General features: G+C 32.8%; 1 protein-coding gene across 1 annotated transcript; it reads right to left on the bottom strand.

Annotated features, from left to right (window-relative positions):
* Window positions 1-35,062: 35,062 nt before the first annotated feature.
* LOC128238764 (potassium voltage-gated channel subfamily KQT member 1-like) lies at window positions 35,063-109,276 on the bottom strand. The gene is made up of 15 exons (XM_052955005.1): window positions 109,204-109,276; window positions 56,009-56,619; window positions 52,759-52,849; window positions 48,755-48,881; window positions 47,701-47,779; window positions 45,575-45,671; window positions 43,863-43,991; window positions 42,892-43,002; window positions 41,446-41,541; window positions 40,892-41,120; window positions 40,393-40,519; window positions 38,799-38,874; window positions 38,136-38,230; window positions 37,220-37,322; window positions 35,063-36,701 (listed from the first exon to the last, which is right to left on the bottom strand). The coding sequence occupies exons 2-15, from the start codon at window positions 56,332-56,334 to the stop codon at window positions 36,597-36,599; spliced, it is 1,791 nt and encodes a 596-aa protein (XP_052810965.1). The 5' UTR covers window positions 56,335-56,619; window positions 109,204-109,276; the 3' UTR covers window positions 35,063-36,596.
* Window positions 109,277-144,179: the final 34,903 nt, after the last annotated feature.

Below are 144,179 nucleotides of genomic sequence, written 5' to 3' on the forward strand. Positions count from 1 at the left end.
ATAAGGTATGTGACGTCACTTCATTGTGTCCCTAAACAAGACCATAGTAGGTATGTGACGTCACTTTATTGTGATCTATACAAGACCGTAGTAGGAATGTGACGTCACTTCATTGTGGCCCTAAACAAGTCCATAGTCGGTATTTAAAGTTAGACCTATTTCCTCCTATACCAAAACATAGAATTATTTTTTTTAAGTTAGATCTGTATCTTTCTAATAAGTACCATTGCAGGTACTTAACGTAACTTCCTTGTGCCGCTTGAAAAGTCATCGTTTACAGATTATGTATTCAAATAACATCTACGAAATGTGCGAACAAGAGATCATCTTATGATTAGGCAAACTAAGAATTTAAAAAATATTGCCTTATTGCCACAACCTATTATATTAGAATTTGGTCAAAAAGTAAATAGAGAACAATAGAAGTACCCATGTGTTCATATCAAGAGGACTGTATCACATTTTTAGCATTTATTGACACCAACAGTATGGGTTTAAGAATGTAACTTCTGGAGAATAAAAGAAATGAACTTGGATTAGTACGTTTTATTCAGTGTTTTTATTTGTAGTTTTGCCATATTGAAGTAATTCGTGCCATTATAACGTATATGCACCATCGCTTCTCTTATTGTGTATGAAAATGAATGATAAATATAAGTTAAATGTAACTGTTGTAATTTTTGAACGAACATTTATATACCATGGTTGTCATTGGAAATTCAAAATACAGTTCGCTTAACATGTGTTACTTTTTGGCAGGTGTTCCTTTCCGTAGAAACCGTTTCAATTAAGATTTGGCACCGAATCCCCCCCACAAAAAAGTTTCTGAACTGTTTAAATCGCGATGTCATTGTCGAGAAACAGGAATAACTGCGAAATTATACTGTGTTAAAATCGACAAAAAGAAAGATTCCTTAATTTCAGACTGTTATCAGTATCTCCAACAATTTTGTGAAGTAAAACTAATCGCATAATTTTAATTCATTACTTTATGAATGGGAATTTAACTATTATAGTTTTATTGTCGCATGCAAGCGGTCTGGGAGAAAGGACCACGGGACAAAAAAAGAAACACACATTGAAATATTTGATCATTTACACCCTCCGACACAGTAAATTTGTCACCTCAGCGTTTTGGAGTTATTAAGTGATCAAAATTATGATAAAATTTCTAATATCGAGCTGGCAGTTGACAAGTTGGAAAAGGTTAATATAAGGCAAATATAAGGGTTTTTGGGTTGCCAGAGTCCGCAGATGAAAATAGAATTAGTTTGAAAGTAAAAGTTCTGAACTCTGTAATGAAAATAGCCTGCCCTGATATTGAATGGCCTACAGACTCAATACTGGATACATACAGGGTAGGGAAACCTGGAGATTATAACAGAACTGTAATTGTCAAATTAAAACACGCTGAAAGCAAATTTAATGTTTTTGCGGGTAGAAAGAATCTCCGAAGTAACGCTATAAAAGTTGCAAATGACCTTACGACGCGTTAAAAGGAGTCGCTTTATAAATTAAAACAGAAGGGGCAAACGGGGTATTATTATAAGGGTAAACTTCAGATACGGGCCAACAAAATACAAGACTCTGACGTTGTGAACACTCGAATCGTTAGGCGGGCACACAGGAGTCGCGACCAGCAAGTTAATCCAGAGCAGCAGACGCAGAGTGACGCTGGTGAAATGGAGACTGAAGCTGCGCCAGACATTTTACACGCTGAAGACTAGGGGGATGGTCAAGGCTCATATATTAAGAACTTTGGCATAAAATGTATTTCTTGGAATATTTGTGGAATATATTGTAAACTAAGTAATGCAGAATTTATAGAATACTTGATTTCATTTGATATTGTATGTCTTCAAGAAACTTGGTGTTTAGATCTAAATGATATCCAACATATTTTACCTGGATATTTTTGTTATTTTTGTCCTGCCAAACAGTCTTCTAAAGCTGGTAGAAATATGGGGGGAGTAGTGATATATATAAAAGAGTACCTTGTAAAACATGTTAAACGTATTTGTGAGGATTTCATTTTCGGAATTATACTAGTTTTTAGATAAAGACGTATTTTTTGTGTCACTTTATAATCCTCCCCCTTCGTCTCCTTTTTTTGATGATAAAACATGTAATGGGTTAGTCGAGTTTGAATCGTTGTTGTGTAAAAGCGAATGTAAGTTACAGAGATATGACCCGATGCTGTGTGGAGATTTAAATGCTCGAACTGGTTTATCTAAAGATTTTGTTGATATAAATTTTAATGTTCCGTTATTCGCTAATTTGGAATCTATATTTGTGAATGATCTAACTGTAGATCGTTATTCTAAAGACACTACTGTTAATACTTATGGAAAACTGCTTTTACAGTTATGTATATCATACTCATTATGTATTATTAATGGTCGTATTGGGGATGATAAAGGTATAGGAGATTTTACATACCACGGTAATATAGGATCGAGCGTTGTAGATTATTTTATATGCAGTCATAGTTTGTTTAATATATGTAATAATTTTCAAATAGATGATAACCCGGAAAGTGATCATGTGCCGGTAATTTTGTGCCTTGGTAACAATCTAAATGCAGATTGTGTTGTTAAAGACAAATGTGAGTTTATTAGCAAAATATATTTAGATGAGAATAACTGTGAGCAGTGCTAAGAGGTGTTAAGACAGAGTATACTCAGTGCTGATTTTAAAGCGATTGATGATATGATGGAATTAAATTCTGCAAACATTAGTGAATTAGTTGAGGAGTTTCAAAAGTGCATACTAATAATTTCTGATCAATTTGTTAAACAAATAAGAAAACCTAAGAAGCCTAAATTATGTTTGAACTGGTTTGATAAGGAATGTAAAGAATTGAAACGTGCTGCGGTACGAAGTCTAAGATTGTACAGATCGACGAAATCCATGACTAGATTATTTGAGTATAGGTTAACGAGATCTAAATATAAATCTGTTTGTAGATATAAAATCTTGCAGTGCCAAAAACGCACAGCTTTGGGGCTTGAAATGTCAATGACTAATCCCAAGTTATTTTGGGGTAAAATCAAAAATTCAACAGGACGACAAATGCCTGATCCGGATATAAGTGGTGAGGAATGGCTAAACCATTTTAAAAATTTATTTCAACCTGAGACTGAAGCAGGTAATGATAATCGTATTGTCAACAATTCTAGCAATGATGTTGACAGCATAGATAATAACATATTAAATTCCAAAATTGAAGCCTATGAATTAATGGAGGCAGTTAATGATTTAAAGTTTAATAAGGTTTCTGCTGGTGAGCTACAAGCAGGTCATGTTAAATATGGTTTATTTTATTTGTTACCATATATGATTCATATTTTAATCGTATATTTATGTCTGGGCAATTTCCAAGAAGCAGGACACTGTCTATCATTGTACCAGTACATAAGAAGGGAAATTATGATAATCCCGATAATTATTGAGGCATAGCCCGTGTAGATGTGTTCAGCAAAATATATATAAGTATTCTGAATAGAAGACTTACATATTTTACACAAGTTAATAACACTATAAAAGAGTCCCAAGTAGGTTTTAGATGTTGTTACAGCACACTTGATAATGCTTTTGTCTTATATTCTGTTGTTAGCAAATACTTATGTAAAAAGGGTAAAATATTATATGTCGCTTTTGTGGATTTTAAGAAAGCATTTGATTATGTTGATAGATGCAAACCATATTCGTGTTTGTTTAGACAAAACATTAAAGGAAGGTTATTAGACGCTATTCAAGCAATTTCTACTGATGTTAAAATGTGTATCAGATGTAAGGAAGGCGTTACTGAGCCATTTAGTTGCCCAATTGGTTTAAGGCAAGGTTGTAATTTAAGCCCGATTTTGTTTTCACTGTTTATAAATGAGTTGAATGATTATATAGGAAGATGTAGTACACATGGTGTTCAGCTGTCTCCGTCCGATATAGAAGTGTTCCTTATTATGTTTGCAGATGATGTTGCGCTATTGTCGGATACAGTGATCGGTCTGCAAAGGCAGTTAAATTCCCTTTATTTATTTTGTTCTGATAATAAAATGCAAGTAAATATTAATAAGACAAAAATTTTGGTATTTAAAAGAGGTGGGCAGTTATCTCGAAATGAGAAGTGGAACTATAATAATGAAGCCATAGAGGTAGTACCAGGGTTTACATATGTGGGGATATATTTTAGTAGTACATTGTCATTGTTTAAAATGTCTGAGAGCTCTGCTCTAAAAGCTAAGAAAGCTTTACATTGCCTGCTTAAAGGCATTGATTCTTTATCTTTTGTAAACTCTAGTGTGTTTTTTAAAATGTTTGATACAAAAATATCACCGATTATGCTATATGGTGCTGAACTTTGGGGCTTGATTCCAATGAATATTATTGAAAATGTGCACGTTTATGCTTGTAAAAGGTTTTTGAATGTATCATTTAAAGCATGCAATGATGCGGTTTTGGGTGATCTAGGGCGCTTTCCTTTACATATTCATGCTTCTAAACGATGTTTAAAATATTGGTTTAAAATTTTAAAACTTCCTAATGATAGATATGTTAAGTTGTGTTATAATATGTTGAAATTGTATGATAGTTTTGGTTATGAAAATGTGGTTACTATTTTACGCATGAATTTGTATAAAAATAGTTTTGGTTATATTTGGGAAGACCAGTATGTTGAAAACGAATTTGTTTTTCTTAATGAGTATGTTACTAGAATAAGGGATCAGCATCTTCAAACATGGAATCATAAGTGTGCAGAAAACATGAAACTAAATATATTGTATGTGCATGTAAAATCGTGCTTAAGTGTAAATAAATATGTGAACTGTATTATTGTGAATAAGTTTCGAAGATGTATGGCTAATCTTAGATGCTCTCCGCACCACCTGGCTATTGAAACAGGCAGACATTCTGGAATTGCTAGAGATTTAAGATTTTGTTTATTTTGTAAAAATCTTGTAGAGGATGAATACCATTTTGTAATCAAATGCCCATTGTATAAGGATATACGAGAAGTTTATATACCTCCGAAATATTATACTAGTCCTAGTCTTCATAAGTTCTTTTTGCTATTTGCATCTGAAAATGAAACAATTATTAAGAAATTGTCTATGTACTTGTTTTACGCTGATAAAGTAAGACAAACCTTTGTGAATAGCAACTAACAAGTATTTGATGTATATCGTGGTACTACTCCAATGCAAATTTGGTCTGATACATCTCATATTTGCCTTATGTGTCAACACTCTCGTTGTTTATAATTGATTGTATGCATATGTGTATATGGGCTTGAGGCCTTCATGCAATAAATGTTTGAATTTGAATTTGAAGTGTTTTTTTCTCCAAAGCACATTTTACCCCTGTTCATATTGACAAGCTCTTCGACTGCTGTGGCTCCTTTATTACACACTTCATGGTACTGATGCTAATATTAGTTATAAATGACAACTGTTGTATTAACCTTTGTTATCCCGCTAATGGACCACAAATTTGAGACAAACAGCACGCGCTTTCAATCAAAGAGACATTTAAAGCACAGTTATGACGTATTATATTCGTTTTTTGTTCAAGACTTTAATAACAAATACGATTAAACTTAATTCCCTGTTATAAGACCTTCGCCGATTTAATATCTAGAATTGTTTCCGTCACTATTGAAATGAGTCTCTTATCAGTTGGAGTGACGCAAACAAATGAATACAAATAGTGTGCGTTTGCAAATAAAATGTACTCATGATGAATGGAATTTGATTTTGAATTTCCCGCCTGGTTCTTCAACCGGAGCTTTAAATACCACAGTGATGTAGGTAAAATTACCCAATGCTTTATGTCATATGAAAATGACTAAGTAAACTGTGGCCACAATTTAGTAACTTGTGGCCACAGCTTAGTTTATTCAATCAAACCATTCGTTTCATCGTTCACGCTTTCTTCGAATAACACAGATAGCACCCCTGGTACTAAAACGTTGTTTGTACCAAGGAAAAGTAAACAATATGCGAACACATTCCTTGTATAAGTCGTTTCCTTAAATGTGTCATATCAATAAAACAATGTGTATATGTTAACTTAATATGCAGGTAACTTTTATTACTGTTTTCATGGAATTCGTGAATAGCAATAAAAGGGTTCCAAAATAGTAATTGATCCAAAATACATGAACACAGAATGTAACAAAAACACAACAGTACTAAAATGTTTTAAATTAATCTTGCATCTATTTTCTCCTTATGGCTTATCCTTTAAATTGTGGATTAATTCAATTTATTTATTGATTGTTTTACATAAAGCCTATTAAAGCTTATTAAAGTCTATTAAGCTGCAATGATGTGTAAATTGTACTTTTTGTATTTCGGAGAAACCATAATGATGTAAACTCTTATTGATCTTACAAGGGTTAATTTTCTGGAAATTGCAGTTTCTAAATTTAAGTTTAGTTTAAACTTGTTCCTTGAGGGTCAGGGTCACTGAAATGAAGTGAATAGACTTAAGTTATAGAGATGAATAATCTTTTCAAATTTATGAAACCGTTTGATACATTCGGAAATGTCATCTGTATATACATTCAATTGTTTCTCCCAAATTTCATCTTCATTAGTTCAAACCCAACAAACCAAATGCCAAATTAAAGGATTATTCATGCAACGCCGTCTGGTATAAGTCTTGTTTAGTCTTTTATATTGGCAAAAATACTGCACTACCACGAACTCTGTTTCGTGCAAAATATACATAAAATTATTTTACATGTAAATAAGATTAAACAATCATAATGGAGGAGTACCCATGTTGTTTCTTCTCATTTTAAAATCATGTTCGTGAATACTTAATATGATTCAATCATATAAAGGAGCATGCACATCACGCAAATGGCACCCACTTTACGATGGAAAACATCTATGCAATACGTATCAACGTTGCAACATTATATGCAAAATATTTAAGTTGTCAAGCTGCACCTTTCTGTGTCAATATGTTAGTGTCTGTCTCATTTGTTTTGGAATTGATGAAGCCTTGTTGGTATTTTGCCTATGTTGAAAGGCGAACGTCTAGAAAAAAATATATAGGTTGCGTTTATGGTTTAAACCTTGAAACTAATGACCATTTTTCATATCATGACAAGTGTAAATCAAACCACTGATTGCATATGAATAGCCAAGATGTATATTATGTAATTAACTTGTTTTTCAATATCAAATGAAAAAACGTTCCTTCAAAAATCCCTTTTTAGTTTTTTTTTTTTGTGTAAGAGTGGCCAGGAGACGAATTTCTGCTTCAAATTTATTTAGCCACTAATCTACGTTAGACCGCTCGATAGACTGACAGGATTGCAAATTTCACTTTTACAAAATCCTACAGTAGCCAATATCTGTCACAAGAATATTAAGATGCTGAACCAACTTTGCAAATTTACTTTTTGAGGAAAATCTCTGTTGCACTCCATAATGAGTCAGTAACATTCATGTAATTTCTCAAACGGCATCGTTTTCTTATTTGAACTACTTTACAATCAGAATTTTCAATGTTATTACAATTATAAAATGTAAGCAAAAGTGTCCATTAACATATTAAATATGATTTAATACCTTTAAAACTGTTTCTTGTTTTCTAACAAACCCGGATGAAAAATATCAATCCTGACGGCAGACGAAGAAAACACTTAGCAATTTTAACCTATCATAAGGCTGTGACAAAATTAACAAGATTACTTACTTGAAGAACAACCGGAAAATTTTCGCAGTGTGTTGACCCTAAGACCCTGCTTAATTAACCTGCAACAAATAGACAAAATGTCCTTATCCAATATCGGGTTTTGTTTGATAAACTTGACACTAGAAAAACAGTTGCAAGATAAAAGCAAAGTTCATTTATCCTTAGGCAATTTTAGAAAAAAAGAAAGCTGTTCAAAAGGAATACATTCATACATAAACACTTTTCCTTATGTATCAGGTCGCACACACACACTAGTAAACAAAGACACGCGCACAAAAATCAAACGACTTCAGTCAAATACACATACAAGCTTGCACACACGATTATATTTTACCGAATGACACACATAACTGTACCTGACTTTATACTGAGCTTAAATAATATAATGGTAATTCAAGTGAGTTACTAGTATGCAAGCAATACGGTAAGGGTCATTTAAGTCAAGCCGTGAAATGACTGCACATGTTAATTCAACAGAACCAGGAAACAGAACCAAAACCAACATTTCAACACACAACTAAGTTAAGCAAAGAAAACATGCAATGCATTAACTGTAACACTGCTCCTTGAATAGAATTATGATTTGTCCTCGTATGCTAGTCACTTGACATATGAACAACGAGTGTAAAAATCGTATTCATTTTGTATTTTAACAAACAAAAATCCATTATTTTCACTATTTTCTACAAATGTACTTTAGCCAATCAGTACAACTTTTAATGCATCAGGGTTTATATTAATCTTAGATGAGCGTTGCAATTCTTCAAATAAAAAACAAGTTTCCCGTTTGGTTCTGTAAATTGACAAACGATATAGATGAATTGGAACTAATAATATGAAAGACGGTACAGAATTAAAGGCAATATCTGCCCACGACGAACCAAAAGTGAATTAAATCACAGGATAATTATATCAAGCTGTCCAATCTCATAGAGTGTGCAAGGGAAAAGTAATTATCTCTAGAATGAACGACTTCAAAACGTGTCTGTGAAATATTTTGTCCGGAACGAATGAAATAGAACTGTATGTTTTTCATCAAAGCAGAATATACCACAATTACAATGAGTTATGACTTAAACATACTTGTTTGTACTCTATACAAAGGTTTTATTTAGTTGACCATTAACAACACCATCAGCATGCACTGATTAAAAATTAAATCAATTATTTTTTGCAGCAAGCTTCTGTTATTCTTACAGTCAATCATTAGATTATCCTTCGCCTGTTTCGCCTCTTTCCTGATAAATTGACACCATGCAGATTTCAAAGGTCTAATTTGTATTCATATTGAAATGAAACCGACAGTTCAAATTTCCAAGAAACTAGAACAAATATGTGTTTAATTTGCCAGGTATCGAGTGATATACAAATTACAAAGAAATTAAAATTTATATTAAAGACATCCTGTAATGTTCTACACAACCTTATAAAATTGCGCTATACTGGATTATTGAACAAATGATTCAAACATATTTTTTATTGATAAACACAAGTTAAAAGACAATCGTATAATGATGATACTAAAACAGGCACGTCCGTATCAAGAAAGTTAAATTGATGGTCACCAAACTAAATAAGTGGTCTTTCCTGTTCTGTCTAACAGCACTGTAGCACATTACGCGTTAAAAATGCCATGGATGGCGTGTGTGATGCTAAAGTTCGTTTCATAGTGGTAATAAAATGATAATGATTTGGTTAACAAATGCTATCGAATATCTTTATAAAATGCAATCTTACTTATCTTGTTCATTGAATTTCCTCTTCTGTATCATCGCTGTCATCATGGCAAGAGCCAAGTTCGATAATTATTATTCCGAAAATTTAACATGACGAAAGGTAAACTAAGATTAATGCATCTGTTTGAACAAAAACAAAATGAATATAGAAAAATCTCAGCAAAAATAACTATCTTTCAAATATATAACAAAAAAAACAAGGGATCAAAAATTAGTTCTATATAATTGATTTATTGCTTAGAAAATACATAATCTTTGAAAGTGTCAGGGAAGGATTCCCCTTAAAATAATGTAGAAATTCTGTCAAATTTGTTCTCAGGATCATGAAACGCCATTTTCGTTTTCGTTTTAAAGTTGTCTCGAATGTCTCAAAATATAGATTTAAATTAAACTACATAATTCAAAAGAATTTGTGTTGAATTTCCGAGTAAGATCGATATTATTTCACCAGATGCTCACTTAAAGAAAGGAAATGCTACCTTCTGAAGTCCAAATGAAAATAGACTGTGATTGTACACCGAAATTTAGCAAATATTCCTATAATGTTTGCCAAAATGTAACCAAACTATCAATTTAATTGGTGTTGTTTCAAAATTATAGACTGTTTTATTAATATAGATTATAAAACTGTTATGTAATTTTGTAACAATGTACACATGGCTTGTAAAAGTCAAGTACACTGAATAGTTGTTTTCAGCAATATAAAGGACACCATATCCGAGAAATGAAGGTCGGAGCTTATGTTTGTCCTCTTTGTAATTAAGGTTTTAGATAAAAATGTATAGCTGCGGGTAACCTCATTATGACGGCATGTCGTTTAAGTTGAAAATTTTTAATAGATGTGCTTATTGAAGGCTAATATACTAAACGTGTTTATTGGCTTGAAATGTATGTCATAATATAGCTGCGGGTAACCTCATTATGACGGCATGTCGTTTTAGTTGAATTTTTTTAATAGATGTGCTTATTGAAGGCTAATATACTAAACGTGTTTTATTGGCTTGAAATGTATGTCATAATATACGTGCATTGAAAATGAAGGCTAGGATTCGATGAGGTTCGGCTGAAATGTACCAAATAGAAGGTATCGATGAAATTAAAAAAGAGAAAAAAGACTTACGATACTACAGGACTGCCTAATTGGCAAAGTTTAATTTATGGAGAATCTCCAAAAATCATTGCAAAAAACAAGGACATGTACCAAATAATAATTTTAATAAACAAGATACAAGCAATTGTTAATTGTGACGAATTTGGCCAGTTTATTTAATACATTTGTAATTTTATATTGTATGCAAATCCCTACTCTAAATTCACAAACAACGTCTATTCATTTTCTTTAGTATTCATATTGCATATTCATATTGGAACATTTTAACGTATTAATCTAGTTGATAACACCCATACCAATTTGCTATTGATACAAACACATACATTTTGTTTAAAGATCTTACATATATACTCTTATTCGAAATCAATACATACACATGTATAACCTACATACACTTTGAGATATACACCTTTAATTACTTTCTAAATAATGCATTTAAGGAAATGTGAATTACTGATAACAAAATTGTCGCCGTGTATTTATTAGCTGAAACCGCAATACTATTAAATGATTGGTGAGTGCTAAAAGATTTGCTGTGATCTATTATAGTATCATAAGGTTGAAATATGGTGTTTTATGCTCATTTCTTTTACACTTACTCGGTGTCCGTCATAAGAACCATTGTTTTCGACATTAATTGATCCTTCCTCGTATATAAAAAAAGCAATTGTACTTATTGTGGTAAATCTATTTGGGAGCAAGAGTAAGTAAAATAAGTAAATCATCTTTTATTACATATTTTCCTAATATGAGATAAAAAAAAAACTGCTTATAAATACTTTTAGACATGATATCCGAAATAACATTTTTTTTTTTACAAAATGACATCTTCATTAATTCAAACCCAACAAATGTCAAATATTAAGAATTATACACGCAATAAGTAATTCTGTTTTCCGGCACTCATTAAACTGGCAAATCTAAATAGTGCGCTACCATGAACTTTGTATCGTGCATGACACACATTAAATTACTGTTACATGATATTTAAATTAACAACTCATAATGAAGGAGTACCAATTTCGTTTGTGCTCATTTTAAAACATTGACTAAATGAGAATTATTTCCGTGCAAACCTTAGTTGATAGAACCATAAAATAACATGCACATATCGTTGTTGTCCCAACTAAAAAATGGAAAAAGTTTATGCAATACGTATTACGATGCAAGATAATATGCAAAATGTTGTCGCAGTAAAATTGGACCTTAGTGTTCTGTCCTAGTGTGTATACATTCGTGTATCAATGTGAAATTAGTGTGGTCTTGTCAATATATTTCATTTGTGGAACTGCACGTGTCTAGAAAAAAAGAGACGAGACAAATTACTGCTGACAAATTCATTAAGCCAATAATCTATGTTTGACGCTCTACCGAATCAACTGGGCTGCGCATTACACTTTAACCCGTTGTAGGAAATATATGTCACAAGCATGAAGGAATGACGTCACCATTACGTCATATGTACTTCCGTTGTGTGGAAAATTCTCAATAAAAAAAAATGTTCTTATGATTGATAGACATGTTTTCACATGCTCAATACACTGTAAATCAAAACTATCATTATTCCTGAAACTTTTATACCTTAAGTATCTATTCTTGCTTGATTTATCATTTAGAGTAGAGATTATAGCATAAACCGCTGCCCTATAGTTGAAAGGTCATTTTAGAAGAACTGTCATGGCGGACGGTGCATTTTTTAGAGTTTGTTTTTCAAGTGGAGTGATTTTTCTTAGGAATAACTTGACCCCCCTTTTTATTGGCTTAAAATGTAATTTAAAGCTTGTACTTTAAGAATATATGTGGTTATCATAGCCTGCATGCGCTCGAAATGCCTTTAAATGTTGTCTAAAAAATTATAATTTTACATTGAATTATATAGGGAAAAACAATGGTGGTGTGTAACCTAAAAGGGACCAAACTGCTTTGTTTAAAAAGTGTTATTTTTGGTAAGAAATGTATCGCATTTCACTATTTCTGGCAATTTTTCACAATTAAATGCATTTATCTTGTCCGGTTGATCAAAATATGCTATTTCCTGGTTTTCACAACTTTCGCCTATTTTTATTTTTTTAAATGAGTCGTCTGCAATCTTACGAGCACTGAAAATGTCCAAATTTGGTGAAAATTGGACTGCGAGAACTTGAAATGTGTGCAAAGATGTGAAGAACTGCCCCATTTGATGCTTAGAATGCCATTTGAGTCAAGGTTCAGTTGAAAAACCTCAAAGAATGGCATTTTGGGCCAAAACGCCTTAGAAAATACAGACGCACAGGCACTTGGGTGACAGGCAGTGAAACTGGAAAACCTGACACATACTACCAGATTGAGCTAGCTTTGGGTGTATTTATGTATGAAGGACTAATCGAAAGTGTTTTTCATAAAAAATGCAGGGACGGGTTTAGTTATAGGAATGACGTCACCATTACGTCATATGTACTTCCGTTGTGTGGAAAATTCTCAATAAAAAAAATGTTCTTATGATTGATAGACATGTTTTCACATGCTCAATACACTGTAAATCAAAACTATCATTATTCCTGAAACTTTTATACCTTAAGTATCTATTCTTGCTTGATTTATCATTTAGATTAGAGATTAAAGCATAAACCGCTGCCCTATAGTTGAAAGGTCATTTTGGAAGAACTGTCATGGCAGAGGGTGCATTTTTTAGAGTTTGTTTTTTAAGTGGAGTGATTTTTCTTAGGAATAACTTGACCCCCCTTTTTTATTGGCTTAAAATGTAATTTAAAGCTTGTACTTTAAGAATATATGTGGTTATCATAGCCTGCATTCGCTCGAAATGCCTTTAAATGTTGTCTAAAAATTATAATTTTACATTGAATTATATAGGGAAAAACAATGGTGGTGTGTAACCTGAACCCGAACCTTTTTTGTAATTTTATGTTTTAAAGAAAATCTCTGTTGTACTCCAAAAGATAAAGAACTCTCATAATACGTCAGTTACATTCCCTTAATATCTTAAAAGGACAGCTATTTGCTTTCATATATAAAACTCATCATTTGCTACATTATTACCATTATTAAATGTAAGCAAGTGTTCATTAAATATTCAATCATTTCAGAATATTTCAAATTTATTTCTTTTTCTTTTCAACAAAGCCGAATTGTAAAATATTAATACTGATAGCAGACACATGACAATCTTAACCTGTCAAAAGTTTATTACACAATTAACTTTATGTTTATGTTGCAGACATTTGCCATTCGGAAACAGTCAATAAAGGTCAACGACAGGGACTGCGACAGGGACTGTGACACAAGAACGTCTGATAACAATAATTTTTTTGCGAAATATCTCCAAAAATGTACGTCAAGTAAGTAGGGTATATTTTATTTTTACTGAAATCGGCAACCATGCAATATTGCATTTTAACCTTTTAAAGCTTTTACTGAAGTGTTTTTTTTTTATGATTGAAGCATACCAATATTTTTTTTTTATTTAGTGCTATATCTAAAGCATCCTACGCATACATATTTAAAAGCACTGGTTAAATGGCACTTTTTTTCCTTAAAAATGCAATGTAATAAAACCATCAACTTAACTGTGCCACCAGCTCTTTGACTTGAAGTACAACTTAAAATCAATACTGGTGCTGCCTTAGCACTTATCACAAAACCACAGTAGTAATTAAGCAAGCAATCAAAATGTTTTTCTTTTAAAGCTGGACGGATACTTATACTCAAGCCAGCATTAACTTTATTCAATGTTCTTAGTAGTATTGCCTATTTTGAACAATATGTGTATCTCGTTCATTGTATGTTTGCCTTCAAATGATGTATCTATTATTAGGTAGAATTATAATCCAATATCATACTTTGATATGATATGAATCCAGTTTCTGCCATTTTGTTTTTACTCTCTTTCAGGCCGATCTAGTAATTGATAATATAGAATCTCGAGGCCAAATTAAAGTTGTTGTGGCAATAGTTTTTTTCTATATTTGGTAGGATGATATATTCTTGACACGGCGATTGTTTTATTAGTTTTGCAGATTTTAAGCTTTTCAAAACTGCAGAGTTGCGAAATTCATGAAAATATTAAGACTATAAATATCACCCTTTTTTAAAGAAAAATCAAAGGGCGAAAATGCAAAGTAAATTTAACTTTGTCTCATATCTGGCAGAGAAAACATTTTTAAGGTTTAACAAGATTCTGAAACGTTGGATTTGTTTTTTGTAGTATGAATCTGTCATTATTGGAAAAGTCGGATTATCTAATTATCTGTTAAGGATTGTATCCTTCCTTGGGGAAATTAAAACGATCTCAAGTGTTTTTATTCATTTGTAATTCATGTCTGTTTTTGGTCGCTTAGTATTTAAATTCAATTCATCAGCTACAATAACCTTATTCGCCTTTTTCGATTTCATGAAGCTCCGATGAAGATTATATTTAATTCTTTGCTCTTATTGAAAAACATAAAACGCTATTGTCATATTTATGCGATGTGTTTCATCCATTGACACTGTGTGTTTCTCGTTGAATGGCTCGAGCTCTTAGGTACTTTTCTGTGCTGTGTTTTCTTGTCTTTATTGTTTCCATTATGTAAGCATCGGAAATTCTATAAAATGACATAATTCCAATTGATTTTGCGTTTGTAGCAAATCTTGAACAAAAGCAATATTCCCATTGATATCGGGTTTGTAATAAATCTTACACATATATTTTATTGACATTGATGTTCATAAAAAAACATTTAGGTTATGCTTGAAAAAAAAAACATGAATCATGCGTGTCGGGAACGGATAAAAAATACAAACCTCGGGCACGCTGCGTAGCCGGTAACTCGGCAAGCCTCGTTATGAAGCAACGCAGATGCATTCGGGTCGGAATATTCAATTCGGACCGAAAGCACATGACATATATTATTATTCTATGGTTTTCAGAACACTGCTAACAAGGAAGAACAGCACCATTATAGATCTTGCAATAAAGCATTGCCACAAATATAGCATAATCACAACATGTCGACAGTACAAAAAACGTATTACTAAATATTAGACGGGAAAGCATCGCTTGAAAGCTGTAATCAGAACTGCAGGGCTTAAAAGCAAAGGCGATTTTTTGTGGAGCTTTGACGTAGTTATCAACAATCTAAAACCCAATTTGCATCCTCATGGTCGTTGACAATGCAATATAATTTGTTTCTCAGTGTTCTTTTGTAATCATCTTGCACTGCACAGTTTTTATCTGAGTTAACAACTAGAAATAATTTGTTATTCACTTGGTGGTGACTATACGATTTTCTTCCAGAACTGCGTATCTAGTTTTTTTTAAAAAGATACCTATGTTTGAGTCGCATTACTTTTGCCTTACCGCACGTGCTCATATTTTCACAAAAGGAACAATATACGACACGTTAACTTAAACATTTGCTTTGATTATATGTACATATTTGGGAACGATTATAGCCTGGACACGTCTTATTAGGGAGAACTACTCTCTCAACTAATCTTGATTGACGTATTTATCAAAGGATTATAAGATCAAGGCATTGTATGAACAAACATTTGATAAATAATTGGACTATTGGTAGTTTATTTCTTCAAAAAAATGTAAATGCTTGCACTGAATATTGGTTTCGTCCCTGTCCTTTGAACGAATGGTTTGAAGGTGATTTAAAAGACTCGTGTAAGTAAATGCAGCTGTCATAAACTTTCAATATGTTTCCAATAAACATGAGGTCAATCTTTAAACACCCATCTTTGATATCGTCGTAGGGCTTATTGTCTATCAATTGGATTGAGTGTCAATGCTTTATTATTTTCTAAACAAGTATAAATATGCCCGAAGCATTATGTTTTCTTGACATATAATGATTTTTAAGACTTCAATTTCGACTGACAACTTACATTATACCGTATAGATTTTCCCTCTTTTACCGTTAGGGCCATGCATTTGCATATATTTACTCGTATGTCAAGCGTTCGCCTAAGGAGAATAGTATGCCTGTCACTTATTGCAACAACCTCGGTGTCATAATACCCTAGATAGGGATATATGTCAAATATATAGCTGTTTTATGATTTCACTAAGCAGGCATTTCACTTTTTGTTGCTCTTCTAGAAGATAAGTGGTCTGATTCCGTCTTATTTTCAATGCATGATGTCTACAGCAGTGCATGCGTTCAATGACCCGCTTTCGAATAATGGGAATGTCTTAATGAAAATTATTATAATTGATTATTATTGTAATTATTATAATTACAGTTATATAATCATCCATATAAAATGTGTTTTAGAAATTGCCAAATTTGCTCGTCATGAGCAAAGAGCGGTCAAACGATAAAGAATGATTCGTAAATACATCTTCTATTTGTGGTTGTTTAACTTGTGTATGCTGGGTTTGTTTGTTTGTGCCTCTAGCTCAGTGTCATTTGTAAGTTATCATTGTGCCTCCAAATAGTGTTTATAACTGACCTTTATACTACTGGGCTTGTTCCTGTAGTATAATTTGTTTTATGAGTGGATGCAATGCCAATGCAAAATTAGAAACAATATGACAAGCTACAAACACTTTCAGCACACACAATCGATAAATATATACCGTCCTTTCACGTGAATATCTCGAGTAAAAACATCTGACAATTGGAAGGATTCACGTTCTATTTGTTTGTAGTAGTCGAATGGGCTGTCTATGACGTACGCACGTGTTTTATCACTATGACAGCATATCGTTCAAAACAAACCCTTCCATACTACCATGTGAATGTTTGGATTTTTACATCTTCAAATATGATTGTCAATGGAAGTGTCTGAAATAAGATTAGGCGATATGGCGGAACTGTATGTTTCACATGGTAGGATTTGGAGCCATTGGCAGTAAAAAAGCAATCATATTGTCTCTTTCTCACATAAAGTTGACGGGAATGTATTTTTCGAGAAGTAATAAATACGTTTGAAAAACGTTTGCTTTCACTTCTTAACCGATTGATATTTTCGAGCCGATGTTTGCAACTTACTGTCCAATCAGTAATAAGCCTGTGGCAATAATGTTTACCGATAACGCTTGATATATGTCAATTGTTTTTGTAAACTATAAAACTATTTTAAGACTTGCCTGGTAATAAACATTTGTTATAACTATGTATAGCAACATGTTTTTTGTTCGTACGTCCCTTTTTATTTTCCAAAATATTTTCTTGCTCATTTACAATACCATAGTAAGCATGTGGTTACCTCCTTGTGCCCATTTACAAGACAATGGACGGTAAGTGATGTTAGATGCTTGTGCCTCTAAACATGACCATTGTAAGTATGTGTCGTGACTTCTTTGTGCTCCCATTAAGGTCAATAGAAGGTATGTGACCTGACTTCATTGAGATAGATATTATCAGAGTTGACATATAATGTAACCATCTTGTGCCCCTTTACAAGACCATAATAGATTTGTGACGTGATCGCATTGGGCCCCTTTAAACTACCATAGAAGGCATATAATGTAGCAACTATGTGCCCTATACGCGACTAAGGTTGGTATGTGACGTGACCTCCCCCATGTTCCCATATACAAAAACCATGATAGGCTTGTGACGTAACCTCTTGTATCCCTTAACATGACCGCATTAGGTTTAAGACGATACCTACGTGATCCGCTATATAATACTACTACGAATGTGTCTTAACCTCCTTGTTCCCCTATACAAGACCATGGTAAGTATGTGACGTAACCTCCGTGTTCCCCTATACAGGACCATGGTAGGTATTTGACGTAACCTCCTTGATCCCATATACAAGGCATGAGTAGGTATGTGTCGTAACCTCCTTGTTCCCCTATACAATACCATAGTTGGTTTACGAAGTAACCTCCTTGTTCCCCTATACAAGACCATAGTTGGTTTACGAAGTAACCTCCTTGTTCCCCTATACAAGACCATATTAGGTATATGGCTTGACCTCCTTGTGCCCTATACAAGACCATAGTAAGTATGTGACATGTCCTCTTTGTGCCCTATATAAGACTAAAGTAATTATGTTGCTTAACCTCCTTGTGCCTTATACAATACTATAGTAAGTATGTGACTTGACCTCCTTGTGCCATTTGCAAGAACATAGTAAATATGTGAAGTGACCTCCTCAGGCACCCCAGGTTTTAATACACAATGCTTTATATCAAATGAATTTACCTATTCAATAAGCGTATAATTTGGGGGTAGTATTTTTTCCATTCAGCTCTTTTTCAAGTGGCCATACAATGTAAGCAAATTGCTCCTTTAATAAGGTCATATACAGTCCATAATTTCAATGCACGTTGTTCTTTGTCCTTGTATTGTAAAATAGGTATAGCTATACCTTACTTATTTCTCAGTCAATTCACTTCTTACATTGTTTTAATGTAAGATGTTCCCATGAGATTCCTACAATTGTTAAGCACCCTCGACGCCTTGGAAAGTACATTGCTTGCTATAAATGGTTTCGATCTTAGTTCACACACATTTGAAACATCAACGAACTGAACAAACGGTATGATTAAACATATAACAACCTTATTGAATTCTTTCTTTCATCTTAATTCTGTCATGTAAAGCCTTAGATAATACGATTGGTTTCTTTACACACGCACACGAACAAACCAAATTGAGTGAGACATAGTGAAAGGTACACTAAATTAACATTGAGAAAAAGTATGACAATGGTAATTTAAATTTAAATTAGTTGCTAGTCTGTAAGCAATTTTGTAAGGGTTATTTAAGGAAAGTCTTGACATGACTGCACGAGCTCATCCAACAGAACTAAAATAACACAACAAAATCACACATAAGAACACATCAATATTTTGCAGCTTTAAAACCGCATATACATTTTATATTGGTAACCTGCACATATCATACAATAATGATTAGTCTACGAAAGCTAGCGACTGAAAATATGTACAACGAGTGTAATAGTCGTTTACTTTTGTATTCTTCAATATATAACCATTATTTTCACACTTTACTTGATTTTCAAAGAACTCTAATTGCCGTCTGATTGTGCCTCTGTGAGCCCGAATGGTTTTAGACACACATGTTTTATATTAACCATAAATGTGCGTGGGCAACACACTAATAGAGATGATTTGCATTAAGACATTTAGAACAGCCCTTAGGTGACCGTTTCAATCTATGACCCTTCTGAAATAAAAGTTAAATGGAAATTATAAAACAAAGTAATAGTGTTCACGTTGTCAACGCCCGTACACTTTAATATCAAACTATTATATTATTTCCAAGAATTGCAACGTTATGTTCGGTGAATAAAAAAAGAGTAACAACCAGACGTGTTTAATCATATTTAAATATGCAATTCCTCAAATAAAAACAAAATGAAATTCCCGTATTATTCCGTTAATTGCCAAAAGATATAGATGCATCTAAACTAAGAAAATGAAAGACGGTACAGAATTAAGGGCAACATCTGCCCACGATGAACCAAAAGTGAATTAAATCACAGGATAATTATATCAAGCTGTCATTGCTCATAGAGTAGGCAAGGTACATGTAATTATCTATAGAATGAATGATTTCAAAACGTGTCTGTGAAAATTGTGTTGTCTAGCACGAATGGAATAATACTGGATTGTTTTCGAACCAGAATACACCATGATTACAATGAGTGATGAGTTAGACTTACTTCGTTTGAAGTCTGTACACTAGTGTTTTATTTGCTTGACCATTAACAACACCATCAGGGTGCACTGATTTTATATTGCTTTACAGTAAGACATTAGCTTTTCCACTATCTTTTTCGCCTCTACCCTGACAATATTTATGCAAAAAACTAATTGACAGCAGACAGGATTTCAGCCGTCTTAGTTGTTTTTTATTCATCTTGTTATGAAACTGCCAGTTCAAATATCCAATAGAACTGGAACAAATATTTTCATTTTAATATTGCCACGTGTCGAGTCGGATACCAATTAATGCATTTTTTATGAAAATAGTGTCATTGGAAAAGACATTGTTCATGACAACATAATGAATATTGCGTTATACTGAATTATTGAACGAATGATTAAAAACCGTTTTTGATTGATGAACACATGCTTAATCGTCTAATAATATAATGATGATACTGGAACATTTACAACCATAGCAAGAAAAACATTTGGTGGTCACCAAACCAACCAAGAGGTCATTCCTGTTTCCTAACAGCACAATACAACATTCTAGCATTAAATTATGTCATGAATAGGTGAAATGCTAAAATTCGTTTCATAGTGATCATAAAATAATAATAATGATTTGGTTAACAAATGCTATCGAATAGCGTTTATAAAATGCAATGTCACTTATCTGGTTCATCAAATTCCAGCTTCTATGACATCGCTGTCATCTTGGCCAGAGCTGAGTTGGTTTATGCTAGGCCAATGCCTCATAAGCTGTCTCGGCGATAGGTGTCAATACAATTCCGATAATTTAACATGACACAAGATCAACTAACTGCATCTGTTTAACCAAAATAAATGAAGAATTACTCACCAATTTAACTCCATTCCCAATATGTATAAAATAACAAGGGACCAAAATGCAGGTTCGTGTTATTGATTTATTGCTTAGAAACTAAAATATGATTTAAGTGTCAAGTATAGTGTTTTAGGAATCCCTTAAAAAGTAGAAATACTATCAAATTTGTTTTAAGGATCCTGAATTGTCATATTCGTAAAAAAAAATGTTGCAAATGTCTCAATACATAGTAACTGTTTTGATTAATACTTCATACTTTAGAGGATATGTGTTAAATTTCCGAGTAGGATCGATATTAACTTAAACGGAGAGAAAAGGAATGCTACCTTCTGACAGTCCCAAGGAAAATCAGTTTTTATTTTACACCGAAATTTATCAAATGTTCCTATTCTGCTTGCCAAAACGTAGCGAATCTATCAACTACTTTGAAAATGTAAACGCTGAATGCGTTGAAAGGATATAGGCGAGAAAAACGTATTAATACTGTATTTAAAATTCTGCTCAAAGGCAATGCAAATCTTATGCATAAAATATTTCAGAAGCTCCAAACTGTAACCGATAAGTGCCTGTCGTAACCTAAGAAAACGTAATATGAATTGATGCTTTTTTAGTCCAACTTGAAAGTGCCATAACAGTTTTTGATAAACATCAATGCCTAAGGATGAATGAACGTTGCATTCACCTCGCAACTTTATTGCTAGTGTAAAGTTTATAAAACAAAACCCGATAATGAATGACATCGTTTTGACTATTTGTCGAAGGTTAATTAAGCAGGGAATTGGTGTCTATACATTTCATCCTTCTGCTTACGTTTTCCAGGTTTTTCACCAAAATATTTGTAAGATTATTCGGCTTGCTTTCAAAATCACATTAATGTAGCAATGTGATGAGCGTTACCGTATATAAATAAATAAATTAGTTTTAGTTTACACTATTTAAAACCGTATAACACGATCACGCCCCGTGTTATAACCCCGGCGCATTAATTCTTTTAAAATGCCATGTCACAAAGTAGATCTGACAACGACTGATTTTGTTTGTGTTACTTAAATATGTGATCAAGCTTATGTTCAGAATTTTAAGAACACTTGAGTACAAAGTTTGCTTGACAAAACATAAAAGCATAAGTTCAAGTAAGTGTAACTACCGATTCGACAAATTTACCAAACTGAATATTATTTATGTGAACACTGTTTGTGATTACTGTTTTCATGGAATTTGTGAATAGCAATAAAAATACAATGTTCCAAAGTAATTTCCCCCAAATGTCATCTTCATTAGTTCAAACTCAACAAACCCAACGAACCAAATATAAAAGAAAAGGATTATTCATGCAATACCGTCTGGTATAACTATTTTTTGAGCACTCATTATATTGGCAAATCTAAAAACTGCACTACCAAGGACTCTGTTTCGTGCAAAAGACACGTTAAAATTATTTTACATGTAAATAAGATTAAGCAATCATAAGGGAGGAGTACACATGTTGTTTCTACTCATATCAAAATCTAATTGTTCGTTGACTAAATTAGGATCATGTTCGTGAAGACCTAATTTGATTCAACCATAAAAAGAGGCATGAACATCACGCAAATGGCACCCACTTTACAATGAAAAACATCCATGCAATACGTATCAACGTTGCAAGATAATATGAAAAATGATTAACTAGTCAATGTGCACCTTCTTTGCTAATATATTGGTGTACTCATGTCTGGTAGGCTTCTTGATATGTTGCCTATGTGGCAATGCGACTGTCTAGAAAAAACTATATTGGTTGCGCTTCATGGTTTAAACCTCAAAACTAATGGCAATTTTTCAGACAATGACGTAAGTGTTAATGAAACCACTGATTGTATATGAATAACCAAGATGTATATAAAGGATTTTTGTTTTGATTTTCAATATCAAATGATAGATAGACTAAATGGACTGCAAATGTCACTTTAAAGATTATCCTACAGTAGCCAATATATGTCAAAAGCATACGAAGATGCTCAGATCACTCCAAAAGATAATGAACACTCATAATTAGTAAGTAACATTCATATTATTTCTCAAACGGACAGCTATTTTCCTTCTTGAACAATTTATCAATCAGAATTTGCTACGTTGTTACGATCAAAAAATGTAAGTAAAAGTGTCCATTAACTAATTGAATATATTTTAATACTTTAAAAACTGTTTCTTTTTATTTTAACAAAACCAAGATGAAAAATATTAATTCTGATGGCAGACGAATCAAGCACTAGGCAATCTTAACATGTCATAAGGCTGTGACACAATTTGAGATTACTTACTTGAAGAACAACCGGGAAATTGTCGCAGTGTGTTGACCATTAGACCCTGCTTACTTAACCTCCAACTAAAAGACAAAATGTCCTTATCTAATATCGGGTTTTGTTTGATAAACTTTATACTAGCAAAAAAGTTGCGAGATAAAAGCAAAGTTCATTTATCCTTTGGTAATTTTAGAAAAAAGTAAGCTGTTCAAAAGGAATACATTTAAACATAGACACTTTTCCTTCTGTATGAGGTCGCAAACACACATAAGCAAACAAACACATTTGCACAGAAATAAAACGAATTCAGTCAAACACACATACAAGCTTGCACACACGGTTATATATCACCGAAAGATACACATAACTGTACCTGACTTTTTACAGAGCTTAAGTAATAAAACGGTCATTCAAGTTAGTTACTCATATGCAAGCAATTCTGTAAGGGCCATTTAAGTCAAGCCGTGAAATGACTGCACAAGTTTATCCAACAGAACCAGGACACAGAACAAAAACCCACACTACTAAGTTAATAAACTATCAGAAATGCATTAACTGTAAAACTGCAGATTGAACAAAAATAGTATTTGTCCTGGTATGCTAGTCACTGGACACATGACCAACGAGTGTGAAAATCGTATTCATTTTTTAAATCCATTATTTTCACTATTTTCTACATTTTACTTCATTTTAAAGAACACGTATTGCCGTCTTGTGAGCCTCTGTGTACTTCTTTGAGCCCGGAAAAGTTTTAAACGCTCCATTTATCATCACCGTTTTGATAAATGTTAGGCTTGTGGGCCTTATATATTTCAAATGTGTTTTAGCCAGTCTGTACAACTTTTAATGCATCAGTGTTCATATTAATCTGAAATGAGCGTTGCAATTCTTCAAATAAAAAACAATATTAGTTTCCCGTATGGTTCTGTTAATTGACAAACGATATTATATATGAATTTGAACTAAGAAAATGAAAGACGGTACAGAATTAAAGGCAATATCTGCCCACGATGAACCAAAAGTGAATTAAATCACGGGATAATTAAATCAAGCTGTCCTATCTCATAGAGTGTGCAAGGGAAAAGTAATTCTTTCTAGAATAAACGATTTCAACACGTGTCTATGCAATTGTTGTCTAGAACAAATGAAATAGTACTGTATTTTGTTCCGAACCAGAATACACCATGATAACAATGAGTGATGACTGAGACTTACCTTTACTCTATACAACAGTTTTCTTTGCTGGACCGGCATGTCCATTTATTTGGAAACTATTAATAGATGTGCTTATTGAGGGCTAATATACTAAAAGTGTTTATATTGGCTTGAAATGTAGGTCATATTATAGTTTGAGTTAGACTAACGCACGCATTAAAATGAAGGGTTAGGATATATCGAGGTTTGGCTGAAATGTACCAAAAATAACGTAACGATGAAAAGAAGAATGAGATAAAAAACGACTTACGATTTTACAGATCCGAGCAGTCGCTACGTACTGCATAGTTTGTCCAAGTCTAACGTGGATAATATGCAAAAATCGCACACCCTTGCACGTCAAGTCAAAGTTGTATGAGCATTTTAATAAGATCATTGCAAAAAACAAGGACATGTTGCCAATAATAATTTCAATAAAACAAAATAAAAACAATTATTAAATTTTGTCGTTTGTGGCCAGTTTGTTTAATGCATTTGTAAATGTATTGTATGCAAATCCCTATTATCAAATTCACAAACAACGTATATTCATGTTTTCTTTAACATTCATATTGCCCAAGTTTCAATTGTTACGGATTTTACATCTAGTACTTTATTGTTCGATATTAAGATTATACGCAGAACATATGAATCTAGTTGATAACATCTTTATCATTTTGCTTTTGATACAATCACATAACGTTTAGATTAAAATATACTATTCATTGTATGTTTTCTTACTTTGAACATTTATATAGTTTACCAGATAACACTATTGAAGTTACTAGACTTTAAGTGACACCTTTACTCAAAATCAATACATACACTTTTATAAATTTTAAGTGATAAACCTTTAACTACTTACTCAATAATAAATTTAAGGAAAATACTAATAACTGATAAAAAGATTGTAACCGTGTATTTATTAGCTGAAACCGCAAAAAATATTAAATGATTGGTGAGTTATTCAAAGATTTGCTGTGATCTACTATCGTCTCAAAGGGTTGGAATACCGTGTTTTCTTCATGTTTCTTTCAAATTAAACTCAGTATCATTCATAAGAACCACTGTTTTCGACATTTGTTCATCGTTTTAAGTTTACAAAAAACAATTGAACTTATTTTGGTAAATCTTATTTTTAAATAATATATTTAAAGTAAAAGAGGTAAATCATCTTTAATAAAATATTTACCTAATATGAGATTAAAAACTGCTCAAAAAATACATCAAGTAATGAAATCAGAAAAAAACGGGGTTTTTTCTTCTCCAAAATGACATCTGCATTAATTCAAATACAACAAACCAAATGTCAAAGTAAGAATTATACATGCATTTAATCTTTGTAATTCTGTTTTCCGGCACTCATTAAACAGGCAAATCTAAATATTGCGCTACCACGAACTCTGTATCGTGCATGACACACATTCAATCACTGTTACATGTTATTTAAATTAACGACTCATAATTGAGGAGTACCGATTTCATTTCTGCTCATTTTAAAAGCTTGAATTTTCATTGACTAACTGAGGATCATATTCGTGCAAACGTTATTTATTTAGCTAATAATCTACCTTTGACCCCTTCACCAAAAATCTGACTGAACTGCACATTACACTTTATACATTATCCGATTGTAGAAAATATATATCACACGCATACGAAGACGCCGTACCTATTTTTTGAATTTATTTTTTAAAGAAAATCTCTGTTGCACTCCAGAAGATAAGGAACTCTGATAATACTTCAGTAACATTCGCTAAATTTCTGAAACGGACACCTATATTCTTTCGCTTTATTAATTAAAAACATGTAAATAATGGAGTTTACTTGTTTTTCAATGTCGTATGAATAAATTGCGTTCCTGCGAAAATCCCGCTTATGGCGTTTTGAGACAGCGTGGCCAAAGTTTTGCTTTTAGTAAGAGCCAAATTACTGCTGACAAGTTTACTTAGCCAATAGTCTACGTTTAACACCATCATAAATCTGAAAAAAGCATCGCCATTAAAGTAACATAATCACTACATGTTGACATTACAAAAAGTTAATTACAATCTATTACGAGTTTGGAGAACATCGCTTGAAATCTGTAATTAAAATGGCGGCGCTTAAAAGCATAGCCGATTTTGTTGTCGAGGTCTGATTTAATAATCTACAATCTGAAACGCATTTTCTCCCTTATGGTCGTTGACAATGCCATATACTATTTCCTCAATGTTCCGTTGCAAACGATTTGCACTGTAAAGATTATATTTGGTTTGGAAAAAAGGCATAATGTGTTCTTCAATATATTGTGGCAATCCGGTTGCATTGCAAAAATGCCTATCATGTTCGTTAGAAATATATGTATTAGGCGAATTAGTCTGCCTTACCACACGTGCTCATAATTTCGCAACAGCTACAGAATATAATGCGGTTATGCATTTTTTTAACATATACATTTAAAGAAATGAAAGATGAAAATGATGTGTCTTTTTAAGGAAAATTGCACTTCAAACTGATATTGACAAAGTAATTGGACTGGATTATGAAACACGGGCATTGTTTGAAAAAGAATTTGAGCATATAATTGGACAACGTGTAACTGTTTACGATTTCAATAATTTAGAAAAATATATATTATGTCCCCGTAATTTGCAGTAAATTATAGGAATGCAAGTTAAGAGATTCGTGTAAAAAATGGAACTCTTACAAGTTTTAATATCCTTTCCCGATGAAAATCGGTCAATAAAACGCACCACCTTGTTAATTTTCGTACGAATGATTGTCAAGTATGTTCAAAGTTATTCAATGGTAGAGTATCCGTACGCAATTATTCTCTTATGAAATATAGATGTGTTTAAAAGTTGTTTTGTGGCATTTTTCCTTTTAACGCCGGAATTTTAAGTGACAACTTACGTTTTACCATTTCAATTGCCAGGTGTAAATCTTTCTTTTTTTCAACTACAGTCATTCACTAACAAACTTGTACTCTTATGTCAAAAGTTCGCTTAGGGAGAATATTAATAAACCTGTCATGTACTGTAATAAGGTCACTGTCAATATGCCAAAAATAGAGAAATATGTCACCCAGTAGTTATCATTGAAGGCATTTCAAGAAGAACACGATCTCTTTTTTGCAATACATCTAGCAGTCTTATTCCTTCTTATCTTCAAACAATAATCTGAAGTACTTTGTTGTGTGCATTTAACGACTCGTTTTCTGATGATGGGTATGCCTTAATGGAAACGATATCAGAGTTGATCGTCAAGGTTACATACAAGATTTACGTAAATCATCCGGCAGCATGCATGTAATCATCGTACATAATTAATTTTATTTCAGGGAACGGTACAATAAACGTCATGTACATGGACGATCAAATGAACGATAAAGAGTTACGCGTAAAGATTTTGAGAGAACTATTAGAGACAAGTGCGTGGTCTGGTTGTGTTTTTGTACATGTGCATGTAATCATTGTATGCTTGTGTCACTAGTTCAGTGTCATTTTGGCTCTAGAATTGTGCATCTTAAAAGTGTTAAATTTGCGTTTGGTCATTTGGCTTCTCCATTAAGTTGACATTGTATTATTATTCGGTGTATAGATATATAGAGTTATCACTTATCTGCCGATAGAGTGGGATCCCTTATCATTGAAGTACTTCGTGTTCGTCTATAAGTTTATTATCATTTGTTTTACTATTAAGCTCCCTCTAGTTAATGTATACTTTGATATGATTTACCTTCTACGTGGCTGCTTTATTCCGGATAGTTAGGATAAGAGTATGGTTGTGCACACAAACTGGTCTAAACCCCAGTAGGTTACCATTTAACTGACCGTTTCAAGGCGGACCTTTACAATCCTTGATAAACACACCTGGTACATTTATAAAGAATATACACTGTGTTGTTTGTGGAGTTTTTGCTGTTGTTCCATGTTTCCTGTTAGTGCTTTTGGAATTTACCCTGTGCCATTAAATGGGGTATATGTTTAAACATTTGGCTACTGCGATTGTTTCTGTAGTTGTTCGTATAAATATTAATGTCAATAGCAATTTCGAAACAAAATGACAAGCTACAACTGCCTTCAAAAATCTAGACCGTCTTGTGAATATCTCAGACAGTGAAGACATCTAAAAATTGGTATACACCTCACATGTTGTTTTTTCGTGTAAAAAAGAAAGGACGAGGTTACGGGATTATTTGTTGAACGTGTTAAGATTTCGAGTTGCAAATGTTTAGAAAGGCTATAAACGCGTCTCCTGGTAATTGAAATTAGACGAGAGTGTATATTGTCTAGACGTTATAAAGACGTTTGGTTTTAGATGATCATTATAAGGCATTGAATCATTATCTATTACCGCAACACGCTCTGTTCGTACCAATGTCCATGTTGACATTAACAAATAAAGAAATTGCACAAAGTCTCTACAAATAGCTCTCACCCATACCTTCTGATATCCCAAACAGCCAACAAAAGTCCTAGTACTGTTCGCAAGCATGTCAAAACAAACATTAACAAAAACATACACATCTAAACAGTTTTTGTCGATGTTGAGCAAATACGCTACATGATTAAACTTAATTCATATGATAAACACTTATAAGTTTTACTTCTACATAAGTGTAATGGATACAATCCCCGACTGTCTATTTAGAGTAAGATGAACACCGATTCGATTCCTGCTCTCAGAGGAATATGATTTGTTGTATTTATAATGTTCTTATATCTTTTTCATCAATATATTTATATAATATTTATATGTCTCAAAGATGCAAATTAATATTTTTTTCAAGGTTTCTTTGTGTTTGAAAATATCACTACATGCGTTGATCGGCATTTAAATGAAAAATTTGATTATATAAGATTATGTAAATTTGATCTTCAGTTCAAATTTATTTTCAAATCGTTTTAGATTTTACCTTGCAATTCCATTATATTCAATTGAGTACTCTATCGCTTTTTACTCTAGAGACTTGGTAAAAAACATTGTATGGAAATTACCGCAAGCTTTCAATTAATTTCTTAGTGATGGCATTATATTTCAGTGCCGCAAAAACTATTTTTAATTGCAAAAGACGGAATGAACTTGAAAAAATAAAAAACATTGTTTTTATCAAACACGAGTGATGGCAGAAAATTGAAATTATAACGCGAAAAACATTTATTTCAACACCATAATGTGCAAACTTTCTTTTATAAACCAGCCGTAGAAAGGTTCCTAAATTATTTGCGAATCCTTCTGGAGCCGCAGCGATGAGGCAGAAGAGGTTAACCTACAATCATAATTCGTAAAACAATATCAAGTTACTTAAATGCATGAATGCAACGTTGAAACATTCCTTAAATATTTTCATTCGAAGTTTATTTTATGACACTCTGCTGTTGTTACATAATTAAAATAACATATTTTTTATAATTAAACATGTTGGATTGCAGTTATCAATATACGTTTTTAGTCCATACGAAGTTTCGGAAGCACGTACATATTTGTGATGCAGTACCGATACTCGAAAAAATATGCTGGTAAGTAAACAAATGGGCATTTGTTTAAAATGAGTATGATAAAGATTTTTATGACTTTATTTTATACATCTTTTCGTTTGATATATGGGTCCCTTTTATAGTCCATAGCAGGTATTCTACTAAAGGGCTTGTGCTTCTATACAAGATAAAAGTGGGTAATTGTCGTTAGATTCTCGTGACCCTATACAGATCCATATTTGACGTAAATTCCCGTGACTCTATACAATGCCATTGCTGGTTTTTGACGTTAGATTATTGTAACCTTATACAATACCATTATTAGTATTTGACGTAAATTCCCGTAAACCTTTACAATACAATTGCTAGTATTTGACGTAAGATTCTCGTGACTCTATACAATACCATTATTAGTATTTGACGTATATTCCCGTGAACCTTTACAATACAATTGCTGGTATTTGACGTTAGATTCCTGTAACCTTATACAATACCATTATTAGTATTTGACGTAAATTTCCGTGAACCTTTACAATACCATTGCTGGTATTTGACGTAAATTCCCGTGACTCTATACAATACCATTGCTGGTATTTGACGTAAATTCCCGTGACTCTATACATTACCATTGCTGGTATTTGACGTAAATTCCCGTGACTCTATACATTACCATTGTTGGTATTTGACGTAAATTCCCGTGACTCTATACAATACCATTGTTGGTATTTGACGTCATTTCCCGTGACTCTATACAATACCATTGTTGGTATTTGACTTCATTTCCCGTGACTCTATACAATACCATTGTTGGTATTTGACTTCATTTCCCGTGACTCTATACAATACCATTGTCGGCATTTGACGTAAATTCCCTTGACCCTTTACAATACCATTGTTGGTATTTGACGTCATTTCCCGTGACTCTAAACAATACCATTGTTGGTATTTGACGTAATTTCCCCTTGACTCTATACAATACCATTGTTGGTATTTGACGTAATATCCAGTGACTCTAGACAATACCATTGATGGTATTTGACGTAATTTCCCGTGACTCTATACAATACCATGTAAGTGGCGTTTGATTCTCGTGACCCATGAATACCATTGTAGATATTTAACATTAGATTCCCGTGACCATTTACAATACCATTGTAGGTCTTTGACTTCAGATCCCCGTAACCCTATACAATACAAAAGCAGGTGTGTGACGTCAGATTTTCGTTCCCCATAAAAAGGTTATTTTTGATTGTTGACATTACACCCCCGTGCCTCTATACAAGACCATAGTATGTAAGAGGCGTTCGATCCTCTTTCCCCTATACAATACCAAAAAGGTTTATAAGTTTTGATCTTTGAGCCCTTTAAAAGTTCGATTGAGGTATTTTGCTTCGAAGGTGTAAGATTCTTATATTTTTGTATTGTTCGTTTTTTTGCATTGAAAAATTGACCAAAACATTTGTATCAATCATTGGTTTTATTTACTTTGTAGGGAGTGGTAGGGGGTGTTGTGTAGTCAGGGTAACGGAGGAACTAAAAGCATACCTTACCAGATGAAGAAATTATTTTTCAAAAACATGATTAACTTTTATAACAACACATATCAATACTTATGAAACTTTATTTTTAGAAAATAATGATTCTTTTTCAGTCATATAGGTTTAATTTATCAACAACAATGAACAACAATATAGACATCTTCTTTACAACAATATTATTTTTATGACTTCCGACATAACGAATTTATTTTCACTATATAAATAAATAGAATTTGTCATTTGAGCATGGTAAGACATATTATGTACAAATTAATTATGAAACATATTCAAATATGGTTAAAAGATATAAAGCATTTAAATACATACAAATATTCCATCGTGTAAGTATGGATATTAACTTCAAATTGTCAAAATGTCCTTATACAATACATTGTCAGTGAAATGTAAGCATGTAAATCTCAAAACGCAGTGCTCCAAGAGGACCGTAAATAAGTACGACTTTTACAAGGCATTTTGCCTCTGACCTTTAAACAGTGCTTATTTTTTACTTCTGATATTGTCCCTGCGGTTTCCATTTACTGCCAAGAAACTACTCACTCATGTGGGCTAGGGGCAAACGTCGACACCTTTGTATGCCCCCACAAAGTGGCGGCATATAGGGTTGCCCTTGTCCGTACGTACGTCTGTCTGTCTGTACGTACGTACGTCCCGAAGATTGTTTCCGATCTAATTCTTGAAAACCGTTTGTCCAATCCTCACCAAACTTTAAACACATGTTTGTGACCATAATATATTGATCAAGTTCGATAGTCATGGAAATCGCTTTAGTCATTTAGGAGTTACGGCCCTTTTTTGCCAAAAATACTTCAAAAATATATGTTTCCAATCTAATTCTTGAAAAGTATGTGTCCAATCCTCACCAAACTTTACATACATGATTGTGACCATAATATCTTGATCAAGTTCGATAGCCATGGAAATCGCTTTTGTCATTTAGGAGTTGCGGCCCTTTATTTGCAAAAAAAAGACTTGAAAAATACGTCCCGAAGATTGTTTCCGATCTAATTCTTGAAAACTGTTTGTCCAATCCTCACCAAACTTTTAACACATGTTTGTGACCATAATACCTTGATCAAGTTCGATAGCCATGGAAATCGCTTTAATCATTTAGGAGTTAGGGCCCTTTATTTCCCAACAATACTTAAAAAATATCTTATCCGATCTAATTTTTGAAAAGGATTTGCCCTTGTGCAGATTATCCTGAATAATCATTATGGCTTATTTTCTGTGACAAAAAATCGAAGTGGGGGCATCCGTGTCCTATGGACACATTTCTAGTTATCATTAGACCAATTTATTAAATAATGACATATCTTTATTATATGTATGGAGTCTACACACAGCTTTGGTCAGGATGAAATAATCACCATTTTCTCAATAAAGTAACTTATAACTTCATGTCTTGACTTGATCTTAAGAGTTATACACACATCGCTTAAGGGAATGATTGACACATGGAGCACTGCGAATTGAGTTTAACATATTAACATTTTACTGACAATGCATTATATAAGGCCATTTTGACAATTATTTAACAATGCAACTGCTTATATCAGGTCATTTTTCTTAACATTTTTTACTAAAATAAAATATACATAAACTTTCTTTCTAGTTATAAGGACACAGACGCCTGAAGCGAAACAATTACAAGGTAATTAATTATAATTGACACAATTTAATGACAGAATAAACAAAGTATTTTGGGGGTTTTGAAAAAACCGTTTAGGTCGACCAAAATATGCCATGCTTAAAATATTTTTTTTTTGCATTTTTGTTATAATTTAGAGTACGGACAATATTTCAGATAAAGCAGTATTTTTTTAGTTTCTTTCGGTATTTATAAAAAATCAACTGAGTACTTGTTCAATACTCTGAATAAGCCAATGTGTATACAAATCTTTCATTTTGAAAGACTCTAAGTGAGAATGTTTTTGGGTCATACATGTACACATCAAAGATGATTCAAATACAATATAATAAGACAGTTGTACGTTCGATGTTTATATTAAGAATAAATTATCCCACACATTTCATTTATTTCAATTCAAAAATATACGAAAAAATAGAGTTAGTATTGGAGCAGAGAACAATTCACATTCCAATGATCTGTACACATGACCAATTTCTGAGTACTTTGTACGATGACCGAATTGGGCATCTTTTAACACTACCTCGTTTAACGTGTTACCAACATGTGTACAATTATAATGCCATATGCAGACTTATTACTTAAAAGTATTGTGAAGTACACATGATTTCATATTAATAAATTTGTTTACCAAATTTGCGAGAAATGAGAGATAATAAGTTGTTTTTTCCGGAAAACTATGGATTATTAAAGTCGTGCCTTGATGCCTATGGTTAAAAAGATGACAGGAATCAGTTTAACCATCAAAAATATCCCACAAATGGGAACAATTAGAGCATTAGTTAAAGGCCTAGTTTAAGAAATGTTTGGCATGATAATCCCCTGCTGTGTATCTTCTGCTTATTGCACTGGTGTCTCAGTAGAGGCCTATTTTCTGTGTATTCGTTTATCGGCTCAGGGCCATTAAGGGATCATTTCTAAAATAAAACCTCAAAAACTGCACAGCAAGATTCTCTGAGCGGAGATCTGATAAGAGGGATCAAGGTAAGTAGATTAAGATCAATACACAGAGGTTGTGTACTATACACAGACTGGGTGGGGGGTAATTTATAGAAGGCTTAAACTAGGCCTTTAAACCACTGCCTTGGCCAGTAATCGAGTTATCTATAAAATAAAACTTATTAGTTGACTTGTTAAAACGTTTTTACACATCTATTGATACCAATGATGGAAGGATATAGCTCATTTAAATAATCGCTTGTCTCCAACTTATACCATCAGAAAAGTACTTGCTAATGATATTGTTTTTACCATTGCTGGCCATGATTGTCATATGAAATATCGAACAACTTAAATGCCCAAGCTGTCAGATCGCTAACCGATGTTTAAATGTTTGAGAGGGGTACAGCGTTGAACGCGTTCCAGTATTTTCAACGTATACCGTTTAAAGCCGGATTTTCTAAGAATTTCTACAAAAGACAATCAATTCATGAAAGTTCCTTTAAAGTTTACACCTGAGCCATCCATGCAAACCAACGCAGTGTAAAATGCACCAATGTATGGTATTTTTGACAGCTGTCTCCGTCGATTTTCAAAAAGCTTGCGATGATCCTTTTGATATTAATTGTAATGTGGATTGGAGAGTTGTATCGCGAGGTTATATAATATGTAATGATCATACTAATAAAGTTTTTGTTTGGGGTCGTTAGGAATCAAATTGTATTATCACAAGCAAGCGATCTGACGGTATGGACCACGAAACATCGAAACAACTCAATGAAATATACAGGCAAATAGTTTGGTAATTTACGTAATCCAACAGAGTGAACTCGTCACATCAACACATCAAGGTCTTGGATTTTTTTGTATTAACCTCCACAGCACATTTGCCTTGCAATCGGAAGCAAATGCTCTTTGAGGACTGTGATTTGAACTCCATTCACCCCATGGTATTCATTCGAATAATTACATATAACAAATGTAATCTTAGTAAATTTCTGTATCCGCTGATGGCATTTTAAAGGCTGAGTTAATAACATGTGCTTTCACTAGAAGAGACATTAAACACAAACATATCGTATTATAATCGTTATTTATCACGTCTGATGTTGAGATCATTAGGAATAAATCCTATTAAATGGTATTCCACGTTTTATAGACACTATCTTTTCTGTCCATTTTTTATTGTGTCTTGTGTATTCTGGTATCAAGTATTAAGATTTTACAAATGAAATGTAATCCTATTTTCCGATAAGGCTCATTAACCAAAAAAGTGGAAAAGTTAGGCTATATAAAAAACACGTCGATGTAGGTACTTATCCCACATATCATATGTTCTGGTTCAAAGCTCGTATACTTGGCAGGTTTCTGCATTGTGCACTGTAATCATTAATTCGGTCAATACTTCCGGTCTTTTAGAGAACAATTGAAAATAATATGAATGTCTTGCTGTTCCGTAATATGACCTTCCTGGCATTTGCCTTTCTCGGAATTGTTTTACGTCGTAATAAAAGTATATTGATTGCTATGACAGCTTCATCATCATCCTTAGTTTACCACATAATCAAAACATCAACTGAGCAAAAAGTGTTATGAAACATATAACAACCTTGTTGAAGTTCTTTGTAAATCTAGGTACTACCCAGTGAAGGTCTAACACTCTTCATTCAATTCGAATGGCTTCTTTGTCTGTGTTTTCGAACGTTTTCCCATGTTGGATCGATTTGCGCAAGAAGCATAACTGGTCTTAACTCGCATACCTGGAAGTGAATTGTTATAATATACGCTGTCAACGGTTCGTTCTTGGTCTTTTCGAAATAGGATTTATCTGCAATTTCGATACGCGAATAGGGTTAATGTTAAATGTTCTTGTCCTTTACACGAAAATCAAACTCAAAGCAGCACTAACAGAGCGCACAATTCACTTTATATTATCACATATGTCTATTCAAACGTTGGATTCGACTCTTATATTATTTACATTTTGGTTAGCCAAAAACCTTCTCTCAGTATCACTTATTCACCATTCAAGCAATGCCAATACCAACGCATTATATCATATTATCACTGTTGCAATACAGGAGATTTACACTGCTTCATCTTTTTACAACATAGTACTTTTATATTAATACATTTAACGAACAAAATCTGACACACATTCTGCTATTCAAGTGGCATGTATAAACTTCTCTTCTATAACGTTATATATCGTCCATGCATTAGCTGCACTGACGTTAAAAAACAACACTTTAGTAGAATTATAAATGCTTCACAGTAATCCTGTCTCTGGTGTTAACGTGTCCACATGGTTTGGGAGAGAAAATAGTAACACTTCTTCATGCATGAGATTGCATCACTTGTCTTCTCTTTTGCCCCCATGTGTTCAGACATAAGCCTGCAACTCTTCTTTTTCATTGTCTTGCCCGTTTTCACATATGAGATTGAATCCTTCTTAACCTGTGTTATGGGAATTATGTGGATATGAGCTATCATCACACATCTTCCTCTTTTGATTCTTGATTGACGATTTGTCGTTTCTTCACCATACTGTGTAAAAGCACAAGGACTTGGTCCAGTTTTTGGTCCATCTTAAACACCTAAAAGAGATATTAACATTAAAACATTTGATGACAAAAACAGTTTCGGTTTCCTAATTATTCGAGGTACTTCTACCATATCATACTTATTAAGTTTTGCAATATTATTTTTACCTAATACTAATTCAAATAGATGAACTAAATTCAAAATTGTAATTATTTTATGTTATAATTAGCATCTTCCTCTGCTTAGATCCCTTTTCAATATGAACTCATGTAATTGATACCCACACAATTCAAGATTTAAGTAGGATTTTGTAATATTCGTAAATATACTTAGATTTTTGAAATATAGTCAGCTGTTGGAATAATGTAGATATGCAGTTTATCTAATACACATTAGCATAAATATAGATAGGCTGAAGCCACAAACGAGAAAAAGTAAGTTTCCTTATACGAACAAGCATACACATACCGGCAATTTGCATACACAGACACAAGCACGCTCTTCCACACGCACGGACGTATATAATTGTACAGTCACCAGTACTACACTAAAAGATTCTAATACTTTGTACCTGACTTTCTATTCTCATTACTCGTGCACTTATGGTTTGTCGTTCACGATCTTTACAGCTTTTAGACTGTAGAATACCAGGTTTTCCTAATGACTGATCTATCCTGAAAACAGACAATTGTTAATTGACTATTTGTTTAAAACACTTCACAATCAGCATAATGAGTTTAAAACTGGTATTTGAAATTAATGTTTAGTTTGCATGCATTTTCTAAATTAAAGCATAATGCAAGGTTGATGTTTTTCTTTCGTTCTTTCCACATTAACTCCGCCTATAGCCAGTGTGTGTATACCATGTGATAAATTACGTCATATATGCTACGTCGGAAGGCAATATTTTGCTTAGAATAAAGACTTAAAACAATGTCAACATTTGTTTTACTACATCATATTGAATGAAACAAAGGGAAGTCTATGCCGATTAAAGAGCCCTGACATCGTTTTGCTTCCGGAGTTTGATAAGGTGATTAGTTTCATCAAACACTTCGACAAACCTGTTTCCAAAATAATGTTTTGACAGTGCTCCGTCAGACGGCTGTATTGTGAAAAGGTTTGTCGAAGTGTTTTAGGAAACTAAACTCTCAATCAAACTCTAGTAAAAGACCGAAGGAAGGGCTCCGTTAGCGGCGTAGATTGCGCTATGTTTCATTTAAAATGGAGATAAAATAGTGAAGTAATCTTTGTTTAAAGTTTAAATTAGAAGCAAAATGTTGCCTTCCGGCGTAGCATTTATGACGCAATTTATCACGTAGTATACACGCACTGATAACGCAAAAAATATTTCAAAAGTAGGCCAAACCATGTTAGAATCAGAATCGTTTTGATGAAAAATAATAATACTTTGTTGGGTTGATCTGGACACTTTATTTATTAACCTTAAGCATTATAGCACATTCGTGAATCGTTGATCGACAAACCTCCTCTGTAGTTCCTTAATGCGGACCATCATGTTTAAATGGCCCTGTGAATATTGCTCGATTACATCTCGGACATCATACGGCTTCCGGGCTTGCTGAAATCGCATGGTCGATACATTGTTAAATGATTACATATTAACTGATCTCATCTGGGGTGAGATATAAATGAAAGGAGTTACATCCAATGTACGGAAGTTCGAACAATAGTTTTCTTTTACAGAATATAACTAATAAAATTGCTTCTCCGATCGATTTTTATAACATTTAAGTCAAACTCTTGGAGTAGGGAGTAAACAAAAACATTCCCACTAACCCGCCCGACCCATTTTTTCACCCGACCCACACTTTTTCTTGCGTTTAGATCGATATGTGGACTTTTTTTAATACTTTTCTAAATACACTAAATACATGCATTTATTTGAACGAACATGTTACAGTTGGACCATTTTATATTTACATCTTTTCTACAACAGTGAAATATCCTTATTAAGGTCGTGGGGTTTCGTACAGAATCCCGGCTCACAAAAAAAGACGAAGTTGAAACCAAGTTTAATTTTGTTTGGCCAAATGTGGTTTTAAATTTATTCCTTTTGATGATTTAGATACACAATGTAAACATATTGATAATACGGAAAAAATAAATAAAATCAACGTTTATTTTACCTGAAACTTTCGTCTTGCCACAAAGTACTTGATTTTACGAAGAACTCGTATTGCTGTTTTGTGTGCTTCTGTAAGCCTGTAAAAGGAAAAAAAAGTATGAAAAATATCGACATGTTTGTACTTTTTCAGGAGATACAAAAAACAATATAAAATGTCATATACAATGACAGGCAGGTTCGGGTTTAGCTGCAACTTCTTCTAACCAGTAAACTCAATTTCTATTGGCTGTTAAGTCCAGTGTTTTCAGAAAAGGCGGCAAACTAAAATATGTTAATAAAAATATGAAAACCCCGAAATAGCAAAACATGTAGGTTCGGCTTTTTTAAATGGTGCCATCGATATATAGAATAGGCAAAATTATGTTTAGAAGTATGTACATTAGTTTAACTACAAAATTCATTTTAAGATATACGGTGAGGTAGTAGAGAGGTAAACTACTTTATTTAATTTTAGCCAATGTGTTGTCGTGTAAAAATGGAGGTCGGTTCGTGAAGCCGATTAAATTCACGATTTCTATTCATTGATCCCGAAGGACTAGAACACAATGTTATTATGATATATTGATAATCCAACCAGACATATTTTTTCCTAAATTTGATAGACATCTTCGAAGTAAAATACATTAATGACTTGAATAGTTCAGTAGAAAATATGGAAAATGATAGAAGTAATGGCAGGCGAACTCGGAAAATGAAAGACGGTACCGATTTAAAGAAAACCTCGACAAAGCACCAAAACCGTGTTCAATCACAGACAAATTATAACAAGTTTTCCTATCTCACAGCGAGTAACAAGAAAAGGGTTATCATTTCTAGATCGAACGTTTTCATAAGGATTCTGTGAAACGTGTTGTATAGGCTCATTTGTATCATATCACTTCCGAACCAGAGTAAACAATGATTAACGACGCAGAGTAACAATGATGGATGCACTAGACGAACTTTATTGTAGTTTTAAAATAACTATATATTGGATGTTTTACCATGCTTTAGTTTGTCCGCCGGACGATAAACAACTCCAGACTAGTTTAATCGATTGTTTATAAAAGCTGTACACACATATTATCTTAACTCGAATCTTTTTCGCTGGCTTCACAAATTACTTGTCCAGTAAGACATTGATTGGACGGTCCATTTTCTCTTGACGACGCTTGAGCAGCTTTTAGGCATCTTAAATGTTTTATTTTATTCTTATTGAAAATAAATAATAAAAAAAAAATCAATTAAAACTGTTGACCAACAAAATGAGAGTAATGATGACATTGTTTCACTAGAAAAGACTTTGTACTAGACAACACAATGAATGTTTCGTAATACTCCTAATCTTATCACGCCACAAAAACGACGGTAGCCATTTATTATAATTGGTCATTAAACAAAAATAGTTATTCCTGTATCCCAACATAACTATACCATATTCTCGCCTTAAGGGAAATTGTTTCACACTGGTCTTAAAATTAATTATATTTGAATTAAGAAATCCAATTCATTTAGTTTGGATATTAGTGTATGATATGTTCGCAAAATATTTCATAAAATAAAACTTCGTCGTCATACCGATAATTAAACTCAGTCAATGTCATTCTTCAACTTACACGACGACTTTTTCAGGTTCATCGAATTCGGCGTCTGTGTCATCGTTGTCATCCCGGCCGAAGTTGAAACCGATTATGCTGGGTCGATGGCTCCAAAAGCTGTCTCGACGATGGGTTTTCGGGGTTCCTTTAAAGAAAAATGTGTTTTACTTGACACAAGGTAAACCTTAATGTTACTACAAATTGGAGGTTGAATGACTCAAACATGAGCTGCTCTTAAACACAAGTAGACAATTATAAAGGATTTTACAATATGCCATTATATGTATCCTTGGCCATGCGTAAGCTTTATTGGATGAGTTCATAGGTATTGATTTATTTGCTTAGAAACTACAGCATTATGTTACATGAAACTAGCATTAACTAAATTGACTTCCGACCACCAGACACACACACACACACACACACACACACACACACACACACACACACCTCACAGTTAAAATTGACAAAATTTTATTATTTTTACCAGACGCAAAACATTGACCAAATATATTACCTGTTTTTTCATTGTCAAAGTTACCCGACGAAACACTTTCTCGCGCAACGTGGCTGTTGATGGAACTGTTGTCAAGCCGAGTACTGAAGCGACGCTTGCGAATCGTCAAAGACGCTCGACGTGCCATTCGGGCTAAAACCGTCTCGTCAGAATTCGATTCGTGGATATGAATCCGCCAAGTAGCCTCCGATTTTGATGTTGGCTCCGCGGCGTGACAACGCCAAAGGCACTGTAAAATGAATTTGTTGTAAAAGAAATTGAAACAGTCTGGGCATGACTGTATAACTTTTAAATGGATTATTTTAACAACCAGGTTTGAATGATTTGTATTTTTACAATAATAGTGATTGTGACCCCAAATCAACTGATCACAGTTAAATGGCTATATTTGCTCGTTTGTTAAGATCCGCCGTCTTTATAAACAACAGTACTAGTGTGATTTGGAGAGGCCTTATTAATTCAGCCCTGGTATATCTCAAATCCACAAACGACCCCTTGTGTGGATTGCAACGCTTACATCTCTAGACCACAATCAAAGTTAAGTGTTATCTAACCTGAATCAAAGTAGCAGCTGCGGGAATCTGTCTATTAAAATGTTTCTGTCGTTGCTTTTGCTGTACCTTTAATGCAAAACCGGACCCTAAAATACCCTGTGTAAACAAAAAGAAAATGTCAAGAAGTTTAATTCAGTGTCTTTCGAGAACAGACTGCAGACTCGTTACTCCCGCCGATAAAAGGACATAATACAGTGAGTTAATACCACTTTCCTTTTCCGCCTAGAACATACCAATCACAGTTAAGAAATGCCAAGACCTTTACCGCCGAGACGAATGATAATGATTTAATACCACACAAACCTCGACAAGAATAAGCTTTCAAAACTACATTCATCTAGAAAATGGACAAAACGCAAAAGGTGTCATGAATTTGAAAAATGCAATTTGTTTTCACGTATCACAACATTTCAAACAGGTATCACTTCGACATTTAAAGCAAGACTATTTTTTACTTAATTTTATCTGAGTAACAGAAAATAAAATCGCATTATATCTACAGACTTGTTAACAGCTGCAGACTTGTTAAGGATGCTGTTTCTGAAAGTGATTATGTTATCTGAGTCTGTCTTTGAAAATTTGCTTATTTTTATATCAATTTTGTCTTAATTAAACGTCAGTTTTCTTTTCTAATCGTTTTCCATTGCATGACACATCTCATACAATCTTAGTCCTTGTGCAATAAAGCATGCAACAATTTATTAGTTATCTTTGTGGTGGAATGTTTAATGACATTACCGGCATTTGGATAAAGTTTTATTTCAAGCTTGTTTTATCGAACAAGAATCAATGACTTGAAAAGGTTATATTTTACCATGATCTTAATAAGTGATTTAAAAAGGCAAGACTCTTATGATTTGAGAGAAAAATAAAATCCTGTCAAAGTACACAAAAGAAATTCAAATTCATCAATCGGAAAAAAGTATTGGTTGTCTCATTTGTTTTAGACCAGAAACAAATGTCTTTTTCATTTAAATAGACAACTTTGAAGACAACCAGTTGTTGTTTTTTAATAAAACTAAGGACATTTATGTAAGATTTTTATTTGTTTAACACTATCACACTGACTTCGGATTGTTTACATTTTTCGACAATATGTTAATGTTATCATTTAATTACTACACACTTTTTGATAACATTTCGTTTGAAGCAAACTTGTTTTGCCACTGACCATTGACTATGCGATATATATGTTACAACGACAAATCCAACAACCAAAATTTTACGATCATATAACAGTTATGGAATTCGGTCAAGATCACGCAGAATTTCAAATTTTTGACTAGGACCATAAAATGGTCATATTTCATACCTTAGAACAGGTATTTCTAGTGTTGTTGTTTTTAAATCTTAATATATTTTTAAAAATAAATATGAGTAAGAACACAATTGCCGGTTTTCTATTTCATTTCCTAATGCATTTTACAAAAGTTAAATAAAACGTACCGCTGGAAGAGCAAAGAATGATATAGCAAACACAGCGAAACACGAGGCTACAATTTTCCCCATCCAAGTCCTTGGGACCTTGTCTCCGTAACCAATTGTCATCACTGTGATCTGAAAAACAATGAAGGTCATTATCACTGTGATGTATTAAGATACATGCATCTCTTTGACGCTCTAAATGCCTAATACATTACTAAAATTGGAATGGCTTGATAAATTGGCTGCAGACATCGTCTATTGAGATGAAACACAGTTTGATAGTCCAATACTTATGTAAAAAAATACAGAAACACGCTCAGTAGCCAAAAGGTTAAACACCAATACTCATATGACAGTTTGTATTCAGAAATAAATGATTATGAATATTCCTATGATATGAGTGCGTATATGTATTACCTCTATTTAATGTTATATTTATAGTGTCTTTATAAGTACCAGAGAAGACTTACTTATTATTATGATAAATAATTGTTTTAAAGAATTGCCCTAAGTTAAAGGAAAATTAGAAAACGAATCAGCGTTAGACGGAAACAAATTGGCATAGATCAGAACACCCCGTCATCTGCATAGCTTTATGCAAACTGATCACCAGTTAACGAACGTTTGAACGGTCGAAGCATTCCTGTTTCTTCTTCAAAGAAAAATGGCATGTATCATTATAGCGTGTCATTCGGTTATAATATTTTGACGAATATAGCAAATAACAATGTTAGATTTCCAATGTCTATGGTAAGTTTCGTCAGGATAAGATTTTGAAATATTACGATAGCCACTAAAAGGACATGTCCCATGACCATTACTTATGTTTATTTGGTAGAAGACTTGGTTATTTGATTCTATTGAAAATAAGGTCTATGATTTTATGTGAGGAAAAATGAAATCATTTTAAACAAAGCAAATTACCATGACCATAACTCGTACTTAAGTCATCAAAAAGTATCACGTTGTATATTTATATTTAAGCAGCTCACCACTCCCCACCAAAGCGCATCTGCATAGCTGCTGAAATCTTGGCTGTTTTTCTCCCGCTCAGCCAAGTAGACAAAGTAGGACGAGAAAATAAGGCCGAGGAATCCTATGTACAACGTCGTTATTAACTCCTAAAATATGAAAATAAATGTATACAATCACGAAATTAATAAAATTATAATATTATCTATAAAACATATTAGCATATTTACTGACAAAGTTATATGTTGTTGTTGTTTTGCTTCTTTGTTATATATTATATGATCCAATATGGACTAATGCAAGTCCTCAAATAATATGCAAGCTAACATTTATATTATGTTCAACTGTGAATCCTATGAAAATGGTTCATATACTTTCTTGTCAGAATACGGTCAAAGTATTTATTGAGTGGTCAAAATTTAGCACATAATTAATATTGACGAATCACATACTTTGGAACAGTTGAAAAGGCAAACTAGCATGCGGATAAACTGCGGACAACTTATCAATGTTTTATTCAATTGGCTGCATTTATCCAACCAAAACACAAACATGTACAGAAACCCTTGTTTTTGTCATCGTTAAGTTTGTTTGTTGTGACATCATAGGTGAACACTCATAGCATGTGGTAATGCAATTCTTTTTAAAAGTTGGGAACTACACTTAATAAACTTTTGAGTTATTTGTGTGTACGCACAGCTTGGCCAAATTGTGCCACCGCTTTTCTGGTATCAATTAAATTAACTAGATTTGTACATGGTAACCTAAAATGGAAAAAATGTGGCGAAGTGTTCATTCGTGATAATTGAATGTGCGTGAAAAAAAATGTTTCAATTAGATTTAATGAAGAGGCCGTATAATACAAATTGCTTTAGCTACTATTCTGATTCCATTTTTGAGTACGTATTTCAGATGAAAATTAAGTGAAATCCTTTCAAAAGCCGAAGTAATCTTGGTTAATAAGTAATGCCTATAATTCAGTAGAACGCTCAGCGGTCCAAAGTACTAGAATACAAGCCAATTTAGGGCTTCTGATAGAGGATACTAACTCCGTATACGATTGAAGTCACTTGGCTTCGTACGGCATTAAACCAATGATTGTTCCTAAGATGAGTTAATATCTTATTGATAACGAACCATACAAATTGTTTTCTTCAATAATTGGTTCTAAATCTCACATTTTGACCTTGTTAATTGGGGCCAGATAAAAATCAAGTGTACTGAAGACGGTAACGATAGAGTGGCGTTAGACTAAATATTTAAGTTTAATGTAATTATAAATTTGGGTAAGATTTGTGATATTTTTAGAATGTAGCTATACGTTATGCTATTCTTGGTTTATACTTATTTATTTATTTAAGCTCGATTGTAACGAAAGCTGATAGCTTATACGTTCACTCTCGAGTCCATTTCCTGGGCAGAAACCAGTACTGTGTCATTTTGTAGAGGCCATGAGAAAGTACCCCTGGTAGGGACCGAGCCCACAACCTCTTGGGTGAGAGGCGGACACCTTTACCACTAGACCACTCTCACCCATGTTAGTCTTAAAGTCCATAAAAATAAACTGTAACGATAACGTTGGATGAGACCAAAACTATACTGAAAATAAAAGTGAACGAAAATGAGGTTAAACTTAAAGTACACTAAAAATATGACATTGGTGAGTATTAAATCGCAATGAAAATAAACGGTCACACTTCCTTAATTTGGTGTAGTGTACCGTGATTTATACCTGCCTATGTAGATATATTACAGATCCGAGCAGTCGCCACGTGCCACCTTGTCTATCTACGTGTAACATGCGGAGAATCTGAAGAAACCGGACACCCCTGCATTGAAAATTGCTCACGTCAGGTCAAAAATGTATAATGATATTAAAATAGAATTTCGCAGTTACATAGAAAAAACAGGTGGCATGTCATGACAATACGAATAAAATCAAACAAATGAAAAATAGTGTTTAATTATAGAAAATAAAAATAGCAACATATTATTAGTGGTTAAACAAAACCCCACACATTTACGTGGCATTTGTTTAAAGGAACAAATCAGTAAATATATCTGTAGCCAATATATATATATATATATATATATATATATATATATATATATATATATATATATATATATATATATATATATATATATATAAGCATTAGGTATACTCAATTATGTTATCATTAGCATAAATCTGTTAACTTTAGTAATATTTGGTAAGTGAATATGATACGTATCTATATATCAGAATACTGTACACAAAAGTCTAACACTAAAAAAACTATATTAATGAGTATAACATTTCATCTTGTAATTATTAAATCTTCTAGCTTCTCGGTTTAAATTTCTGAATAGTCGATACCCAGGTTGTATTCTGAACATCTTTATCCAGAAGTAATATCCTGAATCTACTGCTATGACTACAATAAAAACTAATTTCGAGTCTAAAACATGTGATTAAGATAAACATTATACTATAGTGTTCTTTGCCCCTTATATAATCATTTCATAACACATGAGGAAGATGACCAAAAGTAAAAACGTCAAGTCATCTTTATCTAAATTAATATGAATCAATAGGTTAAACCGTGCTTTTATCAATATTATGTCGGAGACATAATAGTAAACAAACTTTTCCTAAACATTATTTACATTTAATTGAATTTACACGGAAACCAAACTGCCCTAAAAAGCACTTGTAAATGCAATTACATTTTTCCAAAATTTAGTTGCAGAGCACTCCTTTATTAGGCATATCTCTATTTATCGCACCCATCAACACTTTGCCACGCATTTCCTGGATGCATCATACAGTGAGATAACTTATATATACATATATGTTATTTGGTTAAAAGACACAAAACGAAGAAAAAACAAATTTGGTTTCCGTTTCTGCTCATTTTGATTTTTTTTCTTTTTTTTATTCATTAACTAAATAAGGTTTGTCATCGTGCACAATTAGTTATTCCCTATCTTGAACAATAATACGAAGCATTTCTGTCATACTGTCTGATTTATAATAGTTGTATTGTTGTGGCTCTATGACATAATGCAACGTCTAGACATACTTTATTATGGGTTGCGCTTCTTGGCTTGTCCCTCAGATTCAATAAGTGGGTTTAAATGTATAACGATGGGATGTTATTTGTACTCAAAATAAGTGATAATGTTTCAGAGCCCGACAAAAGTGTTAATCAAGCTACTAAATGTTTTTTTCAAACACATAAGAAAATAAACGGGGCTCAGTTGTTTGTCAATATCTCCGGAAGCATATCTAGTTCAATATTCCGCAGCAAAAGGACACTGTTAGTTGTTTGAGGCAGAGGATAGAAAGGTTTCGCCGTTAGCAGGAAACAAATTACTAGTGACAAAAAGGTTGAGCCGATATATCCAAGTTTGACAATGACAATAATTGACTGCTGCGTATCAAATCTTATACATCACCCGACCATATTATTCATCGTCAAACATATGTGAGGACCCGTTTTTTATCGTGTCAAGGAATATTTTCCTCATGTCGAAAGCTTCAGTTTAAAGAAATATTATCTGAATCTCTCAAAAGTAAATACATATAAAAAGTCAATTACTCATTTTACAAATGAAAACGGATTCGTCAAAACATTTTCATAATTTCATGATTTCTGAAACGTACTGCTATTTTCCTTTTATTACATATATTACAATCCGTATTGGCTCCCTTATTATTGTACTGATTGCAAAGAAGTGACTGTTAGATATTCAGCCATTTTAAACATTTAAAACTGTTATGTTTTCAAACTTGAGATATTAAATGACCCTAATTACTTGTGAAACAAGGAAATGAGTATATGAACTAATCAAAAAGGCTGTGACATAATTTACCTGATTGCCGACGTAGCAAACACTTGACCTTCGGAACCAATCAAGAATACTATGATAGAGGCTGCTACCACAAGAAAATCTGAAAGCAAGTATATTTTAATCTAGTAAGGTGTGTAGGTGATTGATGCGGTATTAATGCATTAATATACACTTTATTTAAAATGACATTTGTTCCAAGCAACTTCAACATCGTCGCTTTTATCATTTAGCGAAACAAAATTATCTTCAAAAAATATATCGAACATATTTGTGCTTTTCAAACAAAACACAACCTTTGTATTATGGTTATTGATTATTTTGAAAAATTTGAAATAATATGAAAGTCTTAGACAAAACCAGCTGAGTGTAATATGTAAGAATGAAAGGCCAAAAGCTGTAAATTATGTCAGAGAAAGAGAAGTCCGAGCCACGCAGTGCATGCCGAGTTTTTTTTTTAAAACGCTGACATAAAGGGCAGTTTGAGGCGTTTCACTTTCTTAAAACATGTAAACATAAGGTCCAAATAATATTTTATAGCGCTTTAGACAACTTTTTTGAGACTGTCCGACCCATTGAAAATATACTTGATGGATGTGAATATCTTAGGCAAATCAAAATAATGTTGCGCTTATATTCATATAAATTGTAAAATTGTTTTGGGTATTTTTTTAAAGTAATCATATTTAGGATTTCTACGAATATAAAACAAGTGCAAAAATGATTGAGCATTATCCCCTTGATAACGGAAACTTTCTTATTGTTTTCTAATCTATAATGGACATAAACCAAAAACATTTTTTTTCTATTTTCCTAGCGGCTTTACAAACCTCAGTCACAACTCACATCTGAATTGGGCATTCAGTTGTTACAACCTTAAATTGGAACTTCATAGAAAATAACATATTTATATTATGGAAATAGCCCATTCTTCAAAAATTGGACAGTTGATTAAAAATAAAGAAATACGGAACACAGTCCAATAACCAAGATAGCGTACAAATGAACAATGTATGACGTCACAAACATGTTAAACTAGTACTATGCTTTTATTTTGGCAAATCTTATAAAAACATACCTATCATTGATATCGGCTTTGTAGCAAACTTTATTCGTCCTCGAATGCCCATGTACTTGCTCCGACATCCTGCCGACCAAAGTCGTACTACGTACTCGACCCCGAAAAATACAACCAATACTATCTCCTGCAAGTGACATTTTGAGAATATTTGATTACAAGATTCAAGGAGATAAGTCAGATCAACAAAGATATAAAACATGGCATCAAAACTTCTACTGCTCGCAGACAGCTTAAATTAAATCGAAATATCGAGCATTATCTAGCAGATGTTTAAAATGAGGTAATCATCTATTGTTATAAGATAATACGGAGAAAATTATAATTATTTTTAATTGTAAAAGAGTAGTAGACGAATGTTAATTTGTACTTATATTTTTTGAACAGATGTTTCAATTATTTTATCTTTTTCATGTAGATTATTGACTTATCTGATCATCTATATTTACCACTCGGACACATTCGAAACATTAACAGGGATAAGCAAAATATTGTCATTCACAAGAATGAGAGCTTTGAGAGTGTTCTTTTAACCAAATGTCCCTGATAGCAATTTGTGTTAGCTTTATTACTGTTTTAGTGGTTGGAAATATTTTGGATAGGAAGAAATATACAGAATTTCAATATGAAAATAGCTTGAACTTTTGACCGAATTGGTTCAAACGACGACTAGTCATTAGTATTACTAGTTTTCTAAACTGATTGGTAATAGGGATACTTACTACCTTGTTAGTTGTTACTTTTGTATTAAAAAGGTATCATTACCTAAACTGGCATAGACATAATGAGTATTCTAGGGAATACAGGTAGATACTGGAAAACTTGTTTAGTAATACTTCAGTCACGTAAAGATAAAAAATGATATTCTACGGTATCATCTATTCCTTAGACCTTATTTTACAAAATGTTTCCCTTTTCGTATTCATTTATTTTGTTATTATAAAACGGTAGTGAATAAAGACACTACGTTGATATCATATCATAATGGAATTTGATTAGATGACGTTTTGGAGTGATGTTCACCAGAGGATTATATGATATCATAATAAATAGTAAAATACAGAAGAATTAGGAAGATCCAAACAATTAAAAAAAGGAATGATTCGTTTGAGTAGATAATGACTAGGTTTGACAACAGACAGGAGGTATATGAATACATTTATTCTAACGTTGTCCCATTTTGAATTTATTCACTGCGCTTTCATTTGCTATGAAATGTCTGATTATCTTTGTTTCTCATAGATGATGAAAATTGCTAATTGCTGTTCTGATCAGTATTGTGCACCAGAAATGTAAACTTTCATTAGAAAACTAAATACTTAGTTGTCAAAATGTGTTTTTCATGACTGCATACTGAAAACGAAGATCATCGTAGAATGTTTAAGTCTTTGTTCCGTAGTGTACGTGTGTTGCATCATCTGCAAACAGTGTTTTTCATTGCTAGTGATATTAAGCCCCTTGTTATTAGGAATGTGTTAAACAACTTGTACATGTGTCTGTTTACATATAATGATAACTATTTGCAGATAAATGTGACTTTTGTTCAGTATTAAGCTTTGTACGACTGTACAGAATAAATTCTGATGTTTTAAGCGTCAGAACATTTATATTTAATATTTATGACTGACGCTATAAAAGGTGTTTTCGAAATCAGCAAAGACGACTTGAAATTTCTTAGGGTTTCCTTGTAATTTTAGATTATGAATGTATCAAGGTCGGTTTATGTTGAAGTCATCATACTTGTAAGTGTCTTAAAGGTTTTGGTATTTTATCAGGATGTTTTCACAATAAATAACGAAACATAAAGTGAAATATTTAGGATAAAGCCAACAATTATGGTATATTTATATGTAAACCATACCGCACAAGATTGATCCTACATAATCAAGTTATGGAACAGTCTAGTCACAGCAGTCCTGGACTTAGTTTAGCAGATCGAAAGCCTCTAATGCGTAATTGATCCAAATGGAACTCAAGACAGGTTCATTGCATACTTCGTTTTTAAATACGAACATTGGGTATAATGTTCTGGTTCATCAATGAAGTCGTTTACAATTACTATGCTATAGATGCCTTTGTATTTATATTGATATTGCACATATTTGTTTGGTATCGTTTTTTGCCATAAACATCCTTAATGGCATTTTTCAAGAGAACTGGGTGACAGAGTATCTACGAGCGTATATGAAAGTTCTATTAACAATGATGTGCCGTTTTACTCATAACTTACATTTAAATATAATAGTTAAGTCTTTATCTACATCGAAACATGTCGTGGTGAATGGTGTAAAAAGAAACAAGGTTATTTAATGTTATTTAATGTTGAAGCAGTTTATCGCAAGTGCAGCAAATATTAAGACTGTGCAAGTGTTAAAATATGCATCCAGTGAAAATGATCGAATGACATTGTCACCTATTCAAAACACGAATATAAAGAGTTGACTGATATAAATGACGTTTAATAAAATATGAAGATATATTGAGATATTAATAAGTGGTTTATCAAGTATTAAAGATTGCCACCGTTATGGACGGCTAACACGCCTTTGACTGGTAAGCATTCGTGAACTGTGAAGGAGTAGGATGATAAATGCTGTTGTAGATTTCTTATATACTTGATATCAGCACAGCGTAAATATTCTCTTTTTCTGATAAAGAACATTTTATTTATAAGGACATTTCTTTGCCACAATGCAACCTCCCTTCAAAATTAATATAAGGTAATCGTTTAATTTCTAAACAAAACCTAAATGCAATTCTGCTTGAACGTCGTTTCAGTCTTAGGGATTTAGGTCCTAGTTATTTTTACCTTAAGTTTTAATTTTGTTTAAGAGACATACATATAATACGAGAAATGCCCTTTAAAGCACGATGTGTCAATGCCTTTAACATACAGCAAGAGCAGACTGACTTATCTGAAAACAATAAATGTTTTTGGTGTTTGGAGGGAATATATAATTGGTTACGAGAAGATGATTCCGTGTACACTAGGTTGTTGATTACCCATACAAGGAATCCTTTACAGTACCCTTCCATTGATCCTTTTTTAAAAGTACGGAGTGACAAGGTATATTTTGGCATTTTACGCGGATAGGGTGAAATAGGTGATGGGTATTGGCTGAAAAAAGTTATCTATTGGCATGTTTCAAGAGACCATGGTGACAACATATCATGCCATTTTGTCAAAAGGACAGAGTGAAAATGTACATTTTTGAAAAGATCTTGGGAATACAATCTCTTTTTTTTCAAAATATCCCATTAAGGCTTTGGATCCCGTTCTTGTTCCTTTAATGATAAGTGCATTGTTTCTACACTTTGAATGATCTTGCACAACAGTTAGTTGTAAGTTAACCTAGAGTGGAGAAGGAGTTGGGTAATGACAACAAGTGCATGCAAAGCAACAATGCATTTTCATTCTAGAAAAGTTTCACTTACCAGTGCATTTTTGCCAAATTTTGTCATACTACATGTATGCTGGTTTCGCACTTAAGCATGATCATATTGATTCGTTGAGAATTTTGAGTTCAAAATTTATATGAAAGACTACAGAAACAAGTTTTGAAACCGAGGTTTAGACCACAGTGCAAACAAAATGCTTCTGTAAATTGTGATGACTTTAGTTTAAACTATTTAAATTAAATTCTAAACCCGTGGCCTCTTCGTAAATTATTGGATCAACGATAACTGGTACATTCTCGTAACTTTACTGCAGCACCTTGTATATTATGGTCAACATTTGTGTTTTATTCGCTACCCATGACAGGTAGATTTTTGCAAAAAAGTGAACACAATTATTATTGACGGTTTTCAAAGACAAGGAAAATGAAAACAAAATCGACAGGGCGTATTATTACGTAAAAAAATAGATGCTACAAGACTGTTAAATTACATGGAAGAAAGAGATTTGTAATCCTGGCTACGAGTACAAAATGATATATCGCACACCACATTTGATTATAAGGTATAACAATAGTCTTTGTCCTACTGTATGATGATACACTTACCATCCAGAACAGGGCTCTGTTTGCATAGTCCGAATAATCATCTATGGTTGAGAGAACACTGCTAATAAGGCAGAACAACACCATCATAAATCTGAAAACAAACATTACCACAAGGTAACATTACTCACAACATATAATACACCAAAGAGCTTACACATTTTGTATGTCGACCTACCAGATAATACAGAACTCGGTTTGAGAAGCCTGAGTACTCATCTATCGTAGAAAGTACACTTATTATTAGACAGGAGAGCATCGCTTGGAATCTGTAATCAGAAGAGACAGAAACGCTTTAAAGCCAAAGCGCTTCTTTTGTTACGCTTTGCCTTAATAATATCCCCTTTGAGAACGCAATGTTCACCCTCGTGGTCGTTGACATTGTAGCGTTATTCGTGTTTCTGTCTTATGTGGCAATGAGTTTGCACTGAATCGATGGTATCTGTTTTTGCAAAGGCGTTATTAAACAGCAAATATGTCAATCTGTTTTTTTTTAATATTACTATATATTATCGATTATGAAACAAAGACAATTTGTGTTGATGTTGTTTTTTCTGAACGTTCTAAGGCGGTAATTTTGCCATTAATCGGTAAAGCTATGTTGAAGAATGTGTTGTCTGTTTGTGTACTTCGTGCTTGATGCATTCAAAATATTTTTTTAATCATCAGAATACATGCATGTCGCATTCATATGTTATATACCTTTTTCTGGAAATTAACACTTTATGAACAATGAAATGAACGATAAATTCCATAAATGGAACAAAATTAAAGTGCAACGCCATGTTATTTCAACCAAAAACATAAACAAGATGGGATGCGTAAATAACTTGATAAAGCTACTATGAAAAGGCTTTAATGGATTGAATACTAATGTGATTTCATGATGAGCTACAACTGCCCGCAGCAATGAAAGCGATCTTTATCAACAAGCCATTGCTTTATTTTGCATTTTCCTTTAAAGCACCTTTTGTCATAAAACGAAGCCATGATATGCTCAGCACTTAAAAAAATTACAAGAACAGCAAAATCAAACGTTTGCCATGTTCCACGTACTCGTGTATGTTATGATTTTGTCTAAATAACCGTTGTTACCCCGAGGTTTTACTAACCGTGCCAAGACGTTTAACCAAATGTTAAGTTATGACTATATTTCAATATAGAATTTAATGTTTGGTGTTTTGAAGCGTTGTTACTGTCGTTCGAGTTCCGTTTTTAGAAAGAAACCAGTCCCGCTGGTCATTAAGAAAGGCCGTGACAAAAGTGCCTTTGTCGGTGCTCAAACCAATAACCCTTGGAGTGAAAACGTCTCTATAAAAAACGCATATTCCGTATAAATATGACCCCAGATTGTTTGACGCTTACCCTTCCTTACCAAGATGCCAATATGTGGTTCCAACAGATCTTTAAATCTTGTCTGCATTTATTACACTTCCCTAGAATTGTGGACATAAAATCTAGAAGATACGATATAATATATAATATATGTGATTTGCCCTACCAATCGCTTTTCGGTCCTTTAAAGTAGACGAAAATATATTATGTCTTAACAATTGAGATATTTGGCTGAAACAAGGGAAAATGTTGAGATTATAAGGAGATTGTGAAACACGACTTGTATGTGTTCGTATACGTGAAGAGTCGCGTGCATGTACAAATTACAGTTGAGTTTAAAGATCGTTTGCGAAATTACATTAAAACACTGGTTCAAGGTATACATACATTGAGGACGTTTTGCACCCAAGGTACTTTAGCACACACGTACACATACAAACAGCGTTTCAAAACTTCCCCACTTATGTATTAAAACCAAATTTGATCATTTTTTCTAACTTACTTAGAACGACAGTTCCATTTGATTTTCAATTCGAATAACATTAAATTCAGCTTAAGCAGCATCTCTTTGCTCCACAGCCGAAGTTGGATAGATATCATCCTTATTGTAGTATATATCACCACTGGCTTCCCACAAATTTGATAGCGACTGCAACTCAAATAGACCAACTTATTGCATTACATATAAGTCTTGCAAATCTTAATTGTCTGTCTGGCTCGCGACGTTTCTAGTATGTTTACCCACATACTTGACATATTCAGAATCATTTTTGACATTGGATGACTTCTTTATGTAAATGATATCAAATGACTTGCATATATATCAAGCTTCGTTTCTTAAGAAATACATACTAACAGTTACAATTAAGGCATTAACAAAAAAAAGAAAATTCCTTTGCTGTTTGTTATTGTATGTTTCGACACATTGTTTATCAAGTTTAGTTTGTCTGCAAAAGGAAATATGCTTTTGCTGAATTTATAGATACCTGGAGAAGAATCTTATTCACTTTTTATTTTATGGCTCCGAATTATTGATACTATTTTTTTCATATTATAATTTTACTCCTTCTTTTAGTAGTTATCGGGTGCATTCTTCAAGCTGCAATATCACATATTGAAGGTTTTGACAAGTTTTTATCTTGGATCGAGCCAGTTTATGCGAATATGCATAGACACTAGTAATTTAAGACTGCTGACAAAAACACTGATCGCAGATTTTCATATTTCATTTCAAAAATTCGCTAGTAACGCATTTAGCCATTAAATGTTAATTTTCGAACGGAAATATGAACATCTGATATTTTGTCAGCAGTCTAATATCACTGGCTTGCAGAAATGTTCGCAAAATTTGGCTCATTCCAAGACAAAAAAAAATATAAACTGTAAAGTGCAGATTCAAGATGTGACTATAAAGCATTATAAGTATCTTCTTATTTTATGTAACACTATTATAGTTAATATTAAAAACTCTATAGTTTTAGAATATATCATAATATAGAGTGTGTGCAATACTTTTAGGGACAGGTTTCATTTAGAAGCGTGTATATGAATAAATACATTCATTTGTGTGTTACTCATTGCAAAGTAAAGCTCATTCTCTTTTCTGATGTAAAACGAATAAACAAAAATAAAGCACGCTCTCCAATGTGTTTCCAATATAAAGGGAAGTGTTTAATATAGTGTTCTTATCCTTAGATATGTCTTAGTGATTCCATTAAGTCTATTGGCAAGCTATGTTTACAGTCCAAGCAAACCCCTCAGATTCTATCCTTAACTTAAGTAAGCTCTTAGATTGTTATTAAATAAGGTCTAAGGTAAGGAGTTATTGCATTTATTTGATAAATTTATGTTTTATTATTTTTATAGTTCGACTCAATAACTTGCGTAACTAGTGCATTTGACAAACAATTAAACTTACACTGTAAAGTGGTATGCAAAGCATTTCCAACCGGTAGGTCTTTCCAGGAAGTTGTAGATTTTCACTTGTATGGACGAATGGCCATGACGTCGATAATTACTATAAATAAGATGGGGAACATTTGAAACCTTATTTGCATTCTCCTGCATTGGTGATGTCTCTGTCGCTTCATCCTCTTCTGGAAACTCACTCATTTGAACAGCACATCCATTCAACGCATGTTGGTTATTAACGCCAATGCCTTTGTCAAACAACTTCTTATTTGTACGTTTGATATTCTCTTTCGGCGCAAATGACCTCATGTGTGTGTAGCTTTCGTTCTCCATGTTTGCCTCCGGAAATCAGACGGTGCTATTATGAGACGAAGATCAGGTTTTATTAATCTATTCCCTTCGGCTTAATGGAACACCACATTTTCACAGAGAATGCTCAAACAAGCACACACATAAATAGACATTAATAATTTCTGTGAGTTTCCCTTAAAGCTATAAATGTTGAAGAACATATGTACTCTTTCCAAGAACGGAGACTTTGACAATGGACGTGTCAAAGAGCACATGCAGAGCTCGGTCAATAACATACTATCCATTTTCCGCTGCAATCGGCATTATCTGAAAGCAAAAAGAAAACACTATGATCCGTATTTGATTCACTAGAAGATTGCAAGATATTTAAAAGCAATGAAAAACAAAGTTGTAATCAATGAATGGCGTGTAATTCATCCGCGTTCACAAGCAAACAAACGTATGGTTGTTCAGCTTATTTTTTCATCTATCCAGCAATTAATCACACATCATCTGGAGTTAGATCTTTAATTCCTGTTTATATCATCATTTCATTGTCTAGACATTCATTCATTGGTATGCAATGCTGTATTAATCACAGTTATTCAGGATTTACTTCGTTTGGCACCTGTCATAATGAGACGTATGATGGCTTTCAACTATAAATCCCGGTCGTTTGCAGAATATTTCTTTTATATGTGGCATATTTTCAAAGATCTCAATGTTTAATTCATTAGTGCTGCACACATAAAAACGTGCTTTCTTTTAACTCAAGATTATTTCCACTTTACAACATGTGTTTGAAATATATATATATATCCAAGCAATACAATCCTCTTCTGAAAACCCCTAATATAGCATAAAATTGCCATTCACATTTGGTTGATTCACTATAAAAAAGAAATTGAAATATCTAACAAAAAAGTGTAACCTTTTCATGACCATGCATGTGCTATTCCGATAAAATATCTGTTAACTAATGAAGACAACCCGTTTAGCCTCGCATATGCCAATAACTGCCATACGCGCCATCATTTGCTTGCCTGACTACATTTATTGAGTATCCAATAATGGCTTCTGCAAGCAAACAGCGAAAACACATGACATTGTCACATAGAAATAATAACATTTTGATCAGACCGTCTGCAAGAGTCAGATTCCGTCTGTCTGAGATGTGTAGTTGTTTGCATGTATAGGCGTCGATATTAACACTCGCGAGGAAATTGATTTTCTGTAGAAAGTCGTACATTTACTGCGTCTATTTCACGAGTTGTTTTTTTCTTGACCGTGAGAGTAAGTGTTGCTGCACAATGCTGCTTTGGATTGCTTCCGAGTACACGGCAGCATTTTCATACTATGTTGAGCAAAGTTTTGAAATTCCTTCATGATTCAATCAACTTTTTCCCCTCGTTGAATTGATAAAAGCAAATTGTAAAGCTTAAAGTGTATTATGTATTTGCATTCTTTCCAGGAAATGTACGTCAAGTGTAAAAGTAAATTTGCCGAGTATTAAATGCTTTACAGAAGATCGCATTGGTTTTGCGTGGTACTTCTCAAGAGTTTTAACCAATGACAGAACGTTGCAATTGTTAGTAAGATTCAATAGTTTCATTAAACAAGCATGAACACAATGTACATACATTTTTCTCAGAAATGACCAAAACGACAGAAAAAAAACAACCATGGAAATATTTCTGAAAAATTTAGGTTGGTGGATTAAAATTCAACTACATCTCTATTTTAATTCGTGTCAGTTATTTATTGAAATTGAAATATCTTATTGAACGTCCAGGTAAACAACTCGTGATTGACTTCAATAAGGTATCTTAATAAGGCTTTAATAGATGTAAAGAAAAAACCTGTCATTTAATGATCCGGTTTCAGGTTCATTTTGTTGAAACTCGATCACGACACCATTCCTGAACATGTCTCTTTCAGACATAACAGTCTTGAAAGGAATATTTATTTGGTTTTGTCACAAAACGAGCAGACATGTGGAAGGTTTGATACCTTATATTATTATAATAATATATAACAACACTGTTTGATAACTAAACATATATCTAGTATTAACATATGCAATAGTTGTGTAAACAAATCTGTTATATGTTTTATCAGATTTTCGTCATGCACGCATCGACTGAATATCGTTTCTGTTTTGAATTTTTGTGCTAGACTTAACATAAACAGTACCATTTAGTTACTAAGCGCAAATTAATGAATACATACGTGAAAACAATCAAATAAATTTATCTGTTTTGGCTTGGGAAAAGTTTAAAAAAAAATTAAACATAACATCAGCGTTGGTCCAGCATATTTAAAAGGAGTGTTGATCATTCAAAGTATATTATGACGTTAATAATGACACTCACGGTAAACTGTCATAAATCTTCAACATGGTAATGAACTGAATGTGCTGTTGTTGTTTTTTTCCAGCCTTCATCGACCGCACATTGGACGAAAAATGACACATATTGAAATAGTAGTGATTTATTTTATATTATATAATACTATAATGTAATGACAATGATTCAAGATAGGCTGTAATAGTATGATATAAAACCAAAATGAACTGATCTTATAATGACAATTATTCAAAATTTGATTTTATTAAATGATAATTATCCGAAATTGACGTATAATACTTGAATTGATAAGATGGCTCCTGCGTAGGTTTCACACAACCAAGGAATTTGCCCTGCGTAGTTTAAAAAAACAACACAACCAAGGTCTTTGCATGCTTTCTTTGAAAAAAAAAACGGTTAATAGTCTACTGTTAAAGGTCAAATGTTTAACAAACAGTACTTAATAAAGACACATTTTACTGTTTAATGTCCAAAGTTTAATATGAATAGTTAATGAGGAACAATCTACTGTTAAAGACAAAAGTTCAACAAAGAAAACTTCATGACAAACAAGTTACTATTAAAAGTAAAAACATCAACAAACGCAGGTTTTAAAAAGTAGAGTGCGTTTTAAATTACAATTAAAAAAATGTAGCATAACCAGTGGTGTAAAACTGTTTTCCTATCAAATTCAATCAAGAGAAATAGTATAGTTATAAGTTAATACTCTAGTTCATGAGCCAAGCTATTTACTTGGAAACCTTCCACAAATAGCAACGGACAAAAGAGAAACGTGTTTAATGAACAGTGCCTGTTTATGTTAAATTTCTCCTTTTACTTTGTTTAACGTCTGTAATTATGTTTTTTATATCAACAAATTGTGTTCATGTTTTACATGTTTGTGTCCAACAAATGTCCAATTTATCGATTCTGTAGTTTCGTTTAAAATACAATGCCTCATTTTAAGGGACTGAAACAGGTTTGACTAATGGTGTACTTTAACCATTCTGTACATTAGTTTTGTATTAAGTTAACCACAAATATGTTCTTAAACCGTAAGGAAGGTGTATTGGTTTTTTAAATGTGAACATTTTTATTACAAAGTTGTAATATTGATATCAATATTAATATGATATGACGTTGTAGCCCGTTTATTGGACAGACTTGTAACAAAAATCTATTTTAACCTCACGCTATTCACAACCCTTGCGTGTTATGAAAAGATTACACTATTTTTAGGCTTTAGGCTGTAGGCCTGCAGTGTTTAGTGCCGCAAATTGAAATAAGGTGCCGCCGTTATTACTTTCTGACATGATATGTTTAAAAAATAATGAGCCGGAGTTACAAAATGGGACGTTATGTGTTATTCGGTTTAAAATAATGCGAAATAAAAGACAACTTTATCTAAATACAGTGGTCAAAAGTTGACTCAGGGAGAGCAATATTTGATGTTCACATAGGGAGCTGATTTTTCTACGTTGAAGTTTTCAGTATCCAGGAGTATATAACTGTTAGTAACGTAGCAGTTAATTGTATTAACCAATCATCGATTTGCATTACCTAAGTTAATGACAAGCATTTGTCGGTTACGGTTTAGGCCCACACAATTTTTTTGTGGACTCGATTATTAGTTGCCTGTGATCAAAATTGTGAAAAAAGTGAAATCACCTTTGTCATGCGTTTCAACGTTTTTATTTAACACAAGGTAAAACATTATGATACCACTTTCTTATGTTTTGAAGCTGAATAAAAAACTCGATGTACATGCTGGATCTACTTGATCAATTATTTTTGTTTAAATGTTCGACTGTTTTATTCGTACACCGGATTTGGTCCACGCATCCAATCCAACCGAGTGGTAGCGTTCAACCAATTAAGTTTTCTTACCAGAAACGTAATTTCTTACGTTGTTTAATGTATCGTTAAAAAGTGGATTTTTATCCCATAATTAGTCGGGGTCTCGAAACACTAAAAATTAGTCCAGTTTTGCGGGAAAAATTATCAATACATGAAGTGGTCTCTGACCATAAAGAGACAACTCAGGTTTACCCCAAACCACCAAAATATGCATTGTTTTACCATGTTTGCCTCTCGACTTGTGCACCTGTTGTGACATATAAAAAAACAGTTTTGAGTGTTACAATATGATTAATTGATATGTTGACACTTTCTCTTTAAACGATGGAAGGGCATAGGGTCATCATGACATTCGTGCAAATCTCAATGAAATATCGTGTATTTTGATGATATTTCATTTTTAAATTAAACATTAGATAACTGAATTCTGCATCGACTGGTAATTAAAAAAAGATTTCAATGAAAATACGTTTAAACAACATTTTCCCGACTAATTCGATAGTGCCTGTAATGTTGGCTATTTTTGTATGAAATTTTATTTGGTTTTGAAAAAAAAGAATTACAAATGAAACTTTGTTTAAATTGCACACGATTTGCACAAGAAAATACCTAAGTTAAATGAAAGTATAGGGTTACCTTAAAAGGCAAATTACTTAAATTGTAAAGTGACAATTCAGTACTGCATGCATGTACTTGTATGCAAACAAGTGTATCAACTATTTTCTATCTGTATTTTTTTTTAATTTGCCATCAGCATTCATTCTGCTTGATCTTCTTTGCAATCCAGTTTACAATTTGACGATTTGTTTGTACTTCCACACCGGATAAGGCCATTTTATCGAACTTTTGTTAAACTATATTAAAACGTTTACACATATATCGTGTTGGCGGTCGTTGAACACAAAAAATCGATGTGTTTTGTGAGTGGAGATCGGTCAATTACATAAAAATACATAGGAAGTATATTTAATGTGCTCGAACTTTTTAAGTTTCGGTATGGATTCATCTCTTTTCGTTTTAGAAAAATATATTAAAATCGAAATGAATGCGCATTGACATTATATATTTAAAAAACCTTTTGATGCATGCTAACCTAGAACTTGGAAATTAAATATTCCTTAATTGCATTTTTTCTCCAAATTAATGCTTCTTAACGAACCATCATTATCTCTGATGTGCTTGTCACTATAGTTTCCATACTATTATTTGCAGATTACCTGTATGTTAATAATTGTATTTGAAATTCCGATGGTTTATTATGATTTAAAGCTGCACTCTCACAGATTGAACGTTTTGACACCTTTTTTATTTTTTGTCTTGGAACGAGCCATTTTTTGCGAATAGTTGTATAAGACTGCTGATAAAAAAGGATCGCATAGTTTTATATTTCAGTTCAAAATTGATAATTTATGCATTTTTTCTTAGACTGTAAGTAACGGCTTTAGTCATTAAACATTAGTTTTCCAACGGAATTATGAAAATCTGCGATCTGATCTTTTGTCAGCAATCTTTTATCATTGGTTTGCAGATATTTACGCAAATAATTGCTCTTTTCAAGGCAAAATATTGTTAAAAAAAGTTGTAAAAATGGAATGCCTTTGAGAGTGCAACTTTAACAGTGAATTAAGAATGATATTTCGTTATTTTAGATAGTGATACTATCAAGCTGACATTCACACTGTCACGGCATTATGGTCGGTTCTCGAGACCTATTAAACAATAAGCACGTTCAGGGCTGGGACATGTTTACAAAGAAAAAAGGAGGGTACGTTCGCATAAGGTTTAGCGATTTTTGTCCGAAAAACTACAATAACTTTCTAACGGAATATCCGTATACGATCGCAATCTATTTCACCGTATATACAACATAAGGATTTATTTTGGTGCTCACTCGGTGTAATACACAACAGTCTTACGCTGACAAAATCATAAATCCAATCTTTGTAGACTTACGAAGTCGACGCTATATTTTTAGTCTGCATATTATAGTGTATAAGTAACATTTGCAGCTTGTATTTATATGACGCATGAATTTTACCACGGGTAATATTGGCCTTATCTAATATGCATCGTTTGTTGTATTTTCTTTCATCATGTGTTTCATCTTTTTTTTACCAAATTATAGTTAAAAACGTACAGGTCCAGTAGTAGAGTAATGATGAATCGAACCGAGTTTTTTTGTAACTTCTGAAAAATCAAATTATCCAAATTATCAAGGGAGAACATAAAATAGTTAACTGACTGGATTTTCAAAGTGAGCTCAGTTTGTACCCATATTTAATGTTTAATGATCATCAAGTATAGATGCAATTAGGAAATTGATGTTTGAGGAGGTTTTTGCCCACAAGTTATTTGTTGCCATTATTTGTCATGATTAATGTTATATTCCGTAACTATTTTAACGAAATACATTCATTTCGATCACACCAAATACACAAATGCCTGTGCCAGAACAATGAACTTTAGTTGATAGCATTAAATATGTATAGACATCATTTGAACCTGATGCAAAACACAACAAAACTGAAGTATCCAGCATTCGTGGAAACAATTATTTTAATGTCAATGTGATTAATTCAACTAATGGTTTTAGGCAGGCGTTACGTGACTTTATACAGTTGATCTTCTCATTTCTGTTTCCGGTCTCTATCTTAATGAAACTCATTAAGGAAGTTTAGAAATAGTATATTTGATATGTCCATGAGTCACATTATTTAACAACTAATATTGTACGACAGTTTTAAAAATATGTGTACTTCAAAATGTTTCTAAAAAATGGAAATTAATGAACACATACGAAACAACAGGACTCTCCCGGCAGTCCAAAACATAACTAAGGTCATGTTGAAAAGCATGTACTAAAAGCATAATAAACAGTAAACGAGAGATATACAATGAAACAAGAAAGCAGACACATTACAAACTTATCAAACTATCGTTTTTGGTAGCATCCTTAAGAAACCGCATAAATAACTTAAATGATAAACCTCCCACTGTTTCAACTGAAACAATTGGTTTGTAAGTTCTTGATACTGGTCAAAATTTAATTGTTTGCATTTATAACATTTTGTTTTTCTGAATTTGCATGGTAACCTCAACAAGAAATAAATAGGCACAATGTTGACAGGCGACGATTAGCGATTTTCTTATAAGATGTGTAGAACAATGTTGGTCACATTTCAGCTTGTAGATATTTGAACAGCTGCCAATTAACATTAACTTTTGGAACTCATCAATATAGTATTTTTCATCAGTGATTATTTTTAAAAGTGTACAGTAATCGGGGGTTGTAAGGATATATATCATCAAAATGGTACATGGTAAAGCGCCTATAATAATTTAGTGATACTTTATCTTTAAGCAGTGTATTTTATGTACCTGAAATTACTTGAAATAAAAAGTAATTTCACTAGCTTTATCGACAAACATGGTACTAATGACATCATGAAATATGCATAGCGGTAGTTTAAAACCAACCGGAGTTAACAGAACCAAAACCCACTGCCTACCGACATTTAAAAGATAAACATCATTCATTCTTTGGAGAATGTTCTGACTTTTCAGCGCAAAGTTTGCAGCAGCATGACAATACGATCTGTAACAGAGGTTTTGCGCTCAACGATTACGCCGCGTCAAAGTTTAAACACTGCAAAGATTAGTGAAACGTGCATGCATCACCTTAAAATAAGATAATATTCAAAAGCTTAACCAGATTTTCCAAAAAAAAATACAAGGGGCAAAAGTAGGTTAGACCATGAAACATATTTAGAATATGTTATAACTAGACAGTTGGTTATGGTTATTGGTTTCATTTCAGTAAGATTTGAATTCCTGGCAATATTACCCAAAAAGTGAAAAATGCATGTTTATCTGCTTCAATCTATATGACTTAAGATTGATATAAAATAAATGAAAGTCACCCAATTTCAACAACATCGATGACACAGTTTACATGCATCAATACGTGCATGGACCATTATATTCATATTTCTAGCATCTGTACACCTGTTGCTTTACATGGTGGAACTAATAACATAATATCCTTGCGCTTCCAATATTATAAAGCCTCAATACATTAGCATTAAAGGATATCGGTAGCTGATCACACATAATACACCTCCCACGTAAAATTATTTGGCACTATTTAATTTCCACAGAGATGGAAAACTTCAATAACAAACATCAGGTTGGTTGCTGACTTTGCTACATTTGAATAACACTGCTTAGACTTGTAAACAGACAATAAATTGCAGACAAAAAGTTATTAATCAACAAAATAAGTAATGACACCTGTATGTGTTTTAAGGATTTTGTGACACAGGTGCACTTATTGAGTTTAATCTAACATATTCTTAATATCGTGATTCACAAGATTTGAAAATAAACAACTGGTTTTATGTAACATAATTTTAACACTTTCACCGTAAAGAAAACGATGTCTAGTGTGTAGCAAACTAAACAGTAAAACCATTTTAGACAGTGCCATTATAAATTCAAATGACGTCCTATTTTCCCTCTTAACCCTCAGACTAATGCTTCTGCTCAGAAGAAGAGAGTATGTATTAGGAGACTTCTAATGGTTGTTTATTAGGAATGTCCAAGTCTCACAAGGGGGTTGTTAAGTGGATTCTTGTCTTCATACATGTTTAGCTCTAATTATGAACGTAATTACCTGTTCGCGTTGGTATAAACATGTGCATGAAGATCAAAATTGATTATCACAAATATTTCTCTTGGCTTAATTTTACACACATGTTTCGAATACAGCTATCTCCTTGTCGTTGTTATATGCAACACCCTGTTTCGGCATTTGTTTGATGATACAATACTACAAACATCTTAGATTACTTAACGTAGAAAAAAATTCAATAATCATATTTGAAACTTGTTTTGAAATAAGCTATATTGTGACAAATATGGGTTAACACCTAAGAATGCTTTTGGAGTAAAACATACTGCAACAACGCCACAGATATTAATAAATGTGATAAATTACAATAAATGCTTGTATACATGCGTTCAGTAACATTAGACATTTTAACATGGGAAATGTTTCACCAGTGTATCGGTAGGTTTGTTCGTAAGATAAATTGTGCCTTACAACAAGACTGACTCGAAAAACTTTTGTGAAACAAAATGCTCCTGAAACTGCAATATGGCTTCTTCTGCAAATTGTGTGTCAACCATTCTGCTTATTAAGAAATTTGTTTCGCAGATCCAGGGCGTTTACTACAAATTTATTAAGACAGATGTTGTCTTTGCTGTATTGTGACTTTTTGTGTCTATCGTTATTTGCCTGTGATTCATTAAATCCTGTGCCTCTAAATAGGACTAACGCTTGTTATAGACTACTGTGTTTGTCCCTATAGTGTTTAGTTTATTATTTATTACATAGGCATACTGGCTGTAAGATTTTGAAAAATTATTTATTTGATTAGTTTTCTAGCTTAACACATGTAAGTTAAAAGTGTATATTTGGCTGATGTGGTTCAAATACGTCGACAAGGAACTTCGAATAGGCACTAAGATGATCAAACAAAAGGCAACTCTGTAAATATTTGCAATCGACAATAACTATTTTGAAACGTGTGGCGATTCAAATTTGGTCTGACATTGACGGTGTTACCCTCAATTTTCCGAATTATTTTTATAGTTCTACAAGATTGAAAATGCAACGAACTTCACTTTTTGAAAGACAACTACCTTTCACAATTGCAGGTATTAAATTATTTAAAGAACTTTCATATGTTATCTGTAATAAGTCGTAAATCAATGCCACGAAATTGCTCGTTATAGCTGCAACTTGCGCTCGGGATAATAAATCAAAAGTTTGAACAGAATCTGTTGTAAATAAATCCATTTCCGTCTATGTTTACGGATATTAAAATTGGAAGTTGAAAGGAAATAAAGCCTTTAAGATATTACAAAAAAGGTTTCTTTGGATTATACGAAATTTCAGAACACTATTATTATAAGACACAATAGAAATCGTCATTTTGTATTGCATAACTTACTAACAGATACTTCTGTGATCTTTTGATATATAAAAAAGGATTCTATTTTGTATTGCCAAAAAATGGCATCGTAAAATCAGAAATACAAGTTTCATTCAAATAAGATAAAATATAAATTTATTACCAGCAAAAACTGAATAGAAATGTTAAGTGTATTTTTGTAGTAATCCGAGGATGTAGTATAATCAACATTATGTATCATATTAATACATCAATACAATTTGTCAATATTACACAACTCAAAACATGTTTAAACGTTTATAAGTAATTGGTATTTGAATAGTATGATTCCAGTCATTTCCAGAGTGATAAGTGTAGACTCATAAGTGCTTATAAAAACGTTTTCCTTTTAGAATGTCACTTCAATAATTTTACCAATAACTACAGGCAATGTGCGATATATGTATGCCTTGCAAGACCACCCCTTTAATTTCCCGTAGGACAACATGGTAATTTACTTATTTTAAAAGGTTCCCTGTGCGGCTTTTGTCTAACAAAAGAAAACGTCGAATGTGTTTCAGAAAGGGAATTAAAAGACAACACTTAGAAACAACGCCGACAAGCCTGGCAGTCGATAATTTACCAATAGCCGGTTGAGAGGCAACGGCCAAAATAGCAGGCAAACACTTTATATGAGGCAAATGTCTTTACAATCCGTTAAAGGTCGCAATATTTATCACAGTATGGACATCAAACTTAAGTTTTTTTAGTGCTCACTCGATAAAATATACTATAACCTCGCACTGTCAAAATCACAAATACGCTTTGTATGTAGGACTAAATAATTATATTCAGCATAATGGTCGATACGATGCTGTTGAGACGTTAAGTCTCCATCGATTTAGTCGATTTATCACTGTAGTACATAACATAGACTAATGAAGTCGACGATTTATTTCCATTCTGTATCTTATATCTTGTATGTATGTATGTATGTATGTATGTATGTATGTATGTATGTATGTATGTATGTATGTATGTATGTATGTATGTATGCGTGCGTGCGTGCGTGCGTGCGTATGCATGTATGTATGTATGATGAATCGAACCGATTGAGTTACTACTTTAAGAACTGACCGAATTCGCTAGTTCATAGTTAGTCACTTCTGTATCATTCGAATTCAATAAAAAAGTACACAAAGGTAGAATCTAAAAGTATTAAACTGTATTGGACTTTAAAAGTGTCCTCAGTTTGTACCCATGTGTATTGTTAAATGATCTCGGAGAATCCATGCAATTAAGCATTTGATGTATGAGGATGTGTTTGCCCACAATTCATTTGTTGCCATTATTTTACATATGAATCATATTATATTCCGTCACAATAGAAGTGAAATTCATTCGCTGAAACTAGACAATAAATAACCAAATGTATGTGCCAGAACTATGAACTATTGCTGAACGCTTGAATAGTTTCGTAGCATATCAGAAAAGGAGAAAGTACTTGTATCTTGAAAGATTTCACAAAGCCCAACTGAACTAGTTTAGGAATTCGAATTATGAAACAGACAATTAATTGCTGAGTTGCAGAGACTTGTCTCCCTCTGGGTTAATGTTTGGCTGTATTCAAGTATGAATCCATCCGGATTAAACGCAAATTATTTTGTTGGCTTCACTCGGAAAACGAAAGCTACATTCCACTGTTTCTGGTTGTGAAAAGATTGGTTCCCAAGTCGTTTATACTGGTAAGAATTAAAAGGATTGCATTTTTAATAATGTTTTTATCTAATTAGAATGATAATCTTAACAAGAAATGAAGAGGCATACTATTGACAGGCGACGATAAGTGATTTACACAGATAAGCAGAAAACTAAATTATGGTCACACTTCAGCTCGTAAATATTTGAACAGTTGCCAATTACCTCTTTGGAACTTTTGGAACTCATAAACATATAAATTTATCACATATCTTTTTTTAAATGTGAAGTATTTGGATTGTTAGGATCATCAAAAATCAAATCACAAAATGGGCCATAGGAAAATGCCTTTAATGAATAATTTAACTTTATTCTTAAGCATTGCATTATTTGTACCTTAAATACCAAACAAAGCGTAAATATGATTTTATATATCCCATTACAGGAAGATACAAAAAAACAAAAGGTAATTTCACAAGAATAATTGCTCTATTGACAAACATGGTACTAATGACATCATGAAATATGTATAAAGCTAGTTTAAGGAAACCGAAATACACAGAACCGAAAACCTCTGCCTATAGATATTTAAAAGTTAAACGTCATTCTTTCTGTCTGATCTTTCAGCGTTAACATTTCGGCATTAGAACAAAAGCTGTAACAGAGATAGCGCGCTTAAGGATTACGCCGCTTTTAAGTTTATTGCAAAGATTAGTGGAATATACATGGATTACTGTAAAAATGGAGTTCATTCAAATCCTTAATCATAGTTTTCAAGTTAAAAAAACAAAGGGGCAAAATCATCGACACCGTTCCCAACATTTATCAATAAGTACAAAATTAAAAATATAAATATTTATGCAAAAACCTGCAGAAACAAGCTCAGTAGCCAAAAGTTTAAACATAAACCCGGTTTAATAAGCCTCATCATGCCAACATATTTTAACTGATCTAACATATCACACAGTGGTGCATATTATCCCTTCACAAATGTATTCCGTGCAGTGTTTTTAGACTTTATTAGGAAAATGTCTCCCACTCATTTCGATTTTTTGTAACTTTTATGAATAAATGTTCGATGTTTTCACTTTCTGGTGAAATACGATATTTCTAGCTGTCTGTTAAAATGGAGACATTGTCTTCTTTTAAATGCCTATTTCAGACTCAAAGCCCACACATCCGAACCTCGTTAATGTTCGACGCCAGGCTTAGTAATTTCTGTTCGAAATTTGAACTCATTAAATGTTGGATAAGAATGACAAATTATTTGGAACTGACAGAATAAAATCAGCGGACTCAGTCGTTGTTATTTCATAAATAAGTGACATTGTGGTTAATGAACACAGCGTACATCATTTCAGATGCAATTTATTTAGCCATTTTGTTCGCGAATGTGTTTGCTTTTCAAAAATTAACATCGTTTGTCCTTTTTTAATTTGTAATTACATATGACCCTAAACAGCGTGACGATTTTTACAGGCAATTATTATATGTTGATCTTTAAGTCAAGTTCTGTGAATGCATTGTCCTGTAGAACTCTTGTATTCAGTATGTACATTTTGATGCCAGGTTTGTTAGACTGTAAAACATCTTCAAAAAAAAAGGTTTATGCAATAACTTGACTCTTGGACTTGTCAACGTGGCTTAAGTTCCGTAAGATTTTTATTCCTGACAGTTTTTTCTTGAAAAGTACAAAGTGCATGTTTATCTATTTACACTTATATGGCTAGAGCTTGATATAAAATAAATGAAGGTCAACTACATTTAACAGCAGAGATGACACAGTTCAAATGCATCAATACGTGCATGGACCGTCCTATACATATTTCTAGCATCTGTATACCTGTTGCCTTACATGGTGCAACTTAAAACATTACATCCTCGCGCTTTCAATACAATAAAGCCTCAAAAGATGTCGGTAGCTGAGTACACATGATATAACGCCCACGTGAAATATTGTTTACCTTTTCATTCCAACAGGTATTGACAACTTCAATAACAAACATCAGGCGGATATATGACTTTGCACAATTTGGATAACACTGCTTACACTCGTAAACTTGAGTGAGAAAAGTTAATACAGTATTAACTATGCTTACATTTTAACGTTCATGTACGATTGTATACCAGGGAATGGTTTAGTAGCATATCAGAAAAGGAGAAAAAAGAAGTACTTGTATCTTGAAAGATGTCATCTTGTGACAAAGCTCAACTGAGTTAGTTTAGGAATTTGACTTATAAAATTACAAATAATTTGCAGAGATCAATGAAAGTTAATGTGTAGGTGTTTTCAAGGATCAATCCCAGTTTGATGTTTTATGACTGATATCATAGTTCATACATTGGTACATGCTGAGATGGGTATTTAACAACACAATAAGTAAATACACATGTGTTTGTGACATAGGTGCATTACATCGCAATTTACAAGATTTGAAAATAAACAACATGTTTCTTGTTACATATGTTTTACACAGTCATCGTTAAGAAATAGACGTCTAGTTTCTATCAAACTTAACAGTGCAACCCTTTTAGACACAATCATTATTAATTTAAATGACGTCCTATTTTCCCTATTAATGCTCGGACTAACTTGTCCTGCTCAGAAGATGTGAGTATTATTTAGGAGACCTCAAATGGTTGTTTATTAGGAATTTATGAGTCGTCTCACAAGAGTGCTGTTTAGTGGATTTTTGTCTTCATCAATGTTGAGCCCTAATTATGAACGTAATTACCTTTTCGCGATGATATCAAGCACACGAAGATCAAAATCGATTAACACAAATGCTTCTCCTGTTTCTATTTTACACACATATCGAATACAGCTATCTCATTGTCGGTGATATATGCAAAACTCTGTTTAGGCATTTGTTTGATGATACAATACTATACACATCTAAGACTACTTAAAATAGCAAACATTTACAATTATAATGTTTGAAAATTGTTTTGAAATTAGCTATATTGTGACATATATGGCTTTATGCCTAAGAATGCTTTGGAATAAAACATACTGCGACAACGCCACAGATAGCAATGTGATAAATTGCAATTTATGCTTGTAGGCAGGCGTTAAGTTACATTAAACAATGGGGCGTCTTTAACAGGGGAAATGTTTCACCAGTGTATCTATAAAATTGTTCGTAAGATAAAGTGTGGCTGATGTGGTTTCAAATACTACGACAAAGTACTTCGAACAGGCACTGAAATGATCAAAAGGCAACGATGTGAATATTTCCAATCGACTATAACTATTTTGAAACTGTGAAGATTCAAATTTGGTCTGAGATTTACGATACTACCCTCAATTTTCCGAGTGTTTTTATAGTTCTACAATATTGAAAATGCAACGAACTTTATTTTTCGAAAGACAATAAAGAAACACAATTGCAGGTATTAAATTATTCAAAGAACTTTAATGAGTTATCTTTAATAAGTCGTAAATCAATGACACTAAATTGCTCATTATAGCTGCAACTGGCGCTCGGGATGAAAAACACAAAAGCTTGAGCAGAATCCATTGTAAATAAATAACTTTCCGTATTTGTTTCCGAAAATTATAATGGAAGTTGAAATGAAATAAAACGTTTTAGTTTAAGATATTAATGACCATCATGACTGAACAAAATCGTTATTGGTATGTTCCAGAAAAATGACATTTCAAAAGAGTTTTCTTTGGTTTATACGAGGTTTTAGAAGACAATATTTATAAGACACAATGGAAATCGTCATTTTGAATTGCATATTTTTTTAAGTTACTTAAAAATACTTCTTGCATCTTTTGATTAACAAAAAAGGATATAATTATATTTTGTATTGAAAATAAATGGCATCGTAAAATCAGGATAAGTTTCATTAAAATAAGAAATGTTAATAAAATAACCAGCAAAATCTGAATAAAAAATGTTGAGGGTATTTTTGTAGTAATCCGAGAATATGGTATAATCCACTGTAACATATTAATACATCAATGACATATGTCGATATTACATTACTCAAAACATGTTCAAACGTTTTATAGTAGCTGATATTTGTATCTTATGATTCCAGTTTGTTCCAGAGTGATAGGTGTAGACTCACATGTGCTTATAAAACGTTTTCCTTTTAGAATGCAATCATTTTACCGATAACTTCAAGCAATATGCGATATATGTATGTATGACTTTGCAAGACCTCCCCTTAGTTTCCCGTAGGATAATATGGTAATTTACTCAAATGAAAAGGTTCCCTGTGCGTTAGTAGGTTTAATAAATAAAATGTCCAATTAGTTTCGGGAACGGAATTAAAAGAAAACACTTACGAAACACGGGGACAAGCCTGGTAGACAATCATTTACCTATATCCTGTTGAAAAGCAAAGGTAGCGAGGCCAAGGAAGCACTTATCAAGAGGCACATAACGGCACAAGACATAATTTACATAACACAAGCTACAGCAAATCATTGAAATTAATTAGATAACCGGCATTTCAAGGCCAGTTAAAAAACTTTATATTACATAACATGCAATTTAAACCGCTTCGCGAGCAGTCACCATCCAACTGTCTATAGTAGATAATACATTTGTTGGCCATTCGATACTACAGGTAAATATGGGTTGGATGCATTTATAGAATAATTGGTTTTGTGCTAAAACCCGTTTAACTAAACCAGAAAGAAAGAAATGGAAATTGAAACATAACATCTGCTTGTAGATATTGAAACTGCACACATTTGACGATGTGGTTGTCCTAAAAGAGAACAATATGTTTGTTTATCATCATTGAATTTGAAAAAGGATACGTTTGTTTCATGAGTTATTACCCAGGTCTTTTCCAAAGTAGCTACGTCTCCATATGAACGTCTTCAATAATTTAGTGTTCCTTTGTCTTTTAGCAATGCATTACATGTATCCCTATGCTTGAAGGTACATAAAAACCAAAAAGGATGTCGCTTGCGAATTGTTTTCATCGACATACATGCTCCTAATTACATCATAACAATTGCATACAACTAGTATACAGAAACCGAAATAAACTAAACTGAAACCCTGACATTGATCCCTTTTGTCTAATTTACAGTAATAGCATTTGAATTACAGGGACACGACTCAATTTGAAACAGAAATACTATATATTCATTTTTACCTATAATTTATAATGATTTAACAGTGAAATGAAATTCATATTTCGTTGTTTGCGAATGTGAAAATATCATGCTGCCATTGTTTGCTGTTTTGCAATTTTAGGCAACTCTCGACGCCAATTCAAACAGTAGCACGTTCAGGGCTGGGACAGGATTTGAAAAACACAATGCGTTTACGTTTTATTAGTAGTTTGGCTATAATTTGATGAAATACTACAATTATCTGTCTTACAGCATATCATAAATGGAAAAAACACTATTTAATTCCTTGTAAGATAGCAATATATTTCAACGTATGAAGATCAAACGAACATATTTCTTCTGATGCGCACTCGGTGAAATGTACTTTAATCTTACACTGACAAGAACACAAATGCAATATGCATGTCCGACTAAATATTTAAATTAAGCATGATGGTCAAGGTCATGATGTTAAGACATTCTGTCTTCATTAATTAAGTCACTTCACAACTATAGTATATAACATGGACTAATGAGCCGATAATTTATTTTTATTGTATTTATTAAAGTGCAAAGTTTGCAGTTTGTGTTCATTTAACGCATACATTTTACCACTGGTCATATTGGCATAATTAGATATGCATTGCTCTTTATATATTTTTTCTTCATCTATTTTACTTATTTAAAAATTACAAGTCTAATAGTAGAGCAATGATGAATTGAACCGAATTTTTGTGTTGCTTCTAGAACAACTGTACCGAATTCGCTTGTTTATGTTTTGTCATTACTGTCTCATCCGACTACAATAAAAAAGTAATGGCAATGCTAGATGATCGTTATCAAGGGAGTGGCTTGTATTGGATTTTCAATGTGTCCTCAGATTGAACCCATACTGACTGGCTAATGATCCGCGAGTATACATGCAATTAAGAAATTGATGCACATGTTGTATGAGGATTTTTTTGCTGACAATTTATTTGTTATTTGTCATATGACAAATATTATATTCCGTCACAATTGAAACGAAATACATTGATTTCGCTGACACTAAATAAAACAAATGTCTTTGCCAGAACTATGAACTTTTCTGATAGCATTAAATATGAAAACAAGTATTCAGTATCCAGCATTCGTAAAAACAATCCCTTTAATGTCAATACGATTAACATCTAATGGTTTTAGGCAGGCGTTATATGACTTTAGACAGTTGATCTTCCCATGCAAAACATTGGGCAAGTAACCATGAGGGAGACCTTTCCGTATAAGGTGGAATAATTACACCAAACCGCAGCCCTGGCTTGAAAGATTTGTTTAAAACTAAATCTCCCAAAACTGGGTTGATACGCTAAATACATATATTGTAATATGACGCCTTCCCTTATGTTTCAAACCCTATTTTGAATGAATGTAATTATACTAGGGTATATCAACAACTCCTGTTATCAATTTTGTAACATACTTTAACAATGCCATTTTACTAACAGCTTGTTTTGGAACATAATGGTTCAAGTTTTAAATGCAAAACATTAAAGCTTCGTTGTTGATGAAGAAATGCAGAATTATTTAATTTGGAATAAGGGTATCTAATATACAACCTCAAAATTTGGAATATGTACTGAAGAAAAAAATATATGTTAAAACACCTATTGCGTTGTCAATTCGATCAAAACACGTCCATGCAGAGTAAATGGATATTGAGAGAAATGCATTCTTGAATATTATGTTATAGGGTAACTTCAATAAAAAAGAGCGGTGAGGCTGCTTCACGAAAAAAGCACGGAAAAAAAGCAGAACTTGTTTTGCTGACTTTTCAAATGCGGTATCTACACCACTATTATTAAAGACATTTTAATATTTAAAAGTATAGGTTATATGACTATATGTTAATGTGATTTAATGTTTCTGTCATTATGTGACTTTAGCCTCTGAATAACTAACATTTAATTTACCATCCATAAAGGTTCGGCCAAGTCATATTCCTGCACAAAACCCTATCCTTCAGCTGAGTAAGTAGCAATAATCTCATTGAAGTCATCTAAGATCTCTTACGAAAAATTACCAATTACCAAGTGTTTTATTCCAAAAAAATAGCGAAACCTATTCGAAATAACCAAGATTCATTGGAGTAAGCAAACTATCAAAAATAGCATACAATTAAAATAATTCTATGGAGACATTTTGGTTGCCCTGCGGTGTGTTTTTATCTGATCTTATCCCTTCAGCTCGTAGATATTTGAACAGCTTCCTGTTCTTTGGAACTCATGGAAGTGTACAGTAATCGGGGGTTATTAGAGTATAAATCATCAAAATGGTACATGGTAAAACGCCTCTATTAATTAAGTATCTTTATCTTAAAGCAGTGTTTTTTATGTACCTGAAATACAGAACACAGCGTAAATATAAATATATTAATTTCTTAAAGATAAAAAGTAACTTAACTAAAATAATTGCCTTATCGACAAACACGGTACTAATGACCTCATGAAATATGCATAGAGCTATTTTAAAGAGACCGTAGTACACAGAATCGAAACCTTCTGCCTATAGGCATTTAAAAGATAAACGTCTTTCTTTCTTTAGAAAATGTTCTGAAATTTCAGCTAAAACACGAGAAGCGCGCTCAGCGATTCCGCCGCGTCAAATTATAGATATAAAACAGTATAATGAAACATGCATGGATCAATGTAAAGTTAGATTACATCTTTACAAGAATTTCTAAGTAATACATTAAGGGGACAAAAAATATCGACACTTTTCCCAATACATTTATCAATAACTACATATTAACTAATGATATAAGCCTCATCATGCCATGATACTATAAATGATTTAACATTTCACACAGGGGTGAAAAATGTTGCCTCACAAATGTATTCTGTACAAGGCTTTTAGACTTTATTAGGGTAAATCTTGGTGAATATTTGTACCTGATACGAAACAGTGTTAGAAGCATTCAAACCTGCAAATATTGTATAATTGCATAGTTTAAAACGTTTTTTTAAAACATGAATGCTAATGGACGACTACCGCTTGTAGCACTTAAAGCTTACATTCTCTGGTTAAATACGATGTTTCAAGCTGTCTGTTTAAATCGAGACATTGTCTTTTATAAATGCCAATTTCAGACTCAAAGCCCACACGTCCGGATCTCGTAAATGATCGACCTCCGACTTAGAAATTTCAGTTTGGAATTTGAACTCATTAAATGTTGGATAAGAAAGGGAAATTATATAGAATTGACAGAACGATATGAGCGGTACTTTTCTTGGTTCATAGATTGCTGACATCAAAGACATTGTCGTAAATGAGAGTTATAGCGTACATCGTGTGCAATATGTTGTCAAATGCAATTCATTTGGCCATTTATTTTTTGCAAAATGTGTTTGCAATTCAAATAATATACATTGTTTGTCGTATTTTAATGTACACTGTACATTATGATCTGAAAACCAGAAACAACATTATTTCTAACGTTTTGTATAATTTTATTCTACTTTTAGGATCTGTGAATAGATTGCCCAGTAGAATTTGAATGTACCTTTTTGAGGCCATGTTAATTACATGTAAAACATTTTTAGAATTTTATGTCATAACGTGACTGTTGGATAAGTCAATATGGTTTCATTTCAAAAGATTCAAATTTCTGGCAATTTTACTTGAAAAGTGCAAAGTGCGTGTAAAACTGTTTACATTTAAATAAATTAACTTGATATAAAAATGGATGTCGCACAGATCTAAAGACATGAAGATTACACTACACATGGATGAATACGTGCATAGACTATTAAATCCATATTTCTAGCAACTGTACACTTGTTACTTTACATGGTGTAACTAATAACATCATATCCTCGCGCTTCCAATATATTTAATCCTCAATAAGTAAGAATTCAAGGATATCGGAAGCTGTAAACACATGAATTAACGCCCTTGAAAAAATATTTTGAACTATTTCCTTTTACAATTGGATTGAAAACTTCAATAACAAAAATTGGTTGCTGTTGGTTTGGATAACACTGGTAACACTTGTAAATGTCAGTGAGATAGGTAAATACGAGTGTAACTTTGCTTAAAATTTAACGTTCAGGTACGATTGTTTACCGGGGAGAGGTTTAAAGAAGAACATGTATCTGGAACTGTGTCATGTTGTCACAAAGCTCGACTGAAATAGTTTGGGAATTTTAATTATAAAAATAGACAATAAATTGCAGACACTTGGGTCCCAATGAGTAATAGTTAGCTGTTTTCAAGTATGAAGATCCCACCGTCTTGTATGATGAATGACATCACATTTCACACATAAGTTCATGGTGACATAGTTATTAATAACAAAGTAAGTAAGTACACATGTATTTGTCGCACAGGTACACTTATTGAGTTTTATTTAACATGAAAATTTACATCGCGGTTCGCATGATTTGAAAGATAACAACATGTTTTGTGTTACATATGTTTAACACTGTCACCGTAAAGGAATATATGTCTAGTACGTAGCAAACTAAACCAAAGTACAATCAATTTAGACATTGTCATTATAAATGTTCCCTATTAACGCTCAGACTAATGGTTCTGCTGAGAAGATGAAGTATGCATTAACATACTTCAATTGGTTTTCTATTAGGAATGTCCAAGTCTCACAAGAGGGCTGTTAAGTGGATGCTTTTCTTCATGAATGTTGAACCATAATTATGAAGGTAATTGCTTGTTCCCATTAGTATAAACATGCATATGAAGATACAAATTGATTATCACAAAAATTTCTCTTGGCTAGATTTTACACACATGTTTACGATACAGCTAACTCCTGGTTCTTGATATATGCAAAACGCTGGTTGGGCATTTCTTTGATGACAAGATACTAAATAAATATTTAAGACTACTAACCGTAGCAAGACAATGAATAGTAGCTCAGAGTGACGCGTTTATTATGTTTAAAAATTGCTTTAAAATTAGCTTTATCGCGTAATATATGGGTTAACGCTCTTGCTCCTGCTATTGAAGTAAAAATGATGTTAACTCGGTGGTGGTGGGTCTGAAGCCGGATTTCCGTTGACTATTTAACATACACACATACTCAGAATGTTTTAATACATGTCATGATTGAAGGGAGGACGTAACTTAGCTCTTACTTACTGACGTTCACATACCGGACACTGCACAAATCCTTACGTTGTGAACATGAAATTGTATCGTAGATTTTTTATGCCGTTGTGAGTAGCCCGGTATAAACGTGCGTCCCCTTTTCTGAAATCAGGTTATAATATTTTACTGCTGCATTTTTGATGTCGAATTCGTCCCTGTAGTTCGATTTTAATTAGTTTCTAATTTTCTTACAATTTCCTTTACTTTTTACTTTAATTCAATACCATTTAACTGAAATACATTTATTTTGATCATTAATTTGTTAAATAAAAATAAGTTTTTGTACAGATGTGCAAGTATATTAATGGTCTTAGAATTAAACCGAACGTATGGACATCAATTGTTTGTGACCCTATCTCTGTTTACTGTATTGTTACTTTCAAATTTAAAAGAATGGAATCTACAACCAAGTACAAGGACACTGTTTCGAGTCAAAAGGTAATGCCTTATATGAAGTAAACGAGGGACACACATCATCTAAACGCAACAAAGACGTAAAACACAACCTGATTTACATACAGTTACATAATGTTATCTCAAATGGACTTAAATAGAGAAACAAATGCATTATCCTCGATAAATCCTCAATAGAGAAACATACATGCGCAACAAAAGGTGAGCACATCTGGCACGATTTCAGTTTGAAATATTAAATTACGAAGCGATTAAAAAATAAGCTGCTATTTTCCAACAGCTTTTAAATGATCAGGTGGATGCTGACTTTCATACAATTGAATAACACGTACTAACGTCAATGAGGGAAATCAGTGCTTACATTTCAACATTCAGGTACGGTAATTATATCAGAGCCTTGTATAAAACAAGAGGAAAACAATATATCTCTCGAGACACAACACTGTGACTGATCTTTTCTTTGACTATTTCGATATTTAAAGAAACAGTAATCGGCCAATTAAATTAAACACATGACCAGAAAATCCATACGCTTTTTTACGACTTAACTTTTCTTAGTTACTCAAGTATAGCATAAGGAGAAGACCCGACTTTGGAGCTGTTGAACGATATCAAATTTTAAAACATGGATAAATAAACATGGGGTACAGGAACATCATTCTAACTTACAAGACATCACAAAAGAACCATGGAGCGCACGCCCACACTCGTTTGTTGTTCTTGTCTTCATTCCAAAAAGGGGCATGATTCACCAAAATATAGCCAGAGCTATTGGCTGAACATATGCGACTCATGTTTGTTATTTGAAAATATTGAACTGCTTTGTAATGTCCTGTGAAGGAGTATGTCCGCCACCGACGACGCCAACAACAGCACCAAGGATATTACAATACCAAGCTAAACAAAGGTTTAATTATTGCCAAGACTAATGATGCTTCTAAAAAACAAGAACATTGAGAAATATATAATGGTTGTTTTACTATTATCTATATCCGATTGTCGAAAGATGCTTTATGGATGGATGTTTTTGTTTCTTAATATTGAGTACCAAACAGGAAGGTATATGCTGAGGCAATCGAGGGTCGCTTGCCAATACCATGAATTGAGACAGTTTAGCACTTGAAATGCTCAGCAGGAAGAAGAAAGAAAAATAAAACATGATTTTGGTCTTTCACCGAAAATCTAGGTATTGTATCATTATAAGTGTAAATGACGCTTCAATTTTCCTACTTGTCGCAGTTTCACTTCACAGTCTCACTAGGCAGCTGTTAAGTGTATTCATGGCGTCATAAATATTAATCTCTAATTAAGATAGTAGGCACGTGTTTGCGTTTATATAAAAGTACAATGACATCAACTAGATAAGTATTTTTCTAGATAAATTTTACGAAATAAAGTTATCAATTGTAGCTATTACACAAGCCACAAAACACTTTTTTAGCGTTTAAATAAGGGTGGGATATTTAGAAAAAACTAAAGGTGTTTCCTATAGCACTTTAATACAGTTAACAAAACTAATGAGCAGTGTTTTTATAGAGAATAATGTATGAACAGTTGTTGTTTTATAGTCATCTATATTTAAGCTATGATTAGAAATAATAACCATCCTTTCATGTTACCAATTTAGGAAAAACAAATACACAATATAGTCAAGTAGATATTTGTTGTATCATTTGATTAGAATGATGGTACACTTTGAAACTCCACTCTTGAAATATAGGGTCTGACACCAGTTGCTATTTAATACAATATTTTATTGAACGTCTTCATGAAATTTGTTAGTAAGCGAGCCTCTGGCTTATTGCAGTTAATTTGCAATGAAATAAAGAGAAAAACAATTAGGAAATTAACAAAAACTCACACGAAGAACGTTTTGTTTTCTAAATACTACTATCGTTTATGAATACATGCTTTCGTTACCGATTGAAATGACTTTGGAGAAAACATAGTTCACAACGTGGTGGTGCATGTCTGATCCACATAGTTATATGGTCTGCGAAGCACACATTTACTTTAACCTAACAATGTATAATTAGAGAGAAAGGGGAAACGAGAGGTTATGAATTTTTCTTAACCATTGTGCCTCTTCTGTTTTATTTTTACTTCGTGTAGCAATTATAGTAAAGCGTAACCAGCAACTATAATAACAAATCTATTGCTAAAAATTATTCAAAAGGTGATGGGAAAAGCTCCATTTGGCCGAAAAGCGTTTCAAATATTAAAATTCAAAATATGTTTGGCCTAAAAATGCAAATCACTGTTCAATGGATTAATTGTCGATTTCTGGTTGTTGTAAATCCACACTAGTAAGTACAATATTACAATGTCTACCAAGAGTCAACAAATTCGTTGTTAATATACTATTTTGAAGTGAGTTCCATTGAGGTAACAATGCTATGTAGGCTCACACAACCAAAACATAATATGAATTCATAAAGGAACAATCCGTGACGAGAGAAGCAATCTACGGCAGCAATTATGTACATAATTATGTTAGGCGGTACCTAACAATCCTTGATAAACAACCCAATTTTATATAATATATGCTGTATTGTATGTGGAGTTTTTAGCTGTGTTTCTGGTTTGTGATTGTTTCCTTTTGTTATGTATGTCTTTGACGTTGACCCGCCGCCATAACACGGGGTTTATGTTTAAACGTTCGACTACTTTGCTTGTTTCTGTAGTTGTTCACATAAATATTCACCTATGCTGCCATTTCACTGCAATTTATTATATCTTTATGGCAACCTTATTGAAGCGAAACAGCTTGAACATCTAGAGGAATAAGGGTCAAATAATGTAAATAACTAAATTGGACACGCTTTCTGCAGTACGTTTAATTACCTTACAAATGTTTCAGTAAGACGATTCTAGTAAACAAAGGACACTATATGGGCTTTAAGGGCAAAACTGTCATGCTTTTCGAGGGATTACATGTAACTTGTGATCGAACGTTTGCTCCTTTTCGGTTGCCAAACTTCAAAACTTATCCCAAAGTAATCGGAAATGAATGTATAAGCCAAACTTTAGAGCATAATGCTGCTGTATATAAAACCACATTTGCATCCATGCAGTTTGAAACAAAGGAGCCCGTTGGCTATTTCGGAACATACCGATTATAACAACATTTAAAAAAAAACATATTATACATGGGATTTGAGCATGGTGAGATATTAGAAAAAAAATCATGATCAAACTGTATAACGATGAAAGGAATTTCAGTCGTTTTAATTCCAATAATACAATTATAAACGCCAATTTCAATACCTGCGCTCCCGGTTGTGTGTTTATTTTGCCCTGCAGCATATTAACTCGTTAGAAAAGTACTCACAGTGGAACCAGAATGGATCGCATTGCTTTTTGTGGTGAGGTAATCAAAGAAACGTTATCAGATTGAAACAAGAATCGAATTGTTTTTGTTTTCTTTTAGATGTTTCAAATGTTTTTATCTTTTTTTTTCATTTAATAACTGTAATTAATTTCGAGTGCATTGGTGCAGTTGATGCTTGTTCTTTTATACTGATCGGATTAAGGTTAATTTCATAGAACAGCTATTCCCAGGCACAAAAAATGATTTCGGTTTCGCTTATGAAAATGTTTGCATATTTCTAGTCAAATATGTATCAGAAAGTCGAATTGTTTAAGACACAAGACGTACATATCCCTGCACCATAACCCTTGTGAAAGCCTTAACTCTTTCATCCACCGCTTTGTAAGCAAAATGTTTACAAAGCGCTTTTACAAATGATTAATTGTTTTGTATTTTGGCGGGATTCATTATCACAATTAAAACAAGGTCCTAGCAGATAGACTTACACATGGATTAATTATATCCATTTGTGTGGGGTATGCTTGTTTTGAAACGAAATCTACTTTTTCTAAATTATATTCATTTTATAGCTGAAAATAGATCTGGAAGATACTTTTCAGGAATATTTAAACAAAAATCTGTATTTTTGCCTTGTATCGTACTCGATTTCAGCTGCTAAAGATCGAGTCACCGTGGATTAAAAAATCTATAGCCACAAGGATGCTAAAATGAATTTTAACACAGTGATGAAATGAAACACACAAAGTTGTAATGAACATGAAATTAGCTTGGTTATAAACATTATGATATTGAAATTTGAGCGATTTAAATAATTGACGGAAACATGGCATTTAAAATATAAATTTTCGGCTTCCAAGCACTAAACCTCCTTGATGAAGTGTATTCAGGAGTAGGTTAATGAGCTATCGATAAACTGTGACTGCGCCATACCGTACATAGTTGTGAGGCTAACTGTATGGTTGAAGTGTCCGTGTCACAGTAGATTATTTATCCAGTGCAAGGATTATTATCAACGCTGTCAATATTGTATTACAAAGTAACACATTACGGATTCAAATATTAAATGAATGTTCAAGCAACAGAAGAAACGATGAAATAATTAATTTTGCAAAACAATGTGACTCTGTAACGAACATGTCAAGTATGTATTGTAAATATCGTAATTAAGTAGCGGATTGTTGGCGGTACAGAACCTTTTTTATCATCAAATTAGCCTTAATAAATCAATGTTCATCGCAACTAACTTGATTGGAAATCCTTCTTTAATGTAAATTGAGCTTCGGTATTGAAATGCTGACTTTGCTGGAAAAAAGTAATTAACGTCAATGCTTACATCAATACGAGGGATACCTCCGAGAATTATTATACTTAATTGTATAATTATCTCTGAGACAGCCTTCGCGCAATACCAGCATTCTTACTTGACTGTTTGAGAAATTAGTTATGGATTGTTTCAAACAAGAACATTTTAAGCTCGTTTAAGATTGCAAATAACAGAAAATAAACTACGTGCATGCAGTAACATCATGATCGACTATTATTTTTCGCAATTTCAAAGGATGCATTTTAGACAATTACACTCGTTATCAACAATTGTTAACTAATATAACTTTTGAAAGACGGTGACATAATGTTGCTTGTATGCATGAACAACTCTTTGACGTTATAAGTACTTAAATTAAATTCGGATAGATTTAAATGAGACAAATAACGGTCTTACACTAGCAAACAGAATAATATACATTCACAAAACAGTATTCAAAATGATTTCATATCCCAAATAGAGGGCTGATACATGTATTTGTGTAGGTAAAGCACACTTTTCAATGTAGCATGCTTTTATGCAACTACAATTTGTTTTGTTTAAGTATACGTAAATATTCTGGATCGGATCATAACATTTCCCTGAAGCGTATGAGAATTGTAAAGCATCACTGTTCTTTTATTAATTGTTGGCAAGCGCCCTAAAAGGAAATATATAACAAGATTGAAGAAGGAAAATCCGACATGTACTCTTCTATTTTCGTTTTTTTTATACAGAAAATTTGTTTAATACACCGCTTTTGTGGCAGCAACAAAGAAATAAATGACAGAAATCCTGTCTTAATTTAAATTCGAATAGAATCTGAATCCCCAACGTACAACTCTCCGTAGGCGACCTTCAGCACTAATTACGAACAGCAACATGCGGTTTTATGATGGACAAAACACTATAGAACAAGGTTGATGACATAAAAATAAAAGTTGATGCATTTTACAAGAAAGTGCGTCATTGCATAATTGTTCAAGGGTCATTGGCCTTATGTGAACAAACAATCTAATTATACAACACCGTCATAAGATGTTTTACTTCGACAACAAAAACAGGTAAGAAGTGATTGAGTGGCATGCTCATATACACAGTTGAAAAGGTAAGCTTCAAACGTGCGCCTTAAAACAATAATAATTCCAGGATGAAAACATTATAGGAATATGGATACAAAACAACAAGTTCAAGGATAAAATCTGATTGATAATAATAACAAAATCATTAGACTTTTTTGTGACACTTTATCCACCGCATGTTGAACCGCAAAACAAAGTTTCAGTACAGTCGAAACCCGTTGTCCCGATATCCAAGGGACCGGCCAAAATACTTCGAGCCTCGCGAATATCGAGCCAAGCGGGAATGCTTACAAAAGGTAAAACAAAATCGGGGTTTGACATAAAGTTCGAGCCAACAAGGAAATCGAGCCAAGCAATTTCGAGCCAACGGGTGTCGACTGTAGTGACAAATGAATGTGCAACAAAATCGAGCTGTCCATGTTTTCTTAACTATTTGATGATAACTATTAAACACGTGTGAGGTTCAGAGCAAACAAACAGGTCTAAACCCCTAGATTTGTCAGAATGTGTCAAGTTGGTAAAACTAACCTTAACTAAAAGCCAGGATGTCGTATGTAAGAGCATCAGAACACACACAGTAGATTCGTTTAGACCACGCGTTTACAAATGAAATGCGATTTCGTTTTCCTTATTCTCGTTTTCAAGACCGATGATTCTATTTGTACGGCACCCTGCGAGCAAACAGTGAACACTACAGCCGATCAGAGACATTTCGCCGTTTTCTGTTTATAGACTCACTTGGAGTCGGTAAACCGTGGTGATTCCCTATAGTAACTGAAAAAGAGCCTTATAAATACAATCTAAAAAAATTCCTGTAAACAACAACAGACAAGAGTCCAGCTGATCATATCTTTTTGTTTGATGATTATATGACACTTATACCGCATATTCTTTTCTTACATATTCAATAAATATTGCGTCGATGACGAAGTCTTGCACTACAAGAATAGTAACAACAGTAAGACTCATACAGAATCCATATAGGAAGGGAAATATTTAAACCACCGAAGCGCATCTCTTAACAGGTAATATTTCTTCCCAGTTCATGTGATACTGATAGGAAAATATGTCTTATTTCATTTGATAAGTTTTTATGTTCATATGATATTTTCATTTATTTATTTTTTATATAAATTAAACCTTGATCCTTCAGTACATGTAAAAAAGTGCAAACTATAAGTTGTATATATGTATTAAGTCCATCTATTTTTAACAAACATGTTTTTGTTATCTGCTTACTTGAGTTCCAGGAGAATTGAAAGCTCATAATACATATTTTCAGATTTTTCCGTTTAAATTATGTCAATCTTTTAAAATTTGATTGGACTGGTGTATTGGAATGTGCGATTTCGGTTTATGGCCCCTACAGCTGTATCATCTCTGCGGGGCATATTATGTAGTATTTGTCCATCGTTTATGACATGCGATAGGACATTGAAAGTAATATAATTATGGTAACCACAGTTACTGGTTAGACAAATTTAAACGGTTTTCATACGTAAATATGCTTGATTATTTATAATTTGGAATTTCAAACATTAAAATGTATATTTCATAATATATAGTGAGTCTGAACAGTTAATGGTGTCAACGTTAATTTACCACCCTCCACAGCCCCCCCCCCCCCCCCCCCGCGAAGAACACTCACACTATACTGTACCCCCACATTCTACCCCCTCCCCCATCTCCCCCTAAAGCCCCTATATAATTAAATATTATTAAGACCACAAGCGTTATAAAACAATTCTAAAAATATGTGCATCTTACATTTACTTTTTAAGATTAATATTTTGTTTCGTAGCTTTATTTCAATATTTGATAATTGACTTGTTCGCATTTTAAACTATTGCTCCAATAAAATATTTGTCCATTATATACTGAATAACCTGAATTCACTGTGTGTTGGTGGTACATCGCCAAATAATTATATTTGCTATAAAAATCAGATTCGTAACAAAACAGAGTGCTTAACTTAACTTTATTTAGAATTGCAAGTTGCCATCTTTTTGTTCCTACAATATCAATATTCTAAACCTGTTCATCCATGCAAATATTGTCGGTACCGTACTGATTAAACAAATGATAAGAAGCGCATTTCAGTTGTTCTAAAATAGTGTCATTTTGGTTGCACTTTAAACCGATTTATATTTCTGTTTCAGTAGATTCGTTTCTTTATAACACTTATATTTCGGCTATTTTCCGTCAACCATTTAAATCGCTCCAATTAAAAAGATGGTATTTTACCAGCTACGTTTTTTTGCAAAACGCTTTTTCATTTCATTTTATAAGATACATAATAGGGTTATTAGTGATGTATTTTGATCCGGGAGGTTGTATTCGACATGAGTGGATTTTATCAGATTCAGATTTCACGAGGCGCAAGCCGAGTGAAATCAAAATCTGCAAAAATCCACGAGAGTCGAAAACGACATTCCAGATCAAAACGCAGTACTTATAACCTTTTTATTATATTCATTACTAGTAAGATCACTTAAAAGCCACATGTTTTCATAATAAATGTCATTTTAACGACGCACTATTTTGTTTTATGACGTCATTTTAACATCGTGCAATGATACTTGTTATGACGTGACGTCACAAGAGTGGAATACGGCCGTATTGCACTGGAGTGGAATACGGACTACCGTATTTTGCGATATGTATTGCGTGTGGATTAATGATGGGTATATAACAAAATTTCATATCACTGATCTGTAGTTTTGATTAAATATTGAAATTAATTTCGTATCAGATTCAACCTTCAAAAAATACGTCTTGATAATTTTGGGATAGGTGCATTGTGTAACTTTTGTAAATATCATTATTTATCTGCCAACTGGGAAAAATCGGAAAATGTTTTAAAGGTAAATATCAATATAAATACCTGAACTCCCTGTTTTAATGTGATATTGCTAACATTGCCCTCCATGTATGGTGATATGACAGAACAGAACAGAACAGAACACAAGTTTATTTTCACACATTACATCACACATACATACATCAATGAAGTGACTATGATAGACCATGATCAATTTCCATTATTTATCATTTGCTTGGCGGTTTATATATGCTTTTTAAAGCTGCACTCTCACAGGCATACAATTTTTACAACTTTTTTTTATTTTTTGTCTTGCAATTTTGCGTAAATATCTGCAAACTCACGATATAAGATTGCTGACAAAAATCAGATCGTAGATTTTATGGCTTAAACCGTTACTAACGGTTTAAGAAAATTGCATAAAACATTAATTTTTGAACTTAAATATTTAAATGGTTTCCATGGATTTTCGCAAAAAATGGCTCGTTCGAAGACAAAAAGTTGTCAAAACGTTCAATCCGCGAGAGTGCAGCTTTAAGTAGTTGAGACTTTTTACAATAACAAAAATAATAGCAAAAGTTAATGAAAAATATTATTACGTATAAATATTTTCACAACTTTTAACGACTAGTACTTAAACATGGAATAATCATGTATCTTTTAAAGAAATGAAATTCTTTCTCTGAGCAAATGCTTTAAACACGAAAATAGAAATATATAATATTTGTATACAGGCTGCATTTAATCAAGAAATGAAATTCGTCCTCTAAGAAATAACAATGTGGGCAAAGTCTTTATTCCAAAATTCTATTATTCCACCAACCAACTTCTATGTTTAACCGATGCGACGATAATCTAAACTGGCTTAAAGTAATTCTGAATTTCTGTACATTAACCAATTTAAGATAGTTTTAATTCAAAATTAGAAAAAGTTTCTCTAAAATTAAGCTCTTGAGGATTCTGACAATCTGCTGTTCAAATTTTGGACTAAAACGTCTCTTATTTTTTGCTTCAACAATGACACAAAACGTGGATATCACCAACTGCTTGTGGAAGCCCCGCGACATGACAACCCATTAACTCCAAAAGAGAAGAAATTGAAATTTATATATCACAAGCGATCGGCAATTTGTGCCATTGCTCTATACCTTGAATGTATCCATCAAACATTAGCAGGTGTCAAATCGAATCGAAAATCTGTTAAAACAAGATAAATTGCCATTGTTAAAAGGTGTAAGTAAATCTTTCTAATGAACTAAAAAGTCATTGCTAAATAATGGTACCCTTTATTGATCTAGTAAAATTATACAGGGCCTGGCATAGACATCGCACATCTATACATACTTTTCCATGAATGAACACACGAAACCAGCACATTTCAATATATCTACTGTCGAACCTCGTTGGCTCGCACTACCAGGGACCGGAGAAAATACCTCGACCCTCGGAAAATTCTAGCCAAGCGGGATTTCTAACCTTCAGTTTATTGATAGTGGTACTTTACATCCAATTCGAGTCAATGAGGAATTCGAACCAAGCGAATTCGAGCCAACAAGGTTACACACAACTTACTGTATCGACTGTATCGACTGAACATTTTACCTATACAGGACTTGGCATTCACATCGCACATGTATACATACTTTTTCATTGAACGATCAGCAAATTTCAATATATTTGTACTTTAAGTGAGCTTTTTCCACGATATTCCAAAAGTAGAGACGCAAACAAACATGAGGGTAATATAAAGCCGAATAAGGGTTACTTAAAACTAATTTGATTAACAGCTGTCTTCTGTAAAAGAAAACTTTTGGGAACTCTTAAATTTAGTTTCAGGGAAGTCGACTCATTTGCTTTACTAATTTACAGCCAAAGTTGACATTTACATTGAACCTTTTTGTGTCAATACATCATTGTGTGTGTTACAAAAAGGAAATTAAAATCTTTGAAAGAATTGTGTTTGTGCTTCGTCTTGCAAATCATTTGTGTTATGAGACGGCGTTTCATTTTGAAAATATTCTTCGTATTTTAATTATTTATTCATATATTTAATTTCGGGAGCATTAAAAGCCTAGGCCCCGCAACTAACGTGTTCGCTTATAAAATGGTTGACGTTTTTTCTATAATATTATATTATTTTACAAACACCCATTGCAGAAATAAGAATCTTTATCCCGGGACAAAACCGTTTACGAAAGCCTGAACTATATCAGCTACCACTATTGACGCGAAATGTCCCAATAAAACCATAACTTAGTGGTTAAACAAGGAATCTATTGTTTTGTGTTTTGACGGGAAGCAATGTCACTTGTCTAGCAGATAGATATAACATTTTTTATTGTGGATAAAATTATTCTTATTTTTTATATTTTAGTTATCCCTTTTCGGCTGCATTATAGCTGTTAAAATCTAAAAAAAAGTTTACGTTAGCCCTTTTGGTGACGATGTCACAAATATGCGACTACTTTGGCGACCTATCCAAAAAACACACACACGCACAAAAAGCCTTCCCATTCAAGTAGTGTTTTGCAATCCCTCTAATGATGACTTTGTAGTACAATTGTTTAGCTGTTATCATGTCGGTCACTTCCCTTAACTTATGTTGTATGTTACTCTTTAAAATAAACAATGGCAGCAAGTGATCAATTAATTCATCTAATTAATGGCAAATACTAGTGAGTATAACCACTCGATCTGATTAGTGAGTAGGTTCCTGTGTGTTAATCGTGGCATGTAGTGATGCATTAATTGATCATTAATGGCAAACAATTATGAGTTATACCTCTGAGCCAGTTCAGTGAGTAGTTTGTTAAAGTGACACTTTTATTCAAAATCAATACATACACATATATAGCAAACATCAATTTTGACTAATAAACCTTTAACAACTTTCTAAATAATGCATTTATAGAAACTATTAATTACTGATAATAAAATTGTAATCGTGAAGTTAATAGCAGAAAACGCAAAAATATTAAATGATTGGTGAATGCTAAAATATTTACTGTGGTCTACTATAGTCTCATAAGGTAGAAATACCGTGTATTATGCTCATTTCTTTCAAATTAAACTCGATATTTTTCATAAGAACTACTGTTTTCGACATTTTTTCATCCTTTTTGGAATATTAAAACAATATTATTAATTGTGGTAAATTTTATCTAGGAGTAAAAGTGTATCTTTAAGAATTCATCATGACATGTTGTTGATATATTAATTGAACTGCAATATGGTGAGTATTATCACTGGACCAGTGAAGTGAGTAATTCCTTGAGAGTTTATCAATACCACAATAAAAACCTGCATTCACTCTGTTTAGAAGCACAAGCCAAGAGCCAAAATGACAAAAGCCTATAGACAGAAACGTATAAACACAACATACATAAATACTGCCGTCACAAACAGACCACGCACTTATCAAAATAGCTTTACCGAAAAATGATGCGATGACCGGTTTGAGACGGCCATTTACAAACAAGTTTACTGTAACACGTATCTCCTGGGACCTTGAACAAATTTGTAAGGCCATAACCTCACATTTTGTCAAAAAATAAATCAATTCTTACAGAATTAAACATATAAGCCTCATCAAACAATCATTCATTAATCTATCTAAAATGGCACACAGTGGTGAATAATTTCCCTTCATAAATGTATTCTGTGAAGAGTTTGTAAACATATTTTGGGGGAAATTGATCCCACTCATGTCGAAAATGTATTACTGACATTAGATAATGTTCAATGTTTTCAAAACCTGCAATTATATAATTGCATTGTCAAGAACTATTCCCAAATATAATCGCAAATGGGCGATTAACTCCCGAATCACTTTAGTTAACACTTTCTGGTGAAATACGATATTTTTAGCTGTCTGTTTAAATGGATACATTGTCTTTTTTAAATGCCAATTTTAGACTCAACGCCTACAAGTCAGGATCATGTTAATAATCGACGTCAGACATAGAAAATGCAATCCGGAATTTGAAGTCATAAAATGTTGGATTAGAATGTGAAATTATTTGGAATTGACAAAACAGAAAAGCGCTCCCATGTGGTGCAATTAATAGAATACTCGGTATTTAATACATAAATGACTTCGAAGACAATGTGGTATATGATACCTACAGGGCATATTTTGTGTATGCTATCAACAATATGTTCATCCGTTGTCCCATTTTAGTTTATAATTACATATGACCTTCCAAACTTAACAGCATGGTTGCTTACGTTTTAAGGATTTAACCGGGTATTTGATATGTATTTAGCGGCACTGATACTGCTTCGCTAGCAGAGCTACCTTTTATAGCTGCGTGGTAGAGTGTTCGCCTGCAGAGCAAGGGGTTGTGGGTTCGAAACTGCGGCAGATCTACATAGCAATTTGTGCAGTTTGTAACATTTGGCACCAAACGAGGGACCCGTTTTGCACGATAAACCTCAAGGTCATTACAAATTGACCTTTGGCTCCGAAATTCGAGCACAACTATCAAAATGGAGGGGGAATTGTAACCGGGTATTCGATTATGTATCTAACGGCACTTTAACTGTCTCGCCTTTTATAGCGACACGGTAAAGTGTCCGCCTAAAGAGCGAAAGGTTGTGGGTTCGAGCCCCGACAATTGCACAGAACAATTATGCTGCCTGTTTCGTCGCTATAAAAGCAAGCTCTGGTAGCGAATCAATAGAAGTGCCGATCTAAGCAACTCAAATACCCGATTACAAACATGTATTTATTATTTTATTCTTAAACCAAGTTATATGGGCATATAGCTATGTATAAGTCGTGTCCAGTGTGTCCTGTTTTAAAGCCATCATATTATGTTGATCAGACTGTAAAATACCTTAAGGATTTTTACGGCGTAAATTGGCTGTTTGATTTGTCCATGTAATTTTACATTAATGCGATTTAAATCCTGGGATTTAACATAGGTTTTTTGTTTATCAAATAGGCATATATTTGTTCGAGTACAAGTTCTAAAGTATACGCAGGCAAAGTACACGTATATTATCAATATTATCAATCACAGCATCCAGCCAAACGTACGGTCGACAACCTGTTTATGACCTGAACTCCTTAAATTGTTAAGTAAATTTCGAATTTAAATGGAGGCGAGCGGAACAAGCCTTGTTCGAGTTTGTATATGGCCAAGGCTCAACATACACTAAACGAAGGAAATACATATATACAAGAAGAACACACTACACCTGTATTAATTATTGCATGGGAAATCATATTCATGTTTCTAGCAGTGGTACGGCTGTAGCCTTTCATGATGAAACTACATATTTTAACCTTTGCGCTTGATATAGTACAACCTCGATATATAAACATAAAAATATTCAATTTGTTTAGCATTTCTCGTATAACGCCTACGTGAAAGTATTTTGCACTAATTACTTCCACAGAGTTTGAAAGCTTTAACTACAAACATCAGGAAGATGACTAACGTTTGATAACACTGCTAAGCTGTTAAAGCCAATACGAAAAGTAAATACAAATATTACTACTATCGTATCTTAATGTTCAGATATGAGTCTTTTTCAAGGAGTGGTTTAGCATATCAGAAGAAGATAAATAGAATTTATAGCTTGAAAGATGTCATGATGTAACAAAACTTAACTGATTTAGCTAGAGATTTGAATTATTTAAACATTCACTAAATCATTTCGTAGATATTTTCAAGGATAAAAACACCGACTTGAAGTATGTGAATGATATCAAATTTTACACATTGGTACATTCAGACGTACATAAAGACATAGGTTGTTGAAATGTGGCTTTGTCAAGTTGTCACAAGATGACTTGTAAATTGATAATTATGCGGATACAGACCAATCAACGAATAGGCAAATGACCTTGCATTTGCGACACACACGTCACGTTTTTATCATTAATTTGTTGATTAATGTACTGTACAGTTCTCTTCTTTACGACTTGGAGATATAAAAAACGTAACCCTTTACATGCGTTGAGAACAGTTTACGTAAATAAACATATGTTCAGTCCGTAGCTTACTCAAACTTAAAACAGTTTTAAGGCATCGAATAATTTTGAACTAAAATGAAGCTAAATGTTTTTATTTTGTCACATAATCGCTATCACTAAATCTATTGATAAAACAACGAGAGAATGCATACTTCAGATGGTTGTTTAATGTGAATGTCTAACTCAGACAACAAGGCTGTTAAATGGATTCTGCCTTCATAACTGATAAACCCTAATTATGACGTTATCAATCGTTTCCGTTGGAAATAAACATGCACATAAAGGTCCACATAATTATCACCAATACTTATCTTGTTCAATTTTACAAACCAGTAATCGAATATAGCTTCTTGGTCTTCGATATGTAGGTCACCTGTATGAGGGTCATGCTCAAAACGCACGTCTATTTCTTTTAACGTAGCCAAAGCTACAAATAGTGTTCAATATCGACGCAATTATACTTATTGGTTTAGATAAGCTTTATCGTGAAAGTATTGATTTTTGCTTTTAAATGACTTTGGAGTAGCTGGAGAATGTTTGTAATACATACAATAACAGAGGAAGAACGTAAATAAATCTATAAATAATCGTGTTGTAACCAATTACAAAATATCACAGGAAAACGATATGAACCTACGATTATTTAAGTCTATCCATTGTGAATATGAACCTTGTGTAATGTGGCAGTTTAGTATAGTAACATGTATAGAGACCTACTGAAAAATTGTAGGACTGCTATGCTGATTATTAGTAAATATTTTTCAAGAAGTTTTGTATCCAAATGCCAAGAATGTGAAATAGTAACAAAACAAATGGTTTTACACAAAATAATGTTTTGCAAAATCTCGAGCTCTTCTAGGGACGATTTATGGATAGCGTTATGTAAATGTCTTAGTGCCAAAGTTCTTGAGTTCAGTCATCTTAAACCCGATGAGCAATTAAACGAACTTTTAACTGGTTTTCCGCAGCTATCTATAGAGGACACAGTTAGAGTCAAGGCTTTCAAAGCGGCACTGAAGTACATTAGGATCATGTATAAATACGGATACAACAAATAATAACTCCCGTGATTATAACCTAGTCTTTCGCTTTTCGTCGTTTAGGTTATTTTGGGCTAGCACGGTAGAAATTCAAAATATAAACAAGAAATTATAATATATGTAAACAAATCAATAACAATAAGACGTCGTAAAATGGGGAAAGGTAAATGAAATTACAAAACTACTTTTCATTCACTGTATTAGTACATGTATAGATGCATAGTTATCATACAGTATTACTAGATGTTTTATTTATAGTTATCCTTCTTATTTGATATATTTGTTTGTTGTATATAATTTATGTAAACTTTTGTTCTAAATGTTTCTTTGTATTATGTTCTGATTATAATGTGTTATGTCTCTTCATATCGGAGGAAATAAAGAATCTCTCTCCCCATCTGTAGCCATTGTTTTGCTATAATGATCAACTATTCTATAAAACTATTAATTTATGAGGTTGTTTCCCTCAATACGTTTGTTGTCATTATTTCTCATATAATGCAGGGCGTGTTGTTTGATTGTTACAACGGAAATGTCTTTGTTTTTTATCATAAAAAGTAAATGTTATGCTTTATGCCTTAAAATAATAAACTGTTGCTTATACCATAAAATAATTCAAAATATTATTAAAATCTGTTGCACAAAAAATATAATATTTAAATAAATGCTCTTATAGATAGGTATGTTGTAGCATTAGACAGTGGTTCTTCTTAGCAAATGAGAATAATTCCGGCAGTATATGTTTATATTAGAATTTCACCTTACAACCACCCTTACTCAAGAAACCAAATTTACAGTATGGGATTAATACAATCAACAGATGTTTCAATATGTCTTCTTCAGCTTTGTCTGAAAAGGCTTGTGACTGCTTTAAATCAAAGCAAGTTCGTTAACTTGTTTAGCTGACCATTCAAAGGCCTAAATCACAATATTTTAAAAGAGAAACTTTAGTGTATATGTTGAACCCAGTGTATATGTTGAACCCAGTGTATATGTTGAACACAGTGCCTCTAAATAGGGTTTACGTTAGTTTTAGGCTACAGTGCTTGTCTCTATCGTGTCCAATATTTGTTTAATTACACATATTTTCTGGATGTAATATATTTAAACAGGATTTATATCATTTGTTTGCAAAATAAACACCTCTTGGCAAAACGTGTATGTGGCCTGAATGTTTTAAAATCATCAGCAAGGTACTTCGAACAAACACTGGGTTGAACATAAAGCCACGCTGTCATCATTGTGCAAGGAATTGAAACTAATTTGAAATTTGCGACTATTTACATTTGGTTAGAAATTCAATATATGACCATCAATTATTGAGGGTTCTACAAGTTTCAAATTGCAACGTTATCGGAATATAACTAACAAACACAATAACAGTTACCATTTTATCAAAATACTTTAATGATATCATTAGTCGTATATCCATGATATCAGATTGCTCATTATAACATTACCTTGTGCTCAGAACAATAAGGCAAACGTTTGAGTAGATTCTATTGTGAATATACTATTTTTTTCTGGCTATGTTACCGCTTTCCCTTTCAATGAACGAAAGCAATTGATCTGGTAAGGGAGGTTGAAAGGAAATAATACGTTTAAAACTTTAATGACCAGCATTATTTAACTAATTACCTTCCAGGTAATTCACTCATATGAAAAGGTTTTGCGAGCGATCATTCAGTAGGTTTAACAAAAGACACTATCCAATGAATTACAGGAACGGAATTGAAAGAATACAAAAAGGAACTAACGGGAGAAGCCGGGTAGCAAATTATTTAAAAATAGCCTCAAAAGACAAAATTAGCAATGCGAAGCTAGCTCTTAACAAGAAGCACATGGTGTCAAGACATTGTACACTTTCTACAAGCATCAACACATATGACTAGTAATGTGTTTTGATTACCGTCCTTACATGGCCATTTAAAACACCACGTTTAACTTCTGAGGATTTAACCTGGCTCGCGAGAGGCCATCCCCCAACTGTTTCTAGTACATAACAAAATGAAAGTAGTCCTCAGATGATAATGAAAACGGCTATGGTCACACACCCGCTGGTATAGTTTTAAACTGCTCCCATTTGAATACTGGTATTCTTGAAAATCATTCATATGTTTGTGTATCATATATTCAAATTGGAAAAAAAGATTTGTTTATAATTATACGTTTGTTTCATAACATGATTTATCACAGTGGTCCATTGCAAAATAATGCCGTCCCAAAAGAAAAACGCCTTCAATAATTTAGGGATCCCTTGTTTTTAAAAGTGCCTTACATGTGTTTGAAATACCAAAGAAGTGGTCAGCAAATTAAACTTCTATAGCAATGTCTTTTGAAAAATCACAACTCTAAAGGATTTTTTACTAGAATATATGCTATATCGGCATACAAGCTTAAAATGACATCATGAAATATGTATATAACAAGTAAAATATAATCGAATTTACAGTTATAGAATTAAAACTACAAGGACACACAAGAACTTGCTACAAAAAAATCTAGCAATGCTTCGAAGTTTTTGTGTAGCGATGAACTATGAGCAGACTGGCTGGCCACCATTTTTAGACTTAAAGACGATACATCTCATTTCTTCCTAAGTGAATATTACAACATATCAGGGTTATGTTTAAAGCACAAAAAAGCAAAAATAGGTTAACTTTCGGCAAAAGATATGTTTAGAATTCACTGAACTGGATTTATACCTTACGATTATGTCGTTGTAGTTAATGATACCTACAGCGTATATCACATCTAATTATGTTGTCAAATGTAATACCTCATTTTAGGGTTTGTGACAGATTTTTTAAAACTTTAGATTTCTCGTTTGTTCTCTTTATCAAATAATGACTTAACAAAACTGTAGCCCGGTGAAAACGTTCGTACCTTGTCGAAAGTAATTTAATCTTGGTTATACTATGAACTAACCATTATTTCTTATGTTGCTACTTTGATTCCAACTCGGTCCCTGAAGTTCTAATTTAATGAGATTTAAATTCCTGTCGAATGGCCGTTTCTTTGTACCTTAATTTAATATTCATTACCGGAAATGCATACGTAATGACCATCAAGTTGTTTAATTATGATATATTAACGTACAGAAGAACTGATGCATTATTGCTAAGTACAATGCAAGCATGTAAACGGTCCTAAAATTATATCGAACTTAAAGGCAAGCTGAACTCTAAACTAAATTACATCTAACACACTCATAACATTATGAAACCTAGAAAGACCAGCCAACTACAAGGATTAACTTTAGAGTCGAATGGATTAGGTACAAAACGAGAGACACACACCATCATAACACAACAAAGATATTCTACATTATTTTTTACACTATTTGAACACAGGTGGACTTACATGGTCATATTATCCTCGAGCAAAACAAAAGTAAATCCTCGATCAATAAACATTAAATGACAACGGTAGTTGAACACATCTGCCGCGATGTCAGTATGCAATATTAAATTTCCGATGCGATTGAAAACTAAGCGGTTGTCATCCATCTGGTTGATTGCTGACTTAATTCAATTTGAATAACTCTGGCTAACTTCAACGAGAGAAATCAGTGCTTACAAATCAACGTTCAGGTACGGTACATTACCAGAGCATTGTACGAAAGAAGACTAAAGAGAAGTATTATTAATATACTAGCATGCAGTAACAACATCACGATTGTCCTTTTTAAGATTAGTGATTATTTTAATACAGCAAAAGTCTAATTAAAATGCACATTTGAGAGGTATTACATGGCTAAAATGCATACACTTTACTGCGACTTAATTATTTAAAATATTCAAAGACTTCACAAAAGTAACTTGGAACGTACGCTGTTGTTATTGTCTTCATTTCAAATAACTCAACAAATACAAAATCCACAGCTATTGGCATCGCTGAGCATATGCGTCTCTTTTTTGTTCTGTGAATGCCTTAAACTGTTTAGGTTTATGATCGCTGATGACGACGCCATTAACGGCACCAAGGCTATACACATTTTACCACAGGCTTAGTTATGGCACAGACTAATGAGGCCTCTCAAAAGACGAGAATATTGTAAAAATACAAATAGTTGTTTAACTATTCTCTATGTACTATTGTCCAAAGAAGGCTAATGAATGGTTGTTTTGTTTGTAAATATCAAGCACAGAAGAAAAGTAAAAGCTGAGTAATCTAAGAGCGCAGCATATATCCGCCATCACGACATTTAAAAATTGAAGGAGTTAAGTTTCCCATGCAATAAAACCTTGATATGTGACATATTAACATTTGAAATTCTACTAGAGCTGTCGTTTTTTTCCTGACACATTAAAACAATAAGCAGGGATGTGATATGTGCCTGGTACCAGCAATAAAAAAGTCAAATGATAAAATAAGTAAACAAGAAACGCCGCAATGTGACAAAACAGTTTTTTTTATTTATGTCAGAAGAACAACAACCTTCGATGTGACATTCAGTTTCAACTGAATAGTTTCTATTTTAGTAACAACGACTGTGAACTAGACCATAGACAATCCCAAGGAAGATAACCATGACCTCTTTCTACATACAAAGTATGTGTCAACCCTAACTAAAGTAATACAGTTTTTTTTATCTTTTTGAGTCCCTTTTTTTTTTGGGGGGGGGGGTAGGGGATGGGGAGCGGGAAAAAAATACAATCCCATTTTTCTATTTTCAGCAACCGTGACCTTGACCTTAACACGATCTCATGAATATTTTCCATAATGTATTCCTATATAATACCAAATTAGGTCACTATATGTAAAACCTAACTAAAATTATTCGATACCATAGTTGAATTTGACGCCGACCCCTCCGCCAGCCCGCCCGAGCAACGACGTACGTAATTCTAATAACAAGGTTTCTCTGTGTAAAGTAAATATAATAGTTGTGCATAGCAATAGAAAAGTAAAACAACAAAAATCAATCAAGTGGCATAAGTGTGTTCAGGGTTAATATGGAGTTATGTAACCTAATTTTGTATTGGCTTTTAACTACTGTGTGACTACCATTTAGTCAATTCAATGAAGAGTACAGAAGCAATTAAAGAAAATCCCAACTTGTGCTAAGCCTTTAACCAGACAAAATGTGCTTATAAACTTAAACCTAAGTTCCTAAGTCAATCAGGGGCCATAATTGTAAACCTAATTGTAAGATGGTCGTGGGAAGTAATAAGTCATTTGAAGAAGGGTATAGAAGTGACCAAAAACTGTAACGTAAGTTCCTTCGTCAATAAGAGGTCATTCTTTGTTTTAAGGACAATATTGAGTTAATATGTAAATCAATTGTGTGATGGTACTGTATGAAGTATTAGGTGAAGTATATAAAGGGTATTGGAGTTACGAGTAGAAATGCCAACTTTCCCTGAAACCTAAACCGGACGCCGACGCAGACGCCGTTGCGATTAGTAAACCGTCCTTGTTCTTCGAATAGGCGAGCTAAAAAGACCAATTATTGATTTAATCTTTATAATTTGCTCATACTGAAATCTAGGTAACGTATCATAATAAAGTTAAATAACACCTTGAATTTTTCCAGTTTTGGCAGTTTTCATAAAATACTAGAAATACTGCTAAAACGAAAGCATACATCAGGAGAAATCAAATGGTTGTTTATTGTCCATTTTCACGCTCACAAGAGAGCTGTAAAGTGGATTCTGGGCTTCATAAATCTTGAGCTCTAATTAAGATGGTAGACATGTGTTTGCCTCTATATAAAAGTACTATTACATCAATCAATATCTCCAATATTTCTAAAAAATACATACAAAATAAATATGAATATAGCTTTTATACTAGGTTCACAACTTTTATTACAAAATCACAAAACTGATAGGTGATTAAAAAGAAATGATTTGTAAGTATCGTGTATCAATAGATGAATGATTTACCGCTAAGAAAGACTTTGGGGTAAATATAGTTTACAAAGTGACGGTGCATGTAGACGTCACGTATGTTGTATATTATATATGCAACACACATTCACGGCGAGCACATAAACCTAGCTGAAAGTGGAAGTAGACGTAATAGTTGCCTTTACAATTTCGTCGCCTCTCTTTTTTAATTTTGACTTAATTCTAGTTAAACATCATCAACAGTTCACATTTAATTTCTATTGTTAGAAGTATTTTATGAATAACGTTATATAAAATGCTTTATTTAGCCGGAAAGCGTTATTAACGCCGTAAAAAATAGGAACGTATGATAATTATATGTTCGGCTTGGTATGGTAAAACACTGTTTACTAGATAAACTGCAAGATGTTATGTAGTGTTAATTCATAAAAGTGAGAATATCCCAATTAAGCCTAGTTTTAACACAACTTTTGCCGGTATACTATATTGGAGAGAGTCACATTAAGCGAGCAATGCTATGTAGGCTAAGACAAACAAAATAACCATGATTCTCGGCTGGAAGAAATCAAACGAGGCAAACGTAGAACTTGCGGGCAGCAATATTGCATCCTAAGCTTTGCTGCTATTTCACGGCAATCTAATCCTTCTTTATGGTGATGCTATCAGATTGTACTTGGCTTTCCCACCTATCGAGAGGCGAGGAAACATGAACATCTTGAGGGCTTAACGTACAATCATGTACATAGCACTTGTAAGCTAAAATTACAGGTTTTCGCTGAAAATTGACATGCTTTCTTTACAGTGCTTTAGCAAATTGTTAATTAACCCGACGGATAATGAAGTTTACCACTAAGAATAATTTAGTAACAGGAAGGGATCTACAAACGCTGTTCGGTCAGGTTTGCCATGTATTTCCAGGGATCGCATGTATGATTTTCGCCTTTCTTTAGAGCCAACCTTTAAAATTTTCAAAAGCAATCAACTCAAAAGCATAATATTACTGGAGATAAATGTGCATCAGCAACAGATCAGTAGCTCGTTGGCTAGACCAAAAACATGTATGACATATCAAGTCAAATATATTGGGTATGATCATTGCCGGATATTAGTTATTTTCCAGATTAATATGTCCACAGACAAAAAATAATGCCGTTTTAATTCCATTAATACAGCTATAAACATCAATATCATATCAATGCATGAGCTCCCAGTGGTGTTTTTCTATAGCCTGGGTTTATATTATCACATCAGGAAACTACTCGCATGGGATCTGGAATGAACTGCATTGTTTTTGAAGTGAATTAATCAAACAAGCGCTATCAAATTAAAAAAAAGGAATCGAGCGATTGGATTAACGACAAAACATATTTGTCTGAAAGAAATTCTTCTGAACCAGTAATGAAGCTAGCATTTGAAGATATTAAAAGATGATTCGCATGTATTAAAGTAAATATTATTTAGTCCATTAAAGACTAAATGGTATTTAGTTTAAGAAAAACTCACAAAAATAGTTAAAATGGTCATTATCAACACACATACCTTATCTCCCAGCTCAATTCTTATATTGCGACTGGTTGCTTTTTATTTAGGTGAACTGAGATGTTTACCCATCAAATCAATTGGGGAAAGTGCATACTTAAACGTTAGAAGATATCTCAAGTGAACTGAGAGCAACTGCATTGCTTCGTGCCTTGATTTTCTTTACCAGTAACATTTCAAAAGTATAGACACAAACTAAAGGTTATGGTTATATACAGTCAAATAAGTGTTACTTTTTAGGCAATCTTAGAAGTAATTTCGAGAAAGTCTTGTCAATTGCTTTACCCATTTACAACCAAAGTTGGCATTTACATGAAACCGTCTAAACTCTTTCTAATCTGCTATTTCAGCGTAATTTAAGTTAACATAGCGCTAATAGAGCAAATCGAATGATTTAATTAATAAATAAATGATGTATGCTTGGTGAAAAACATGCCGTCAACCATCGCTTTGCCAGCGTTTTATTAGACTGACAACATTCCATTTATGGCATTGGTGGCTATGGAAACGTGAATTAGTAATATCTTACCCTTAATTAACCTACACTTCCGAATTTTTAATGGTTGTCGCAATACATCATGTGAATCCATTAAATGTTTGATAAGATTGGAAGGTCAATGTAATGTACCAAACAAAAATGCTGACTTTATTTCATAGTTGCATAATTATATAACACCAACTATTTTATGCTCAGCAGAATGAAGATAGTTCGCGAATGTTTATGTCATTGTTATTATATATCATGTTTTATTCTTATTTAATTGGCAATTACTTAGTAAAGTAGCATATACGGAAAACAACGTATACGAGTTGTCTAAATTAGGTACTTTAACTCATTTTAAATCTTGTATTAAAGCCATGTAATATTAGGCCAGCAATTATTTAGTAATGTCGTTACGGGAGTGCCGACCCTGATTTTTGCCAAAACCAAATAAAAATAAATGTTCTATCGTTATTTTTTATTTTCATTCTGGTCGTCGACTGTCATTTTGTCGTGTTTATCTATCTTCGTATTTTTTGTGAAGCAATGAACTATGAGCAGGGTGGCTGGCCACGGTCTTTTGACATGGAATAAAATAAACGTCATTTCTTCTTAAGTGAATATTTAAACATTTCAGGATTAAATTTTAAGCAGCAAAAGTAGCGAAAATAGGTTGACAATTTTCAACATACATGTTTAGAACACACAGTTATGTACGTGTTGTTCCCATATAATGACGTTATGGTATACTAGTATAAGACCTATATCACGTCTAATTACGTTGTCGAATGCAATCACTAGTTGTATTTTAATAAAACGTATGCCGTAACGTAAACGGAATAAACATGAATGTCTCCGTCGTTGTACTACATTATTTTTTACACTATTTGAAAAGTGGACTTACATGGTGAAATAATGTATTATCCTCGAGCAAAACAACAGTCAATCCTCGATCAATAAACATATAATGACAACGGTAGTTGAGCACATCTGCCGCGATGTCAGGTTGCAGTATTAATTTTTCGATGCGATTGAAAACTAAGCAGTTGTCATCCATCTGGTAGATTCCTGACTTCAATCAATTTGAATAAGTCTGGTTAACGTCAACGAGAGAAATTAGTGCTTACACAGTTAAGTTTAGGTACGATCCTTTACCAGAGCATTGCATGAAAGAAGACTTAATATGCTAGCATGTAGTAACAGCACTATGACTGCCCATTTTTAGGTTGATTATTTCAGTACTAAAAAGGAGCAATTGTCATATTAAAATGCACACTTGAGAGGTATTGCATGGTTTAAATGCATACACTTTACTGCGACTGAATTATTTTAAATATTCAAAGACTTCACAAGAATAACATGGAACGTACGCAGTTATCGTCTTTATTCCAAATAACTAAACAAAAATAAAATCCAGAGCTATTGGCTTCGCTGAGCATATGCGTCTCTTTTTTGTTCTTTGAAAACCTACGACTGTCAGTTTAAGTCTACGATCGCTACGGACGACGCCACTAGCGGCACCAAGGCTATACTCATTTTAACACAGGTTTAGTTATTGCACAGACTAATGATGCCTCTTAAAAGACGAAAATATAGTAAAAATACAAATAGTTGTTTAACTATTCTCTTTGTCCTATTGACCAAAGAAGGCTATATCCCAGTTAAATTCGTATATTGCGACTGGTGTCTTCTTATTTAGGTGATACGACATGTGAACCCATCGAATCAATCGGGGAAAGTACATACAATAACTTTTAAAGATATCTCACGGGAACTGGAATGAATTGCTTTGTTTCATGCCTTGATTTTCTTTCTCATGTACATTTTAAAAGTATAGACACAAAACAAAGGTTACGGTTATAAACGGTCAAATAAGGGTTACTCTTTTAGGAAATCTCAGAAGTGATTTCGGGATTTTGGAGTCAATTGCTTTACCCATTTACAACCAAAGTTGGCATTTACATGAACATCAATGTGAATATGTTACCAAGCTGTAGTATATGTATTGTAAGTATAGTATTAAAGAGGCGTATCAATAATCATATCGATTTCCCAGCATCATTACAATGGTAACCTTATTTGTTGTTACTGAATAATTTATCCGCAATAAGTTTCCCAGGCACTTTTTTGAAAAACGGGGAGGAAGCGCTAATTTTTTATCCTTTTTTGAATTAAACACAATGATAGAAACAGGGTATTTACACAATTTATTGTACAAATGACTCATATTCAGTTTGAAAATAGTGTCTAACGTGCATTTAAAATTTGGTTTTTGTTCATATACAGCCTTGATAAATGTTTAGTTCAACCTCAGCTATCATTATTCCCAACTATAAAGAGTTTTCCACTTTAGACCTATGTTACACAACATTTTTGTTAAACCATTAATCGTGTGTGAACACATTGACAATTTATACTTAGCTTTAATGAAATGTATGTTCTATGGTGTACATGTGTACAATAAAGAATGGAATGCTAAAGAATATTTTCATATTTCTCTGTCCGTAATTATGTTAAAACATGAAACAGTATGTCTGCCTTTTCTAGAGATGAACGATACAATAGTGATCATAACAATTTTTTAAAAATCTGCTTTCAATGGTATCATACTTTGTATTATTAATACTTAATAATAAATTGAACTTTTTGTTCATAAACATGGCAGTGAAGTTAAACTTATTACCACAATACACAAAGAGACGAACATGTGTTGGTTTTCATTAAATGGAATGAAATTTTGTCCATTGCATTATCACTTTGGCCCCACACTGTATTTGGACGCTAAAAATAAAATAAAAAATCTTCTGTTTTCAACTCAAAATGTTTTCTCTTTGATTTATATCATGGCGACGCTTATAAAAACAGTTAAATAATGCGCTTAAATGATCCAGATTGTTTTTGAGGCTACACTAAACTAAAAATCGGTTGATATTTAGTGAAAAAAAAATGTTATCTGAAAAAATGTAGCGGGTGCAACACAACGAATGCGGCGGTGCCTGAGAAACTAAAGTCATTTTTTTTTACCCAAGGCATGGAATTTGGAGAAAGGTGAACTCGTCATTAACGTTTGTTGTCATATGTAAACAGATATAATGGGGAGGGGGCATTAAAATGCAAGTATAGACACCATGCTGACGTTACAAATCCCTAAAGCAAGTCTGATGTTGTCGCCTAGATTTCATTCAGACCAATAATCTTCTGGCTAATATACCTTCCCTAGAGTAAAATAGTTGCCAATGATTATTATCAGTTTTATACTCTCGATACTTCTTTTTGTAGGTTCAGCATAAACTCAAAATGTAGAATGCGTATATGCTATTTAAACATTTTTGTTAAAGTGAATAAAACAATTTTCAATCGGATATTACCATTTGTCTGAAGAGTAACGGAATTATAAAGAAAAAGAATTCTTCTATAAATCGTTATCAATCCCTGTATAAAGGAAATTCCTTACAAATAGAAAATCAGATCTTATTATAAATTTGAATTGCGTATAAATTCACCATATTTTCTCTTAGACTATTGCTACTGCTGACAAGAGGAGGGATTTATAAACATAATTCAAATGATTGTTTATTATCCTTGTTTCGTTCTCCGACAAGGACCGTTAGCTGGGATCTTGTATAAGTAAATCTTTTGAACTAATTACGAACGGCATCATGCGGATTTATAGTGAAATAAAAACTGTAGAACAACGTTGATATCATTAAAATAAATATTGATGAATTCAACAAGAAAGTGTTTCATTAAATAGTTGTTCACATATACCTCAGGTGTACACACAAGCTATTAATGCGTCCTAGTGATAAAATGTTTTCTTTCAACAACAACAAATATTCAGTGGCACGATCATAACTGTTTAAAAAGTATCATTGAAACATGCTCCTTAAAACACTATACATTTTTGGATGAAAATTATAAGAATGTTAATGCATAAAAGAAGACAATTGTTATGGAAAATCTTTGCTACAGAACCAAGATGTCCATATTTTGATAACTGTTTTGACAAGTGTGGGGTTCAGAGCTCACAAACCGGTATAAAAAACCTTCACTGACCATGACAGGTTGATTAATTAAACAATTACTTGAAGCCAAAATTAAACATATATTATATGTTTGGTCATTTGTCATCAAACGGGGTTTAAGCTTTCGACTGCTTTACTTCCTTCTGTAGTTTTTAACTAGATATTGTAAAGTTGCATTTTCCTACTTAAGTGCCTTGATCAAAGTGCCTTTAAATTCAATATATTTTGTAATTGAAGTTGATTATGGTCGTATGATGTATTTACGAATTGATATAATTTACCGAGTTAAAAAAGCTCGACGACACTGCAAAAATCCTTTTTTGCTCCGAATTTTACCGACCTCTCAGGGAAATCGACGGACGCTATCTGACAACAAAGTCGCAAAACCAATTGAATGCTGTTAAAAAAAGCATATTTATGACGCCCAAAAAGACCTGCAACTTTAAAAAAGTTGTGTAGTTGTAATTATGCACACAAGTTGCTTGACAAGGGGTTGTAAAAGTCGATTCCAAGAAGGATTAGAGTTGACATTTTATCAATATCGAGCGTGTTAAGTTAAACACCTTTGCAAAGAATGGTTGTTACGTGCTGGATTGTCAGAAAACGATGACATTGATCTGTTGGAGCGGTGTCGAGGATGGCGAATTAGTTCTGCACATTTTAAGAGAGAAGAGACGCCAATTATACGGCTGTTTCCTATCCTGATATTTCAGGTTTGTTAGCGATGATTCAAACCTGCCGTTACTAAAAAAGCTTGATTTGTATCCGAAATTTGAGCAAGCCAGAAAATAAACGTTTGTAGTGCGTCCTCATTTCGATTTGGGGACGGACCGGTTATCACCACGCATTCGCGCTTTACACACTTTTAATCGGAATTTTGATGCGGGCGTGTGTACTTCGTAAATAAAGCTATCAATATAAATTCCTGATTTAAACTGATGGTGATGTTATTTTTTTATGTAAGACATGTGTGTTTATTAGCAGGAATTTTCTACCAATTGGTTGACGCATGCATGTGATTATTCTCCACGTGACTTCAAATAACGAAATGTTTTAGGGAATCACTGTGAAATGGCAGTGTATTGAACAACTAATGTTTCGCATTTAATTGAAATTCACGAAAATTTCCGGGGATACATTCCTTTAATGTATTAACATAAACAAAGCTTATCCTTATCGGAATGCATTTTGGTATTAGTAGAACATTCAATATATATCAATAGTTGATTCTTACGTGTTCACTTTTGAGTACACATTGAACTAAGGGAGATAAGCCTTGCCCCATTATTAATCAATCTAGTCATAATAACATGGTTAATTTAGTTTAACCCCTTTATATATGATGCAACAATATTAATTTCATCAAATTTTAATATAAAGCACCTGATTAACCTATATTAATGTATTGTTACTGACATTTAAAATGAATACGAAACCAGATGCTTTAAACTAATAAATTACACGTACCAACTCAATGACAGTACAATTTCTTACACAATTTCATAATACAGATATTCCTTTAATAATGGAAACATACCAGCATCTATACTGTCTCGTATTATAAAAAAGAGTTTGATAAATCAGGCCCGATGATGTTCATACTTCATATACACGGTATACATACCACATGACACATACGTCATATGTTAAGACAGTAAAGATTTCGACTGCATAATAATAGCCTTAAAGGGTTTTTAATATCATGATGATACCAGGGGTCACATGGTATAAACATAATGTTTCAGGTGCATTCAATTTACAGAATCAAACTAAATTAAAAATCCAATATCTCGACCATACGAGAAAGAATCTCCTTATTACGATAAAGAAAGACGCAATTACAAAAAAATGTTCATACATTTGTTATGAGATCTAAAATATTGTATAATCGGATTTTGTTCGTTACACATTGTGTTCATACTGGGTATTTCTAATTACACCAAAAATGCCATACTTTGTTTAGATCTGGATGCCACAATACAATCTAATATCACCACAATTTATCAAGCTAGTGTTTTATTCTCACGTTAATCAACATATCTACTGATTGCCTCAAACTGCATTAAGCATACTCGTTATTAAATTTAAACAGTATAATCCGCAGTAGGCAACACTGACTGTATTACAAAATAAAACAGTTTCTAATCATACGGTTCAAACAACTACATTCATAAGTTTTAGATACCGATCCTGATGACTAGCGTATTATGTTAACTGAATATAGTCGATTGGAAAGTATCTATTTTGATCTTGTCAATGACTGCTTTGGACAAGTATTTAAACAATTCGATAATTGGCGGAACAAAACAGTCTGACAGCTTGATATTTAAGCTTCGATTAGGCAGAAACATTAAGGGGTTAATATGATAAAAAAGTAGCTTAATTATACATTTATTTTGAACTCTAACATGGAAGTCTTATTACTTAAAGGTGTTTAGCGTTCGTATATTATATTGTTATTTTATTGTATTTCTGTTATAAAATATGTTGTTGTTTTTTAAACGTTCTTTTAGTTAAATAACACATTTTAATTCGGCAACCATGGTAAATGAGATGCTGGCGAACCTTTAAAAACATCACGTAAAATATCCCTACAGTTTCCTGTACACTATTAAAATCGCGTAACTTTCTCGGTTTCATTTTGATTCGCAACTTCATCTGCATAAGGATCTTAAACAAAACTTCAGTACATTGTCTACATAAATTAATTGTTTATTTCTAGGAAACAGCAACTGAAATATCCGCAAGAGTTGTGTTGCAAGTGGCATTTATCAATAATGGTGTATATTGTTGTCATAGAAATATAATGTACGTCAGGCAAATTATATACAGTATACCTTATTAATCAATAATACGTTCAACTGCTGAAACATTGTTTTTAAGTTAACATGCATTGTTATCGTTTTGAATACTTGTTTAAAGTATTTAGCTTTATCTTTTTGCATGTCATTAGATTACCTGCTACTGATTGTTCAGTGTGTATTTTGAGTTAAGATCTAAATCCACATATCAAACAATGATTTAAAAAAACGGTTCTATCCTTATCATAGCTGTAGCAAACAATGATAAAGGCCATATTATCGAACATACCGCATGCTGTGAATTAACATCACTCGTTGATAATAGCTTGCAAATAGAAAATCCAATAAAGCAAACAAAACATTTCAACCATATTTTAAACAACAAACAAGAATTTAATATATTTAGACAACTTACCTCTTTCGATGAAGAATTAAGCACGCTAGTATATCTATTTCGCATTGTAATCCTTCCTAAACATACTATAGAAACCTCCGTATACGGTAGTACTTGTCGCCTTAACAAATTCTCACATTATTAGACCCAGAGACATGTGAGACGCGCTTCCGCTGCTCTCTTTGAATGACAATCGATCGTTACCGGGAATTGTGACCTATCGCATTGCAAAGTCCAATGATTTAAATACCGCCAGTAAGATGGACATTTTGAATTTAAAATATTCTTTGTTTTAACATTTGATTTTAGAATATGTGTATTTTTCATTTCCGTTGCTCTTCTCTGTCGATGGTAATAACTGGCATTCATTTACGTAACGTTCGTTGGCTACCAAATCGTTCTGTAATAAAATTTTAGCCGTTTACAAAACATACTAACGTGGAAAATAGTTTTGACTTTAGAAGTCCAACATATATATTTTTTCTGTCATGATCAGCTTTGCTGACGTCACGTCAAAAATTGTAGCATTGCTTGAAGTTAAAATGACGTCATGAAACGAAATTGGGCTTCATTAAAAAATGTATGGTGTCATGTGTTGATTAACCAATTCAAACAAGTGATATAAAAAAGGAGTAAATAGTATTGCGTTTTCCGGAATAATGTTCTTTTTGCAGATTTTGACTTAACTAGCGCCTCTGAAATAAATAATCTCGTCGAGATAAATACAACCTCCCAGACCAAACAGTGTTCTAATTACCCTAGTATTCTACCGTGTTATTTGTTTAAGTGTTTCCTTATATAAACTTTGCATCAATCATTCTTAAATAAACAAGATTTTGCGATAACAAATGTCATAATTAACAAAAAAAATCTGTGTGCATCATTTATTATTAAATAAAGCATTTTTTTGTCAAGTTAAACATCATGATTAAAATGGAATGTTTCTATGCATCATATTGTATTAAATTAACTGTTTTGCAATGCTAAACACCATGATTAAAATAATATTTTTCTTTGTTTCATTATTGTTTATTCGAAACTAAACGAACAAAAAAGCAACATATTCAGTTAAATGATATCAAAACGGTTAAAAAGCTTGATCATATTTGAAAATAAGAAACGTATTTCGCTTTTTTCTGTTAATATTGTTTCCAAGATTATGGCGTTGAAAATTGCAATTCATTGTCATACTTTATATTTAAAAACATAGTGTACGAAACGTAGTGGCAGTTTGATTTTATGTTACCAATAATGCAACTGATGCCATCGTTAATAACTCAAACGGTGACTTGTATAAGAACATTTCGGAATGTCGAATGGACATGTCTCACAAAAGACATAAACATTCAATATTGTTTTATAAACCGTAAAACGAAACTTTTCAGAAAAATTATTTTACTGGCCGTTCCAAGGCGGTACCTAACAATCCTTGATAACACACCTAGTTTTATATACATGAAGTATACATGCACTGTGTTGTTTGTGGAGTTTTTGGCTGTTGTTCTGTGTTTCTTGTTTGTGATTTTTTTTTGTGTGTGTTCTTTGTCTTTGGCGTTTAGCCTTTGCCAATAAAAAGTGTTTATTTTTAAGCTTTTGACTACTGTGCTTGTTTCTTTAGCTTATCAATATTGTGTTAGCAAACCATACCATGTTTTGAATGAAACATAACAACATTAGTTTCAATGATAACCTGACACGTTTTGCTATAAAAATAATCAAATACTGTTTTATGTCGGAAATAAAGGTTACCCAAAATATACAGTTCAACATCCCGTCATCAGACATTTGTATAATCTAGGAAGACGAAACACACAAACAAGTACCCATCACAAACTTGTCCTCGAACACATGTTAATAAAAAGTTTAGTAATCAAAGCTGCAGTTATGACCTTGGAACAAGTAATTCCGATAAGCAATTAATAGGCTGAGTAACGATTATTCAAGATAAGCAAACCAGAGCCTTGCAGCGCCTGGTTACCTTCGGAGGTTGTATGTCAGATGTGGTCAATGTAATCGATTGTATCATGCGACATTGTACTATTATTTATTGACGTTACTTAACCTCTGAATTTATCATTTTGATTAAAAGTATTTTTACAATCTTATGCTGACAATTATGGATTGTTTTTGCAAACAATCCTTAATCTTAAAGTCTAATGTTGAAAAAACGTATAAATTTATATAGCATATTGGGACTACATACTAGTGTAAAAAAAAGCCATGATCGTCGAAAAAGGAAGAGCGACACACGTAAACTTTCAAATATACCGTAATGCAATGGAAGTTGTAATTTCGCTTAATTATTAAGGGATTTATTTGTTTAAAAACGGTAACTTAATTACTTCTCCCAAACTTATTCCTCAACATGCGTCTTGTTATCTGAATTCAATAACTCGGACCTTCAATTAAATCAGAAAGTTATACTATTATCATGGCTACTGTGCGAATCGCTATTGCAGGGCGTGGACGTTAGTTGGTTTGATTCATACATTAAGTGAACAAAAATGTTTGGTTGCAAACAAAACGGCGGATTTATAAGAAAAGGTACTGATCTGGTATAATGTTTTTGCCTTGTCAGTTGACTTTTACTTTATATTTGAAAAATGTATGCGACCAGCATGCGGCGAGAAACTTATATTTCGATCGGCATCTCATTTTGGTATCATAACTTTGTAAGCATTGCGTTGTAACCTACAATATGTTTAATAACTTTTTTTTATTTTTTAAATGTTAGTTTACAATTTACTTTATTTTTAAAGTTTTGTATTTAGTACTATGTAATGAATTGATAGTGAACATTATACTTTTAAATTAATAAATGTTTCCGTACAAAAAAACACTGATATATTGGCAGGCAAAGTGCAACCATATTACCGGTCTTAGAATCACACCAAACGTCAGGGCATCATATTGTGTGATACCCAATTTCTTTAAACTGTATTGTAAATATCAAAATGTTAAGGCCTGATATGTTCTAATCTAGAACACATATCATCAAAAAATAACAAAGACATGTAACTTAATCTTTTTACAGCATTTAAACACAATAAAATGTAAAAAAAAAGAACTACATTATAATCGCTCATCTCGATAATTAAACATAAAAGGATTAAGGTAATTGAGAACATCTGCCCACGCGATGTTATTTAACAATATTGAATTTCAGCAGCGATTGAAAGCTAAACTGTGGTCTTTTTACGACTGTTAAAGCATTACGTGGATTGCTGACTTTGATAAATTTGAATAAAACTGGCTAATTTCAGTGAAATTAATCAGTACCAGAATTATCATCTTTACATTACAACGTTTAGGTACGATACTACACAAGAGAGTGGTATAGAAAAAAGAGAAACATGAAGTATCTCTAGACAGCTAGCATGCAGTCACAACACTGTGACTGACCTATTTTAGGAGCTGATTATTTGAATGTAAAAAACAACAACATGTATCGGTATATTAATAAAACAAGAGGACGAACATTAAATTGTTCAAATGACTCCAATTTACAATGACTTTACTATTAGGCAAACGTCCGATTTTGTAATTGGTGAAGAACATCAATTGTTCTCACATGGAAATATGAACATGACGTACAGAAACTTACTCTGACAAAACAAAGACTTAATTCGAGAACCAAAGAACGAAAGCCAACGCTCGGCTGTTCTCCTTGTCATCAGGCAAAAAAGGCTCGTTACTCAACATATATTCAAGCCAGGGCTATGGGCAATGCTTAACATTTCTGGTAGATGAATTATTGTCAATGACGACACCAAGGCTATCACGATACCTTGATATTTTTTTCTTTGAAAAATACAACATATTTCTTATCATCACAGAGACAAACTATGCTTCGATCAAGGCGACCACATTGAGAGGATACCAATGGTGCAATCAAATGATTGTTTCTCACTTTCATATGAGTGTTGTTAAGAGGTTTATTGGCTTCATGAATCTTGAGTCCTTTTCAATATAGTAGACAATTGTTTGTGTTTGGACGAATGGATAAACAATTTAAATCTTTAAGGTCAGCTTTATTGTTCTTGCGATTTGGAACCATATATCCTATATGGATAATCCAATACATAATATCGTCAAGCAGATACCTGACGCGCAGTTATTGTTTTCACTGCAAACGTCAAGAAGTTCCTTCAATATAACGTTTTAAAGTTGTTATTTTGTTTTCTTTTGAAGCTATTTATTATTAAAGTTAATGTTTATGGAAGTCTTCTATTGAAATATCATAATGGTGCTTACATAAGGTGTATATTAAAAGAAATAAAAAGTAGTGAGTCACAGCCCCTAGAATTGGGGATACCAGATAGAGTTTTCCAGCAAGGCTGAATTCACCAAAAAAGCCTTTCCGGTGTGCTAGAATACATAATATCGTCAACTTCTTACTTGAAATACTACGCCTGAATTGCCAAATAATGTATTTACACTTTAACACTCTTTCTAGAACTATAATTCCACAGAAATATCAACCGCTGTACTTATTCTATAACAATGCCACCTATAAACCAATCTAGCCTACAACACCTACTGTTAAGTCGTAAAATGACAAAGAGATAAAATGACAAACGAATAGATATTAACAAACAACACGCAAGACAAGAAAGTTTTTATCTAAATATAAGTATCATTTAAATTTTTACAATACATGTTTTATTTATCGATAACACCAAATACAATTAAATTGTAATATACAATTGCGGAGTTAAGCGAACAATGTTTTGCGGACTAAGACAACCAAAATACCCTATGCATCCCAAAAAAGAAACAATCCAAGACAGAGGTAGCATATGCGGGCAGCAATATCGCGTCCTGAGCTATGCTGCCATTTAACGGGAATTTAATTTCTCTTTTGTTTGATGCTTCCTTAATATACTTGGCTCTCTGACCTTTTCACAGAGAGGTAAAAACACATGCACACAAGAGGGATTAGCAAAACATCATGTACAGAGCATTTGTAGACTAGAAAAACAGGTTTTTGCTGACAACGGACATGCTTAATGTACAGTGCTTTACGTTTTAGAACCTGACAAATGCTTGATTAAAATTGCAAGAAAGAATAATTTAGTAAAAAGAAATAAAAAATATATGCTGTAAGGTAAGATCTGTCCTGCTTTTCTAGGGATTTCGTCTGAATAGGGGTTGGGACGTTTACCCCTTTTCGGAGGCCACACTTCAAAACTTATCCCAAAGCAGTTGAAAATGAATAAGCTTGTTGGCTATTTCGGAACACCCATTATAACATCATTGGTTTAGAATACATCATAATTCATAATAAATGCGATCTGAGCATTGTGAGATATTAAATATGATTGATTAGGCAAGAGACAAAGGAATCTTTTGCCGTTTGTATTTCAATTATACAGTTATAAACGTCGACATCAATACCTGCACTCCCAGTGGTGTATTTATTAGGCCTGAATTCACATTAACAAGTTGGGAAAGTACTCACATGGGAAGTGGAATGGACTGCATTATTTTTGTTGTGAATTAATTAAACACAAACAATTACAGAATAACAATTAATGGTTAAATCACAAAAAAAACCTTCTAAATTTCAAGATGAAGTTCAATGTTAAGAACCCCTAATGAAACAAAGGGAAACTACTTAACTTAGTGTTTGCAGATATCACATGGGAACATTAATGCTTTGAAAGATATGAATACGAATGGAATATTCAATCAAAAGACAAAAGCCTCTTTTGTTTATAGATGATAGTAATTATTTCTAATAAACAATACGACTAGTATGTAATTACACACTATATAAGTAACAACAAATTGGGGGGGGGGGGCAGATATACAACTCATTTTTGGGATTGGTAATTTAAATACAATTTATTGTTTTCAAAACTGGAATAATTAAATTTAATGTAGGATGGCGAATTGGTCATAGCTAACAATATATTTGCGAGGAAATCACCAATGGTTAAATGAAATCGCATGAGGGCATAATACAAAAGAAAAAGTATCTCTAAGATAGCTTACTTGTATTAGCAACACTTTAACGTAACTAGTTAAGAAATTAGTGGGTTTTTTACACAATAACATTTGTCACGTCTGTTGATATTTATTAATGTTTAAACACACTAATATGGGCGGCAAAATATTGTTTGTGTATATGAAAAATGCACGGACGTTACAGAAACTTATATAAGGGTTTAATGTTGAGGCCTTTAGTTTAAACATGCGCCTTAAAACAATCAACTTATATAAGGGTCTAATGTTGACGCCTTAAGTTTAAACATGCGCCTTAAAACAATCAACTTATATAAGGGTCTAATGTTGACGCCTTTAGTTTAAACATGCGCCTTAAAACAATCAGCTTATATAAGGGTCTAATGTTGACGCCTTTAGTTTAAACATGCGCCTTAAAACAATCAACTTATATAAGGGTCTAATGTTGACGCCTTTAGTTTAAACATGCGCCTTAAAACAATCAACTGATATAAGGGTCTAATGTTGACGCCTTTAGTTTAAACATGCGCCTTAAAACAATCAAGATGACGTTTGTATAAAATGAAACATCGAGTGCAATGAAATAAAATTGATTGACAGAATAAAAAAACACGTTATCATGCTATATTTGAGACAATCTATCTACCACATTTTGAACCAAATAGAAACGATGAAATATAGATGTGCTGTAGAATCATGTAGGGAAATGATTGATAAATGTATTGATGTTCGAAACTCACAAGTGTGTTACACCAGTTAGTTACACCATCATTTACTATCATTTACTCGAAGCAAAATAATTCGTATGATATATATGTAATACGTTTGATGTCTTTTGATGATATATTTCATTTCATAAGAGTTGATTTAATGGGTAAATGGATGTAATTAAGAGAGCAAGAATTATATGGACTTCTCAACACAGTGTAGTTGTTAAAGTGACACTCTTATTCAAAATCAATACACAAACATGTATAACAAAGATCCATTTTGACTGATAAACCTTAAACTACTTACTAAATAATGGATATATGGAAAGTAAGAGTTACTGATAACAAGATTGTAACAGTGTATTTTATAGCAGAGAGCGCAAAAATATTAAATGATTGGTGAATGCTAAAAGATTTATTGTGGTCTACTACAGTCCCATCCGTTAGAAATACCGTGTTTTATGCTCATTTCTTTAAAATTAAACTCAGTATCCTTCATTATAACCATTGTTTTCGATATTTATTCATCCTTTTTGGAATGTTAAAACAATATTATTAATTGTGTTAAATCTAATTTGGGAGTAAGAGGGAATCTTTAACATATTAAAGTTTGTATTTCCGTTGTACTTTTATTGACCTTGTAATGTTCCCATGGGCTATTTGTAACTTCACAGCAACTCGTTACCCTTTTTATGTTAATTGTACTTTGCTTTTCATCCTCTTGAGAGGTGATAAAACATGATGAGCATAGAGAGAAAAAAGTGTGAATAGACATACATATCACATTTAGAGAATAATAGCAGGTTTTCACCAGAATTGGCCATGCTTACTATACAGTGCTTCAGCAATATGATTTGTTACGTGATGAGTGATTGAATGTGTGCCAGCTACAGGGACATTATTTAGACAATAAGGTCAGACAGCCATCTTTCTCGGGGGATGTAAACAGATGATGATCGAGCGTTTAAAGTTTTTCTGTCATCCACACAGCTGTTACATATGCGTATTAGATTGTTAATCAGCCGACATATTCTAATTTGAATATTTATCCTGAGTTTCGTTATTTCATCAGCCAAAATAGCGAGCGTAATGTTACCATCACCGTAATCAAACGCGCACCTGCAACTGATATTAAATACAACAGCTCGACTAGGCATTACGGATTTTACTGATAACCTCATTATGACACAAACAAATCAAAAAAATCCATAAGTTCGTTCGAAAATAATCATTGTTCTTACACCTTTCCATCCAAGTAAATCAAGCCATAATGTTGTCAATTTGGCATCGTAACGATTAAATGAATGATAAAGAGTCCAAATTACAAATGGATATAATAATAAAAAACATTTTCGAATAGTGAACTTTCGGATTCGTTTTAAAACCGATTAAGATTATTGATTTGCGGTGTCAGTTTAATCAGGGTTTTTTCGTATGTCGACGCTTTTTACAGATAACGACCGTTGCATTTTCGACTATTTTCTGTTCACAATTTAAATCGTTGACTGTAAAAAGATAGAAATGCTATTTTCTGACTAATGTATTTTTCTGCATCAGGTTTTTTTTATTTATTTTACCTGCTTACTTTTTTAAAATCAAGTAAGTACTTACCACTGATCTATAGATTTTATAAGATATTTAATCAGATACACCATTTAAAAATACGTCATAATAGGATATGTGCATTGAGTGATATTATATAAATATTGACTGCCTTGAGGGTGACAGTGCATATTGTCAACCTTCGGAAAACACTGTCAACCTCGGCTTCGCCTCGGTCGACAGTGTGTCGACAATATGCACCGTCACCCTCAAGGCAGTCAATATCTATTTTATTATACCGAACAAAAACTTTAGTATTTTAAAGACTAAAAATACCATTTTCACTGACAGCTGCGAATATTGCTGCCATTTTGGCAAGAATTGTCGGCTAGTAAACAAAGCGCACAGGTGATACAGACTTTAAGTAAAATACTATCAGTAAATCCCGTATTCGTACCGTATTGCCAATTTCATATGTTCTATAGAAGTGAGGTCTTATAATTAGTGCATTTTACGGTTGCAATGCCAGTTTTATATTAATCATATTTTTTCACATACAAATCCAACATGGCGGCGTATTCGTAGCGTATTTTCAATTTCATGACGTCAGAGGGTGACAGTGCGGCAGAGGGTGATAGTGCGGGGTGATAGTCGAAAATATTGCCCTGTCGTTTTTACTTTATGTTCTATAGAAGTGAGGTATAATAATTTAAAATGTTACGTTGCTGTCTACCGGAATAACTGTAGTTATAAAGATCAATATGAAATTTATATTTATACCCGGGATTTGCAAACACAAGGTGGAGGTCGTTCCGGCTTATATTATTCACCTTAATCAAAAATTACTAATCTTCTATAAATTGATGTCAAACACTCTACAAGAAAATTCACGACGAAATAGAAAACAAAAAAAGTTAGATTAACTATTCTCGTGAAAAATAACGGGTGATGTATTTAATACAGCAACTACTTCTTTCAAGAAATCGTGTTTCTTGTCTTGTTATAAAATTGATTGTCATCTTTATCCCTTATAAACAACTCTCAGCAGTCAACCTTTAATACTTATAACACACGGCAACATGCGGTTTTTGGATGCAATGAAAACTGTAGAAAAAAACGATGTTTGCATTAAAATGAATATTGATGGATTTGTCTAGAAAGTGTTTCATTGACCGTTGTTCGTAGGGTCATGGCATCAGGTGTACAGCCAAGCTATTAATGCGTCCCTGTGGTAAAATGTTTTCTTTTAACAACCAAAACAAAACGAATAAGAAGGGATTCAGTGGCATGGTCAACAAATGCAAAACAATGATTGACAATTCCAAAAAGGAAAAAAATATGTCATACTATTTATTCTGCATCTAGCTTCATTTTCACCCGAAAAAAAAAGATTGCAAAACAGACAAATAGTTTTGATTATATGTGTTAATTATGTTTCGACAAGTATGAGGTACAGAGCTCGCAAAGTGGTTCAAAGCCCTGGATTTCTCTCATCGTGACATGTTAGTAACACTTGTTTGTTACACCAACATTTACTAAATGCCTAATTTCCGTATTCTATATGTATAATATGATTGTTGCAAATTGCTTGGTTATGTTGTTTTGCCCTCGTTAAGTTTATCATTTACCGTATCAATGTGCATTCAAAGAGAACATCGGTTTATATTTTGGTTCTTGGGGTTTGTCTGTGTAATTAAGTTGGTTGACCGGAACAGCCAGTGAACACATTTACCACCTGCTCACAGATTGTTTGTAGGTGTAGGTAAATGGGTTTACCTTGAAAGTATTATATGGACTTCAGAACACAATAAATTCGTATAGGCATAGCTTTTCAAAAAATAAAAAAATGCCATTTTGTTTTCATTGGCAACAGTACGAGGTATTTCTGTTTTACGTTGGTCAACATTGTAACCTTCTCGATAACTGTAAATATTTGCCCAGGATTAAACTGTTATCCCAGCAATTCTATAACCTTTGTGTACTTGATTCCATCCTCTTTAGCGATGACGAAACACGATAAACATATAGAGCGATTGATGTGAAAAAGACATACATAGCACATGTAGACTGGAAAAAAATATTTTTCTCCGGAATCGTTAGAGATCACTGTTCATTGATTTATTGAAACGTTTCATAATCAAACAAACGATAAAGTGTGCCAATAAAAAGGAAAATGTAGGGGCAAATATGACCAGATCAGCCATGTTTCTCGGAAGTTACATACATAGACTGATCGGGCGTTGACAGTTTTTGGTTGAAGCTAGCAAAGTATCTTATAAGCTATTTAAATAGTTAAAGCAACCGAAATGTTCTAAAGATCTGAAGTCTATTCCGGAACGTACCCATTAACACAATATGGGTTTAAAAAAACCTTGTTATACGGAATCAGAAGTAGCAGTAAAATAGTCTCCAACAATATCACTAGTCCAATCTTGTCCATCCAAGTATTTATGAGCCCAAGGTGATCATTTCAAGGGCATTGTATCAACAACAGATAATAGAATGTGCAACTCAGTCGTTAAAAAAGTGTACTTTCTATTTCACTTAAAAAACGGTTTGATAATTCTAAACCACTTCGTCAGTCCCATCAGTTTATGTATGTATGAGTGGCAGTGGGCGGACTTTTAAACACCCGCGAAAATTCCGATTCTTCATGATCAAGCCTAGCACTGAATGACTGCCTATCTCCAATGTCATTGGTTGTAAATGTATGTTGTATTTTTAATCGTGTGACGACGCTGTTACAGATGACGTTCGTTAACTTTCGCCTGTTAATTATAAGCAATTAAAATCGTTTTTAACTGACAAGTTAGAAACAAATTATGCTACTTTCAGAGCTATATTTTGCCTACATTAGGCCTTTTTTACCATCCAAGGAAGCTTTAGACAACAACAGAGCATTAAACACTATTAAACTCAATTTCGAATAAGATTTACCTTTAAAGCTGCACTCTCACAGATTGAACGCTTGGACAACTTTTATTTTTTGTCTTGGAACGAGCCATTTTTTGCAAATATCCACGGAAACCAGTTATATTAGACTGCTGACAAAAATTAGATCGCAGAATCTTATATTTAAATTAAAAAAATGATGTTGTATGCATTTTTCTTCAACCGTTAGTAACGGTTTAAGCCATAAAACATTAATTTTCGAACGGAAATATGAAAATCTACGATCAGAGTTTTTGTCAGCAATCTTATATCATTGGTTTGCAGATATTTACGCAAAAAACTGCCCTTTCCACGGCTGCCAATCACGTGACCTTTGTTGTGATAAAGTAGAAAACCTACTTTCGACAAAGTCCACGAGTATTGTCGCCAATTTTACCATATAAATCAGAGGCACTTGCTCTCGATTGAAAACTTTCTGCAAAGTAATGAAGCAAACTAGTGAGGATAATGTAAGAATAATTATACCAACATGTCGAGGAAAATGGGCCATAAAACATGGCCGTTTAAATTGAACACAATATACTGATTAAAGATGAAAAACATGAAAACTTACAGGCGCTCGTCGACTTTGTAGAAAGTAGGTTTTCTACTTTATCACAACAAAGGTCACGTGATTGGCATCCGTGCTTTCTAAGACAAATAATAAAAAAGTTGTTAAAATGGTAAATATGTGAGAGTGCAGCTTTAACATCATGGTAATTCAGTGATATAATATTTTGAATTATTTAGACAATATTATTTTAAATATGTCCACTTCAAAACGGAATTTCCGTGGTTTTACAAATGTTACAATGTCAATTATGAAATCAATACCTAAATTCCCTGTTATTTTGCGATACTGCCAGTTTTTTAATGGTATTATCATGATTCATAGTAACCTATTCGATAGCGAAACTAGCATTGCGACAAATCATATAGGAACTCAAACGTATTGCGCTGCTTTTCATCGCGAATTTTCTGAACAAACATTGATGAAAGTGGTTCTTTTTAATGAACAATAAAATCATTATTTATTAATATGACACATACGGTTTAGTTAGATCGCACCTATTCATGACATAGAATTCACATGACACATCTATGCACACTATTTTTCCATGAACAAGAACATCAAACCTATAAATATATATGTACTCAAAGTAGAGATGGAAACAAGATTGATTGTAATATAAAGCCAGTAAAGGGTTACTTAAAACTAATTTGATTTACAGCACTCTTTTGTTAGGGAAACCTTTCGGGAAATCTTAAATGTTGTTTTAGGGAAGTCGAATCATTTGCTTCACTAATTTACAACCAAAGTATACATTTACATTGAGGCTTTTTATGTTAACATACTACTGTGTGTGTGTTGACGAAGGTTAATTAAAACGTTTATAACACTCTATAAATGTTTGCGTTTAGCACTTCAGCGGCGATGTCTCAAAAGTGCGGAAGCCGAGGCGACCAACCGCATGGAGCTTAACAAGACAAGTAGCAACACAAAAATAAAAATACCTGTAAGGAAAATAATCAGCATGGGAGACCGCAGAATTCATATAATTGTGACACAGAACAACTTAGTACGTACTTTATACTATTTGTTGGCGCCGAAAGGATTCAGATATAATAAACGATTCATTGATAAAACGAACTCGAAAATAGGTTGTTTGTGTGATTGTGTAGGAATAGGTTCGTATAATAAGCAAAGGCTTATAAGTAGTAGGTAATTGGTTTTAGTAGGACATGCTTAATAACATGAGTTTGATAGTGCGTGTCCATTTTAGGAGAACTTTTAATCAAGTGTGACTAGACTAACGCCATTATTAATCAAACTAGTTACAATAACAGGCCTAAGGTTTTTTCACCCTTTTTTGATATTGATGCGGCAATGTTAAAACGATAAAAACTGCATCACTTACAGTATGTTGGTAGCACTAAAACACATAGATAAATGCTTTAACACCGACACTGGCACGAAACAAGTTGTATGTGTTGATAAAAAGCGCAATGGCGAATCAGAGCTAGGACACGAAATTGATATTCGAACTTTTCAGGGAAGAAGTCTTTTTTATTATTCTAAAGTATACATGTCATTCATTGCAACTGCAACTTCTAACATTCTTTATTTAATATATCGCGTCCATTACAAATGGAAACATAACAGCTCAATTAATTTTTAGTACGATGATGAATGCTCATACCTAATATGAAAACACAAGTTAGCGTGTGTTTTTTCGGTTATTTCCATTTCAATTGTGATTTGTAAAACATCTCTTACAATAAGCAGATCCTTTACCTTGCAACTCTGTCAGTATTTACCATGGATATTGCGAAGGAAATTCAAACTTTCAATTCTCAACTTTGCACTGCGCCTTAATTTAGGAATGTTGAACGACCGAAATGAAGAAAACACCAAGTCAAGGATCATATTAATTAGAGTTGATGAATATTACGAAATTAACTGGCTTTTGCTTGGTAAACAAACTCAGTAAATGTCGAATTGGAAATTATATGCAAACACTGCGAAAGATACATGTGTCGTAAGTGATGTATTTCATCGGTGAAATATTCAATGCGTTATACATAACGATATCAAATTTATGTAAGTTTTTGACAAGTTTCTTCTTTTCTTGCAACTGTATCATCTTGTCACTATTCCATTTAACACCACACACACAACGGTGTTTTGCAAATTGAGGTTAAAGCTTCGATTAAGCCAAAGCATTGATTGTGACGTTTGGAAAGAAACAAAGCTAGATTATACTTGATTTTGAGCCGATAGTTATAGTGCAAGTGTCTAAAGAAATTTATATTTACAAATAAGAGCATATTTACAAATAAGAGCATTCATTAAACAAAAGAAACAATCATTTACTCCAAGAAACGCATTATAACGAATACTGAGTTAAGGTTAGATATTAACGCCTGTAATGTGCTGGTCAATTTAAAAAGCTGGTAACGGGTCAACTACATTTTTAATGTAGCGTCATCGTCATATCGCATTAAAACATGCCGCCGACACATTTTGAAATAATAAAATTGATCAAATAGAACAGAAAAATAACCTCATTCATGTTAAATGTTGGTTAATTTTGGCGAATTGTAATATCATTTAAACCCATATTTTGTAATAGAGATATATTGTACAAGAATAATATCCCTCCTTTTAAGAAATAATCAAATTTAAGCTGTAGTCAAAACTTCAAATATTGATAAATCCGGTGCTATCTTTCGTGAACCATACCCTTTAACACTCATAAATAGATCATTCAAAGAAGGAATGTTGCGATTAGCACTTGTGTGGAAAATAGATAATAACTAATACAAGTCTTAAAAGCAAACGCCAAAATGAAGAGAACAACATCTAAAACATGGAGGAACAAATCTCGTAAACTGTATCGAAAATTTAATAAAAGGGTAATCAAAGACCTATTTCATTGCACTTTAGAACATGTATTTATCATTGCAGCTATTTTGCATTTTTCATAAAAAAAAGCTTATTATAGGCTTATTATAGGCAATCATCAATATTGGTATTTAGTGTTGTCATAGAAATGCAATGTACGCCAGGCAAGTTTTGTCTGGTAAAGCTATAATTAATCAATAAAAGGTTGAACTGCTGGAACATTGTCTTTAAGTATACATGCAATGTTATCTCTTTAACCCTTTCGGCGCCAAATAAATAGTCAAAAGTTCCTCTCGGCGCCAAATTAATTCCTGGAAGTCTAAGAGAATTCTACCAACGTTATTTACTTGACCATAACTTTTTTATATATAAAGCCTTTCTCTTCAAATTTTCACAGTAAATCAATTAAATAATATTTTAAACATTTGACCAGAACATACATGATTTTTTGAAATTTTATTATACAAAATATTTAATTAATTACATAATAAATTCAAAAAAATGAAAAAAAATGTCATTAGGTTCAAAAATATTTAGGGATTAGATTTGTGTACATATGCTTTCTTTACTTCTTATACAATAGAAATAATGACTATGTTAAAATGATAACATTTTTGCTTATAAACAAATCTACAAACAACACATCAAGATAGTTATGCATTGAAATTATGGACCACGCGTCCGGCTTCCTGTCGAAAGTTCTTGTGGCACGGGGCTGCACACCTAGGAATATTGCACTGTTTGCATTTAAAAGATGTTTGTTTTCTACTCCATCCAGGAGTCTGTCTGTCACTTCGCACCACACAATCTGGCCATTGCTTCTTCTTCGAATATTTCCCTCTCCCGATCGCTCTACCTTGTCCCCGACCTCTTGTCTGTGGTCTTAAATAAATAATAAATAATTATATAAAAAATAAAAATCAACATAGGCATATATTTAATTATCAAACTGCATTATAAATTGAGAATTTGATCATAATAAGCATCCACAAAACAAAAAGAGACGAATTTGAAGATATATATATATAAAAAATGACCGCCAATCTCTCAACCTACTGGGCAAGGTTTCATCCATATATTTGTTTTAATGTAGTCTTCTTTTATTGATATTTTATTGAATTACTTAGCTGCCAAGTGTTTATTACTTTCTTTATAGTATATTTGACATTTTCATGGGGATAAAACATCAAATATTCAAACGAAATAATAAGATTTATTCGTTCTATATGTTTTAGACTACTAACTCGTACATGATTGTGCGGCATACTATATAAAGTCCGAACTAAATCCACATGTCAAAGAATAATTATAGATAGATAAACGATCCCATCCTTACCATGTATTTGTAGCAAACAAAGGTTAAAGCCATATTATCGAGCAACACTCGTAGATAATAGCTTGCAAATAGAAAATCCAATAAAACAAACAATAATAGTTCAACCTTATTTTAAACAAAAACAAAAAAACATTTTATTATAAGATATCTTACATCTTTCGTTGTTGATGATTAAAGCTCACAAGAATATCTTTTTTGCATTGTAAATCCTGCCAATACAAACCATGAGCATTTCCACCTTGGTACTACTTTTTGCGATAACAAATTATCACATAATTAGACCAGAAGCATGTGAGACGCGCTTCCGCTGTTCTATTTAGATGACAATCGATTGTTACCGGTAATTGCGACCTGTCGCATTACAAAGTCAACGTATATAAATACTGCAAGTCTGATACTAGATTTAATCAATTCGTTTATATAACATAATTATAAATATTTCAAATGGCTTATTTGCTTAACTTTTTTATCGCTGTTGATACATTGTAAGTATTTTGTAATTAGATTGTTCAGTATAACGCGTTTAACTGTTTACAAAAAATATTGTATTGAAGTCAATTTTCATTTAAAGATGCACTCTTTCTCCCAGATAAGGTTTTCCACAGTTAATAATGTTATTTTGATGTTCCGAAAAGGATGAATAAATGTCGAAAACAATGGTTCTTATGAAGGACACCGAGTCTAATTTAAAAGAAATGAGCATAAAACACGTTTCTTCTACCTTAGGAAGCTATAGTAGACCACAGTAAATATATTAGTATTCACAAATCATTTAATATGTTTGCGCTTTCTGCTATTAAATACACGGTTACAATCTTGTAATGAGTAATTAATAGTTTCCATAAATGCATTATTTAGTAAAAAGTAAAAAGGTTAATCAGTCAAAATTGATGTTTGTTATACATGTGAATGTATTGACTTTGAACAAGAGCATCACTTTATGGAGTCCGACGTGTGTGACGAAAAAATACAAATATTTCCTTATATTAAATTCAACTGAAATAGGTTTTAAATAATACATGTAACAATATTATATGCAGTCACCAGGCATAAACATTTGTTATTCAGGTTAATGGGTCTATTAGAGAACTATTTTTGTTTGTGGGTCGGATTCCATGATTTTATTGGAAATTTATCATTTAGCTAAATGGAAGCATTGGTAATTGCCCCCTTGCGGTTATTAAAAGAGAATAATAGATTCATATTGTCAAAGCTGGTTCGCATCATTTGTATTAAGATAAAATTTCTTATTGAAACATTTTTTAAACTGAGTCCATCTATCCATGATTTATTTTTATTTTTTCTTGAGAATGTCACAATAAATGTCTCCAATAAATATAACATAATAAAATTTTGAATACACTTTGGCTAAAAACTGCGAAAAATAAATGTATCGTAAGCGATGTGAAACAATACTGGACCCGAAACTACTGGGGGTTTTACTAGATAGCATTACCTTATACTTGTCCCATTATTAGTCTACAAAGAAAGTCTCAGTAAATGAATGTATAATTACAAGCTTGTATAGCTCACATTAAAAAACAAAAACAAAACAATAATGAATATAGCTTCGCTATTGAATATCTGAACTTCGCTGGAAAAGTCTTTAACGTCTATGTAAACGTCAATATGTGGGATATCTCCTAGAATTAGTATACTTACTTATAAACGTATCTCTGATATAGCTAACATGCATTAGCAAGACTTTAATGTAATTAGTTGATGAATTAGTTATTTTCCACACAATAACATTTATCAACATATGTTAATAAATACTAATTTTTAAACACAGTTATTTGGCGGAAATATATTGCTTGTGTATAAGGAAAATCACGCGGACGTTACAGATTCTTATATTTAGTAAAATGTTTTTACCCTTTTTATGGTGATGCTACCTAATTGTACTTGTCTTTTCATCCTCTTGAGAGGTGATTAAACATAATGAGCATCTAGAAGAAAAAGTGTGAACTGTCATACATTTAGAGAAGAATAGCAGCTTTTTGCCCAAATTTGCCAAGCTTACTATACAGTGCTTCAGCAATAAGATTTGTTACACGACGAGTGATTGAATGTGTGCCAGATACAAGGAAATTAGGTAAAACATAAGGTCAGATCAGCCATGTTTCTTGGGGGATATATACAGATGAGGATCGAGCGTTTAATGCTTTCAGTCATCCAAATAGCTGTTACATATGCGTATTAGATAGTTAACCAGCCGAAATTTTCTAAGTTAAATATATATATCCTGAATTTCGATATATCATTAGCCAAAATAGCGAACGTATTGTTACCATCGGTCACCGTAATTAAACGCGCACCTGCAACTGATAACGCCATCGTGGCTTTATAGAAACACAAAGAACTAAAAGCAATCCATTAATTCATTCGAACAAAATAATTTTTCTTAACCCTTTCCATCCAAGTAAATCAAGCCATAATGTAGTCACTTTGGCATCATAATGATTAAATGAATAATAAAGAGTCCATATTACAAATAAAAATAATAATAATAACAAAACGTTTTCAATAAGTGAACTTTTGGATTCATTTTAAAACCAATTGAGATATCTTATTTGCGTTGTCAGTCTACTGAGTCTTTTTTCGTGTGCCGACACTTTTTACAGATAACGCCCGTTGCATTTTCCACCGTTTTCCGTTCACAATTTAAATCATTGATTGTTAAAAAAATAGAAAGGCTATTTTCAGACTTAGGTTTTCCTTCATCACGCCTTTTCATTTTACCAGCTCCCTTATTCAATACCAAGTAAGTACTTACCACAGATCTATAGATTTTATAAGATACTTAATCAGATTCACCATTTAGAATTGTGTCATAATAGGATAGGAGTGGTATTTTAAAATGTCACTTTGTAATCTGTCTTCCGAACAAAATGTAGTTTTAAAGATCATTACAAAATTATATTTACTGTATACCCGGGATTTGTAAACACAAGGTTGAGGTCGTTCCAGATTATACCATTCACCTAAAGCAAGCAGACTAATCTTTAAATTATTGTCAACCACTCTACACGAAAAGTCACGTGGAAATAGAAAACAAAAAAGTTTAATTAACTATTCTCGTGTAAAATATCGGATGATGTATTAAATGCAGCGCTTTTGAAGCAGCAACAACATCATAATTGGAAGAAATCGTGTTCTGGTCTTGTTATAAATTTGATTGTCATCTAAATCCCTTATGAACAACTCTCAGCAGTCAACCTTTTATACTAATAACACACGGCAACATGCGGTTTTTGGATGCAATGAAAACTGTAGAAAACAAACGATGTTTGCATTAAAATGAATATTGATGGATTTGACAAGAAAGTGTTTCATAGTTCGAAGGGTCATGGCAAGCTACACAGGTGTACAGACAAGCTATTAATGCGTCCCTGTGGTAAAATGTTTTCTTTTAACAACAAAAACAAAACAAATAAGAAGGGATTTAGTGGCATGTCATTTGAACAGTTTAACACAGTCAGCTTTAAATGTGCGCCCTAAAGCAATTTCAACTCCTCGATTCAAATATTAGCGATGGAAATGTAAGTATTAAAAGCAAGAAGTGCATAAAAATGATAATTCCAATCGATTAAGATGTCATACTATTTTTTTCGCATCTAGCTTCATTTTAATTTTATTGCAATGCTGACAAATAGTTTTGATTCCCGTGTGCTCATAAATATGTGTTAATTATGTTTTGACAAGTATGAGGTACAGAGCTCGCAACGTGGTTCAAAACCCTGGATTTCTCTCATCGTGACATGTTAGTAACACCTGTTTGTTACGCCAATATTTATTAAATGCCGAATTCTCGTATGCTATATGTATAACATTAATGTTGCAAATTGCTTGGTTATGTTCTTTTGCCCTCGTTAAGTTTATCATTTGCCCTATCAATGTGCATTTAAAGAGAACATCGGTTTATATTTCGGTTCTTGGGTTTGTCCGTGTAATTAAGTTTGTTTACCGGAACAGCCAGTGAAAACATTTACCGCCTGCTCACAGATTGCTTGTAGGTGTAGGTAAATGGGTTTAGCTTGAAAGTGTTATATGGCCTTCAGAACACAGTAAATTCGTTAAGGCCTAGCCTTTAACAAAATGCAGTTTTGTTTTGTGCAACAGAACGAGGTATTTCTGTTTTATATTGGTCAACATTGTACCCTTGTCGATTTATGTAAATATTTCCCCTGGAATAAACTGTCATTTCCCGACAAATCTATACCATTTTTACGCTGATGCACCGAGTGAACTTGACTTCCCATTCTTTTTTAGAGGTGAAGAAACACAATGCGCATCTAGAGGGATTTATCTGAGAAAATTACATCTAAAGCAATCGAAATGTTCTATAGGTCCGACGTCTATTCCAGAACGTACCTATATGCACATCTCTTATTCCAAATCAAAAGTAGCAGTAAAAAGAATTCGAACAATATTATTGTTCTGAATCTGTTCATCCAAGTAGATATGATCCTAAAGTGATAATTTCGGCATTGTTTCGATAACAGATACTAGAGAGTGCAACTCAGACGTTAATAATGGTGTACTTTCCGTTTCACTTTAAACCCGTTTGATAATGCTGAACCACTTTGTCATTCCAATCAGTGTATATGATAATTATATGATATAATTACAAACCTTAATGATTGAGAACGGGCGGATTGCGCGTAGCGTACGAGCCTTTCTTTAAAGCATTTAAATTGGATTGGCGGCAGTGGGGGGCCTTTAAACACCCGCGAAAGTTGCAATTCTCAATAATTAAGCCTAGCACTTAATGACTGCTTATCTGCAATCTCATTGATTGTAAATATAGGTTATATTCTAAATTCTTGTGACGACGCTGTTATGGATGACGTTCGTTAAATTTCGACTGTAGTCTATAAGCAATTAAAATCGTTTATAACTTACAAGTTAAAAAGAAATAATGGTACTTTCAGAGCTGTATTTTTTTCCTACATTAGGCCTTTTTTACAAACCAAACAAGGTTTAGAAACACCAGAGTACTTAACACTGATACATAGCTTTTATCAAATATTAAACTCAATTTCGTCATTTTAATTAAGGAATATAACATTTTGAAGTTAGACAAAATCGTTTAAAATATGTCCACAGTTGTAAAACGGAATTTCTGTGGTTTTACAACTGTTACAATGCCAATATCGATTTCAATACCTAAATTCCCTGTTTTGTTGCCATATCGTTAGTCTTTAATGTTATGGACATGTTTCATAGTAACTAATCCTGAAAAGTACTTATTCATTGACATATCATTTCAGATAAGGCGATCACTAGCGCGATTTAGATGATCTAACCATAAACTAAATATAGAATTAGGCAGACATTATAATGTTCAGCGTAATGATCGCATCTGTTTTTATTGTCTCACACGTCTGAACGTACAGATCATTGAAAATGAGTATCATGCCTTTTTTGAGTGTCCTCAATACGGGGAAATAAGAGCAAATTACCTTTTTAATTGGTTCAATGGTCAGACATGTCAGTCAACATTTATTAACTTAATGAGTTCCCAAGATGCATACACTTTAAAGCAAGTAGCATACTATGTTTCAAAAATAATGATTGCTATTGAAAACCGATAGATAATCGAGATAGCAAGGGGGCACTGTTTCAATTATATACTATTTACAATGTTATGTTATATTTTGGGCCGGAGGCCTTTATTTACAATAAAGTATAGTTGAGTTGTGTTGAGAATCAGATAGCGAAACTAGCATTGCGTGATATCACATTGGAACTCAAACGTATCGCGCTGCTTTTCATCGTGAATTTTTCAAACAAATAGTGATGAAAGTAGTACTTTCTTATGAGCCATAAAACCATGATTTATTAATATGACACATATGGTAACGTTAGATAGTACCTATAAAGGACAGGGATTTCACATCACGCATCTATGCACACTATTTTTCCATGAACAAGAACATCAAACCTATAAATATATATGTACTTTAAGTGAAATTTCTCTACGAAATCCCCAAAAAGAGATGGAAACAAGATTGATTGTAATATAAAGCCGATTAAGGGTTACTTAAAACTAATTTGATTTACAGCACTCTTTTGTTAGGGAAACCTTTCGGAAAATCTTAAATGTTGTTTCAGGGAAGTCGACTCATTTGCTTCACTAATTTACAACCAAAGTTGACATTCACATTGAGGCTTTTTATGTCAACATACAACCGTGTGTGTTAAAAAAGGTTAATTAAAACGTTTATAACACCGTATAAATGTTCACGTTTAGCACTTCAGCGGCGATGTCACAAAAGTGCGAACGCCGAGGCAACCAACTGCATGGAGTTTAACAAGACAAGTAGCAACATAAAAATAAAAATACCACTTAATTATTCCTGTAGGGAAAATAATAAGCATGGGAGATCGCAGATTTCTAATAAATGTGAAATAGAAAAATTAGTATGTACTTTATACTATGTGTTGGCGCGGAAAGGATTCAAATATAATTAAAGATTCATTGAGTGGTAGTGTTAAAACGATAAAATCTGCATCACTTACAGTATGTTGGAAGCACTAAAATAGATAAACACTGACAATGGCACGAAATAAGTTGTATGTGTCGACCGTAGGCTTGATAACAAGCGCAATGGCGATTCAGAGCTAGGACACGAAATTTGTTATTCGAACTTTTCAGGGAAGAAGTCTTTTTTATTATTCTACATATACATGTCATCCATTGCAACTGCAACTTCTAAGATACTTTTTTAATATATTGCGTCCTTTAAAAATGGAAACCTAACAGCTCAATTAATATTCTGTACGAGAATGGATGCCCATACTTGATATGAAAATACAAGTTAGCGTGTGATTTTTTTCGGTTATATCCATTTCAATTTTGATTTGTAAAACATCTCTTACAATAAGCAAATCCTTATTCTTGCAATTTTATCAGAATTTACTCTGGAGATTGCGAAAAAAAACACTTTCAAAATGCTCAAACTTGCACTGCGCCTGTAATTAAGAATGTTTAACGACCGAAATGAAGAAAAACCAAGAAAAGGATCACATAAATGATAGTTGATGGCAAGATAATAGCGCAATGTAGCCTTTCAATATCAAACTAAATTAAAAATCGAATATCTCGCACAAAAGAGAAGGAATCTCCTTATATAAATAATAACGAGAAACTGTTCGTATATTTGTTTTAGCCCTGATATATATCATTATCTTTAGTTGTTGGTTTTGTTGGTAAGACGTTCATGTCATACTGATTGTAAAAATCTAATTTCGCAAAAAAAATCTAATGTCTTCTGAGTCAACTAGTTTTAAAAAGCGCATAATGATTTTTCAGTTTATAGAGTGTACATTAAGCATGTGAAAGACAGGTGATTATTAAAGATGAATATTCCGACTTTATTATTATATTAACTGGGTTTTACTTGGTTAACAAACTCAGTTAATGTCGAATTGGAAATTATACACAAACATTTGAAAAGAAATGTTGCAATGAGCACTTTAAGTTAAGTTTAAAAATCAAACGTCAAAATTAAGAAAAGAACCCTTAAACCTGGGGGAACAAATGTCGTATCCAAGTTTAGAAAAGGGATATCAAAGACCTAATGTTGGCATTGTACTTTAGTTCATGTATTTGTCATTGTAGCTATTTTGCTTAATAATTAAAATCAGTTTTTTTATTCGCTTTCTTTTAAATATGAAATTACAGTGTTCATTCGACAATGGAAAAATATCCTGATCGTTTCCAGCTCAGTCTTAAAATCGTGTTACTTTCTATCATTGGAAGCGCCAATTCCTGTGCATAAAGGACTATTGTCAACATAAAATCACCGTTGATTTCTGGGACGTAAAGTAATTGAAATGTCGGCATGACTTCATGTTGCAAGAGGCATTCATCAATAATGGTATATAGTGTTGTCATAGAAATGCAATGTACGTCAGACAAGTTTTGTCTGGTAAAGCTTTAATTTATCAATAACGGGTTAAACTGCTAGAACATTGTCTTTAAGTATACATGCAATGTTATCTCTTTAATTATTCAAATGAAATATTGAGATTTATTCGTTTTGCATTTTTTTAGATTAAAAGCTAGTTTATGATTGTTCGGCATGCTATTTAAGTTCCGAACTAAATCCACATGTCAAACAATAATTTTAGATGGATAAACGTTTCCATCCTTACCATGTATTTGTAGCAAACAAAGGTTAATGTCATATTATCGAGCAACACTCGTAGATAATAGCTTGCAAATAGAAAATCCAATAAAAAAAACAATAATATTTCAACCTTATTTTAAACAAAAACAAAAAAAACATTTTAAGATATCTTACATCTTTCGTTGTTGATGATTAATGCTCACAAGAATATCATTTTTGCATTGTAAATCCTGCCAATACAAACCATGAGCATCTCCACCTTGGTTAACTACTTTTTGCGATAACAAATTATCACATAATTAGTCCCAGAAGCATGTGAGACGCGCTTCCGCTGTTCTCTTTAGATGACAGTCGATTGTAACTGGTAATTGCGACCTGTCGCATTACAAAGTCAACGTATATAAATACTGCAAGTCTGATGGGCATACTGGATTTAATAAATTAGTTATTATAACATAATATTTGATATTTTAAATGGATTATTCCTTATTACTTTTTCTTTCGTTGTTGATACCTTGTAACCATTTTGCTACTAGATTGTTCAGTATAAAGCGTTTAGCTGTTTACAGTAAATATTGTGTGTCAATTTTAATTGAAGGAGTCCGACGTGTTTGGCGTAAAAATACAAATACTTTTTTTTCTTTTAAAATGAAGTATATTTACGTCTAATTTTAATTGAATAGGTTTTAAATAATACATATTCCAATATTATATGCATTCACAAGGCATAAGCATTTGTTGAGGTTAATGGGTCTATTAACGAACTATTTCTTTTTCGTGGGTCAGATTCCATGATCTTATTGAAGATTTAGCATTTAGCTATATGAAAGCATTGGTCATGAAAAGTGAATAATAGATTCATATTGTCAAAGCTGATTCGCATCATTTTTATTAACATCAAATATCTTATTGAAACTTTTTTTTAACTCAGTAAGAATGTTTCAATGAAAATTTATTTTTCTTTATTTCTGAGAAGGTCAAAGTTAAAGGCGCCAATAAATATAACATAATCAAATTTTGAATACACTGATAAAAAGTTAGCTCGGATATGATATCAATCAATAATGGTTGTTTGTACACACATAAAATACCCTATTTGCTTTTATTCATATAAAGTTCGAGACACATGCACTCCATACTTTCACTTTCAAGGTGTTCATGTCTCCGCGCTACATGCATTGCAGAAATATAGAACTCGGAAGAATTTAATGGGGACTAGAAATCAGATTGTTCCAAAATCAGTATATCCTCAAAACATGCCTATAATTTTCTGGCCGATAACAAATTGTTTACATGATTAAAAAATGAACGCTACAATATTACCGGCCCACACACTGTTTCAGAAGAGTTTCGTTGTTTATAAATAGCGCAGAATTGTTTCCCCGTTAAGAAAACCGCGGTATGTTTTCCCAAACACCTTGCAAGCCACGTGATCGTTTTACACATTTATCTGTCAAATATGCCTTTAAGCCAACTGGCTGTTATTTTCACCTGTGTTAATCCCTTTCAAAGGTTTCCATCAATCAATTTTATCATCGATGTTAGGGTCTACGTTGTTTCGCAGCGTTTTAACATTTCGCATTTTTACACTTCCTTGCACTAATCGTTCTTTTGGGAAGCCATGAAGTTTTCATATTTAGCATATGACAGTCACGTGATGAATGAGAATAAATATATCGACTTTATTTTTTAAATAACTTACTGGAATTAACGTGGATGACAAACCAAGCAAATTTTCGAATTCGAAAAATACGCAACAACTGCGTAATATAAATGTATTGTAAGCGATGTGATACATTAGTAAGTAAGATTCAATGCGTTGTTAAGGGTAATATAAATTTTATATTAAACACTATCTTAGTAACGAAATTTTCGTATTTTAACATAATTTTGAAACATTACCAATTAAGCATTTTGTGTTTTAAGTTACAAAACTGCGGAGTGATATTGTTATATTAAACATTTTTAATGCAGAAACAAATCGTGATGTTAGTTTTAATTTAGAAACAAGGTATAGCATGCAATAAATTTCGTTACGTAATAAACCAATCTTATCATATCGTATCGAATGAAAATCAACGTCATGATAATTGCATACCGGATCTTTTATTGTTTCCCAACAGGATGCTTCGCCAATTAATTCAACGTATCATCCTTTTGTCCATAAACGTATAAAGATCACTCAAGAGCATTAATGTTCTCAGTCGTTTTTAGGTCGTGTGTAGGAGTTATTGGGCTGATTGTACCGGGAAGTTAAATAGAAACAATTTCAACCTTCAGTATTTTAACTAGGTTCGAAGCACATGTTTCAACAGTAAGTGTTTTATCTAATTTTAAATGTATGAGCATGTAACAAAATAGTTCATCTTTTAAAGTAAAAACAACACTGTTAACAGGGTAGTTAACTTTAACTGAGTTCTCGACAATCGGCCCATTGTCATAGCTTTAATGTCTTTGTCTACGTTGCTGATTGTTCCATAAGCATCGGCATCGTTTAATACCTCCTAAAATGGCGTGATAAACTTAACTCGTACTTTACCTTCTTCTGTAAGTTTGTACATAAAAATACAATAAAAACTACAGGGACAAGCCAAGTGGTAAAAACATAACGTATACCTAGTTTAAAGCTGCACCTTAAGATAATGACCGTTTGGATAATTGTTTTTATTTCTTGTCTTGGAATGAGCAAATATTTGTGTAAATGATCTAAAACCAGTGATATACGACAGCTGACAGTCCAGATCGCTTTTTTTCATATTTAATTTCGAAAATGGATGTAATAAGCTTAAAGATTTATTTACGCTTGAAGAAAAAAACACATATCGGCAAATTCCCAAACAAATGAGATCTGTTTTATTGTCAGTAATCTTTTATTGCTGAATTAAAGTCAATGATACCGAAATTAGCTGATTTTAAGACAAAACTTTTAAGAAACGTCACAACTGTCATTCTGTGAGAGTGCAGCTTTTAAGGCTTTACCCTTGTAAGGCTTTTCCGACTTTAAACAAAAGGCACACGTCTTATAATACTCAAACAGACACATTAGAGGCATTCTATTTTTTGACGAATTAATACCAGTATTAATCCATTATTGCAGCAAAACAATTAACATTTTTTGGAAATACTTTGAGGACGCTCGTCCATGACAATAGGAAAAACTTTTTCTAGTATCAAGTCTAATGATGGCGACCTTGAATAAGACGTCAATACCCATATTCCCCGCGGCCGCTTCATATAACATCAATGTCACCTCTGGATTACGGTTTCTAGGTTTGTTTTCCCCTGTTGTCCAACGCTACAGAACGACAATCATTGTGGGTGTAAAGATGTTGCAGGGAATCAGCGTCTAATTTATTTGTACTCATGTTTATAAAAGGCAGATGCTTTTAAGTTATTAACGTCCATTTTGGCATCATATGATGTGTTGTATGTTTTACATTTATAAATACATTGTCAAGTTTGCTATGTATTCAGTATGAAACGTAAAATATCAATCAAGCTTTATAAATTTGCTATATCCTAATTTTATTGAGAGAAGATTTATTCAATATAACAAAAATATATCGTATTTGTAAAGGACGGTAAAAATGCATTATAACTCCAAAATAAGATTTACCACAATAAATGCAATTGGTTAAATATACCAGAAAGAATGAAAAATGTCAAAAATAATGGTTCAATGTAAAGAAGTGTGCAGAAAACACGGTATTTCTGCTGCCTTATGATACGACAGTAGATTACTGTACATAATTTAGCACTCACCAATCATTTAATATGTTTTTGTTTTCAGCTATTAAATACATGGTTACAATCTTATTATCAGTTATTGATATTTTCCATCAATGCATTATTTAGTAAGTAGTTAAAGATTTATGGCACGAAATTTATGTTTGTTAAACATATGTATGTATCGATTTTGAATAAGAGTGTCACTTTAAACGAAACAAACCTGATGATAAAGCCAAAGAGCATCTTTATATTTCTAGTTGAATCGAATTCGAACGACACTGATATGTTATTGCACTATAAAAATTATCAACATTATTTAGCCATAAATCTTTCCAAATGAGATTATAGCTTGTTCCTTAAACCATTAACAAATTTGATATCATCAGCTGAAATGAATCCAACTCAAGGTTCAAGATTTTTAAGATATGTGAGACAATTGCTTTTTTAGTTGTTGATGGCTTAAACGATGAGAATGACAGACATCAGATCAGCTAGCAAAATAAATCGCGTGCATCACCCAATTAGCGACAAAAACGTTATTAGTCTAATTGGTTATACATTGTTTCCAAATTGAATTAGCCCATTTCATTGACGGAATGAACTACCGAACGACGAAAGGACAAAGCTTTGACAATATGCGATACATTGATGGAATCTGATACGCTAATTCAATTTTCGAACTGAATACAAACGTATCTGTTGTAAACTATTGCTATCATATCAGTTCAGCAAACATTGTTGGAGTAATGCATGGTTTATTAAACCCCGATCGTAGTGGTATAGGAAATAAAAACGATTCATTTAGAAATGCATTCTCACAGAGAGATTGTTTTGACATTTATTCTGTCCTGGAATGAGCCATATGATGTAAATGTCTGGAAACCAATGACATTAGACTGCTGAAAAACGAGAAAATCGGTGTTTTAGTATTTATTATAAATCTTGAATGTTTGATGTCTAAAAGGTGTTACTATATTAAACGTTTCAAGATAAATGAACTTTTCGACATCTTTTTTATTTGTGAGAAACGGCTACGGTCAATCAATTCCATATTTGTATTAAACTTCTTCTAAGCTTGATCGACCCTAACTGTGTTAACATATTGAATTAAACGTCCAAATCAGCTGATGCCAAAATAGAGAAAAAAACAGTGAGAAATGTTTACTTCTTATTCCGAAAACACATCAAACAGTTTGCTACTTTAAATTCCAAACACGTTTTTTAATAACTGATGTCATTCAAACCCAAATTGTTATGTCTCATTTGTTTATCTTTCTGACTTTATTCTTATGAAATCCTGTTGTATTCCAAAATATATTTTTCGAAACTGATTCAACTAATGTATTGAGAATTTTAATGGTTTCACTTAAGGCGTAAGTTATTGTTGAAGAAATAGTAAAAACAGTAAGTAAAGAAAGTTAAAACTGTTGCGCTTTAGACATTTGTCAAATTCCTGAAAATGCTAGGAAATTCTTCTTGCCGATTGCGATGCGGGTGGTGGAAACATTCTTAAGATGGTCACAAGTTTACTTTTGTCTGAGACATGAGACCAATTCAATGTATTAATATTGCCTCCTTTGAGGGAACAGTTTACCTGGTAAACTAGAGTCAACTTTGTGGACCGAGGGTTAAGCAGTTAAGAGGTTGACAGTGTTTGTCGTATGTCGTCAGCGTGTAACATTGCTCTAAATGAAGTAAAGTGTTCCTATTATTATTGTAAATTCAATTGGTCAGAGTGATTATGTTAACTTTTCGTTATATAATGTGTCGTTTGTAATTGTACTACAATTAATAACGTCTGATGACACCAATGATTTTTATATAACAAAACTATTTGATATCATACTTTTCATCTTTCAGAGAATGTTACAGACTTTGTTTTAAATGTTCTGTTGTGATACAAACTAAACCCGACCTACATATCAGGCAATCTAGAAATGTGAATAGTGCATGCATTAGCCGCCAAGCAAATAATTTACTTTTTCCTAGCCTAGCGGTAATTAATAGCTCTCAAATGGAAACAATCCCTATGTGACTTCAGGCTGTAAAGAAATGACAGCATGCGATGAATTGCTAGCAATCAATGCTTTGGTAGAATTACAGATTGTGCATAATATATAACAATCCCATGTTGTGTATTGTTTTGAATTGAAACAAAAATATTCCACCGGCAGCAGGATTCCTTTTACGGTGCTTTGGGTCTGCAATTAGGGATCGACAGACAAAAAAATGGTATAAAACTCACTAGAAATAATTAGAGCAGGGTTTTATTATATTCCAGCATTTTATTTTTTATATGCATATATACAATATCATCATACCATAGTGCTTAAACGGTTTAATCAAGCATTGTCATTGTGTCCTTTTTTCAATCGGTCCCAATTTCCGTCCGGTTTACTTTGAATAAACACGACGTGCTCATCTGTGGTCCGTGATTTGTCTTTCGCCATAAAACCATTTCATGACCAAAATCATCTCTAAAACTGCTTCCTATATTTCTGCTAAACTTGATCATAAGCTTCATTGACATTACGTCCCTAGAATATGTTTAAATGGATCCTGTTTAGTGACACCTCGCCACAATATTTAATTATTATATATTAAAAAAGTATTTTGCGATATTTTTGTCCAATAGCGTTATGCTATTATGCTCGTCGCTGAACAAAATCATGTATAGAACTGCGCAGACCATTTCATGTTGTTCACACGGCGTCGGGTAAAGTGACGTTTCGTCATCAGAGCTAATCATGCTAAACAAGTCCTCTACCAAGCTCATCGTGTTCGCCGACTCGTGGTGTGTTGATTTTATATGCAAGTATAGACAAAAGTCTTTTCTGGTAATTGTACTGCTACATGATACTACCATACCCTTTGCTAAAACCCTTCACCCGCGCCAATTTATAGACCAACACAAATTTAAAAAATTTAAGTTCTCGAAATTGTTGATTGAAAGTGCTAAATATAGTGTTTTTAACTATATTTTGCAAACGTAATGACCTGTACAAATATTTAACGAATATGAAAGAACCGGATTTTATTTCCCTACTTTTCACGTTAGATACCGGTATTAAATAGTTTATCCGGCTAAGTTTTACGAGATATTACGAGAAACTAAGATCAATATTTCAAATGTCATAATCTCTTACATTTGTTCTCAACAATCACGATACATATTTCTAAGGTTTTGTGTTGAATCACATTCTCGACGTTTTATATATTAGTATCGCCAACTTATGTTTTTCTTTTTAATACATAATTATCGTTCGAGACGTACCGGTATACTGGTAAAACTTATGAACATAAAACTGAATGAGATTTAAAAGTTGACAATGATGAAGAGGGCGTTAAAAAATAGGACGTACAGAATATTAACGCTGGTTTCGTAAAGTAATTAACTGAAACTAAGAAGTAAACTAAAATAAAAGTCTAGTTTGATTTGTAGAGTATGTCTCTTTGTCTGCCAGTCGTCAACTTCATATGTTATTAATTTCCTAGAGAGAGCTTGTATTTGTAAAAGAAAGAAAATAAACCTAACCATTGTGATGCATTCATATTTATAATAACAGACATATTATTTTTAACTTAAAATTAAAAAAAAATCGTGCACTTGACACTCACGACAAATGTGTAACTTATCGGTAATCCATGTTATCCTGTGGAATAAATTTCTCAAGGATCTGGCATGCGATTCATTACTTGACAATGACCAAGTCCTGAACAACGATCATTTTTAAGACGTGAGTAAAATGCGGAGCATTCCCTCCTCAGATCCATTCAAGCAAATTAAATGATTGATTACTTTTTTGAAATGCAATTTATTGAAACCTTATCCATTTTATTATTTGTTCGGTAAACACAAGTGATTCATCCATACATTAATAAAGTCCAAAATCAACATAGCTCTGACAGGCAAACGACATTGGATTGTTTTCAAGTGTTTAATTTCTTGTTGTTTTGCAATATTTTATCTTAATACGTTTAAACAGCAATCTTTAGACCGTCCAAAAATGTCACTTGTACTGGGCATCATGCGACAAATTCTTTGTATTCAAGGTCATGAAAAATGATCATTTTAAAGACGTGAGTTAAATGCGGAGCATTCTCTCCTCAGATTCATTCAAGCAAGTTGAATGATTGATTACTTTTTTTAAATGCAATTTATTGAGTCCCAATCAATTGTATTATTAGTTCGGTAAACACAAGTGTTTCATCCATACCTTACTAATGTCCAAAATCAACATAGCTCTGACAGGCAAACGACATTGAATTGTTTTTAAGTGTTTAATTTTGCTATTTTGTGCAATATTTTACCTTAATACGTTTAAACTGCATTCTTAAGACAATCAAAAAATGTCAAGTGGATATTACGTATATCAAGAAGTTAAAGAAATATAACGATTTCTGGCAGACGCTTTACACAGCTGGTGATAAAAATGATCGGTTCACACATGATCTAAGCCACAGAAATCAGTCAAATTTGATCTCAAACCCTACAAATACATTGGTAGCGAATGTGCGGTTGATCCCCACACTGAGTTTGTTAACTTGGCCTCACTAAACTAACACAGAACAACATGCAAAATGCCAATTATGATAGGATATAATTGTATATAAACTTCCGTTGCAATACATAGATATACGGAGTTGCAGAAAACTAATTTCATAAATTTGCATAGCACTTTATTTCCGAGACTTCTTCATATCACTGAAATGTCATCCCTGGACACGTTATCTTTAGATATGTATCCCTAGTCGACCAACGCGTCATAACGACTTTGTTGTGGCTGATGAAATATCATGGCGCTTTTACGTTCGATTTGTTCCTATAAAAAGTTTACCTTTTATGACAGAATATGTTTTGCTGATTGTTATACACGTTTTATAGATAACTGGTAAAATGTTTCATGTTTGCAGATTGATAAGGGATGAATATGTAAAGCTTGGACTTTTTACAGTTTTCCTGATTTCACTGCGACAAAGTTCAATGAAACAAATATATGATATGTACAGACGTTAAATCATACGATATACAACTAGACATTTTAGCGTTATAGTATACTTGGACGTATATTCGTTTCAGATTCGAATGTCAATAATATCAAGATTTTTTTCAGAAATACTCAAGTCATTTATTTAGTTGACCATAGGACAAACGATATACCTCGCAGATAAATCAGATAGCCTTGAAATAAAAAAACTCGCATGCATTATCCAATTAGCGACGAATATGTTACTAATTTCATTTTTCACTGGATGGAGTTACACGACATAATGACGACCGAAAAAGGCTCTAAAACATACAATACAATACAATAACAGTATCTGATACGCTTATTCAAATTACGAACTTTTTGAATAATTGATATCCTATCAGTTATAGGAAACATTGTTGGAATTAAACATGCTTCGTAATACCCTTCTACTATTATTAAAGTTGAAGTAGTTCTTAGTTTATTCAGTATAAATTGTTTCACCTGGTACGCTTAAGCGTTTGTCGTTTTCGTGAAATAGCTAGTGCGTTCTTGCAAATCCCGATAAGGTTGGCGGAAAACATATAAACATATTATTATCGCCATATTCTGTATTATGGACACCAATTTGCTAAGTGATTAATAAATGTGCATGTGCAATGACGATCCAGGATTATCCCTCATTGGCAAGGAAAAAAAACATCCATACCTTAGCCCGTATATACTAATGTCTTGAATCCGATTGTTTTAACTTATACTCAAAAGCGCAGATTTTCACATGTAACATAAACTTGTTGATAACAGCAAAAGGTACCATTTAAAAGAGTAATTTTGATGAAAATAAAACTTGTCGTATTTGAGTCTTAAGTCTTGAAGAGGACTCAGGCCTCAATTTCTCGAAACTTCTTAAGCTTAATAGGCTTAAGTAGCTTCATTCAATAAGGCAAAGTACATCCTTAAATTGGAATTTGATAAACAAAAAATTGTTTATTGTGATAATCATAATGATAACTTCCAAGTTATAAGGGATTAAAAGGTTGAAAAATTGGGGCCAGATCGGTAGTGAATATGGGCACTATTGTAAATAGATCGAATGAAACACGTACGGTTGCCATTGTAATTATAATGGACTATACATCAAGAAATGGAAAGAATTGATATTTAAGTTTAATTCCGTCGGTGTTATTTTATGATGTTTTAATTCGAAATTTAAGTGTGTTTAAATGCCACTAGAATTATCATTGAGTAAAACAATATGCTTCATTATATAAAGCTATTTAATACCGTGTGTGTTATGCCAACAATAACGTCTGGTGCAAACCAGTATCACAGTACAATAATGCATGATTCCTAGAGTATGTTACAGAATATGTCTGATTATCCCATTGTGATAAATAATAATTCCGACCGACATATCGGGTAATCCGGAAATGTGAATATTGCGTGCATTAACCGCCCACTGAGCATGTTTCTGTAGCTTTTTGCATATATATTGTTCCACGCCGAACAAAAATTCTTTGTTCTCAAACGGAAAAAAATCCGTATGCGACTCAAAGAACTGACAGCATGCAAATAATTGCTAGTATTCAATGCTTGGGTAGGATAACAGATTACGAGTGATAACAGTCAAACGAAAAGAAGTGTTTTTAATTGTGGATGTGAATAAGGAATTCACATTCTTGTACCTCTATCATATTGTCACAGATCAACTTGATTTAATAAAACATATATTTTTAATGACCTTGTTAACGAATTAACCGCCCATAATTCTGTTTAAACATTCAAATTCTTCTAAATTACCTATAAATAGACACACATACGATGGAGCCATAGGATGGCCTAAAGCGGTACCATAGTTTGCAAATAGCTTCGATTGACTCAGTCAAATCAATTGGTTTCAAGTACTAATTTTGACTACTACTATTTGTTTTACTATTAAGAAATTTTATCAAGCATTAGCATATAAAAGAATCAGAAAGTATTTCCTTGTATTTACTTTATTCAAAATAA

This window comes from Mya arenaria, chromosome 6, assembly GCF_026914265.1.
Source record: "Mya arenaria isolate MELC-2E11 chromosome 6, ASM2691426v1".
Classification (NCBI taxonomy): Eukaryota; Metazoa; Mollusca; class Bivalvia; order Myida; family Myidae; genus Mya; species Mya arenaria.

Excerpts from the sequence above, each read along its gene's own strand:
- LOC128238764 (XM_052955005.1), bottom strand. The coding sequence starts at position 56,334 with ATGGAGAACGAAAGCTACACACACATGAGGTCATTTGCGCCGAAAGAG. Across the intron at positions 48,882-52,758 it reads ACAGAGCCCTGTTCTGGATG|GAGATAGTATTGGTTGTATT; the intron begins GTAAGTGTATCA and ends TGTCACTTGCAG. Across the intron at positions 37,323-38,135 it reads ATTAAGGAACTACAGAGGAG|GATAGATCAGTCATTAGGAA; the intron begins GTTTGTCGATCA and ends GTCTGTTTTCAG.